Here is a 120604-nt window from a genome sequence, read left to right on the forward strand (position 1 = left end):
ATTGTCATGTTGGAAAATGCAAGGTCTTCCCTGAAAGAGACGTCATCTGGATGGGAGCATATGTTGCTCTAGAACCTGGATATACCTTTCAGCATTGATGGTGTCTTTCCAGATGTGTAAGCTGCCCATGCCACACGCACTAATATAACCCCATACCATCAGAGATGCAGGCTTCTGAACTGAGCGCTGATAACAACTTGGGTCGTCCTTCTCCTCTTTAGTCCGAATGACACGGCGTCCCTGATTTCCATAAAGAACTTCAAATTTTGATTCGTCTGACCACAGAACAGTTTTCCACTTTGCCACAGTCCATTTTAAATGAGCCTTGGCCCAGAGAAGATGTCTGCGCTTCTGGATCATGTTTAGATACAGCTTCTTCTTTGAACTATAGAGTTTTAGCTGGCAATGGCGGATGGCACGGTGAATTGTGTTCACAGATAATGTTCTCTGGAAATATTCCTGAGCCCATTTTGTGATTTCCAATACAGAAGCATGCCTGTATGTGATGCAGTGGCGTCTAAGGGCCCGAAGATCACGGGCACCCAGTATGGTTTTCCGGCCTTGACCCTTACGTACAGAGATTCTTCCAGATTCTCTGAATCTTTTGATGATATTATGCACTGTAGATGATGATATGTTCAAACTCTTTGCAATTTTACACTGTCGAACTCCTTTCTGATATTGCTCCACTATTTGTTGGCGCAGAATTAGGGGGATTGGTGATCCTCTTCCCATCTTTACTTCTGAGAGCCACTTCCACTCCAAGATGCTCTTTTTATACCCAGTCATGTTAATGACCTATTTCCAATTGACCTAATGAGTTGCAATTTGGTCCTCCAGCTGTTCCTTTTTTGTACCTTTAACTTTTCCAGCCTCTTATTGCCCCTGTCCCAACTTTTTTGAGATGTGTTGCTGTCATGAAATTTCAAATGAGCCAATATTTGGCATGAAATTTCAAAATGTCTCACTTTTGACATTTGATACGTTGTCTATGTTCTATTGTGAATACAATATCAGTTTTTGAGATTTGTAAATTATTGCATTCCGTTTTTATTTACAATTTGTACTTTGTCCCAACTTTTTTGGAATCGGGGTTGTATAACCTTACTATTGCAATGATTATACATTACTTGCCTTAGTATCTGCTAATCGTCTAAAGCATGTACTTGTAAAACTTGTAGACGAATATCAATCAGCCTTCATGAAGGGAAGATATATTCAAAACCACGTCCGACTGATTCTGGATATGATTGATTACCAATCAATTATTCAATTTAAGATTTTACGTGGAATCAGACAAGGCTGTCCAATTTCACCAAAATTATTTATGTCCACAAATGCGAGCGTACTTAACCTTGTGGAATAATAGAACCATTACTATTAATAGGAAGACTTTATTTCAACAAGAATGGAATGATAACATTTTGGATGTTACCGATCTCATGGATGAAAATGGACATTTAATGCAATTTAATTCGTTTGTAGAAAAGTTTCATTTAAAATGTGTCTATAGAGAATTTAATCACATTTGTAGAGCTATTCCACCTCCCTTAAGGTTCACGATAAAAAATACCCTTGAAAATTCAAAGGTGTCGGTCAAACTGCCTGAATTGAAAATCAGTGAAGTGGAAATTGGTGAAAGAAAATCTAATAACAAAGGAATTAGAAATGTTTTAAAATGGAAGCTATTCCCTGATTTAATAAAATAAAAGTAAGAATAACTGACGATGGAGGAACGCTAACAAATACACACTGTAGTTATCTTAGACGGCCAATTTCACCCACAGTGAAAGAAATTCAGTTTAAAATACTGAACAATATTTATCCAGCTGCTGAAACTCTCAGGAAAAGGTTGAATTTGCTTCTGTCTGAAAATGAGTTCAGCACAGAAACTCCATCACTGGGGGAAACTTTATTCTCCTGTGCTCTTATCTTTTATTCTGCAAAGCTTTGATTGTAATATTTGAATAAAAATCCCAAACTCACAGATAAAGCTGGATTTATAAGGTTCTATCTGCGGGCCAATCATCATCCAGGCTGAATATGGGATGAACACGACATCGGCAGCCTGAACCGATCATGTACTGGATGTTCTAATGGAGTTTAAATATTGTTCAATGTTTTACAATCAAATCTCAGGGTTTAGAAACAACTTCAGATTTGAAAAAGTGAATGTGGATTTTACATCTTAGAACACAAGCAGAAAAATCAAATTCATTCCAAAAGTGATGTTTTATTTTTATATAGTGTGACCTGAACAGGTTTAAAATGTTGTTCTGTTCTGGCTTTATTACTGTTTATTAGTTATTTAATGAGACGCTGCTTAATATGAAACAAACACAACTTTATAATGCGAAGGTCATGAGATCATTTTCTTTTTAAATTTGACGAGTTTCTTGTCTGACAGTTAATTTTTAACATTTCCTTTTTAATTATTTTAAATTATTCATCTGTTTTAATTTAAATATTAAAATGAGTGTTTTTGTGCAGCTGGATTGTGTTCTAGTGAAACAGACGACTGAGCAACAACGTGGCAACGTGCAGGAATTTTACAGAAAACACTACACACTTTTATTCCGGATCACACAATCTCACTGTAGAACCAGGAACCCAGTAGAACCCAAAGCCAGCGTATAGAGTCTGAGTGAATGTGGTGTGGACTCTGTGGAGGAGCTTCATCGTGTCAGAGACGCTGTAGAAGGACAGAGTTCCTGCACTGTGATCCACATACACTCCTATTCTGGAGGCTGATGGAACTCTGAGATCAGTCTTAATGCTGTTGTGCCAGAAAGAGAGAGAAGAAGAAGAAGAACACCACAGACTCCAGGACTGATTGTTGCGTCCAAACACACACTCATTACCCCGTCCTTTCCTGCTGATGTCTTTATATGAGACTGATATGAACAGATCATCACCGCTCCACTCCACCTCCCAGTAACAGCGTCCACACACACTCTCCTTACACAACACCTGAGGCCAGAAATCAAATCTCTCTGGATGATCAGAGTAACGCTGCTCTCTCTCACTCCATCTCACCGCTCTGTTCTTCTCAGACAGAATGAGGAGACGATGTGCCGTGTTGGGATCCAGAGTCAGATAACAGAAATCTAAAATAAAAGAGAAAAACAAACTGAACAATGTGAACATGAATATCCGCGCTGGGGGCGTGGTCACGGAAACAGCAGTTGGGTTGCAGTGAAAACTTTTCTCTGTAGAACCCTGTCACTCCCCCCTCCCCCCACTCTGGGCTCAAGAACACAACAAAAGGGCAATAATATAACAACCAATCAGAATTCAGATACAACAACCAATCAGAATTCAGATACATTCTGTTGCCAAGTAAAATTGTAACCTGTCAAAGTTCTCGAGCCCTCGTGCTGTTTTACCGTTAGATCAATCACATATCAGCTTAAACTAGCATTCTAAAACTAGTTAAAGATCCCACAGAAGAGAGCGACTCCCCCTGCCAGCCTCATGGAACGCAGTGTTTAAGGCTCCGGATGGGTTTTATTTCCATTTATGAGGGAAAGGAACATACACCCTCCCGACAGTCAGTGCGCTATTCGCTTGGAAAACACACTGGCAAATTGGTAGAATGAGTTCATCATCACATGCAAGATTTGCAGTTAATCAAATGGATTTCATATTATTATTATTATTATTATTATTATTATTCATGAATTACTACAGTTCTGAACTTCAAATGTTAAAAGTCTGGCCTTTGGAGAGATGATGGAGACTCTTTTGGTGGAACACAACGGAGCAAAATATTGTGACCCTCTAATGTTGACCTGAAGTTGGCACCACTGGGGGTTGGCATTGGGTTTTTGTCCCCACCAATGTTAATACCAAACCTACGCCCTTGCCTACATGTTATCTTGTTCTAATTGTTGTTACTTTTATCCAAATGACAGCTGGCAATACGTTGTTACTTTGCACTTTTTGTTGATCTGGGTACTAATCTTTGAGAAACTGGATTGGCAGAATGTTGCCTGTGAAGAAAAGAATGTCTTTTTATTACCCTGTGCCAAGTTAATATTCACTTCAGTGCAATTTTTAAGAGCCATAAATTGTATTTTTTTAATTGTTTTTGTTGAGTGGTTTTGTTTGATTGTTTTATTTCTTTAGCTTATTTATTCATATTTATTTTTTACGTTCCACTGTTGAATTGAATAAGTTGACTTAATTAAAAAGTTTACTGTTCTATGAAAGGGTGTCTTTGCATGATCATTATTATTTTACTCGTGACATAAAATTGTCTTGAAAAGACATCAACAATAATATCGTTTATCGCAATAATTTCTGAGAAAATATATCGTCCAACAAAATTTGTTATCGTGACAGGCCGAGAAGTGTGTGTGTGTGTGTGTGTGTGTGTGTGTGTGTGTGTGTGTTAGATGTACATTTCAGAAACTCTTCTCTGCTCTGTGGTTCTGGTCCTGAAATGATCTGAACTGCTGCAGCTGTGGAGAGAAAAATGGAAACATGAGTTTGTGTAAAAGATGGAAAGAGTTTAAAGTGATCCAGTCAGTTTATTCATTTTAAATCAGTGTTTTAGTTCAAAGTGTCGGGTGAATAAAGTGTCTGCAGAAAAGAAAGCAGGAGCATCGCTAAGAAATAACACATCACTGTGTTTCTCCAGCAGGAACAGCTCCTCTTACCATGTGGAGGGATTTTGTTGAATTCCTCCTCACAGAATTCCTCGAGTCTCTTTTTCAGATCTGAGAGAGAATTCCTCACTCCATCAAATGAGAGATGTTGATGGACAGTGACGCTGGATGTGTGAAACTCTGGTCTGTGTAATGTAGGAGAGCGACGTCCAGAAGCTAAAACCTACAGAAATCAAATGAAATGTAAAACCCACTTGTGATGTCAGACAGGGACATTTATTGTTCCCTTAATGAGAGGTGTACTCCGCATATTAGAATATAAATGTTTATTGAAGCTGCTTATAAAGCGAGTTTGCGAGCAATTTAAACAAGCCAGCCATCAGTGCATGCATCATTCTTTGCGATAATTCACATCCATTAGGCATTTCCAGTATTGTCGGGTAACATTTGAAAAGATTGAACTCAGTATCGCACCCTATTTTTTCCCCTGATAATTCTACACTGTGAACAACGAATTCATGTTAAATTAGTCGAATAAAAATCAACCAGACAAACGTTGCTGTCCATAAATTCCAGCACAAATAGTGTCCATTTCAAAAAGGCACAAACTTCTAAAGTAGATAAACAGCGTCTTAAAGCTGTATATCGCAGTTTATAGTCAAAGTCTAGAGCAGCTTTTATCTGGATCAAACAGTCATAACTTTAATAGATATTTGATAGATTGTAGCCGCTTAGTCCTTTTTTACCTGTTGAAATAACTGAAATTCACTGCTGACTACAATCATATAGATCCTAACGTGTCACTGGTTGGCAATCAGATCATTAAATTCTAGGGACTCACTTGAAAACCGATCAACATCACTGCATTTCTTCTGCCAAGTTACTTGCTGCATTGCACTAACTTGAATTGACTCGCTGTTTTTCCCCACTGGCTACAGGTGCAGTTATTACAGCTACAGTGGGCCACTCTTCAGAGCACAACTTGCCTACAGGAACAAGAAAGTTGATCGACTCCAGCCTTTCGTATGTCACATCTCACAAACACAAGGTCAGCTTGAGACTGTTTGTGAATGTGTGCACAGTGGGTCTGTAGAGGCTTTACTTAGAGAGTTCAGAATTCTGACTGCAGTTGGTTATGTTATTATTTACATAGCTCTTAGGCGTGTTCTAGCCCTTTTGTGCTGTATGGAGTATTGTAGAGATTTTGGACTACAATGGCATATTCTATGCCAAAGTATATATGCCACTCATGTGGTGTCTCTCTAAAAAGTATCAAAAGCTATGTTGATCATCAGATTCTGCATAGATATGAGACGAATAGGCACTATCCATGTTGCTTTTCAGACTGCAAACAAAAATTCACAAAGTACACTGCCTTAAAAGCTCATGTCTATTGTTCTGACAACAGTCCTGTTTCTCAGTTGGATGACACACAAAGGCCATTTGTATGTGATGTTGTTAATTGTAGGAAGCAGTGCATAGATCTGAGAGATCTTGTTGCGCACCTCAAGGAACATTTGAGTAAGCATGAGTTAATACTAGAGTTGAGCCGGATACTCGGCTGAAACGAGTGTCCGGTATGGATAAAGCACTTTTGCCGAATACGAGTATTATACGAGTAATACGAGTCAATATCTGTGCTCGGACTGAATGAAAATCCTCACACAGCATCACAGCGCCCCTCCCCTACACACACTGCTCTGCTCACTCACACAGAGAACAGCTGTCTGTCTCTCCCTCAGTCACTCAGGTTCGCGGGTCTTTTCGTTAATGTTTCGGGTTTCTTCAGCTTCAAGTTTGTTTTTATTTCATTTTGTACTTACTTATAACCAGTAGAGTTCTGGTAAATGTGGGTTCATTCAGATGTGGTGCTTGGTAGAAAGCGACTCGCGTTGCATCTCTGCCTGTCCAAGATTTTTTTTATTTTTTTAACTGTCGGTTAAAAACAGTTTTTTTGACTTCACGCATTGAGTGTCTGACACTTTCTTGCTGTAATTCATGTAAAAATAAAGGTAGTAGTGGTATAAGTATTACAAATTAAGCTACACACACACACACACTCACACACACACCTGGTGTGGAAATAAAAAAAAAAAAAATCACACTAATCATAAAAAAATTAAAAGTTAAAAAAAGAAAGTTATGTTGAGTATGAAAACTCTTGTTCATTACATTTAATTTCATAATTGCAACCGCATGTGTTGTATTCATTGTTGCAAAACTTATTCTGTAAATGGTTTGTTTGCTATCGTGATCAAAACCATTGATCTGAAGCTCAGTGCTGATGCTGTCCTGTAAATAGTTTTCTAATCAGCAATAAATATAACAATTTCTGATCAACCCATATCAATTGCATGCTTAAAATAACATACTGGTTAAAGCCCCGCCCGTTTCAAGACAACCAGACCCACTTCCTGGTTAAATCCCGCCCACTTCCGGGTTAGGCCCCGCCCACTCCGAGTACGGATACGGATACAGATAATGCTGTACTCGCTCATCCCTAGTTAATACATTGCCCATTCCGCAATTGTATCAAGGCATTTAAAGTAAAGTCATCATTTACATCACATGTTGCAAGAACGCATAGACATGAAACTGATGTAAGTACTAGAGTCACATACTCCGAGCCATCTGTGTCCTCTCAGATTGAGTCCAACGAAACTGAAACTGGAATGGACCGAAGTAAAAATCAGTCTCAGGTTACAGAAGATATTGATATTAGTTCATTGTACATGAGGAATCTGTGCCTGTTTTACATGCAACTCCAGGCAAAGTACCTGGTTCCATCGTCAACTATTCAAATGATTGTTGAAGAAATTAATGGCCTGAATGCCATTTGTCATCAGTACACAAAAGACAAGATTAAAGAGACACTTAGAGCTAATAGTAACATGTCAGATGCTGAGCTTGATTCAGTTTTTCAGAGTCTCCAGGAAACTGATTTGCATGCTGCATGTAGCTCTCATCTCTCCACTGAACATACCAGGAGGCAGTATTTTGAGAGGAACTTTGCCTACTTGTCAGGTGAATGAAAAGGCCAAAACAGTAGGTGGCCAAGCAGCTGAGAACTGGTGTCTCCTTAGACTCCTGCCTGTCATTATTGGTGACAAAGTTGATCCTCGTGACCCAGTGTGGCAACTCGTGATCACTTTGAAAGAACTTGTGGAACTAGTGTGTGCACCCAAGATCACCACTGCCCAGGTAGCTTACCTCAACATTGTTGTGGTTGAATATCTGGAAACGAGAAAAGCAGCGTTTCCTTCTGACCATCTAAAACCCAAGCACCACTATCTTCTCCATTATGCATCATTGATCCTCAAACTGGGCCCCCTTATACGGCTATGGACAATGAGATTTGAGAGTAAACACTCGTACTTCAAGAGGTGCGTAAGGAGGATTCAAAACTTTAAGAATATATGCCAGTCACTCGCAAACCAGCACCAACTCCTCTAAACAACCCTCTGCTCAAACTCCTTTTTTGCACCAGTGTTGAAATCAAACAACTCAACTCCATATCATGCTCACCTGTACAGTGATGCAGTGCGCAATGCAGTCGAAGCACACGTTTCCAGAACTGGATTCTCTGTCCACCGAGGTTGACTTTAAAGGCACCCTTTACAAAAAAGGATCTTTTCTCTGCCTGAAACGTGAGTCTGATGAGTCGATCAAGTTTGGTCAGATTGAGCTCATTTTGATTAAAGATGACAAAAAGGTTTGCTTTCTGGTGACACCATACACTTCATTGTATTTGTCGGCGTATGGACTCTGTGAAGTCAAACAAGCAGCTGAGGATATGTAGTGCGTAAGTGCAGAACACTGCCTGGATTTCTATCCATTGCCTCTGTACAGTCTGAATGGACATCAAGTAATATCTCTTAAACACAGTGTTGTTGATCAGTAGGGGTGAACTAAACTGAACGAAAATTATTCTTCAGGTATCCCGGAAGCTAACGAAAATAGTTGGACCATTTTCTGTCTTTATCCCCTCTTGTAGTCATGGGTGAATGGGTGAGCGACCTAACCTCATCCCTCAGTTCTGTCTTCAGCCAAGAGGATTCTATACAGCGAGTAGTGGAGGTTATCAAAAATATTGGAGTCTGTTCAGCTGAGGACCTGAAGTATGTGGAGGCAGATGACCTTGCAACCAGCAGAAATTCCTCTCTGAAGCCAATAGAAATCAGAAAGGTTATGGCCTGCATTAAACGTAAGTAAAACAATAGCTGTGAGCAGCTGATAAATATTCACATTTTCATATATAGTATACAGTTATAAGCAACAAGTATGACATCTTTCAGATATTTACCAAGGGTTTTGCTGGGGTTTTTGGTGTATACAGTTTGTGCGTAGCATGCACCTTAGATTGTTGTGCACTTTAATGGGGGGAAAAAGAATCATGATTTGGAAGACTAAAGTGCCCATTAGGGCTTTAAATTTTATACCAAGATAGTGAAAAAGATGAAAATCAAGGTTGTTAAAAATGACTGTTAATTTGTAGGCCTGGGAAGATATGCTTATTATGGATGCTGTGATGATACTTGGGTGTCGATTTGATTCATAAGAGAGATTTAATTGAAAGAATAGAAAAGTCTCAGTTGCCACTATATTTTGTGCCAAACTAATCACTGGTGTCCTTTTTCCATGAAAACACAATATGAAACTTAACTGGCAATTAAGATGAATGAGATAAATGGTCTGCAGCCTGTTTATTTTAAAACTGCATTAATTAATGAATGTTAAAGGATGCAATATTGTCCTGTATGAGAATAACAAAATAGAACAAAATAAGAGGCGGCAGAGTGCTCCACTATTATTAATGTTAACATAGGTTTTATCTCCAGCAATGCAGAGAAGAGAATTAATCATTAAATGAAAACATCCATCCAAACTTTACATTTTGTGAAGATGAATTTACAAGGGTGTGTGCATACTAGTGTTGTGGTTTTTGTGTGTTCTGTTTCATGTTTTATTTTGTAGTAGTTGCCCCCTTGTGTTCTATTTCATATTTACTTCCTGTCTTTGTCCTTTTTTCCCACCTGTGTGATTGCCTGCATCTGCTTCACCTGTGTCCTGTTGTCAGGTTTGTCCTTCTCTCCCTCCTAGTGTTTCTCCACCTATCGGTGTTCTCCTGGCTCCCATCACCTGACCTTCTCCTCCCTCTCTCCACCTGTTCCTCATCCCCTTCGTTTGTGTTTGGCTCCTGTTTTCTGTGTAGTCTTTGTTGAATCATTGTCAACTCCCTCGACTTGTGACACTAGCCTACCAACAGTGATGGTTTACAGTGTACATACTACTAGATTAGAGACTACAAGGTAAGGATTGACTCACTTGTCAGAACAATAAGTGCAAACTATATATGAATGATATTGACTGACATGAACGTGTCCTTTTGTTAATTCAGGTTCACCCTCAGTTATGAGAGAGGATGATTCCTCCTCATTACTTACCAGTGAAATTGAAGAGGCGAACACTGGCGAAGAATCATTTGTGTGTGTGACACTGATGATATCGACACCATGCTGAAGTCCACTGCCACAAGGAGCCCAGTCTCAGTCTCAGCCATGAGAAGTCAAGCCTCACCTACTACTTCAGAGAGTGGCTCCTCACTTTTAGCTGGACAAGATAGTAGCTGGCATTACAGCTTTGAAATACCCTGGAATAAGATGCCCTCAAATACAAGAAGGGTGTTGGATACTAAGAGACCGACTGCAGCAGAGAGAAGGGAGATTATTAGGATTGTCGCTGCTGAAATACTGACTGTATACAAGAAACCTGGAAAGAGGCACATCACTGAAATTGCAAGGAAAATGGTAATTCACTCCCCAAAATCCTTCTGAGATGAGATTGAGGGCCAGGTTGTCGGCACTGGGCATGACTCACTTGTGAAACAGTTCATATCTAGGATTGATAACTATAGACGACTCCAAGCTCCTGCCCAGAAAAGGCTTTCTGAAAGTGACACTCCTGGCGATGCAAAAAAAAGCATGCAAAGATACATATGGCTGCATTAATCCTGACCCAGAGCTTCCTGCTGATGAAACAAAAGATGAGCAAAAACAAGAACTAATGATGTTCAAAGACAAAGAATCAGTTCAGAAGAATCCTGCGGTATTTTCAGTTTATTCAAACTGAGCCGTCCAGCAGAGCAGGCACTATTCTGAACCAAGCCCTGGCAGGAGGTGATGAAACTTGTGCAGCTGTACTGATGCTTCTTGTCCATTTTAAAGAGCAGGAAGACAAGATGTTAGTAAATGTCGATGACGCCGCCATTGCGACTGACGTGGACACCACCAAGCTACCATGGACACCCTGTGTTGTGGTCTGTGGTAGGTGTGCCAAAAAAGTTATGACTTTAATATCTTTGTTTACACATATGGAGGAGTGCACCATACACTGCAAAACATGTTTAGAGCTGGAGAAATCTTTATTTATTTTTATTTATTTTTTAAACACTTGGCACAGTTCTTGTTTTGCAGTGTGTGGAACACAGCTCCTGGCTTACTTAACCATTAGGGATCCATATACATGTAGCAAACTATTTACTGGCTATGGTAATAATACTCTCGCACTGTTTTCAGGTAATAGCCCACTCACTGCCAAGATGTTCATGGTTGCTGTGGACCAGGTCATAGTCAACGAACAGCTTCACCAAAGCATTCCAGATCTGCTCATATTACCTGCACAACATTGACTACCCAGTGGAACTTGCCGCTACTCTGGAGTTCTTGCAGAGGTACACTTTCAGAATGCCTGCACACGCTGCTTTACAGGTAGATAATGTAGAATTTGCCAGTTGCTGTTTGTAAACACACAGCATTCAAACCTAGCAACTCCTCCCCAGCTCATAACTCTGACCTGCGTATCTCAAGGAAATTTAATTGAATGCAACTGGACTTGGTTCTATGTCTTTGAAGACGTTTCACTTCTTTGTCAGTTCATGCTTGTCTGACTAGACTAGGACTAGTCCTAGGTGAAACGTCTGCGTTCAATTAAATTTCCTCGCGATAACTATGACCTGGCTGAATGAGAATATTCACAGGCTCTGAGACATGCGGTACGTATACATACTGCTCAAGTTAGGAGTCTGAGTGCATTTCTACTCTCAGCCCCCTCTAATGATTGGAAATTGCATAGTGTAGCTTTGTGAAAACGTATTAACTTTGTATCTAAAGATGCTGTTTCACTGGCTTTAATGCCAACATTAGTTTTCTCTGGTTTGTGTTAAATGTTCTTCCAACAGATGCATCTTCAGAATCAACCCAGATCAAGGGACCAAAGTCTAGCGAAAAGCAAAGGGACGTCAGTATGCTGTCAACCCAAGGGTGCTGAGCCTCCTTTCCAAAATTGCCAATTTTGAATGGACAGAGTAAAAGGGTGAGATCACTACCTCACCAAACAAACACGTGTCCATGTGAATGCCAGGACCAAAGGTTTCCAAGTAGAACAGTGCATTGAAATAAGTTGATGAATGTTATTGAAGTGTTAATTCATTTGAGACAAACTTTTTGTAAGCACAGCCTTTTTCTATATATTGTTTCGGTTTTTTTTTTAACTTGCAATAGATTAAAGATTTCTGTTCTCAGTGTCTCACTCTGCGGCTGGCGTGTTGTTAGATATAAGGTGCATCAGACTTGTTCATGTGTTGTGCCTATTTGGCACACAAATTGAAGCTTCAATTTGGAGGCCCTTCATTCAAAAGAGCACTCTGGGGGTTCATGATGCCCTTATCATTAAGTGTAAATGCATTGATGAATGTTTGAATAAAACATTCAACAGCAAGAAGCTAATCGTTGTTGCTACTTCTTGCCTGGACGATTGCAATCCTTTTCCCTGACTTTGCCTTTCCTCATTTTATTTTTGTCAGATTCATTGGCATTATATCCAGAATTACAGTTTGAATATTAAAGTATAAGTCTACACCAGCACTTTTATACATACAAGTACTAGTGAACAAGATTGTGAATAAGATTTACCTTAACATTACAGAGAAAAATATCAGTAGGGACATGCATGTAAATCTTTTATATAATGAGCTACATATTTAATTAGTTTGAATGTAACAATATAGATATAAAACTAATCTTTACCTAATAATTACAGAGAAAAACGTTAGGTTGTTAGTGTGGACATAAACCTTTATATAAAAAGCCACATTTAATTACAGGTTGACTGTATAATTACATGCAAATATAAAAAGATTTACCTTAAAATTACAGAAATGTTAATATTGTTAGTATGTACAAACTTTAATATACCAGGTTACATATTTAATTACAGTCATTTTACATGAATTTGTATGTAATTTAAGAGAACTGAAGATCATGTAAAATGAATATTGTATTTTTCTGTAAAAGAGATGTAGTTTATCATTAGTCATAATACTTAGAATATCAGATGGATTGATTTACAGAATGTCTAATTTTAGTTTTGTACATTATTTTTAAAGAACAGGAAAACTGCTGTAAATTAGTCATACTGTAAAATTAGGTTTTTTAGTGTTCCTCATATCTGGGAAATTTAATAACTTATTACAGAATGGTGAATTTTGTGATCAGGTTAAGTCTCTTCAACCTCCAAAATGAGGTCAAAATAGCAATTGGCATGGGTAAAAAAAACTTTCACGGATAAGGAAACAAGAACAAAAGGATCTGTTTGATAAAATTAATACATTAGTAAATAACACACAACTATCCTTAGAAAACATTTAAGAATTAGTCACTGCAGTCTCAACTAGACGAAATGTAAACAATAAAGGCAAATGGAGCTTCCACTCGATCAAGAGCTGGATGGATCGAACAGGGTGAAAAAAGTTCATCGTATTTCTTCAGACTTGAAAAACAGACAAACTCAGAAAAAATGAGTAAGCTTATGACCAATGATAATATAATAGATCAGAAATGAGTACGGGATGAAATTTGGCTTGTTTATTGTAACTTAAATTTAAATCAGAATGTGACGTCTTATTTTATCCCATCAATGATGACCTCAAAAAACTGGATGAAGACAAACATACACTTGATGAGGAATGAACTATAACAGGAATTGAAATTGCATTAAAACAAATGAAAAATGGTAAATCACCAGGAATCGATGGCTTAACATCTGAATTTTTAAAATACTTTTGGGTGGATATTAAAAAAATATATTATATAGAGCATTTTTAGAATGCATTCACAAAGGATGTTTATCCCCAACGATGAAGACAGGCTTAATAACCTTGCTACCAAAACCCAAAAAAGACTTGTTGGTTGACAACTGGAGACCTATAACCTTACTATACAATGATTATAAATTACTTGCCTTAGTATCTGCTAATCGTTTAAAGCGTGTACTTGTAAAACTTGTCGACGAATATCAATCAGCCTTCATGAAGGGAAAATATATTCAAAACCACGTCCGACTGATTCTGGATATGATTGATTACCAATCAATTATTCAATCAGTCTCGTTTTATTTCTAGACTTTTTCAAAGCATTCAACACTGTGGAGCACAATTTTATGTTTATAAAACTCAAATCTTGGATTTGGAAAAGGGCTATGCAAGGTTATTAAAATATTTCACAATTATATTTATAGTTATATCTCCCGTAACCCTGGAATGGCACCAAAATTTAAGATTTTACGTGGAATCAGACAAGGCTGCCCAATTTCACCAAAATTATGTCCACAAATGCGGGCGTACTTAACCTTGTGGAATAATAGAACCATTACTATTAATAGGAAGACTTTATTTCAACAAGAATGGAATGATAAAGTTTTAGATATTACTGGTCTAATGGATGAAAATGGACATTTAATGCAATTTAATTCGTTTGTAAAAAAGTTTCATTTAAAATGTGTCTAAAGAGAATTTAATCAAATTTGTAGAGCTATTCCACCTCCCTTAAGGTTCACGATAAAAAATACCGTTGAATATTCAAAGGTGTCGGTCAAACTGCCTGAATTGAAAATCGGTGAATTGGAAATTGGTGAAAAATCTAATAAAGGAATTAGAAATATTTTAAAATGGAAGCTATTCCCTGATTTAAAAAAAAAAAAAAGAATAACTGACGATGGAGGAACGCTAACAAATACACACTGTAGTTTTCTTAGATGGCCAATTTCACCCACAGTGAAAGAAATTCAGTTTAAAATACTGAACAATATTTATCCAGCTGCTGAAACTCTCAGGAAAAGGTTGAATTTGCTTCTGTCTGACAATGAGTTCAGCACAGAAACTCCATCACTGGGGGAAACTTTATTCTCCTGTGCTCTTATCTTTTATTCTGCAAAGCTTTGATTGTAATATTTGAATAAAAATCCCAAACTCACAGATAAAGCTGGATTTATAAGGTTCTATCTGCGGGCCAATCATCATCCAGGCTGAATATGGGATGAACACGACATCGGCAGCCTGAACCGATCATGTACTGGATGTTCTAATGGAGTTTAAATATTGTTCAATGTTTTACAATCAAATCTCAGGGTTTAGAAACAACTTCAGATTTGAAAAAGTGAATGTGGATTTTACATCTTAGAACACAAGCAGAAAAATCAAATTCATTCCAAAAGTGATGTTTTATTTTTATATAGTGTGACCTGAACAGGTTTAAAATGTTGTTCTGTTCTGGCTTTATTACTGTTTATTAGTTATTTAATGAGACGCTGCTTAATATGAAACAAACACAACTTTATAATGCGAAGGTCATGAGATCATTTTCTTTTTAAATTTGACGAGTTTCTTGTCTGACAGTTAATTTTTAACATTTCCTTTTGAATTATTTTAAATTATTCATCTGTTTGAATTTAAATATTAAAATGAGTGTTTTTGTGTAGCTGGATTGTGTTCTAGTGAAACAGACGACTGAGCAACAACGTGGCAACATGCAGGAATTTTACAGAAAACACTACACACTTATTCTGGATCACACAATCTCACTGGAGAATCCAAGTCAACCCCAAACCCAGCGTATAGAGTCTGAGTGAATGTGGTGTGGACTCTGTGGAGGAGCTTCATCGTGTCAGAGACGCTGTAGAAGGACAGAGTTCCTGCACTGTGATCCACATACACTCCTATTCTGGAGGCTGATGGAACTCTGAGATCAGTCTTAATGCTGTTGTGATAGAAAGAGAGAGAAGAAGAACACCGCAGACTCCAGGACTGATTGTTGAGTCCAAACAGACACTCATCACCCCGTCCTTTCCTGCTGATGTCTTTATATGAGACTGATATGGACACACCAGCACCGCTCCGCTCCACCTCCCAGTAACAGCGTCCACACACACTCTCCTTACACAACACCTGCCACCAGTAATCAAATCTCTCTGGATGATCAGAGTAACGCTGCTCTCTCTCACTGCCTCTCACCGCTCTGTTCTTCTCAGACAGAATGAGGCGACGATGTGCCGTGTTGGGATCCAGAGTCAGATAACAGAAATCTAAAATAAAAGAGAAAAACAAACTGAACAATGTGAACATGAATATCCGCGCTGGGGGCGTGGTCACGAAAACAGCAGTTCGGTTGCAGTGAAAACTTTTCTCTGTAGAACCCTGTCACTCCCCCCCTCCCCCCACTCTGGGCTCAAGAACACAATAGGGCAATAATATAACAACCAATCAGAATTCAGATACATCCTGTTGCCAACTAAAACAGTGTTGCCAAATTGGGCGGGTTTGACGTTTTTTCGGCGGGTTTTTATCAGATGTTTATAAACATTTTGCACGAATGTTCTGTGTGAGAATGCAGCCAGAGACACTTCTACAGCCTTAGAAGGACTTTGATGCAGCGCATTCTATGTACTCTCTCCGTCCACTAGTCTCCATCCAATCCAATCCATATTAAACACTTCTGTGACCCAATCAGAGATCGCGGGCATCACACGACACAGAGACCTAGTTTACCCAGCACCCCTTAGGTATTTTAAACAACCAAAATCCAGCATTGGCTTAAATTGACCATTAACAATAAACAATCTCATTAAGTATTATTTAAACAAAAAATGTCGATGTAACTGTAAGACTAATATGAATGTGTGTAATGTAGTGCAGAAACTGAACTCATAAACTAGTAAATAAGAATGACGCAATCCATTCTCCATTTTCTCTTCTCATGTTACATTCAGCCATGCATCGCAGCCTCACTTTTTTTTAAATTGAAGTATATAAAACAGGTACAATCTAACAAATCCACAAAAATCAGGATAACAGATGAAGAAAATACATGGATGTAGACAAAAATAAATTAAGCAGAATAACTAGGCCTATAAAATTAATAAAACAAACAGGATAAAAAGATAAATAAAAATAAATAACCGCAGCAATGCAGATGTTAGGTATGCATCGTAGCCTAACATAGCCTACATAATATTATGCGTGTGCGCCACCTACTGGTGCATGTAGGATTCAGAACACAGCAGATGATTGCAGAGTTATAATCTGATTGAACCACACGGAGCCGAGTACCAGACAGCAGATTCTTCACCTCCAGCACTGACGGGCTCATGCTGCTATTTGTTCGATTTACAAATAGTATACTGGACTTTAGCTGCATATTTTTACTTTACAAGATAGGCATCAAGTCCATTTTACATTTTAGGCGGTTTTAAGTGCATGTTGGGGGGTTTCGAACATATTTTGGCTGGAAAACGTCAGCAGTATCTGGCAACCCTGAAGTAAAATTGTAACCTGTCAAAGTTCTCGAGCCCTCGTGCTGTTTTACCGTTAGATCAATCACATATCAGCTTAAACTAGCATTCTAAAACTAGTTAAAGATCCCACAGAAGAGAGCGACTCCCCCTGCCAGCCTCATGGAACGCAGTGTTTAAGGCTCCGGATGGGTTTTATTTCCATTTATGAGGGAAAGGAACATACACCCTCCCGACAGTCAGTGCGCTATTCGCTTGGAAAACATATTTGCAAATTGGTAGAATGAGTTCATCATCACATGCAAGATTTGCAGTTAATCAAATGGATTTCATATTATTATTATTATTATTATTATTATTATTATTCATGAATTACTACAGTTCTGAACTTCAAATGTTAAAAGTCTGGCCTTTGGAGAGATGATGGAGACTCTTTTGGTGGAACACAACGGAGCAAAATATTGTGACCCTCTAATGTTGACCTGAAGTTGGCACCACTGGGGGTTGGCATTGGGTTTTTGTCCCCACCAATGTTAATACCAAACCTACGCCCTTGCCTACATGTTATCTCGTTCTAATTGTTGTGACTTTTATCCAAATGACAGCTGGCAATACGTTGTTACTTTGCACTTTTTGTTGATCTGGGTACTAATCTTTGAGAAACTGGATTGGCAGAATGTTGCCTGTGAAGAAAAGAATGTCTTTTTATTACCCTGTGCCAAGTTAATATTCACTTCAGTGCAATTTTTAAGAGCCATAAATTGTATTTTATTTATTGTTTTTGTTGTGAGTGGTTTTGTTTGATTGTTGTTTTATTTCTTTAGCTTATTTATTTAGATTTATTTTTTACGTTCCACTGTTGAATTGAATAAGTTGACTGAATTAAAAAGTTTACTGTCCTATGAAAGGGTGTATTTGCATGATCATTATTATTTTACTAGTGGCATAAAATTGTCTTGAAAAGACGTCAACAATAATATCGTTTATCGCAATAATTTCTGACACAATGTATTGTCCAACAAAATTTGTTATCGTGACAGGCCTAGAAGTGTGTGTGTGTGTGTGTGTGTTAGATGTACATTTCAGAAACTCTTCTCTGCTCTGTGGTTCTGGTCCTGAAATGATCTGAACTGCTGCAGCTGTGGAGAGAAAAATGGAAACATGAGTTTGTGTAAAAGATGGAAAGAGTTTAAAGTGATCCAGTCAGTTTATTCATTTTAAATCAGTGTTTTAGTTCAAAGTGTCGGGTGAATAAAGTGTCTGCAGAAAAGAAAGCAGGAGCATCGCTAAGAAATAACACATCACTGTGTTTCTCCAGCAGGAACAGCTCCTCTTACCATGTGGAGGGATTTTGTTGAATTCCTCCTCACAGAATTCCTCGAGTCTCTTTTTCAGATCTGAGAGAGAATTCCTCACTCCATCAAATGAGAGATGTTGATGGACAGTGACTCTGGATGTGTGAAACGATGGTCTTTTCCATGGAGGAGAGCGACGTCCAGAAGCTAAAACCTACAGAAAGCAAATGAAATGTAAAACCCACTTGTGATGTCAGACAGGGACATTTATTGTTCCCTTAATGAGAGGTGTTTTAGAGAGTGTGTGAGGAACAGCTGGCTCTGTAGATCAGACAGTGAGTGTTACCTGGAGGAAATGGATGTGATCGTGTGTGTGTGAAAGCTGCTCCAGCTCAGTGACTCTCCTCTGAAGATCAGCAATCTCCTGCTCCAGTTGCTCCAGGAGTCGTTCAGCTCGACTCAGTTCAGCCTTCTCCTGATCTCTGATCAGCTCCGTCACCTCCCAGCGCTTTTTCTCCATGGAGCTGATCAGCTCAGTAAAGATCCTCTCACTGTCCTCCACTGCTGTCTGTGCACTGAGCTGTTAGGACACACACACACACACACACACAAGATTTAAAGCTCATCTATCATTCCCTCTCTTACTGGGACTGTAAATGACTCGTTGTCCATGTTGTGTGTGTTTCTAGGAGCAGCTCTGTCTCTGCTCACTGCTCACCTTTATAGTGTTCACAGCCTGTTTCAGCTCCTGCACCTTCTTCTGCTTCTCCTGGATTCTCTGCTGGGATTTCATCTGCTCCTCCTTTAACTCACTCTGAGGACAAATAAAATACATTCAGCTTTTTATACAGTACGAGCGAACTGGTTCCATATTAATGTCAGTTCAAAGTACATTCATGTTTTGCTCTGAAGGTTATGTACTCTGTGTGTGTGTGTGTGTGTGTGTGTGTGTGTGAGAGAGAGAGAGAGAGAAATGTTCACTAACTGATCTGGGTTGGGTTTCCCGAAAGCCTCTTAAGGCCAAGAGAGTTTTAAATGACCTCTTAAGATCCATCATCAAGCTAACGTGGTTTTCCCGAACAACATCGTAGCACAAGTCGTCCTTTAGTTTGCTCGGAATTTACGAGAGACCCGGAGCACTCGTTCAAAACAAAGAGCGACTCGCTCGCTGCCGAATCCACAGAATGCGCATGCGGCTCTGAGGGACTCTCACAGTCAGCGGGGGAAACTGGGGTTGAATCTGCTGCTGGTGTTCAATTAGTTTTCTTCTACATTGCAAGGACATTGAGTTAATTATCAGAGGTGGACAGTAACGAAGTACATTTACTTGAGTTCTGTACTGAAGTACACTTTTTGAGTATCTGTACTTTACTTGAGTATTTTTTTTTGGAAACTTATGACTTTAACTTCACTACATTTGAAAGACAAATATTGTACTTTTTACTCCACTACATTTCTATCAAGGTCCTCGTTACTCGTTACTATGAAGCAGCTTTGAAAGTGGATGTTTTTTCTTTTCTTTTCTAAAGCGTGATTGGTTTTTCCGCAGGTGACACTGAGACAGTCTATCAGTAATCACTAGGGTCACGTCACGTCCATAGACTGGATAAAATCAAGATCAATGATTTCTCCGCAGCATTATTTAACACGATCAGTTGATGGCAGGATGGAAGGAGGCGGTTCTTCTGGGGAATGCACACACCCACGGTTCTATAGCTAGAACCCATGGTTCAGTTTTCTGAAAGGAATAAAGAGTCGTTTCATTTTAAATGTTAGCTTTGTTTGTCTAAAATGGAGCACATCACAGCCTACAGAAACTCGCTGTCTGACCTGCGGAAGCATATTGAGGAATATAAACGTTTTATTCCAAGAGAAAGCTTGCAGTGAAGTTGTCTGTGCTTTAGAGCTCGCGATAACGTTGCAATCGCTACACAGTCTGATTAGTCAAATGACTTTCTGTGGATTTGCCAAGTTGCCATAGTCTTGTCCACGGCTAATGTTTACACATAGCTAGTTAACTTGGACACTGTTAGTTATGTCCAATATGATTGCCTTCAGGGACGCGAGCTACAAAGACGCTCTTTGTCCTGTTGCTCTTTAGACTCCTTCTTACGAGTGAGTTCGGGAAAAGCACGTACAGAGACAACGTTCATTCCTTAAGAGAGTCTCTCAACTCTCTCTTTTGGTCTGAGGGGCACCGTTATCAGGAAACTCACCCCGAACCAGATTACCACCATCACTGAAGATAAATTTAACACTCTGTTCACCAGAACACAGACAATTTTAATCAGCTTTTACAGAATCCTTCTGATTGAGACACTCCAGGGCTTTACATTAGCACCCGCCCACCCACCAAATGCAGGTAAAATTCGGCTTTGGCGGGTAATAACTTTAGTCTCACTAGCCACTTTGGCGGGTGGTTTATTCTGTGGTATGACAATATATTTTAATTGTAGTTTTCTCTGAAGGCATCTGATATAATAAACGCATTGCAATGTAATATTACGCGCCTACAACTCCCATGAGCACCTGCATAAACATTCTGACACAACATGTTAGAATTGTTTAGAGCGTCTCAGATAAAAATCAATGATACGGTAACCTGCGGTTAATGAACGAAGCAACAAAGTTGCTGACGACTGACAAGCGCACTATGTGGCGGCATATAGCTGGAGTTTCAAACCCTGCTGCTCAGGGAAAAAGGGGCAGAGATGCGCAGGGCCGGAGCAGCTTTTTAAAATCACCGAGGTCCGTGATGCGCAAAGCTCATGCCGAAAAATGTTCACCATATTTAAATGAGAGGGGTGAATTACACGTCACACAAGAGATCTATTCCTGAAATTACTCTTAATGGTGTTTGAACCGAATATCATCAGTTTTGAAAAAAAAAATCATGTACAGTGGTGCTTGAAAGTTTGTGAACCCTTTAGAATTTTCTATATTTCTGCATAAATATGACCCAAAACATCAGCTTTTCACACAAGTCCTAAAAGTAGATAAAGAGAACCCAGTTAAACAAATGAGACAAAAATATTATACTTGGTCATTTATTTAATGAGGAAAATGATCCAATATTACAGATCTGTGAGTGGCAAAAGTATGTGAACCTCTAGGATTAGCAGTTCATTTGAAGGTGAAATTAGAGTCAGGTGTTTTCAATCAATGGGATGATAATCAGGTGTGAGTGGGCACCCTGTTTTATTTAAAGAACAGGGATCTATCAAAGTCTGATCTTCACAACACATGTTTGTGGAAGTGTATCATGGCATGAACAAAGGAGATTTCTGAGGACCTCAGAAAAAGCGTTGTTGATGCTCATCAGGCTGGAAAAGGTTACAAATGTTAGGACTAGGACTGTTTTGGCCTCTAGAGGCCGCTGTTCTTTCCTTTTCATGTCATGTTTATTTTGACCTCTAGAGGCCGCCACTGTTCCTGTGTTTTGTGTTGTGTTAATTGCCTGTTTAGTCCTGATTATCTTCATCTGTGTTCAATTTAGTTTGTGTATTTATACCCCCTGAGTTCAGTCCTCTTGTCACGGAGTCTTTGTGCTGTTATGTTTATCTCCAGTTTCCTCTGTACCGGGTTCTTTGTTTTGCACTTTGCTTTTCTTTTGGACTTAAGTATTCACTGTGTTTTTGGATCTGAGCTTTTGCATTTTTGCCTTTTCCTTTTTGGACTTTGAACTTTTGGATTTTTTTTATTTTTTCCCTTTGTCTCCCCAGTGTTGGATTATACTCTTTGTTTTTTTGTTGTTTTTTGTTTTGCCCTGGATTGTATATAGTGTATATAGTATAAATAAACCTTTTGATATTTTTTCTACTTCTGCCTCACGCCTCTGCATTTGAGTCATCCCCCTGGTGGCCTAGTGGGGGTTTGCTGGATTATCACACCAACGAACCAGGTTCGAATCCCAGCAAAACCCTAACAGAAAGACTCCGTCATGACCGACTCAGCAGAGGCTGAGTCAACTGTCTACCCGGCCAACCTTCAGGGAATTACGGCAGCTCCGACACACTTCGGAGTGACCATGGACGCTCATGGACGTACGCTCACCAGCCAACGTGAGGCCCTTGCTCGCCATGAGGAACTGCTTCAGCAAATTGGGAAAACCCTGGCACAGCTGACATCTCTGCCTGCATCTCCTGATCCAGCTCCCGCTCCTGTGCCACCTGCCATGCTACCTTCTTCACCTCGCGAACCCAGCCTTCCTGCACCACAGAGGTACGACGGCAAGCACAGTGAGTGCCGAGAGTTCCTTACCCAGTGTCAACTCACCTTTGAGCTTCAGCCTACCACCTACACTACGGATCGCCGCAAGATTGCCTTTGTGATCACCTTATTAGCTGGTAAGGCGCGAGCCTGGGCTACTGCTTTCTGGCAAAGACAGGGACCTGAGTGCCTTGATTTCCAGCTGTTTTCTGAAGAGATGCTTCGGGTCTTTGATCAGGCGGACATCAGTACCGACGCAGCCCGAAAGCTCATGTCCATCCGGCAAGGAGGAAGCGTTGCAGATTACGCCATCTCGTTTCGAACGCTCGCAGCAGTAAGTGGATGGAACGAGACTGCCCTGGTGTCAGCCTTCCACCATGGTCTGTCTGACCCCATCAAAGACGGTCTGGCCTCTATTGGATGCCCAAGTGACCTCGAAACCCTCATCTCACATGCTATTCGTCTGGACAACAGGATGAGAGAACGCCACCAAGCCTTGAGCCCCCCCAGCCTCCCTACCTCTACCTGGAAACCGTCTACCTCCTTCAGTGACTGTCCAGAACCCATGCAAGTGGGTCGTACTCGCCTCTCCGCATCTGAGAGGGAGCGCAGAAGGAGGGACAAGTGCTGCATCTACTGTGGCAAGCCTGGTCACTTCCGAGCATCATGTCCCAAACTCTTGGGAAAAGGACCGCCCCGTCCAGCCGAGGGAGGGTTGTGACGGGGCCTACCCTCTCTCCCGGACTCTCTGGCCAAGGAATCTACATCCCGGTCTCCATCTCCTGGGGTGAGTCTGTCCACTCTTGTCAAGCTTTGATAGACTCAGGGGCGGCTGGGAACTTTATGGATATTCACTTTGCCCAAAGCATCAATATACCTACTGCACCTCTTGAAGTCCCTCTGTCTGTGTCTGCCCTCGATGGCCAAGCGTTAGGTGATGGAAGAGTCACCCAAGTTACTTCTCCAGTCTTCCTCCAGTCTCAAGGTCACAAGGAAGAAATATCCCTGCACCTGATTCCTTCACCTGAGTTCCCAGTTATTCTAGGCCTTCCTTGGCTTACTCGCCACAACCCTCGCATAGACTGGGTAACAAGCCAGGTTGTGGAATGGGGCCCTGCATGCCATGCCTCTTGTCTGCTCTCTAGCTCTCCTGTGTCTCCTGCCGAGCCCCCTGATCTCACCGAGTTATCTCAAGTTCCCACAGAGTACTGGGATCTCAAGGAGGTATTCAGCAAGAGCAGGGCCGCCGTTCTTCCTCCGCACCGGGCCTACGACTGTGCCATCGACTTGCTCCCTGGGACTACCCCTCCTTGTGGCAGACTGTTTTCCCTCTCTCAGCCAGAACGCAAGGCCATGGAGGAATACCTCAAAGATGCCCTGGTCTCTGGGTTCATTCGACCCTCCACCTCACCTGCTGGTGCCGGCTTCTTCTTTGTTGGCAAGAAGGATGGGGGGCTCCGACCATGTATTGACTACAGGGGCCTGAACAAGATCACTGTGCGCAACCGATATCCCCTTCCGCTGATGTCCACTGCTTTCGACCTGCTCCAAGGCGCCACCATCTTCACCAAGTTGGACCTACGAAACGCATACCACCTCATCCGTATCCGACAGGGAGACGAGTGGAAGACTGCCTTTAACACCCCATCTGGGCACTACGAATACCAGGTGATGCCCTTCGGACTCACCAACGCACCAGCTGTTTTTCAGGCCCTAATCAACGACGTCTTAAGGGACATGATTAACCTGTACGTTTTTGTCTACCTCGATGACATCCTTATCTTTTCCAAGACCGTGCAGGAGCACCGCCACCATGTCCGCCAGGTTCTCCAGAGGCTGCTACAGAACAATCTGTTCGCCAAGGCCCAGAAATGCGAATTTCATGTTCCCGAGGTCTCCTTTCTGGGATTTATTGTACGGACAGGCCAACTCCAAATGGACCCTGCCAAGACCCTGGCCGTCCGGGACTGGCCTACTCCCAAGTCCGTTAAGGAGGTTCAGCGGTTCTTAGGATTCGCTAACTTCTACCGCAAGTTCATCAGGAACTTCAGTTCTGTAGCAGCACCCATGTCAGACCTCACCAAAGGGACAGGTGGATCTTATGGCTGGTCTCCTCAGGCGGAAAAGGCGTTCAAAGACCTCAAGGACCGCTTCTGCACGGCACCCATTCTGGTCCTCCCAGACACCTCCCAACCATTCATCGTGGAGGTGGACACCTCGGACAGTGGTGTCGGCGCGGTGCTCTCTCAACGTTCGGAAGGAAAGCTGCACCCCTGCGCTTACTTCTCCCACCGCCTGAGTCCTGCGGAGTCCCGGTACGATGTGGGGGATCGAGAACTGCTAGTGGTCAAACTGGCCCTTGAGGAGTGGAGGCACTGGCTGGAGGGAGCGCAACATCCATTCCTGGTTTGGACTGACCACAAGAACCTGGAGTACCTCCAGCAAGCCAAGAGACTGAACCCACGACAGGCTAGGTGGGCCCTGTTTTTCAGTCGGTTTGACTTCACCCTCTCGTACCACCCCGGCTCCAAGAACACCAAACCTGATGCACTATCCAGGCTGTTCTCTGCCACTAACAGGGAAAATGAAGTCGGGCCTATTATCCCTGTGTCCCGGATTGTGGCCCCTGTCCGCTGGGGTATTGAGGAGGCTGTCCGACGAGCCCAACGCCAGGACCCCGGTCCTGGGACGGGGCCACCGGGCCTCTTGTACGTCCCACATCAAGCCCGGGCCAAGGTTCTCCAGTGGGGTCACTCTTCCCCTCTCACCGCCCACCCGGGAGCTCGGAGGACCCTGGACTTCCTGAAAAGACGCTTCTGGTGGCCTAACATGGAGAAGGAAGTAAGGTCATTTGTCCTGTCTTGTGAGGTTTGCACCAGAACCAAGAACCCACGACAGCGTCCCCAGGGTCTCCTGCATCCTCTGACCATTCCCCGGCATCCCTGGTCCCACTTGGCAGTCGACTTCATCACTGGTCTCCCTGAGTCACAAGGTAACACGGTCATTTTGGTCATAGTTGACAGATTCTCCAAGGCCTGCCGCTTCATACCACTGTGCAAACTCCCCTCTGCTCTTGAAACTGCGAAACTTATGTTTAATCATGTCTTCCGAGTCTTTGGTCTTCCACAGGACATCGTCTCAGACCAAGGGCCCCAGTTCTCCTCCCGAGTGTGGCACGGGTTCTGCAAGGTCATCGGAGCCACTGCCAGCCTCTCCTCTGGGTTTCACCCACAGTCCAATGGTCAGACGGAGAGGCTCAACCAGGACCTGGAAACCACCCTGCGAGGCCTGGCTATGGATAACCAGACATCGTGGAGCACCTGGCTGCCATGGGCAGAGTACGCCCACAACACCCTGCAGTCATCGGCCACCAAGCTGTCACCATTCCAGTGCCAATTTGGGTTCCAGCCACCTCTGTTCCCAGACCAGGAGGAGGACGCGGGGGTGCCCTCGGTCAACCAATATGTGAGACAGTGTCGCAAGACCTGGAGCAAGGTCAGGAAGACCCTCATACAGACCTCCAGAACCAACCAGACTCAGGCCAACCGCCATAGAAGACCTGCACACGCTTTCCGCCCTGGGCAGCAGGTTTGGCTGTCCACTAAGGACCTTCCACTGCAGGTGGAGAACCGCAAGCTTGCTCCTCGCTACATTGGCCCCTTCAAGGTGGTGCGTAGGGTGAACCCTGTCTCCTACCGGCTCCAGTTGCCCCGGACTCTGAGGATCAACCCCACTTTCCATGTTTCCCTGTTGCGGCCCGTACTGACGTCTACGTATGCCCCTGCCCCTAGGAACCCCCCACCCCCCCGCATCTTCCAGGGGCAGACTGTGTTCACTGTGAATCGCCTGCTTGACTCCCGCCGGGTCCGCGGCGGGTTGCAATATCTGGTGGACTGGGAGGGCTATGGTCCTGAGGAGCGCTGCTGGGTTCCTGCTCGGGATGTCCTAGATAAAGAACTGTGTCGGGACTTCCATTCGGCCCATCCAGATCGCCCTGGGAACGTCAGGAGACACTCCTAGAGGGGGGGGTCCTGTTAGGACTAGGACTGTTTTGGCCTCTAGAGGCCGCTGTTCTTTCCTTTTCATATCATGTTTATTTTGACCTCTAGAGGCCGCCACTGTTCCTGTGTTTTGTGTTGTGTTAATTGCCTGTTTAGTCCTGATTATCTTCACCTGTGTTCAATTTAGTTTGTGTATTTATACCCCCTGAGTTCAGTCCTCTTGTCACGGAGTCTTTGTGCTGTTATGTTTATCTCCAGTTTCCTCTGTACCGGGTTCTTTGTTTTGCACTTTGCTTTTCTTTTGGACTTAAGTATTCACTGTGTTTTTGGATCTGAGCTTTTGCATTTTTGCCTTTTCCTTTTTGGACTTTGAACTTTTGGATTTTTTTTATTTTTTCCCTTTGTCTCCCCAGTGTTGGATTATACTCTTTGTTTTTTTGTTGTCTTTTGTTTTGCCCTGGATTGTATATAGTGTATATAGTATAAATAAACCTTTTGATATTTTTTCTACTTCTGCCTCACGCCTCTGCATTTGAGTCATCCCCCTGGTGGCCTAGTGGGGGTTTGCTGGATTATCACACCAACGAACCAGGTTCGAATCCCAGCAAAACCCTAACAACAAAACCATCTCTAAAGAGTTTGGACTCCACCAATCGACAGTCAGACAGATTGTGTACAAATGGAGGAGATTAAAGACCACTGTTACCCTCCCCAGGAGTGGTCCACCAAAAAAGATCACTCCAAGAGCAAGGTGTGTAATAGTCGGCGAGGTCACAAAGGACCCCAGAGTAACTTCTAAGCAACTGAAGGCCTCTCTCACATTGGCTAATGTTAATGTTCATGAGTCCATCAGGAGAACACTGAACAACAATGGTGTGCATGGCAGGGTTGCAAGGAGAAAGCCACTGCTCTCCAAAACGAACATTGCTGCTTGTCTGCAGTTTGCTAAAGATCATGTGGACAAGCCAGAAGGCTATTGGAAAAATGTTTTGTGGATGGATGAGACCAAAATAGAACTGTTTGGTTTAAACGAGAAGCATTATATTTGGAGAAAGGAAAACACTGCATTCCAGCATAAGAACCTTATCCCATCTGTGAAACATGGTGATGGTAGTATCATGGTTTGGGCCTGTTTTGCTGCATCTGGGCCAGGACGGCTTGCCATCATTGATGGAACAATGAATTCTGAATTATACCAGCGAATTCTAAAGGAAAATGTCAGGACATCTGTCCATGAACTGAATCTCAAGAGAAGGTGGGTCATGAAGCAAGACAATGACCCTAAGCACACAAGTCATTCTACCAAAGAATGATTAAAGAAGAATAAAGTTAATGTTTTGGAATGGCCAAGTCAAAGTCCTGACCTTAATCCAATTGAAATGTTGTGGAAGGACCTGAAGCGAGCAGTTCATGAGAGGAAACCCACCAACATCCCAGAGTTGAAGCTGTTCTGTACGGAGGAATGGGCAAAAATTCCTCCAAGCCGGTGTGCAGGACTGATCAACAGTTACCGGGAACGTTGAGTTGCAGTTATTGCTGCACAAGGGGGTCACACCAGACACTGAAAGCAAAGGTTCACATACTTTTGCCACTCACAGATATGTAATATTGGATCATTTTCCTCAACAAATAAATGACCAAGTATAATATTTTTGTCTCATTTGTTTAACTGGGTTCTCTTTATCTACTTTTAGGACTTGTGTGAAAAGCTGATGATGTTTTACGTCATATTTATGCAGAAATATAGAAAATTCTAAAGGGTTCACAAACTTTCAAGCACCACTGTATGTGGCAAGAGTAAGAATAATTTAAGCTTGTTTACTGGTTTGATCTGGCCCAAGCAATGAGGACAAAAGATACCCTAACCATGTAGCCTATGGAACTAAGATACATTAACAATCTGGCATCTGTTACACCTACACACACACACAAAAAAAAAAAAAAAAAAAAATTCTGGGAAAAAAAAATCAGTATACACCACCATGTTTTAGGCAAAGTTACCTCAGGCAAAAATAAGTTGAAACTTTCCACTCTATTGCTTTGGCTGATCGAATGATTTATTTTTAAAATCACAAACAAGGCAGGCTACAACCAGAGGCGATTCTAGAGTCTGTTGTGGCCCCAAGCAAAAATTTCCAGGGGGCCCTTCTGACCAGTGTTCATCACCAATATGTTATAAATAATCTGACACCAACGAAAAATGTATGAAACCAAATATTTTTAAATTCCAAATGTGAAAATACAATGGTAAAGAACAATAAAAAACAAAATAACTAAGCCCTCGGGCCCTGACTCTCGGCGGGCCCCTGGGCCAGGGGGCCCCAAACAGTTGCCTGCCTTGCCTGTTCACAAGCTGTGCGTCTGGCTACAACTGCGCTGCTTCGAAAATGTAAATTAAACAGCTTGATGAAAGTGCACTGATGGTTCCCATGAAAACCCCGTGTCTCCTGCACTGCGTTCCTCCGCCGAGTCGCACGCTCATTCGCGTTTGTGTTCTTGGTCTCAGAGCCGCGCACACCAAACACACACAGAAGACAGAATCAGCATTTAACATAATTATCAATGCACTTTTTACGGAGACGTATTAATGTTATTCTTTATTTTTTATCCAGTTGAATATTTAGCGTACAAATGTATTTTCAGCTCTTAAAAATGACTGAGGTCCAGACCGCAGGGGCCTCATAGCTGGCTCCGGCCATGGAGATGAACAAGATGCTAATAGGAAGATAAGACAGTTCAATGACAAATGGAAGTTCGGGTGAGATTGGCTAGTTCATCGCAAAACTGAAAATACCCTGTACTGCGAAGACTGTAGAAAGTCTGGCAAAGACAGGCACCAGTAATTTTAAACTCGAAACTATAAAGGACCACGAAAAGTCAAATGCACACATCGTTACTATAACATCAAAACAGGCGGAGACGGCTGGTTCACTACAGGACAGCATTGCTTTCAGTCCCTGGCTGTCATGAAGTCGGCTGAGCTGGAGAGGATGGAGCTGCTATTTAGAAACGTTCACGCAATTGGAAAGAAGTTGATCCGCCCCAGCTATCAACTTATGGCCTGCTGGAAGCCTCAGGTCATGAAGACCATTTTTCATGGACAATTCAGACTCATCTGATGATGAATGTAATGAGGACATTTAATGTCTCTCTCTACACATGTTCACACACACACTAATAGATAATACATAATATACATAATAATACTTGATAATACACATAATACTTGCATATCAAAACATCAAATGTTTTTCAGTGATAAATGTTTTGAATTGGACTTTTAATATTAGAATCAGTTCAGTTGTACTGAATGTTATTTTTCATATTATACGATATTTCATATTGTAAGGGGCTTGAATTTGAGTTCAATACACAGAATACTCTGTTTATATTTTTGTCTCAACTGGTTGCATGTTTTCATATAGGCAGCGACCTTAACAGCACTGAGTATTGAGTGCTCCTGTAGAGATACATTATACGCTGCCATTCATAATTAAATCTAGATCTTCCGAACTTTAACGCATCATGGTGAAGAAAAAACTGCAATTTCCTGGCAACAAAATTGTGGCTAGTGAAAAGGCTGAATGGCTAGTGACTCGGGAAAACCACTAGCCACAGTGGCCGGTGAGCAAAAAAGTTAATGTAAAGCCCTGATACACACATTGAAATTAAAGTTCAAATCATATCACTGACTAAAGCACCTGTTTCTAGATGGGAAACTATAATTAAGATGATTTAATTCTGGAAAGATTTCTAGTTCTCACCTGTTTCTCAGCTCTTTCTGCTGCAACTGTGACGGTGTCGTGACCTTTGTGATGATCCATCGTACACAAATAACAGATGCAGGTTTGATCAGTACGACAGTAGATCTCAATCAGCTTGTTATGTTCAGAGCAGATCTTCTCTTGGAGTTTTGCTGAGGCTTCAATTAATGTGTGTTTTTTCAAAACAGGAACTTCAAGATGAGGTTTCAGATGAGTTTCACAATAAGAAGCCAAACACATCAGACAGGACTTGACGGCTTTGTGTTTTCTCCCGGTGCAGAAATCACACTCCACATCTCCAGGTCCAGCGTAACAGTGAGGAGGAGAAGCGGCTTGGACTTCAGTCTTCTTCAGTTTCTCCACCACTTCATCCAGCATGTTGTTTCTGCGTAGAACAGGCCTTGTCGTGAAAGTGTCTCTGCACTGAGGACAGCTGTAGACGCCCTTCTGATCCTCCTGATCCCAGCAGCCATTAATACACACCTTACAGAAACTGTGACCACAGAGGATAGTCACCGGATCCTTCAGGAGATCCAGACACACTGGACACATGAACTGGTCCACAGAAAGCTGATCTACTGAAATACTGGCCTCGGCCATTTTCCTGAAATCACACCGAGAAAGAGAGAGAGAGAGAGAGAGAGAGATCAGTTTTGTTTTCTCTGAAATGAGGAGTTACTTCCTGGTTCTGTGTGTGAAAGAGCAATAGAGGAAGAGGAGGAGCACAAACACAGAGAGATCATGAACACTCATCTATTAACCATTTCATCTCCCTTCAGTACAGAAATATAACCCATGTAACTGCACTGATTAGGATTAATAATGAGATGAGATGAGACTCACAGAATGGATCTTAATTTTCAGGACTTTTCCACCTACTGACACCTCAAGCACAACTTTCAGCCTTGTTGATAAATTACAATTGTTTCACTTGAACAGCTTTTTCCTCGTGACATCTTTAAAGTGATCTTCATCCCTAAAGAATGTTGGAGCCATTTTAAAAGTGAGGAGGACGCAGCTGTCAGGAAGGAAAACCATATTTTATTGATTTCGCATTGTTTATTGCAAATAGAAATCACAAAAGTGGATCTTTTTTTCTACATAATCTCCATTTCACTCAGTATGAGCGCTCCAGGCTTAACAAGAGCCTGAACTCTTCATGACGTGCTGTTTGTGGAAACTAATCCACTTTGTGTTGGGCCACATCCCACCACCTCATCGCAGATTAGTTTCCTGGAGCAGCATGCCTCATCCTCTTTTATTCCTTACATCATGATTTATCAAGAACATTATACTGGGTCGATGAAGAGTTCTTTTTCATGAACAGATTGTTGAAATGGAAATGAAGTCAGTAGATGAATATGTCTGAGATCAGAGATCCTGAGTTGCCTCAATCAGTCATTAGATGTGTCTTTGAGAAGTTGGAGAACACTGGAGAACCAGGAGGAAACCCACACTGACACGAGTCATTTTGACATTGTTAACAGACTGAACTGAATGTGCTGAAAGGCAGAAGAAAGAAATCTGCTAGTAGTGTTAACACAAGATGAGCTCAAGATATCAAAAAATCGGAAATTATAAAAGAATATAAAGAAGGTGGCGTACAAGCAATTGACTTTGAATGTCTAAATGCTGTCTTAAAAATAAAATGGTTAAAATGTTTTCTGCTAGGTAAAAATAATATTTCATTTTGTCTTTCCAGAGGTTTATTTGAAAAAAATGTGAGGTATTGAGTTTGTCCTTAAATGTGATTTTAATATAGAAAAACTACCAGTCAAGTTGGCGTCCTTTCACAAGCAGGTTCTGTTATGCTGTAAACTTATGTACAACCACAACTTTACACCACACCAAACACCGATTTGGAATAATAGATATGTTCTGTGTCATGGAAAATCTCTCTTTTTGCAACACTGGATGGATAAAGGTATTTGGTTAATATCTCACCTTATGGATAATCAGGGCAACTGGCTGTTATATGAAAACTTCTGCTCCATTCATAATATTACCTGCAAAAAAGCTGAATTTAATAAAATATGCAGAGCAATTCCTCAACCAGTCAAACAACTTGTACAAAACATTGATCCTGAGAGTTTGCCTCCTCCTAACCTTCCAATACTCTACATCATGGAACAAGACTTTCTTAACAAAGAGAAACCAAACAAAATCCTACATAATCATTTGAATAATAATCTGTACCCAATACGTTCAAATAGAAATTCCATCTGTCAGAAGTTCTCTGAAGTAGAGGTTAAAAAATGGAGGACCCAATATCTAAAATTTCCTGTAAGTCCTAAGGTGAAGGAAGCGCATGTTAAGATTTTGAATGAGATTTAGCCATCCAGTGGAATGCTAAGAGTGAGGTTCAATATTGACAGTATTGATAACAACTGTATTTTCTGTGAATCAGATATTGAAACTACGGACCATCTTTTCTTTCAATGTATTTACACAAAAACATTTTGGGAGGACTTTTTGGACTGGCTTTCTTCTAAAATCCAGCTACAGGACACACTTACCCTGGACAACATAACATTTGGGACGAGTCTGAAGGATTCACAAGCGGACTATGTTATGAATAATTTACTATTGCTCTTGAAATATTTCATTCACTGCTCAAAATGGAAAAAAGTAAAGCCTATTTTCACTGTGTTCAAAAAACATCTTGTAGAAAATTCTCACTGCCTTAAAGTGGATGAAATGCAAAAAAGCAACGTCACTCTTGAATGCATTTGATCATTTGAAAATATTTGAAGACTTCGAATGATGTGAGTGTACTGACTTTTAAATATAATTAATAAAGGACACGCTTTAAGGCAGATGTCCATATTTCTGAAGCTCAGTCTGCTGTTGTTCCTTTCCAAAGGCAATCCGAATATCAGCATCCTGAAGCACAGGGAGAAATATTACAGCTTCAGCTCCAAGCAGGCCGCATATCAGTTCGCCTCAAATGCAGACGAGTACATCGAACTGATCGCGGAAAGAGCGAAGAGATCCCCGGAGCTGATCCAGCTGCTCGAGCTTCATCAGCAGTTTGCCAGCGTCACTCCGTACTCTCAGGTATCATGGACGTGTGACTTACTTGCGTCTTCTCCTTCCCATCCTTGACCTACTCGCTGATCTCCACCACAAACTCCATTCCCCATGAACGCTCTTAGCCTACAAATATGGCTGATCCAGCACCAACATACTGATCCAACATACTGATCCAATCAGTTGCTGCGTAAGAAGACTCCACACACACTCTGCACATTAAAACCACTCAACTGCAATCGCATCCTTGTCCATCTCATCTGTGAGCCTGAGAGTGACAAGAAAATAATCAACAACAATGCGGTGAGCCAGTGCAAAGCAGCGTTTCTTAGAAAGTTTGTCTTCACAGATGCAGTCAGGTGAGAAATTGTTGGTGAAACCCATCAGCAAAAGTGAGAGCAGCACACAGACGGACACACACCTGCTGGAGAGCAACATCGTCAGATCTTACGAGTGGAACGAGTGGGAGCTGAGATGGAAAGCCATCAAACTGGTAAGCAGCTCCACCTGAAATACACTGGCATGATTAGATTACGCTCAAGCTGTCCGGAAAGCCCCGAAATAAGTTTAACATGATATTTTGTTGAATGCACTCCAAGGCGAACCTGCGCCATAAGGTAACCCACTCGACGCAGACTGACCTGAGCCACATGAGGAGACACAACACCACGCAGACGTTCCTTCCAAAAGAAGCCACCTGCCAGATGAAGAGAGACGGACAGAGTAACGAAACCGAGACTTCAAGTCTACCTGGCTGGGCTGAGAGGAGGACCAACCACTCCCATGACCAAACTCGATTTAACTCCAGATGTGCATGAATAGTTAATTTGTTTCTTTGTTAGTTAGACCTAGTATTGAATGTTTGTATTGAATTGTTGCATTCTGGTTTCTGATTGGCCAGAAAATACTGATTAATTTTCTCTGAAAGTTTTGCAGGCGTATATTAATGCACTCGTTCGAATTTATGGTTTTCATAGTACCAGCTTGTTCACAGGGATTTCTACGACGGACGCGAGACGGTACCGATTTTAAAAATCTTTTATACGGTGATGTTTTCGTAACTGAAGGGAGATGTTCATTTAGCATTTCTGGAAGGAGTCTCCAGTGTAACAGTCAGAGGTGAAGTTTTGTGACACCTTCAGGACAGAGGAGTTTATGCTTCGCAGTTTCTTGGTTACAACATGATTTTTTTTTGTCTTATTAACTTTAAGAGAAGGATAATAGGCAGGCTGGTGAGGGAACGACTGTTAATGTAACTATAAATGGATAAAAAACCATGATGCGAAATTTGTAATTGTTGGCAAATTGCTGTGGTAAAAGAGGAATTGTGGGAGATGATACTTTGGTACCGAATGTCAGTCAGAGCAGCGCGCACACAATTATGAAAATGATCTTATTGGCTCTAATAATATTAAATATTATTATACATACAGGAGACTTTTTCGATGGAATAAAACGTGTTCTATTCCCTTCTAGCGGGTTTCATTCATTCGGTTTGGTAGCATGCAATATTGTTAGCGTATCGCTTATCCTACGTGTATTACGTCACTCTACCAAATGGAGAATGAGCGTTGAATATGCTTTAAGATATTGCATGGTTGTCAAGGCAACATGATGTCACAAGTCGGAGACGTAAAACTTCCATGCTAGCGAGCGAGCAACTGTGACAATTTGTGAACAAACATAGCTTCGACGATTGCGTTGTTAAATACAGAAGATTTTGAGAGAATTTTGAAAAAGACGCGTTGAACACCCGGAAGGAATGTATAATAATAATAATAATAATAATAATAATAATAATAATATTGACTGGCTTTTTTGTGGTCTATCAGATATATTCCATTCTGCTACTCGTCTTTGACTCATTCATTATCATGCTAGCTGAATGGAATATATCTGATATACCACTCAACGCCAGGCAATATTATTTAATTATCCTGAGGAATAACACAGCAGACTGTGAGGTTACACAAAAGTAATCCACGCCATCATGAATTTACCACTTTACCATCTTTGATTTATTAAAAAGTAGCAGGTGTATAAAATGAGATTGAAGCTTCTGCGCGCACACACTGTCACACAGCCACACCCCTTTGACAGTATGCACTCCTACTCTTTTTAAAGCTCCACCCACTCTGGCTCTGTGATATCGTATCTCGCAGTGCAGCAGGACGCTCATTTCAAAGCACACAATTCCGATCTCTACTGTATGTGTCACTGTCTGGAAAAATGGCCGAGGCCAGTATGTCAGTAGCTCAGGACCAGTTCATGTGTCCAGTGTGTCTGGATCTCCTGAAGGATCCGGTGGCTATCCCCTGTGGTCACAGTTTCTGTAAGGTGTGTATTAATGACTGCTGGGATCAGGAGGATCAGAAGGGCGTCTACAGCTGTCCTCAGTGCAGAGACACTTTCACTACAAGGCCTGTTCTACGCAGAAACAACATGCTGGATGAAGTGGTGGAGAAACTGAAGAAGACTGAAGTCTCATCCTGTTTTTGTGAACACAACAACGAGTCAGGTGCATCAGACAAAGAACAGGTGAGAAGGAGAAATGGTTTCAGACTGAATCCTTCGACATTTTGTTTCTAATCCTGCTTTACTCAGGTCATATGGTGTAAAAATGTCATGACTTCAATTGATTATAAATAATAAATATGTTCCATGTATCCTGTAGATGTGAGCAGCTTTACAAGCACATCCTGAGTACCTTTGACCTCACTCAGAGAGAGCATATAGATGATCATATGGATATAGCATATGGATGATCTTTAACTTGAATTGCAGTTAATAATCTGCCACCTTCGACCTGTCTTTGAATGAACACTTTACAGTTAGTAAAGTTAGTATTTAACTCAGGATGTAACATAATTTCGTTCATTCTTGTCAGAGTGAGTTAAAGTTGAAGGAGGAGCAGATGAAATCCCAGCAGAGAATCCAGGAGAAGCAGAAGAAGGTGCAGGAGCTGAAACAGGCTGTGAACACTATAAAGGTGAGCAGTGAGCAGAGACAGAGCTGCTCCTAGAAACACACACAACATGGACAACGAGTCATTTACAGTCCCAGTAAGAGAGGGAATGATAGATGAGCTTTAAATCTTGTGTGTGTGTGTGTGTGTGTGTGTGTCCTAACAGCTCAGTGCACAGACAGCAGTGGAGGACAGTGAGAGGATCTTTACTGAGCTGATCAGCTCCATGGAGAAAAAGCGCTGGGAGGTGACGGAGCTGATCAGAGATCAGGAGAAGGCTGAACTGAGTCGAGCTGAACGACTCCTGGAGCAACTGGAGCAGGAGATTGCTGATCTTCAGAGGAGAGTCACTGAGCTGGAGCAGCTTTCACACACACACGATCACATCCATTTCCTCCAGGTAACACTCACTGTCTGATATCACTTGCACTGTGGTCTGAGACTATTCGTCCATCTCGTACACCACTCCGTTTCCAGTCTCTCGGTGTCTCTTCTGGATGTGGCGACTCATCCATCATTACTGTCCATCAACATGTTTCATTTGATGGAGTGAGGAATTATCTCTCAGAGATGAAAAATCAATTCAACAAAATCCCTTCATATGGTGAGAGGAAGTAAAATGTTATAAATCCACGCATATACATAAAAGATTTATTGTACTTATCTGAACTTAACATTGTCGCAGCTACCACCTGAAAGATATTGCACTTATACAGTTCATCAGTCATATTAAGATAATTTATTTTGCCAATATTCATAAATTCAAACATCTTGTTTCCTAAAATCACACTCTGATCATTGTATATTATTCCACCTCCATTTTCTCTCCGTCACAGCAGTTTGGATGAATTTACCTTCAGAGCTGAAGACTCGAGAAGATTTTCTACAATGTATGTATGCATATTTCTCTCTCTCTCTCTCACACACACACACACACACACACACACACACACACACACACACACAGTGCTGCCAGAGCATTAAGAACATATGTTGTTTTTGGAGACGTTTCCTTCCACAATAAAGAGAAGTGAAGAATGGAGGTGTCATGTTGAGTGTCACTGACAGCACAGCGCTGGTGAAGTTCGATATGTTTGTTCCATGAATGTATATGAAGGTTAATAACATTCTAGTCATTTTCTTTCCTGAAGTTTATACAAGAATCAAGTCAAGTTTATTTGTATCGCACTTTTAATAACAGACATTGCCACAAAGCAGCTTTACAGAAAATTAAAGACTTTGACCATGAACTAATCCATCCATCCATTATCTGTAGCCGCTTATCCTGTGCAGGGTCGTGGGCAAGCTGGAGCCTATCCTAGCTGACTATGGGTGAAAGGTTGGGTACACCCTGGACAATTCACCAGATCATTGCAGGGCTGACACATAGAGACAAACAACCATTCGCACTCACACCTATGGTCAATTTAGAGCCACCAATTCGCCTAACCTGCATGGAGCACCAAGAGGACATGCAAGCTCCACACATAAAGGCCCCCGTCAGGCACTGGGCTTGAACCCAGAACCTTCTTACTGTGAGGCGACAGTGCTGTACCACCGTGCCACCACATGAGCTAATTTTATCCCTAATTTATCCCCAATGAGCAAGCCTGTGGCGATGTTTACAAGGAAAAACTCCCTCAGGCGACACGAGGAAGAAACCCTTCGAGGAACCAGACTCAAAAGGGAACCCATCCTCATTTGGCTGATAACTGATAGCATGATTATAAATAACTCTCTTCCATAACTGTGTCCTACAGAGCCAGAAATTATAACTGTGTAACCAAGAACTTCATTATAGTTTTCACACGAAGTCTGTTTTGTTGAAGTTATAAACTGTTCATTGATGGAAACTTGAGTGCAAAACTGTTCAAGACAACTGCAGTCCTAAAGTTAGCAAGTCAACTGCAGTTCTCAGACATAAATGTATTACTGTAAGTGTCCAGAGCATCTTCTAAGTATGACTTTCGACTGTCCATATGGGACCGTCCTCCACAGGAGTGATGTGATGAGACTCCAGCCAGAAGTAGGGCATCAGGATGGATCAGGCAGGTCCGAGGAGCAGAAGAGGTCAGCATCACTGGTTTCTCAGGATCGACATGTAACTCAACAGAGAGAGACAGACAGAAGAGAGAGAGAGAGAACAAAGGTTGTGAGGTATGCCCAGTGTCACCTAATGAATAAGAACAGTATACATTTTGCGCTGAGTGCAAGCAGGGACTCTGGCAACACTATGACAGCATAACTAAAAGGGAGAGCCAGAAGGTAACACAGGCATGAGGGAGCCCTGGGACATAAAGCAGCAGCCATTCCACCATCAACAAACCTGAGAGAGTGGGGGACTGACACACGGGCGCAGATAGAGGGGGGGACGGGGGGGATTCGTCCCACCCAGATTTAAATTCACCTCGTTCGGTCCCCCCACTTATAGGGAGGAAAAAACGTCTATGCTGTCTTATTTCTTTGCATAAGGCAAACCTCACGGAAAAATCAAAAGACTAATTACCATTCGGTTTATTGAGGTGCACAGCAGTACAGACATAGCTGCACCTGCGCAGATTGCACAGGTTGCGAGCTCGAGCTTGGTTGCTATGGTTACAAGTTTGACAGGCATATCGGGGACAGCGCCTCCTAGTTCAGGACCCCAACACGGCATGATGAAGGGTGCCAAAAGGCAGAAAACGATTGCATCGTTTTTTCAAAAAAAAAAACAACGACTGTAAGTAAACTGTGCCTTACTTTATCATATCACCTTGCAATTTTTTGATTGTCTGTTCAAAGTAATGTCGTAGTGAAAGTAAAATCGTACGGAGTAGAGATGCCTTTCTGGTAGCCTCCTTCTTTCGGTGGTAGCCTGTAGATACAGTGCTCAGAAGGCAGTTTTAATGTTTAATCTGGCGTTCCCTGCCATAATTTCAGCGAGCATATTGTTTCATAAGGAAACTTTGCGAAGAGTTGTTGACTGACTGCTGCTCACGCAACACACAGGCATAGTTAGAAAGTCAGGATGCACTGGTTTACACTTTACACACACACACGTAGCCCAGCCTCTCGCTATGTTTAACAGTTGGAACTTAGCGGTTTTAAAACTAGTTTTGCAATTTCTGTGCGTGATGATAATGTGTAAACTTTGGATTTCCATAGGCTATGTTAAAATGTTATCATTGTCCTGGCCTGCAGGTAGTTCCTGGTGATGGCAGTGAGGGAGGTGAAATAACATGTATACACACTACCGTTCAAAAGTTTGGGGTCACCCAGACAATTTTGTGTTTTCCATGAAAAGTCACACTTTTATTTACCACCATAAGTTGTAAAACGAATAGAAAATATAGTCAAGGCATTTTTCTGGCCATTTTGAGCATTTAATCGACCCCACAAATGTGATGCTCCAGAAACTCAATCTGCTCAAAGGAAGGTCAGTTTTATAGCTTCTCTAAAGAGCTCAACTGTTTTCAGCTGTGCTAACATGATTGTACAAGGGTTTTCTAATCATCCATTAGCCTTCTGAGGCAATGAGCAAACACATTGTACCATTAGAACACTGGAGTGATAGTTGCTGGAAATGGGCCTCTATACACCTATGGAGATATTGCACCAAAAACCAGACATTTGCAGCTAGAATAGTCATTTACCACATTAGCAATGTATAGAGTGGATTTCTGATTAGTTTAAAGTGATCTTCATTGAAAAGAACAGTGCTTTTCTTTCAAAAATAAGGACATTTCACAGTGACCCCAAACTTTTGAACAGTAGTATATATATATATATATATATATATATATATATATATATATATATACACACACACACATATATACACAAAATGGAATCATTTGCTGACAACTCAGTCCCCCCCAGTTCAAAAATCCTATCTGCGCCCCTGGACTGACAACATCCATATATCCCAGTTTACCAAAACACTCTATGCCTGAGGACTCACCAGAGTTACTCCTTTACCAAATAAAAAACTATCTTGACTGAAAAGATATATTTTCAGCCTAGACTTAAACACTGAGACTGTATCTGAGTCCTGAACACTACTTGGAAGGTTGTTCTATAACTGTGGGGCTTTGTAAGAAAAGGCCCTGCCCCCTGATGTTGCCTTCACTATATGAGGTACCAACAAATAACCTGCACCTGATCTAAGTAGGCATGGCGGGTCATAAAGGACCAGAAGTTTGTTCAGGTACTGTGGCACAAGACCATTCAGTGCTTTAAAGGTCAATAGTAGTATTGTATAATCAATACAAAATTTGATTGGGAGCCAATGCAGTGTGGATAAGACAGGGGTGATGGGGTCATATCTTCTAGTTCTAGTAAGGACCATTGTTGCTGCATTTTGAACTAACTGGAGCTTGTTTATGCACTTATTGGAACATCCAGACAGTAAGGCATTACAGTCATCCAACCTGGAGGTAACAAAAGCATGAACTAGTTTTTCTGCATCTTAGTGACATTAAATTTCTTATCTTAGTGATATTTCTGAGATGAAAGAAAGCTATCTGGCTAATGTTATCATTATGAGTTTCAAATGAAAGACTGGAGTCGATGATCACACTGAGGTCTTTTACTGCTGCACATGAAGAAACAGAAACAGAAAGGTCATCCAGAGTTACTGTGTAATCAGAAAACTTACTTCTAGCTGCATGTGTTCCTAGTACAAGTACTTGTGTCTTGTCAGAATTAAGCAGAAGGAAGTTAATAAGCATCCAGTGTCTAATGTCCTTTACACATTCCTCAATTCTATTAAGCTGATGTGTCTCAGCTGGCTTTGCAGAAACTTACAACTGTGTGTCATCAGCATAACAGTGGAAATTAATACCATGCTTACGAATAATATCACCAAGAGGTAACATATATAAAGAAAAAAGCAGTGGACCTAAGACAGAACCTTGTGGAACACCAAAGTTTACCTCAGCATGCATAGAAAAATCACCATATCTATCAAGAAACTGATAGCGATCAGTTAAATAAGAGCTGAGCCAGGAGAGGGCCGTTCCCTTAACTCCCACAACATTTTCTAGTCTATCCAGGAAAATGGAATGATCAGTAGTGTCAAAGTCTGCACTAAGGTCAAGCAACACAAGCAGCGAGACACAGTCCAGACCAGATGCCAACAACAGGTCATTTACTACTTTAACCAGTGCTGTCTCTGTGCTATGATGAGGTCTAAATCCTGACTGATACATTTCATGGTTGTTATTCCTATGTAAATATGACCATAACTGCTGTGCCACAGCTTTGTCTAGGATCTTGGAGATAAAGGGGAGGTTTGCTAATGGCCTTTCATTGGGCTGACAGGGGTCGAGGTCAGGTTTTTAAATCAGGGGGTTGATAACTGCAAGTTTAAAGGACTTGCGTATGTAGCCAATTCTAAGGGAAGAATTGATTATTTCTAGAAGAGGTTAAATTGCTTCTGGTATTATCTGTTTGAAGAGACGTGTAGGTAAGGTATCTAGTACACAAGAAGAAGATTTTGATGTGGAAATTAATGAAATTAATTTGATTTCTTGAAGGGGAGTAAAACATTCTAATTGCTGAGCTGATACAGTTATATTGTTAATGACTGGGTTATTTAAGTTGTCTGGGCTTAAATGAGTAGTTTGAATTTTTTTGTTGGATATTTTCAATTTTGTGATTGAAAAAATTCATGAAGTTGTTGCTGCTGCATATTGCAGGTGCGTGTGTGTCTGTAGTGGTCTTTTTCTTAGTTAATTTTGCTACAGTATTAAAAAGGAATCTAAGATTATTTTTGTTATCTTCGATTAGAGTGGAGAGATACATTGATCTTGCAGCACTAAGAGCTTTTCTATACTTCAGGAAGCTCTCCTTCCATGCTAATTTGAATACAACCAATTCTACAAGGAATATCATCGAATTGTGCAATCTCTTGCTCTTTCTCTCTCTCTCTGATATAATGTGTAAGAAACTGAGGGTGTGAGAGAGTGTCAATATGAGGCACTAATGAATAACTGGTTTAATTATGACTCATTGTACCCCAGTGTTTAATACACGATAAACTTTATTGCGCAACATCTCTTTTCTTTCAGATTTCTGTTATCTGACTCTGGATCCCAACACGGCACATGGTTCCCTCCGTCTGTGTGAGAAGGACAGAGCGGTGAGATGCAGTTATAAAGAGAAGCTGTTCCCTTGTCACTCTGAGAGGTTTACCTCCATCGCTCAGGTGTTGTGTAAGGAGAGTGTGTGTGGACGCAGTTACTGGGAGGTGGAAAGGAGCAGTGAGGGATGTGTGTACATCTCAGTCTCATATAAAGGGACCAAAAAAAAAGAGCAGCCCAGACGGACCATATTTGGGTACAACGATCAGTCATGGAGTCTGGTGTGTTCTCGGACTCCTCTTCATTTCTATCACAACAACATTAAGACTGAGTTCGGAGTTCCATCACCCTCCAGAATAGGAGTGTATGTGGATCACAGTGCAGGAACTCTGTCCTTCTACAGCGTCTCTGACAGGATGAAGCTCCTCCACAGAGTCCACACCACATTCACTCAGACTCTATACGCTGGGTTTACTCTGTGGGCTCCTGAATCAGTTGTCAGGTTTTCTGATCCACAATAATGAATCATTAATGTATAGTATCCTGTACTGAGTGCTGCAGAGTTCTGGTCTGAAGGTGTTGGTTAATTCCCTATAACAGCAGCTCTGACAGTAGTGCAGCTGCAAATTATTAGTGTTTCTACAACCCCGATTCCAAAAAAGTTGGGACAAAGTACAAATTGTAAATAAAAATGGAATGCAATAATTTACAAATCTCAAAAACTGATATTGTATTCACAATAGAACATAGACAACATATCAAATGTCGAAAGTGAGACATTTTGAAATTTCATGCCAAATATTGGCTCATTTGAAATTTCATGACAGCAACACATCTCAAAAAAGTTGGGACAGGGGCAATAAGAGGCTGGAAAAGTTAAAGGTACAAAAAAGGAACAGCTGGAGGACCAAATTGCAACTCATTAGGTCAATTGGCAATAGGTCATTAACATGACTGGGTATAAAAAGAGCGTCTTGGAGTGGCAGCGGCTCTCAGAAGTAAAGATGGGAAGAGGATCACCAATCCCCCTAATTCTGCACCGACAAATAGTGGAGCAATATCAGAAAGGAGTTCGACAGTGTAAAATTGCAAAGGGTTTGAACATATCATCATCTACAGTGCATAATATCATCAAAAGATTCAGAGAATCTGGAAGAATCTCTGTGCGTAAGGGTCAAGGCCGGAAAACCATACTGGGTGCCCGTGATCTTTGGGCCCTTAGACGGCACTGCATCACATACAGGCATGCTTCTGTATTGGAAATCACAAAATGGGCTGAGGAATATTTCCAGAGAACATTATCTGTGAACACAATTCACCGTGCCATCCGCCGTTGCCAGCTAAAACTCTATAGTTCAAAGAAGAAGCCGTATCTAAACATGATCCAGAAGCGCAGACGTCTTCTCTGGGCCAAGGCTCATTTAAAATGGACTGTGGCAAAGTGGAAAACTGTTCTGTGGTCAGACGAATCAAAATTTGAAGTTCTTTATGGAAATCAGGGACGCTGTGTCATTCGGACTAAAGAGAAGAAGGACGACCCAAGTTGTTCTCAGCGCTCAGTTTAGAAGCCTGCATCTCTGATGGTATGGGGTTGCATTAGTGCATGTGGCACGGGCAGCTTACACATCTGGAAAGACACCATCAATGCTGAAAGGTAAATCCAGGTTCTAGAGCAACATACGCTCCCATCCAGACGACGTCTCTTTCAGGGAAGACCTTGCATTTTCCAACATGACAATGCCAAACCACATACTGCATCAATTACAGCATCATGGCTGCGTAGAAGAAGGGTCCGGGTACTGAACTGGCCAGCCTGCACTCCAGATCTTTCACCCATAGAAAACATTTGGCGCATCATAAAATGGAAGATACGACAAAAAAGACCAAAGACAGTTGAGCAACTAGAATCCTACATTAGACAAGAAAGGGTTAACATTCCTATCCCTTAACTTGAGCAACTTGTCTCCTCAGTCCCCAGACGTTTACAGACTGTTGTAAAGAGAAAAGGGGATGTCTCACAGTGGTAAACATGGCCTTGTCCCAACTTTTTTGAGATGTGTTGTTGTCATGAAATTTAAAATCACCTAATTTTTCTCTTTAAATGATACATTTTCTCAGTTTAAACATTTTCTCAGTTTAAACATTTGATATGTCATCTATGTTCTATTCTGAATAAAATATGGAATTTTGAAACTTCCACATCATTGCATTCTGTTTTTATTTACAATTTGTACTTTGTCCCAAGTTTTTTGGAATCGGGGTTGTATGTCATTTATGTTCTTTTCCCATTTTGTCCTTTCTTTCTGTCCATGAAGTGTATGTGGTTAAATCACATTTTAAAATCAGAACTCGAGATAGAATTCGCTCATCTCATCTCATTATCTCTAGCCACTTTATCCTGTTCTACAGGGTCGCAGGCAAGCTGGAGCCTATCCCAGCTGACTACGGGCGAAAGGCGGGGTTCACCCTGGACAAGTCGCCAGGTCATCACAGGGCTGACACATAGACACAGACAACCATTCACACTCACATTCACACCTACGGTCAATTTAGAGTCACCAGTTAACCTAACCTGCATGTCTTTGGACTGTGGGGGAAACCGGAGCACCCGGAGGAAACCCACGCGGACACGGGGAGAACATGCAAACTCCGCACAGAAAGGCCCTTGCCGGCCACGGGGCTCGAACCCGGACCTTCTTGCTGTGAGGCGACAGCGCTAACCGCTACACCACCGTGCCGCCGAGATAGAATTCTACAATATGCGAATACAATCGAGTTGTTACTTGGAGGCTCAGTTTTTCAGAGTAGCACTACATCACTGAAACACACACACAGCCTTGAAACATCAATTCTGTATCTTCACTAAAAGACACACAAGAGGATTTACAGCAGGACCGTGTCTTACTACAAGCACTAAAAACTACCACATTGTGTTCATTAAGGATGGAAATAAAGCAGAAAAATTTCACTGTCATCTGCACTTCAGTGTCATTTGTTCTGCTGAAATATTTTCCTCATTCTGTCAGTTTGGAATTTAGTGAGGAGTGAAAATGAATCAAAATAAATGACTCTTTATTACCACAAGGGGAGTCAAAACCTGATTTGATTTATTTTGCATTGTTTATGGCTAATAGAAGTCCCACTTTCTCATGAACAGAGATAAAAATTAAGTTGGTAGATGAACATGTTTGAGATCAGAGATCCTGAGTCGCCTCAATCAGTCATTAGATGTGTCTTTGAGAAGTAGGAGAACACTGGAGAACCAGGAGGAAACCCACACTGACACGGGTCATTTTACCTTTGGGTCATTTTAACATTGTTAACAGACTGAAATGAATCTCCTGAAAGGCAGAAGAAAGAAATCTGCTAGTAATGTTAATGCAAGACTTTATCTAATCACAGTCAGTGCAGGGTTCAAACCCCATCCACCAGAAATATCATTAAAATCAAAGGGAAAGGCAGAGACGAGGCGAGATCATCAACAGGAGATCTATCCAGAATAAACACGGCTCACAGCTGAGGAGATTTACTAACACACAGGAAGGGCTCAGAGTAACTGAAGGGTCCATGTGGATTTTATAAAAACAGACAGGAAATGAGTTAAGGAAGTGAAGAAGCCCTCTGGTGGTCTGGAGGAGAAATGCCCAGGTTAAATATTACAGTGTTCATCCACGTTTCTTTCATTTTTCTTTGAGAACACACAGGTCTAAAATAATTTCACTTCAATGAGCTGTTACTATAGAAACAAGAACATATTATAGAGCAAGCCCATTAATATAAACCTGCACTACTGTCAGAGCTGCTGTTATAGAAAATTAATCAACACCTTCTGACCAATCAGAATTGAGAACTGGAACAGATTTTTTTTTTGCTTTACTTGATTGAAAAAGAAAAGGATTTTTAAAAAAGAAGTTTTTCCAACAATCATGTTGAGAATCTAAATCAGGAGTCAGAGCACAGACAGATCCAGTTCACAGAGACAGATTTATCATCATTCTTCACACACACAATAAATGACAACATTAAAAGAGATGTTTTTTGGAGGAAAAAGTCAGTTGTAGGTTTACAGTGATTTTCACAAACACATATTTAAGACACTGTAGTTATTTCCCACAGATTAAATAATCTAAAAATATCCATCCAAAGTGGAGAAAAAACCCCGTTGCGTATCAATACAGCGGCTTGCTGACATCGTGACCTCAGTATTAAAAGCTTCTGTCTGAAAATGAGTTCAGCACAGAAACTCCATCACTGGGGGAAACTTTATTCTCCTGTGCTCTTATCTTTTATTCTGCAAAGCTTTGACTGTAATATTTGAATAAAAATCCCAAACTCACAGATAAACCGGGATTTATAAGGTTCTATCTGCGGGCCAATCATCATCCAGGCTGAATATGGGATGAACACGACATCGGCAGCCTGAACCGATCATGTACTGGATGTTCTAATGGAGTTTAAATATTGTTCAATGTTTTACAATCAAATCTCAGGGTTTAGAAACAACTTCAGATTTGAAAAAGTGAATGTGGATTTTACATCTTAGAACACAAGCAGAAAAATCAAATTCATCCCAAAAGTGATGTTTTATTTTTATATAGTTTGACCTGAACAGGTTTAAAATGTTGTTCTGTTCTGGCTTTATTACTGTTTATTAGTTATTTAATGAGACGCTGCTTAATATGAAACGAACACAACTTTATAATGCGAAGGTCATGAGATCATTTTCTTTTCAAATTTGACGAGTTTCTTGTCTGACAGTTAATTTTTAACATTTCCTTTTAATTATTTAAAATTATTCATCTGTTTTAATCTAAATATTAAAATGAGTGTTTTTGTGCAGCTGGATTGTGTTCTAGTGAAACAGACGACTGAGCAACAACGTGGCAACGTGCAGGAATTTTACAGAAAACACTACAAACTTTTATACTGGATCACACAATCTCACAGAACCAGGAGACCAGAACCCAGCGTATAGAGTCTGAGTGAATGTGGTGTGGACTCTGTGGAGGAGCTTCATCGTGTCAGAGACGCTGTAGAAGGACAGAGTTCCTGCACTGTGATCCACACACACTCCTATTCTGGAGGGTGATGGAACTCTGAGATCAGTCTTAATGTTGTTGTGCCAGAAAGAGAGAGAAGAAGAAGAACAACAGTACAGTCTCCAGGACTGATTGTTGAGTCCAAATCCACACTCATTACCCAGTCCTTTCCTGCTGATGTCTTTATATGAGACTGATATGTCCACAGCAGCACCGCTCCACTCCACCTCCCAGTAACAGCGTCCACACACACTCTCCTTACACAACACCTGAAGCCAGGAATCAAATCTCTCTGGATGATCAGAGTAACGCTGCTTTCTCTCACTGCATCTCACCGCTCTGTTCTTCTCAGACAGAATGAGGAAACGATGTGCCGTGTTGGGATCCAGATTCAGATAACAGAAATCTAAAATTAAAAGAGAAAAACAAACTGAACAATGTGAACATGAATATCCGCGCTGGGGGCGTGGTCACGAAAAGAGCAGTTCGGTTGCAGTGAAAACTTTTCTCTGTAGAACCCTGTCACTCCCCCCTCCCCCCACTCTGGGCTCAAGAACACAACAAAAGGGCAGTAATATAACAACAACCAATCAGAATTCAGATACAACAACCAATCAGAATTCAGATACATTCTGTTGCCAAGTAAAATTGTAACCTGTCAAAGTTCTCGAGCCCTCGTGCTGTTTTACCGTTAGATCAATCACATATCAGCTTAAACTAGCATTCTAAAACTAGTTAAAGATCCCACAGAAGAGAGCCGACTCCCCCTGCCAGCCTCATGGAATTGAATAAGTTGACTTCAAGGAACAGTCCACCGTACTTCCATAATGAAATATGCTCTTATCTGAATTGAGATGAGCTGCTCCGTACCTCTCCGAGCTTTGCGCGACCTCCCAGTCAGTCAGACGCAGTCAGACGCGCTGTCACTCCTGTTAGCAATGTAGCTAGGCTCAGCATGGCCAATGGTATTTTTTGGGGCTGTAGTTAGATGCGACCAAACTCTTCCGCGTTTCTCCTGTTTACATAGGTTTATATGACCAGTGATATGAAACAAGTTCAGTTACACAAATTGAAACGTAGCGATTTTCTACGCTATGGAAAGTCCGCACTATAATGACAGGCGTACTAACACCTTCTGCGCGCTTCGGCAGTGCATTGATATCTGAGCTCCGTATCAATGCGCTGCCGAAGCGCGCAGAAGGTGTTAGTACGCCTGTCATTATAGTGCGGACTTTCCATAGCGTAGAAAATCGCTACGTTTCAATTTGTGTAACTGAACTTGTTTCATATCACTGGTCATATAAACCTATGTAAACAGGAAAAACGCGGAAGAGTTTGGTCGCATCTAACTACAGCCCCAAAAAATACCATTGGCCATGCTGAGCCTAGCTACATTGCTAACAGGAGTGACAGCGCGTCTGACTGACTGGGAGGTCGCGCAAAGCTCGGAGAGGTACGGAGCAGCTCGTCTCAATTCAGATAAGAGAATATTTCATTATGGAAGTACGGTGGACTGTTCCTTTAATTAAAAGTTTACTGTTCTATGAAAGGGTGTATTTGCATGATCATTATTATTTTACTAGTGGCATAAAATTGTCTTGAAAAGACATCAACAATAATATCGTTTATCGCAATAATTTCTGAGACAATATATCATCCAACAAAATTTGTTATCGTGACAGGACTAGAAGTGTGTGTGTGTGTGTGTGTGTGTGTGTGTGTGTTAGATGTACATTTCAGAAAGTCTTCTCTGCTCTGTGGTTCTGGTCCTGAAATGATCTGAACTGCTGCAGCTGTGGAGAGAAAAATAGAAACATGAGTTTGTGTAAAAGATGGAAAGAGTTTAAAGTGATACAGTCAGTTTATTCATTTTAAATCAGTGTTTTAGTTCAAAGTGTCAGGTGAATAAAGTGTCTGCAGAAAAGAAAGCAGGAGCATCGCTAAGAAATAACACATCACTGTTTCTCCAGCAGGAACAGCTCCTCTTACCATGTGGAGGGATTTTGTTGAATTCCTCCTCACAGAATTCCTCGAGTCTCTTTTTCAGATCTGAGAGATAATTCCTCACTCCATCAAATGAGAGATGTTGATGGACAGTGACGCTGGATGTGTGAAATGATGGTCTGTCCCGTGGAGGAGAGCGACGTCCAGAAGCTAAAACCTACAGAAAGCAAATGAAATGTAAAACCCACTTGTGATGTCAGACAGGGACATTTATTGTTCCCTTACTGAGAGGTGTTTTAGAGAGTGTGTGAGGAACAGCTGGCTCTGTAGATCAGACAGTGAGTGTTACCTGGAGGAAATGGATGTGATCGTGTGTGTGTGAAAGCTGCTCCAGCTCAGTGACTCTCCTCTGAAGATCAGCAGTCTCCTGCTCCAGTTGCTCCAGGAGTCGTTCAGCTCGACTCAGTTCAGCCTTCTCCTGATCTCTGATCAGCTCCGTCACCTCCCAGCGCTTTTTCTCCATGGAGCTGATCAGCTCAGTAAAGATCCTCTCACTGTCCTCCACTGCTGTCTGTGCACTGAGCTGTACGGACACGGACACACACACACACAAGATGTAAAGCTCATCTATCATTCCCTCTCTTACTGGGACTGTAAATGACTCGTTGTCCATGTTGTGTGTGTTTCTAGGAGCAGCTCTGTCTCTGCTCACTGCTCACCTTTATAGTGTTCACAGCCTGTTTCAGCTCCTGCAACTTCTTCTGCTTCTCCTGGATTCTCTGCTGGGATTTCATCTGTTCCTCCTTTAACTCACTCTGAGGACAAATAAAATACATTCAGCTTTTTATACAGTACGAGCGAACTGGTTCCATATTAATGTCAGTTCAAAGTACATTCATGTTTCGCTCTGAAGGTTATGTACTCGTGTGTGTGTGTGTGTGTGTGTGTGTGTGTGTGTGTGTGTGTGTGTGTGTGAGAGAGAGAAAAAAAATGTTCACTAACTGATCTGGGCTGGGTTTCCCGAAAGCCTCTTAAGGCCAAGAGAGTTTTAAATGACCTCTTAAGATCCATCATCAAGCTAACGTGGTTTTCCCGAACAACATCGTAGCACAAGTCGTCCTTTAGTTTGCTCGGAATTTACGAGAGACCCGGAGCACTCGTTCAAAACAAAGAGCGACTCGCTCGCTGCCGAATCCACAGAATGCGCATGCGGCTCTGAGGGACTCTCACAGTCAGCGGGGGAAACTGGGGTTGAATCTGCTGGTGGTGTTCAATTAGTTTTATTGTACATTGGGCCAAAAAAAAAGGGTGTGTTTCCGGTTACGTAGATTTCAAAACTAGGGTCGGTAGGCAGGCATTTTTTTTTCAAGATGGCTGCCATAACCTATATTTAGACAGGAATAATTTCACAAAATATAATGAATTTCTTTGCAGGTCACCTGAGTTACCACCTTCTGATGAATCTGATGCAGCATGAGACACCTTTTAACATGAATTTTTCTGTAAATATAACAGCTCAATACACCATGAGAGAGAGAGCAGCCCCGCCCCTCTCTGCTCCGAGTGGCGCTCGTCACCTTGGTAACGGTGCAGGGAAAAGACACAATATAACAAGCAAAGAGCGCTTTTTCTCAGAGTTCCCTCTCCTCGAACAACGCTGATTTACACGGAAACAAAAGGAGCTATTCACAAAATTCTTGCACATTGAGTGCTACAAGGCTCCCATGAACACATTAATGTAATTTTTTTTGTCCCTAGTGTGAAAAATGTGGACACTAGAGCGAGTTAAAAACAAGTGACGTTTCTGATTTTGCAGTAAAAGCGCTGCCACGTTTATAATGTGAGTCTATGGGAGAGCACGGCTGTCCTCTCCTTACTTTCAGGCTTCTCATTCAAAAACTAAATCCTATCGCTCAGGGAGACACTTGTCTTGATTCACACAATGTGTGACTACAACTTTTGAGAAAATTGTGTGTGTAGAGTGAAAATTGTGGCTGAGAAAACAGTTTAAATGAGAAAGTTAGAGCTTTTTTTTTCAAGCTGCCTACACTCTAAACTCCTGAGCGCCACTGGTGTGTAACGCAATAGACACCCATTATAAAGCCTGAATTTCTCCAGATTTGCTCATGGTGTTTGATCTGTGACTGATCAAAAAGTATAGAGCCTAGCAAAAAAGTTGAATGCCAGATCCACACAGGAGAATTTTGTCTCTGTTTTAAAGTTTGAATCATGTCTCTAGGTGAAAGACAAAATAAGCGTTATCTCTGCTTCTGTTCCCTCCGACGGCCCCGACACACTACTGCCTCCGCCGAGTGCGCGCGCACACACCGCATGTCGGGGCCGCGGATGAGCTCCTCTCCCTTGATCAACGAAGTCGGCGGGGAATTTGTGGTTATTATCGGTACAAACAGCGCGAACCACAACTTAAATGAGTGCGGTTCAGTTTGACATTATTGTCAGTCCATTAGATAAAAATTTAATTTTATTAAAATCGAAAATTAATATTTAGAGCCTGTGGGCTACAAAAATAAGTCATTAAAGTAGCCGGCTGGACTTAATTGTGTAGTCGGCTGTATGGCCGGCAGCCGGCGCTTGTGGAAAGCCCTGATTTTCCCAGTGAGTGACAAAAACTTACGGTTCACGCGGTTGGGTTATATGTAAAAGTCGCGACTGGGAAAAAAACGAAAAAAAAAGTTTAGGGTCGGGCGGTACGGATTAGGGTCGGTCGGGTAACCGGAAACACACTTTTTTTGGCCTTGCAAGTACATCGAGTTAATTATCAGAGGTGGACAGTAACGAAGTACATTTACTTGAGCTCTGTACTTAAGTACACTTTGAGTATCTGTACTTTACTTCAGTATTTTTTTTGTGGAAACTTATGACTTTAACTTCACTACATTTGAAAGACAAATATTGTACTTTTTACTCCACTACATTTCTATCAAGGTCCTCGTTACTCGTTACTATGAAGCAGTTTTGAAAGTGGATGTTTTTTTCTTTTCTTTTCTAAAACGTGATTGGTTTTTCCGCAGGTGACACTGAGACAGTCTATCAGTAATCACTAGGGTCACGTCACGTCCATAGACTGGATAAAATCAAGATCAATGATTTCTCCGCAGCATTATTTAACACGATCAGTTGATGGCAGAATGGAAGGAGGCGGTTCTTCTGGGGAATGCACACACCCACGGTTCTATAGCTAGAACCCATGGTTCAGTTTTCTGAAAGGAATAAAGAGTCGTTTCATTTTAAATGTTTGCTTTTTTTGCCTAAAACGGAGCACATCACAGCCTACAAAAACTCCCCATCCGACCTGCGGAAGCATATTGTGGAATATAAATGTTTTATTCTATGCAGTCTGATTAGTCAAGTGACTTTCTGTGGATTTGCCCGCCAAGTTGCTATAGTCTTATCCACGTCTAATGTTTACACATAGTTAGTTAACTTGGACACTGTTAGTTATGTCTAATATGATTGCCTTTAGCAGCTACTAATGCCTATATCGGGGACGCGAACTGCAAAGACGCTCTTCGTCCTGTTGCTCTTTAGACTCCTTCTTACGAGTCAGTTCGGGAAAACCACGTACAGAGACAACGTTCATTCCTTAAGATGGCAGTAGGTACCATTTTTATGATGGTCTTTGGTATGACCCGACCGTGAATAGAACTCCCGATCTCCCGATTGAGAGGCGGACACACTACCACTAGGCCACTAGTCGGTTCATTCCTTAAGAGAGTCTCTCAACTCTCTCTTTAGGTCTAAAGGGCAACGTTATCAGGAAACCCACCCTGAACCAGATTACGACCATCACTGAAGATAAATTTAACACTCTGTTCACCAGAACACAGACAATTTTAATCAGCTTTTACAGAATCCTTCTGATTGAGACACACATTGAAATTAAAGTTCAAATCATATCACTGACTAAAGCACCTGTTTCTAGATGGGAAACTATAATTAAGATGATTTAATTCTGGAAAGATTTCTAGTTCTCACCTGTTTCTCAGCTCTTTCTGCTGCGGCTGTGACGGTGTCGTGACCGTTGTGATGATCCATCATACACAAATAACAGATGCAGGTTTGATCAGTACGACAGTAGATCTCAATCAGCTTGTTATGTTCAGAGCAGATCTTCTCTTGGAGTTTTGCTGAGGCTTCAATTAATGTGTGTTTTTTCAAAGCAGGAACTTCAAGATGAGGTTTCAGATGAGTTTCACAATAAGAAGCCAAACAAATCAGACAGGACCTGACGGCTTTGTGTTTTCTCCCGGTGCAGAAATCACACTCCACATCTCCAGGTCCAGCGTAACAGTGAGCAGGAGAAGCAGCTTGGACTTCAGTCTTCTTCAGTTTCTCCACCACTTCAGCCAGCATGTTGTTTCTGCGTAGAACAGGCCTTGTAGTGAAAGTGTCTCTGCACTGAGGACAGCTGTAGACGCCCTTCTGATCCTCCTGATCCCAGCAGCCATTAAGACACACCTTACAGAAACTGTGACCACAGGAGATAGTCACCGGATCCTTCAGGAGATCCAGACACACTGGACACATGAACTGGTCCTGAGCTACTGAAATACTGGCCTCAGCCATTTTCCTGAAATCGCAACGAGAGAGATCAGTTTTGTTTTCTCTGAAATGACAAGTTACTTCCTGGTTCTGTGTGTTAAAGAGAGAGAGTGATAGAGAGAGGAGGAGCACAAACACAGAGAGATCATGAACACTCCGCTATTACCAATTTCCTCTCCCTTCAGTGCAGAAATATAACCCCGATTCCAAAAAAGTTGGGACAAAGTACAAATTGTAAATAAAAACGGAATGCAATGATGTGGAAGTTTCAAAATTCCATATTTTATTCAGAATAGAACATAGATGACATATCAAATGTTTAAACTGAGAAAATGTATCATTTAAAGAGAAAAATTAGGTGATTTTAAATTTCATGACAACAACACATCTCAAAAAAGTTGGGACAAGGTCATGTTTCCCACTGTGAGACATCCCCTTTTCTCTTTACAACAGTCTGTAAACGTCTGGGGACTGAGGAGACAAGTTGCTCAAGTTTAGGGATAGGAATGTTAACCCATTCTTGTCTAATGTAGGATTCTAGTTGCTCAACTGTCTTAGGTCTTTTTTGTCGTATCTTCCGTTTTATGATGCACCAAATGTTTTCTATGGGTGAAAGATCTGGACTGCAGGCTGGCCAGTTCAGTACCCGGACCCTTCTTCTACGCAGCCATGATGCTGTAATTGATGCAGTATGTGGTTTGGCATTGTCACGTTGGAAAATGCAAGGTCTTCCCTGAAAGAGACGTCGTCTGGATGGGAGCATATGTTGCTCTAGAACCTGGATATACCTTTCAGCATTGATGGTGTCTTTCCAGATGTGTAAGCTGCCCATGCCACACGCACTAATGCAACCCCATACCATCAGAGATGCAGGCTTCTGAACTGAGCGCTGATAACAACTTGGGTCGTCCTTCTCCTCTTTAGTCCGAATGACACGGCGTCCCTGATTTCCATAAAGAACTTCAAATTTTGATTCGTCTGACCACAGAACACTTTTCCACTTTGCCACAGTCCATTTTAAATGAGCCTTGGCCCAGAGAAGACGTCTGCGCTTCTGGATCATGTTTAGATACGGCTTCTTCTTTGAACTATAGAGTTTTAGCTGGCGACAGCGGATGGCACGGTGAATTGTGTTCACAGATAATGTTCTCTGGAAATATTCCTGAGCCCATTTTGTGATTTCCAATACAGAAGCATGCCTGTATGTGATGCAGTGCCGTCTAAGGGCCCGAAGATCACGGGCACCCAGTATGGTTTTCCAGCCTTGACCCTTACGCACAGAGATTCTTCCAGATTCTCTGAATCTTTTGATGATATTATGCACTGTAGATGATGATATGTTCAAACCCTTTGCAATTTTACACTGTCGAACTCCTTTCTGATATTGCTCCACTATTTGTCGGCGCAGAATTAGGGGGATTGGGTGATCCTCTTCCCATCTTTACTTCTGAGAGCCGCTGCCACTCCAAGATGCTCTTTTTATACCCAGTCATGTTAATGACCTATTGCCAATTGACCTAACGAGTTGCAATTTGGTCCTCCAGCTATTCCTTTAACTTTTCCAGCCTCTTATTGCCCCTGTCCCAACTTTGAGACGTGTTGCTGTCATGAAATTTCAAAATGTCTCACTTTCGACATTTGATATGTTGTCTATGTTCTATTGTGAATACAATATCAGTTTTTGAGATTTGTAAATTATTGCATTCCGGTTTTATTTACAATTTGTCCCAACTTTTTTGGAATCGGGGTTGTATAACCCATGTACTGTAGCTGCACTGATTAGGATTAATTTCATGAAATACTCACAGAATGGATCTTAATTTTCTGGACTTTTCCACCTACTGACACCTCAAGCACAACTTTCAGCCTTGTTGATAAATTAGTTTGTAGCCCACTTCTCACCATTACCGCAGAGAGGGGCCCTGGGTTCGTAAAGCAGCTAGTTTAACTTAAAATAAAGCCCCTTGTAATCATAGTTTTACAACAACTGAATGATGGGCAGCTACATTACTCACCTTTACCCTTAGGGTGTCTAAGAAATATACAAACTTTAAGGAAATAACCAGTCAGTTATTTATTTAGCTTTTAATATGAGTTCACAACATAACAACCCTATCTGACAAAAAATAAAATTAAATAAAAACTTATATCTTTCTTCGTCTATTTGAATCACAAAAATCAAATCACAAAGATCTGCTTTCAGTCAACAAAATTATACTCCTTTAAGTTTCAATGAAAATGATCAAATACCCTTTAAGTTGGACAATACCTTTAAGTACCACGAATAATATGTTTAATGTATCACTAGTGCCTTTAAAAGTTAGAGAAAACCCTTTAAAGTAGAACAAATAACTGAAACCCTCGCCTGCAGTGCAGCTGAGAGCAGCAGTTTCCCCGGTCCCGGTCCCGAGGACAGGCGATGATGCAGCACAGGCAGCCAGAATGGAGGGGAGCAGGTGAGAAGGCGGTGGAGTCTCTTCCAGGCAGCCCGCGAACACGTCCGGGCGAGAGGAGTCCCACGCAGATCAGCAGCGGTCAGGATGGATCCCCGGGTCCCGCGCTGAGACCGCGAGGCAGTCCATAGGAGCCGGTTAGCTGCTCTCGGCTAAGTGTATTCACTGTGCTAGCGGATGCTAATAACCCGCTCTGGATTAGCTTAGCGGCTATGCTAAACTAGAACTGCAGCTCCAAACAGAAAGCTCCGAGCAGAAAGTCTCTGGCTGCACCCAGCAGGCGCAGCTCCGATATCCAGGTCAAGAATGGCGAGCAGACAGACAGTCTCTGAGAACCGAAACTACACACTCTGCCTCTGAAACAAAAAGCTCACACTCGCCATCAGGCATCTCCGCCCTCTCTCTCTCTCTCTCCCCTCGTGGTCAGTGTTGCCAGATTTGGTTGAGCGATTTCCGGCCAATCACGTTCTAAAACCCGCCCACTTAAAGGTGGGGTATGAGATTTTGGAATAACGGTTCCCGCAAGCCATAGTTTGAAAAGAAACCCGCCCGCCCTCGCCATGCTCCACCCCCCGCGTCTCCACCCCTCCTCCCCCTTATAAAGCCTGAGAAAATCAGCCTGATGCCATGTACACACGTAGCCGGGTATTTTTAAAACTGAACATTCCCCCCCCCCTCCGTTTATAAAAATGTTTTATCCACACCACCTCGTCTTCGAAAAAAATCCCTTCCACACATAACCGAACATCTGCGTTTTCAATCACATTCATAAGCATTCCAAACCTGTAGATGGCTATTTCCCCAAATCCTCCCCCCTAATCACATCGCCTGTGCTCTTGGAGCAGTAGTTGGGCTTCTAAAATTAAACATGTAAATAGCACCTGCACAATAATTAACGCTTTAAAGGCACTACTCCGATCCATTACTCTTTAGCTAGCCGCACACTACGCCGATTTTCAGCGTACCGAGCCAACTGAAGTCGCGAGTCAGGCGTAAAGACTAGTTTCCGATGGTACCGACTCATCTCACAGCAGATTCGAAAAACTAATCGGGAGCCAGACTGATCGGCGAGAGTCGCTAGCAATAGCCAATCATATCTTTCGCATATAACACGTGACATCATTAAACACAATTTCTAGCGCGAGAAATACGTGTTGGTAGCACCTAATGCAGGTATATACTGTAATTCCATAGACTGAAGCTTTATCCATAGACACAGTGGGCTGGAAAGCCACTCTGCTCAAGTTGTGTGGCTGAATTCCAAATCTCTTTAACTCCCCTATATAAGTGCACTATTTAAGGTTGGAAATAATAGCTCATGCAGCCTAGATAGTGCGCTACATATTCCATGTTGTCATTTGTAATTCAGCCTGTAGCATCTTCAAGTGTTGGATTTAACAGTAACGATATCCAATAGCCAATCACAAAGCTATTAAGTTGTCACATGTCGCTTCAATCGCGACTGCACTCGTCAACAGTCGGGGGATATGTGCGTGCCCTGTCGGGAGTCGGCTCTGAAATGGGTCGGTTCGGTACCGCGTGGATCGCCGTGGTGTGCGGCTAGCTTAAGTCCATGCTTAATCTGGCTTCTGCAGTAAACAAAGGTCGCACGTTTGACGTCAGGGCAGATTTGTTGTCATTTTTTTGGCGCAGACTGTGACGTTCTAAAACGCAAACCTCCGGTTATCTCTGTCTACACGAAAAGGCATACACGGAGTTTTCAAAAATCTTCACTTTGCCCGGAGTTTTTTTAAATATTCGTTTTTGATGTGTTTTCATGTGGATGACAGGCCAAAACGTAGAAAAATATCTTCGATTTAGCAGATACCTGGCTACGTGTGGACGGGGTCTTAATAACAGGTGTATTGGTGGGACATGGCGATTCATTTCCCCCAGTTCGTTCATGTCGGTCAGTTCAGCAAAGAAATTCATTCGTTCACTCGTTCATTTTGATGACGTCACACCAAAGCGGCACAACAATGGCTATCGTCCGAAGTTTAGTTCATCTTGAGTGAACGAGAGGCGGCAGAGGTGCCATCCACAATAGATTTTCATACATTACAATGTGCTTGAGAAAAAGATGGAAGAAAAACATTATCTTAGCATTATCTGAAAAAGACTACATAAATAAAGCTCTGAAAGTTAATTAAATGTAGATGAGAATAAAGCTGTTTTTATATTTATTACATTTATTTTAGTAGAGCCATGGTCTGCCGGCTATGCAGTTGTTCTCTCAAACCCATTAAGCAAAAAAAAAAAAATTTGCTTATTTAACAGTCTGCACAGATCAAAATGCAAGTTGGACGCCCTTCTGCTACTGAACAGATCCTGCTGATTCGCCAACGACCGAGATTCAGCGACCGCCCTGCTGCCAGCGAGCAGAGACTGCTGATTCGCGAACGACCGAGAACGAGAGGCAGCGCGAACTAGTTCTAGTCGTTCACTTCGAAGACTCGTTCAAAAAGAACGGTTCGTTCGTGAACGACACACCACTAAACGGGTGTCTATTGCGTTACACACCAGTGGAGCAGAGTGTAGAGAGCTTGGAAAAATAGCTCAAACTTTCTCATTTAAACTGTGTTTTCAGCAGTGATGTGCGTGAACGAGTTCAAAAGAACGCATTCACTGAACACGCTCATTTTTTCATGAACTTTGAACTGAACGCAACACGTTTTAATAAAGAACTTGAACGTGAATTTGTTCACATTATGTGTCATGAACGGCAGACATCACTGTAAATGAACGTTGGAATTTGTTTTCCCTTGATAACTCGAGTGGCATTTGTTTTCTCTTTTGAAACGCAACGAGAGAAAGTCTCCCCCTCCTGTATTCTCGCAGCCGGTGCCGCTCAAATCATGTATCACACCAGACAGAAATGGCTTTGACATTGTGTGCGCAATGCATTGCGGGGAACGTAGTGTCCGGCCGAGAATAGTTGAATAACATACTGGCTTCCGCACTACGTTACCCATTGTAGCTCCCCCAGTAACACGAGGAAACAGAGTTTTCGTTTAAACCACAGGGCGCTCTTTATTCTGCTTGGTCCCGTGAAAACTGACAATAACAAACAACAATTAAACTAATGCAGATCATGCTATACAAACATAGGTAATATTAACAACTATTTAGAGACATAAGCTTACCTCGCTGGCAGCTTGTTACCAAAAGGAGCTAGGTTCCTTGCACAAAAAGCTTCGTCATTCTTCAGAACATTTCTTCTCGAACAATATTCCAAACCTGGGTTCCATACAAACTTTAAATGTCCGTGTTACATTCTTCACGCAATGTTCATCAAATGCATCTCACAAACAATGCATAAAGTGTCCTTTAGTCCTGATATGCAAAAGACTGGATTACCGCCGTTTCTGAAGATATTCCCTTTGTTTTACGGTCATAAATTATGTCCCCCAGAGCGTAGCTCCAATAATAGGTTCCGCCCCAATACAAACACAACAAATACAACACAAAAAATATGGCGCACCATAAAAATCATGCCCCCAATAAAGAAATAAAATTACAAAACTAATTTATATATTAGAAATATTATTCATGCCATTTATGTAACTGATGACAGTTATACTCCCACCAAAATCTTCTGTGATTTTTACTTTCTTTATTCCTAATGTGAAGCTATATGAACTTATTTATAACCTTTTCTTCACTATTTTTAGATTTAACTACGGCTTGTAAGCTTATAATGACAGGATGAAAGTGTAACATCAAGCCTTTAATCTGCTTCCAGGAGTGTAACAGTCTTCTGGATAGGGCGTTCAAGGTAGGTAGGTTTGGAGGTACGTTTACCCCTGGAATCAAGAGTAGGATCACTGATCAAGAGCTTTAGCTTTCTCACTCTTCCATCCTTTCCTGGTAGCACTTCAGTGACTTTAGCCAACTTCCATTGACTGCGTGGGGCCATGTCATCCAGCATAAGAACAATGTCATTAACCTTTGCGTTTCTTTGTTCCTTGGTCCACTTCTGTCGATGCTGAAGATTCAAGAGATATTCCCTCTTCCATCGCAACCAGAAACTGTTGGCCAGGAACTGAACACGACGCCATCGCTTACGAAGATACAGATCTTCTCTGACAAATCGTCCAGGAGGTGGAGCGATTACTGTGGATTTCATGGTCAAAATGTGATTAGGTGTCAGGGGCTCAGGGCAAGAAGCATCACAGAGGTAATCAGTGGTTAAAGGCCTGCTGTTGATGACAGCCATAACTTCATACAAAAATGTCCTAAGAGAAGAACAGTCAAGTTGTCTGGATGACTGCTCCAAGATTGACGTTAAGACACTTCTGATGGTGCGGATTTGCCTTTCCCAAACTCCGCCCATATGACTTGAAGCTGGTGTATTCATGATAAACTCACATCCTTCTCCTCTGAACTTCTCTTCTTTCATTTCAGTTAATGCCTCAGCAAACTCTCTCCTTGCACCAACAAAGTTCGTACCTTGATCGCATCTTAACTGACGGATTGGCCCGCGAATGGAAATAGCAGCTCGAAGTGCATTAATGAAGGAGTCAGTGGAAAGATCATCAAGCATTTCAATGTGCACTGCTCTAGAAGCCATACAGGTAAGTAGAAGTCCATAGCGCTTGAGCTCTTTCCTTCCTTCTCTGACATAAAATGGCCCGAAACAATCCATCCCACAATAGGTGAAGGGAGGGGCCTCTTCTGTGCGCTCAACAGGAAGATCTGCCATCTTTTGTTGTTCTGGGGATCTTCTTAATTTCCTGCATTTGGTGCACTTGTAAATGTATGATGACACAGACTTGCTGCACCCAAGGATCCATATCCCATTAGCGCGGAGCTCGTTCATAGTCAAAGCACGTCCTTGATGGTGCACTCTCTCGTGATAATGCTTTATGAGGAGTGATGACAAGTAGCTGTCTCGAGGAAGAATCGCGGGATGCTTCACATGTGGATGGAGGGCTGCATGAGTCAAGCGCCCACCTACTCTGAGGACACCTTCCTCATCAAGAAATGGACTCAGTTTCTGCAGTTTGTTCATTACTTCGGTGCGCTCCCCGTTGCAATGTCTCAAGTACTGTATTTCTTGAGCAAAGCTATCCCTTTGTACCATCCTTATAAGCATTAACTCTGCTGCTCTTCTTTCCTCCAAAGTTGTGGCTTCACTTGACCTTTGCGGGAGTCCCTTGGCCTGTTTTACTCTGCGCGTCAGTCTAGCTACAGCTCTGACAAGTCTTGACCAGTCTGAGAACTTGTGTATACGATCCAGAAGTGAAACATCTTCGTTGGCTTGAGTGTTATGAGCATAAGCCTCTTTGACTTCAGGATCAGCACTTGAGATTTCTCCCACCATGGCATCTTCAGGAGGCAGCTCCTTTTGCCACAAAAATGCTGGGCCTGTGAACCAGTTGGAGACCTTGAGTTGCTGTGCTGCAAGACCCCTAGACGCATAGTCTGCAGGGTTGTCTTCAGAAGCCACATATCGCCATTGAGCAGGTTCTGTGCTTTGCTTGATGCGCTGCACTCGGTTAGCCACAAAGACATGAAACCTTCTGGCATCATTGTTGATATATCCAATGACTACTTTAGAATCAGTCCAAAAAAACTCATGCAAGAAGTCAATTTCAAGTTCCTTTTTCAGCAAGTCACTGATGCGAACAGCTGTGACTGCTGCTGAGAGCTCCAGTCTTGGTATAGTAGTGACCTTGGTAGGTGCAACTCTTGCCTTAGCCATGACCAAGGAACAGTGAACCTTTCCTGTTGTGCTCACTGCTCTAAGATATGAGCACACTCCATAGCCTGATGTACTGGCGTCAGAGAAATGGTGGAGCTCATAATGTTTGACAATGAAGCCTTTGGGAGTATAGCACCTTGAGATTGATATGTCAGCCAAGTGTATCAAGTCCATAAGCCAGGATTCCCACAATGGCTTGAGGTCTTCGGGTAAGACATCATCCCAGTCAAGCTTGCCTCGACACATTTGCTGCAGGATTTGTTTTCCTATCAAGATGTACGGGGCCACAAAGCCAAGTGGGTCATACAGTGAGGCAACTGTGGACAAGACCCCTCTTCTGGTAAGTGGATTGTCTTTTACTGCAACTTTGAACTGGAACTGATCGGAAGCCACGCACCACTGAACCCCAAGGGCTCGCTCTACTTGAGACCCTCCAAATGCCAGATCCAGGTCTTTGGTGCCTTCTGCACGTTCCTTTTCAGGGATTGTGTCCAGTACTTCCTTGCAATTTGAGACAAACTTGTGCAGATGGAGTTTTCCCATATTGCAGAGGTCTCTTGCTTCCTTGACTAATTGGATTGCCTGGTCTTTCGTTTCTGTGCTCGTTAGACCATCATCGACATAAAAGTTCCTCTGAATGAACCTGACTGTGTCCTGACTGACCGAACTGCATCCTGTGGCAGCAATGTGCTTAAGTCCAAAGTTGGCGCAGCCTGGTGAAGATGCTGCGCCAAACAGATGAACTTTCATGCGGTAGACGGAAGGCTGTGCCTCCAGGTTGCCACTATCCCACCAGAGGAATCTCAAATAGTCTTGGTCTTCCTTTTTGACATGAAACTGGTGGAACATGCGTTCAATGTCACACATGAGTGCCACCGGTCCTTTGCGGAAACGGCACAATACTCCCACTAACGTGTTTGTCAAGTCAGGACCAGTTAAAAGATGGTCGTTCAGGGAAGTCTGTTGAAACTTCGCAGCACAGTCAAAAACAACACGGATCTTGCCCGGCTTCTGTGGATGGTATACCCCATGGTGTGGGATGTACCAAACTGGGGTTTTGCACAGGTCTTGCTCCATGACCTTTTCTGCATCTCCACTCGTGATTGTTTCATTCATAAAGGCTGTGTAATCCTTGTAGTATTGCTGATTCCTTTTCAACTTTCTTTCCAGACACCTCAGACGATGCATGGCAGAGGACTTATTGTCAGGTAGGTTAGGCCTTTCTATCTTGAATGGTAATGGCATTTCATAATGCCCATCAGTCTTTAATCTGATGCCGTCCGCCATCTTGGCCAGAAATCTCAGATCTTCTTGAGATATTTGCCCATCATCTGTGCTTCTTTCAATGAAGTCAGATTCAAGAATGTTCATTATCTCCGAAGGTGACACAACTTCTTTGATTTGCGTTCTGTGGACAAAATGAACTTCACATGCAAGATCCGACAAGGGTTGGCATGGCGTCACCTGTTTCACAATGACATGATGACTGGCTCCAATCAAATCTCCACAGTCAACATGAGGGTTACCATAGCCAATCACACTCCAACCTAAGTCTGTCCTTATTGCAAAGGGTTGGTTTTCTCTTCCTGGCACTACCTGCCTTGGGACAAGAGCCTGCGGACAATTATATCCAATAAGCAGGCCAATATCGCAACCTTGCAGGGGGGCAATTTCATCTGATAAGTGTTCAAGGTGAGGCCATGCTTTTGCAGTGTTTGGTGTAGGGATATGATCTCGGTTTCCTGGGATGAATTCTCTGGAGTACGTTGCTGGTAGGGGAATTATTTTGTTTGAGTGGAACCCCCTCACTTGTAGACCTGTTAGTTTTTGACATGATATTCTAGTTTCCTTTGAAGCCATTGTTGACAGCTTTAGATGGACTGGCTCACTCTTAGCATGTAGAGCTTCAGCAGTTTCTTTAAGAATGAACGTCGTATCACTTTGAGTGTCAAGAAGTGCGTATATAAGAACCTCGTGATCTGGCTCATGAGCTGTTGACACCCACACTGGTATCACTGTGGAGGTATGAGTGCCACGGGCACTTTGTATGATTCTGTTAGACGTTGCTCTGCTTGACGCACTGTCTGCTATATCCTGGATGCCATCTTCTCTCTCTACCATTACAGTGTCGCCTCTTGGTGGGGGCCGTGCATCACTGCTACGGTTTTCATGGAGGCACGTAGGATGTTTTTTGTTACATTTTTCACAGGTCTTTCTCCTTTCACATTCCTTTGAGCGATGCCCTGGTTTCAAGCAACCAAAGCACAATCTATTTTCTTGAATATACTTGTGTCTTTCAGAAACCTCTCTTTCCATGAATTTTCGACAGTTGTCTAAACTGTGATTGGCCTTTTCACAGAGGACACAGCTGGCTGGCACAGCTTTGTCATCCGAATTGGTGGCTAGTGTCTTTCCTGCAGGGCTTCTGTTTCTCTGCACTCTGGCCCTCTCACCTTCACTTGGTTTTAGTGCATGCAAAGAAGTCACAGGATTGCATGCAATCTTGGCTTCACGTGTCAGAAATGCTACGAATTGGCTGAAAGTTGGGAATGTTTGGCTTTCTTCCTCCACTTCCATAACCTTTCTATTCCACCTTGAAGTCAACCAGTCTGGAAGTTTGATGAGCAACTTCTGATTTTCATTGCAGTCATTGAGCACATCTAGCCCTTTGATCTGTGACATGGCTGCCTCACAGCTTCGCAGGAAGTCCACAAATTCCTGTAGCTCTAAGCTATTCTTGGGGTTTAGTTTAGGCCATGTAGCTAGCCGATCTCTGAACGCCTTGGCAATAAGGAACGGATTTCCATATCTTTCTTCTAAAATGCTCCATGCGGAATGGTAGGCTGCCTCTGTACCTAGCATAAAGTAGCTCTCAATTGCTTTCTTGGCCGGTCCGCCAACGTACTTTCGCAAATAGTAAATCTTTTCTTGGCCTGGTATGTTCTTCCTATCAATGAGAGTTTGGAATGAGATTTTCCAGTCATTATACCGAAGAGGATCACCATTGAATACTACTGGCTCAGGTACAGGAAGTCTATTTGCCACTAAGGATTCTGCAAGTGCTCTTATAAGAGAAGTGGTGTCGTCTTCTCGCTTGACATTGCAAGTTGTTGAGTGGGTTACGGCTTGTGGATTGACTAATTGCTGCTTTGAGACATTCTGGGTTGTGACTTTTTTCTTTACCCTCACAGAACCACAGCTGTGCATTGGCTCACTTATCTCTTCATCTGAGCATATACTCTGTGCATACACCTCCTCCCGTGCCTTGGCAGCCTTCAGTTTCTTGACTGTCTCCAATCGTTCTATCTCTCTGCGCTTGGCTTCTAATGTCTGCCTTCTCTTCTCATTTTCAGCTTGTTGTTTCACACGTAACTGAGCAGCAGCAGCTTCTTGTTCTGCTTGAAGGCGTTTATCTTCAGCTTCAAGTCTTTGCAATTCTTTAAAATGATGCTCTTGCTCGTGAAGGACTTCTAACGTAGCTTCATTAGCAGCAGCTTCGGCTGCTGCATCTTGTCTCTTCAGTGATGACAGACTTGAGGATCTAAAGCTAATTACTGAACTGGCGTGGGAGCGATGCACAGATCTTGAGTGGCCAGAAATGATGCTCTGTGTGTCAGGCCTTAGCTTTAGAGACTTTGCACTTTTGAAATCTTCTTCTTGCTCATTTCTCACTAGACAGCCATTCGCAACTTCAATGATTTCCTTGGTTACTACTTCACAAGTGTCTATTCTACGACGCATGTCTTGTTGTGGTGTTTGGATATGACGTATGTCTTCATAAATCTGCTCTAACTTAGTTGAGGCCTTCCTTATCTCAACTACATGTTTCTGTAGCATGGCATTCGAATTACTGGTCTTAGACGATTGTTTGGCATCTTTAACGAGTGCCTTCCACTTTTCATAGTTTGAATTGAACCTGCGTTCCAGTCTTTTTATTTGCTCTTCCTGCAGTTCTTGGCCCTTCTCTGTCAACTTGCGGACTCTTCGGCCTTGCAGTACTTCTTGTGAGCAGTTGGGATTGGATGCCACGTTTTCAATCAAATATGAGTGTTCTGGCTCATCTAGCCTTACATCTTGTTCCTTGCCAGCATCTTCCTTGGTGGGTGTCTCTACGGTTTGTTTTACACTTTCTCTGTCATTCTCAATTACACTACCTGACACAGACATTTTAGTGAACCTATCTTAATCTTTATGAATTCAGAATGACATTTAAGTTAGAGAAAAAGAAGTAATATGTTCCTGGTTTTATGTCTCACTTTCTGCTTAAATCTCAGAGAACTGCAATAATTATTAAAAGGTAAAACCCTTTTAACTTAAAGTTAGGTTGTCAAAAGATTGAAATAACTAAATATATTAGCCTAAATTCAGCTTACTTAACATCAGGTCTTAATAATTAGTTTAAGATCAATAAGAGTGAACTTTACATTAAGTTTATCCAACCTTAAAGATATCTATTTAAATAAGCATTTGCAATAACTGTTAGGTTACTCATACACATTTCTGTGATCATACATAATGCTACAACCTGCCATTGTGGTATTGAAATGGTCTAAACCAAGGGACTATCATCAAACCAAAAGTTATTAACCAACAAAGAAAACATAGATTGACATAGATATGAACACTGTCCCTTTTAAATGTGAATTCAAACCCAAGAGTCTCTTGTTGTAGTCAAACACCATTCAAATGAATTCCTACAGAGCTCAAACCGAAGTCTCTGCAAAAGTCTGTTCAAAATGTTGAGCATACGCTAGCAAAACAATGGCACCTGCACCGTACTGCGGACGGCAAAGTAGCTCTCGTGCGTCGTCTCTCCGAAGAGGCGCTGACGAATACGAAGCGATGACGATGGCTTGCCGCTCGCTTCTCCACACGCCTTGGGTGTTGACATCCGAGTTTTCACTGTAGCTCCCCCAGTAACACGAGGAAACAGAGTTTTCGTTTAAACCACAGGGCGCTCTTTATTCTGCTTGGTCCCGTGAAAACTGACAATAACAAACAACAATTAAACTAATGCAGATCATGCTATACAAACATAGGTAATATTAACAACTATTTAGAGACATAAGCTTACCTCGCTGGCAGCTTGTTACCAAAAGGAGCTAGGTTCCTTGCACAAAAAGCTTCGTCATTCTTCAGAACATTTCTTCTCGAACAATATTCCAAACCTGGGTTCCATACAAACTTTAAATGTCCGTGTTACATTCTTCACGCAATGTTCATCAAATGCATCTCACAAACAATGCATAAAGTGTCCTTTAGTCCTGATATGCAAAAGACTGGATTACCGCCGTTTCTGAAGATATTCCCTTTGTTTTACGGTCATAAATTATGTCCCCCAGAGCGTAGCTCCAATAATAGGTTCCGCCCCAATACAAACACAACAAATACAACACAAAAAATATGGCGCACCATAAAAATCATGCCCCCAATAAAGAAATAAAATTACAAAACTAATTTATATATTAGAAATATTATTCATGCCATTTATGTAACTGATGACAGTTATACCCATGATGAATTGCAGCAGGGCGGGGTAGGCGTAGCAGGCAACGATGAGAGCGAGGAGGAAAATGGGCTGGAGCGAGAGAAGGAGTGTGTGAGAGACCAATGACGAGAGAGAGAGAAAGCGCTGCAATTTAAAAAAATGGCTAGTGGAAGTGATGGCACGGAGAGCACAGACACTGATTATGAACATTTAAGACAATTGTACACACTGTCACACCAAGACCCCGACGGCAAAAACCTTACCTTTCTGTGTAAGATATGTCCACCTGCTCAGAAAAAACAAATAAGGACTTCAACAACTTCGTTCTCGAATTTGAAACGACACATCGAGTTGAAGCACCCATCCAGCGTTAATGCATATATGCACGTCCTCGAGGGTCAAAAGGGAGGAAAGGCAAAGAAAACACCCTCCCCCTGCCAACCCCCCCAAACGCAAATTACACTGCCAGCTGCCTTCAAGAGGTCCGTGATCTCCCAGGAGCAGGTAGATAAACTGATTATCGACTACATTGTGGAAGATTTACAACCTCTAAGCAAAGTTGAGAAACCCTCGTTCATCAGACTAGTGACAGGTTTGCAACCAACCAGACATGTGCCTTCAAGAAAGCAAGTGCAGGGACTGCTGAACAGAGAATTTATGGAGGTTATTAATAAATTAAAAAGTGAACTTGCCGAGCTTGATTTTGTTTGCACAACAGCTGATTGCTGGTCAGCTGTCAACAAGGGATTCATGGGCATTACAGTTCATTACAGTTCATTGTGTGTGTGTGTGTGTGTGTGGGTCAGTTTTCAGTTTGTACCAGTGTAACCATGTTCCTGTTTTGAACAGATAGACCACGTCCCCAACACTGAATAGAAATGGTCACCAAATACTGTTTGAAAGTTACCTAAAGTTAACCTAGTTGCATTACGTTGCATTAAGTTATCTTACAGTTACATCTTAAAATCACTCTATCAACCATAAAGATATGCAGTTTCCTTAAAAATAGTTTTTTGTGCCTTTGAGCATCTTGTAACAGTTTTGCCTTCATTGCCTTCATTCAAGAGTTTTGCTCATTTCATACACACACACACACACACACACACACACATTATATAATATATATCAAATAATTTATATATCTATATATTAAACTATATATTATTTACTTCTTTAATTAAATGCTGGTATATTTCATTGCACTAAGTATAGAACTGGTCTACCTTGTCTGTACTGTTGCAAGTTTCATCACCTGGTAAAAAACCCACAATTGCAGTGTCATGAGCAAATGTCTACAGTAGGGCTTTGACCTTGGCCCAAAAATCATATTCGAAGTTCGTTTGGAAATTAATCTAGACATTCGAATAGTATTCGAACTTTTATTAATTATATTATTCTTAAATGCCTCACTAACACCTCGGCATCAAAATTAAATATGATATTCAGTCCACCAGGGGGCAGTGTTCAGTCAATGTCAATAAGATTACGTGCAGGAAATATGAAATATTCAGGCGTGTTTTTACAACCACTACTAATGAAACGTGCAGTGTCGTAGTATACCGGCTGACACTTTTAACATTACATAATCCACAAACTTCGTCGTTTGTCCGTTGCCTTTGTGTGAAACGCTGTTCCTTCGGTTTCCTGGTTGCTTGTACTGATGAAAGCCTCTAAACCAGGGGTGTCAAACCTGATCCATAAAGGGCCTTGTGGCTGCAGGTTTTCATTCCAGCCATGCAGCAGCACACCTGACTTGGCTCATTCAATCAACTGAACTGTCTTCACACAGTCAAATACTTGCAGCCACACCCACCCTTGATTAAAGGGTGGGTGTGTCAGTTGATTGAATAAGCCAAATCAGGGTGCTGCTGCATGGCTGGAATGAAAACCTGCAGCCACACGGCCCTTTATGGATCAGGTTTGACACCCCTGCTCTAAACTGTAGCCTCACTGACAATCAAAGGGGAACGTTTACAAAATGAGCAGGTGCTGCTAGGCCTACACCTAATCTGTGAGTTTATAACACTGCCGTTCCGAGCCCATTCGTGTTGGCTTTTGAGAATGTTTGTTTTGAATGAGACCGGTGTCAGCTGTCATGTCACTGCTTCCTGCTCGCGTCTCTGATTCACAATTCAAACAAACACGGACACGATATGTTATAAGATCACAGATTAGTTTTACGTGCTCACTTCGTTAACTTATGAACTTCATGGTATGTAAATTCCACCATGTGTAGGATAAGTAATTTAGGCCTATAGGCTACTTGCGCAAGTAAGCTAATAATTTATTTTTATTTTTTTTAGCAACTATCCAAAGTTGACAAAAATAACAGCACATGAAAGCATTACTGCGCAGTGTCGCATAGTCTACGTTAGTAATTTCATTTATGTTATAACATCAGGTGTACAAAAACCAACCAAATATCTGCAGAAAAAAAACAAACACCGATATTTTCAGAAGAAAAGTCACATTTTATATTGCATTTAATCACATCAGCAGTTACATTACACTTCATTTATTGTAGGCCTATGTTGTACTTAATAAAGTCAGACTCTGTCCAATCTCGCAAAAATGACTGACTTCTGATGAGGAAATGAAAAATATTAGAGTTAATATTAGGAATTAGAGTGTCTATCTTCACCTGCCGGCGTATCACAGCCCCCTCTCGCAGCCCCCTCTCACCTTCTAGCGCTCCCGCGTGCAATGTCTTCAAGTGGGCCCTCAAGTTTGAAGTTGTTGATTGATAGGCCAATTTGTTTCCACATATTTTACAGGTAACCTTTTTTTTATCGCATTCTCCATCTTTTTTTTCGAATCCAAAATAGCACCACGCATCACTTTTTAAATTCTCCGGAGTGCAAATCTCCAACGTGCTAGCATCAGACTCCATTGTTCAATGCCTGCCAGCTTGACGCTAATGTCTACAGGTGCCCAGATAAGACAAAAGACAATGACCTTCGCGATTCACATAAATTCCACAGACGTTAAAAAAAAAAAAAAACCTGCGACCTGAACTGAAAACGTTTACAACCACATTCACAAAAATAAAAGAATTATGCCTAATGATACCATATACAGGTTCGAATATTTAGAGCTGCCTAATATTCGTTCGAACATCACTTTTTTTTCACAACATTCGAATTGTATTCGAATATCGAAGTTCGAAGTCAAAGCCCTAGTCTACAGTGAAGAGTTTCAGAGAACGTATAGTGATTTTCTAGCTCGTGGTCTGAAAAATGTTTTTATTTTCATATCTCACCAAAAAGTAAAATGAACTGAACTTTGAACTAGTTCAGAATTAAAATTGTGAACTTTGAATGTGAACTGTTCACTTTGAGCATGTATGAACTGAACTTGAACTAGTTCAGAAAAGGTGTGAACTGGCACAACACTGGTTTTCAGCCCCAATTTTCACTCCACACACATAATTTTCTCAAAAGTAGTAGCCACACTTGTCCTGATTCACACAATGTGTCTACCTACACTAGGGGTGGGCAATTATTTTTTCCATGGGGCCACATGAGAAACAGAAAATTTTGTGGAGGGCCGGACCAAAAGGCTGAACTAAATTCTGCATAATATTAATTGTATTTCTTTATATAAAGCAATAAATAACATTGTTCTTACAAACTGCTAAGACTGGTAAGAGTATGGAAAAAACGAGGTTGCCTTACAAAAAAATGTCATTTATTCCATCAAATTTCCCAAAACAATGGTTAACAAAATGTGAACGTTTGTACCATTTTTTTTCAGTCACATTCACCCCAAAACACAATAAAAGATATCACAATATTGTCTTTCTACTCCAAATATCAAGCAAGATACATCATATTATAATAATGATACCCACATTTGTAGTCTAATCACCTCATTTGGTGCTTTTCGCCGGAGATCGGCTCCGGCGCCTGCTGGTGACGTCACACGATGTGATTGGCTGGACCGTTTGAAGGATGACGTACAAGTTTGTGGTTGGTCTGGACAAATTACGGAAGTAGTTATCGCGCGATTAGGTTTCGTGGGATTTCATGTCATTTTCATGTCGCGTGCATTGCATTTTTGTTGAACACAACTTCAAAATAAAAGCAATGTACATTCAGTCCATGCATGAGGTAAAATTAGAAAATACGTTTATTTTGTAATTTCTCATTAACTTTATGCGGGCCGGTCAGAATGAACCAAAGGGCCGGATGCGGCCCGCGGGCCGTAAAATGCCCAGGTCTGACCTACACGATAGGACTTGCAGTTTTTGAATGAGAAGCCTGAAAGTGAGGAGAGGACAGGCGCGCTGCCCCATAGACTGCCATTATAAACTTGGCAGAAAAGTCACTCGTTTTTAACTCGCTCTAGTGGCCTCGTTTTTTACAATACAGACAAAAAAATTACATCAGTGTGTTCAGGAGATCCTTGTGGCACTCACTGTGAAAGAATTTTGTGAATATCTCCTTCCGTTTTCATGTAAATCCCCATTGTTTGGAGGGAGCGCACTGAGAAAATCCTGCGCTCTGTGTGACACTCTGCTCGTTCTCTCACACACACAGAAAGGCCAGGCTGCTCGCGGGCTTCAGTCTGATTGACGTGTCAGTATCCAATCATTTTGAGGTGGTACCTTGATATGATTGGATGACGTTTTTCCTTTATTTTACACTGTAGACTGGATTAAAATATTTCGTTTTGGGATCAAACCTTCTATTGTACTGCTTGCAACATGGGTGTGAGGAGCTTTTCAAGCAATATGGTAAAAAATACTCCTGAAAAAAATCTCATACCCCACCTTTAAGCAAAAAACCGCCCAACAACGTTTTTTCACATGAAAACATTTAATATTTGAATAAACGTGCGTTTAAAAGCATTTACAGTATTAAATGTATTAGCCCAAATGTAAAATGGTATTTTATCACAGATAGATGACAGTGACACAGAACACATACATGTCAACCTTTGGTCAATCAAACCTGTATAACCAACCCCCAAAATCCGTATTTCCCTTATAAAATCCGTATAAGATGCAAATTAAAATAATTTACCTAAAATTTGAATGATAATTAACAATGATATATCCCAGTTACTTTTATTAATAACAATAAACCTTCAGAATGAATACAAAGCTCCAATGTTTGACAAAAACACAAAGTGTTATCAGCGTAGTTACGAAGGAAATACTTCGTTGTTTGGAGACAGGTTTCACCGAGCGGCTATTATGCGCGAGACTTCATATTAGCCACGAAGTCAGAAAAATCTGTTCGTAAAATTACGTTATAATGGCCAAACACAATGAAAAGTATTTTTCCAGTCTCACCTGTGAAAGGTAATCCCATGTGATCTCGTTTGGACGGTAAACCTGTTGGTACAGTTAAACGCAGCACATGAATGAGGCATCTTTATTCTCGGCTACTGTAGCTATACCAGAGACGGCTGAAGAATCTCCACTTTGCCCCATCCAATATGGCGGCAAGGATGACGTATGATTCTACGCAGAAGGCGGCATCTATGTTTATATGTCAATGACTTCCCGGTTGGCGGGATTCTCGCAATGCGGTGTGCGCATGATCAAAAGTGGAACGAAGTCTCGCTACCACAAGATAACGCGCGATTTAATAAGACTCTTTACTGGCTGTCTGTGGTGTACAGTACGTTTGTAAATGTTATGCGTTCTTTTATCATCGTGGGAATTGATTATAGCTCTAAATAAATATTGAAGTTTTTTTTAAAGAATCCGTATAACTTTATTTATATGCCCATATACTACGTTTATTGAATCAAATCCGTATAAAATACGGACATTCCGTATAGGTTGACATGTATGAGAACATGTGAAAAACATACACTCACGACATAGGCCCACTCATTCCCAGGTTTGAGTGTTGAAACCACAATCTCACAACAATCAGGATAGAAAAAAAAACTAGCTATATAAGCACATGTAACGTAGCCTATAGTATATGGCTTTTTACATTAATTAATTAAAAGGCATTATGGCATTAATGAATGAATCAGATATTGTAACTGGCCATAAGTTTTCTTTACGCATAAACACAGGCTATAATTCAGAACAAAAACAGCGCATTAGGCCTACCATCTTCTTTACGCATAAACACAGGCTACATATTCAGAACAGCACATTACCATCATCATCAGCTGTTACTCGTACATCGAAGAATTAAACCTCTCCAACAGCTGCTGGGGAGGTCTGAAGGTAGCGGACGTCCATCCATTCCTGGACAGGCCGGAGCGGACCTCCATGAGACTGGACAGGAGAGAGAGTCCCATATGATTTCTTGTATTGTCTTTCAAGAGCGCAACTTGGGAAAATGCTCTCTCGATGTGCGCATTGGATATGGGCAAAGACAGCAGTCGGATGGCACCCAATGCAAGATCTTGAAAACATGCATTCCCCCCTGCGTCTTTGAACGCTTTGATCTCCATCCAAAACGTGTCAATGGCCTGGTCGCCTGAAAAAGCAGCTGATGTGACATTTCTCCACTGGCACTCCAAGGTGTCAACGGCGCACATGAAAAACTCCATCGGTAACTCCCTCACCCTTGGTCTGTCCATGGTGGACATAACTGACTTAGGGGAGAGCAGCTCCATTTGCCGCAGCATATCCAGTGAGTCAGTTAAGCGCATTTGGTATTGCACCAAAAGTTCTTTGATGAACGCAAAGCACCACGCGGAGATGGTTTCTTTCATTTCAGGAGGCAGTGCGCTCGCGCTGAGCTCTTCCTGAAATGTGGTGCCAAGGTCAGCGTCTTGAGGTGAGAGGTATCTGCGTGGTCTTTAAGGTCGCTTAGTTGAGCTCGGATCTCACTTTTGCAGTACTTGCACCGTGCCTTGGACAGATCTTGCAGGACAGGTGCAATCCATGCTTTCAAAGCCTCGTCAGATTCTCACTCCTTTCGATAATGTTTTTTATATTTTCCCCACTCGGACGACATGCTGGCTAGTTTAAAAATACTTGCGTAGCTGCGCTTAGCTGTAACTATAGAAACGTTCTAAAATGTATCATTTTTATCTCACGTAGGCTGCCTCCATATGGTGGCCATATCGGTCGCCTGCTGTGTGTGATTGTGTGTATATGGATAGGAACACAATTTATTTGATTTGTTTATTTATTGAATAAAATGTATGGCTGGCGTGAGAACAAAACCCCCCGCCCAAACTTCTTGAAAGCAGCCCAAATTTTATTTGCCCGCCCAAGGCTTTTTCTGCCCGTCTGAGGCAGTCAAAAGACGCCCAATTGGGCGGGCACCCGCCCAATCTGGCAACACTGCTCGTGGTGCTTCTTTCAAGCTCCCTCCTACAAAACTTTACCCAGGAGATTCTTCAAAATAAAAGGAAATACTTAAAATTTGCACATTTGTGTCTTTTTAAATCTTTTTAGCGTATTTATTACACTCTACTCTTTTATCAACTATTTTAACCTTTATGAAATATCCTTTCCACACTTTTAATCACATTTTTAACCAACCAATGAACATATTAAACTATTTATTATTTATTATCTCTTTATGGATAGTGATTTTTTTAACAGGGTTACATGTTGATTTGACAATTTGTTGATTTCGCATTGTTTATGCAGTAATTGTTTGTTAGTAATTACCAGTCATACACACCGCCTAGTGGCCAGTGTTAGTAATTACCAGTCTCACACCGCCTAGTGGCCAGTGTTAGTAATTACCAGTCACACACCACCTAGTGGCCAGTGTTAGTAATTACCAGTTACATACCGCCTAGTGGCCAGTGTTAATAATTACCAGTCACACACCGCCTAGTGGCCAGTGTTAGTAATTACAGTCACACACCGCCTAATGGCCAGTGTTAGTAATTACCAGTCACACACCGCCTAGTGGTCAGAGTTAGTAATTACCAGTCATACACACCGCATAGTCAAGACTGTGAACGGCGTGCATAGACAAGAAGTATTTCATAAACATATGAGATTAAAATGGTTTTCGTTGTTTACTATCTAGTGAAATGCAAACTGAATATATAATAGTATGTCTGCTATTTTAATTTATCTTACGAAATATAATCAGTCAATGCAGTCAGTGATTGAACTGTGTGCAAATGATGCTTGCTGCAGTACCGTTGGCATTTTCAATCGGTTTCGTACTGGTAGCCGAGCGCTCAGATTTTAACCTGGGTGCCATGATTCAGCCAATGCCACCAAATCACAGTCGGCATGAGCTGCAGTTTTATGGAAGCGGCACGCTCCCGGTTGCCGTGGCTCAGCCGATGCTCAGTCAGACGGAGCCAATTAAAGACCTGGCCCAATTGCGGTTGCCACTATTCAGCCGATGGCGCTGGAGGTTTTACGGAAGTGGCCCGATTCTCATTGCTACTTGGGTAGTGATAAGTATTACAAATTAAGCTACACACACACACACACACACACCCCTGGTGAGGAAATGAAAAAAATTAAAAAGAACAAAAAAAAAATCACACTGATCATAAAAAAATTAAAAGTTAAAAAAGAAAGTTATGTTGAGTATGAAAACTCTTGTTCATTACATTTCATTTCATAATTGCAACCACGTGTTGTATTCATTGTTGCAAAACTTGTTCTGTAAATAGTTCGTTTGCTGTCGTGATCAAAACCATCGATCTAAAGCTCAATGCTGATGCTGTCCTGTAAATAATTTTCTAATCAGCAATAAATATAACAATTTCTGATCAACCCATATCAACTGCATGCTTAAAATAACATACTGGTTAAAGCCCCGCCCATTTCAAGACAACCAGCCCCACTTCCGGGTTAAATCCAGCCCACTTCTGGGTTAAATCCCGCCCACTTCATGGTACGGATACAGATACAGATAATTCATATGGTTTACAGATAATGCTGTACTCGCTCATCCCTAGTTAATACATTGCCCATTCCGCAATTGTATCAAGGCATTTAAAGTCATCTGTGTCCTCTCAGATTGAGTCCAACGAAACTGAAACTGGAATGGACCTCAGTAAAAATCAGTCTCAGGTTCCAGAAGATATTGATATTAGTTCATTGTACATGAGGAATCTGTGCCTGTTTTACATGCAACTCCAGGCAAAGTACCTGGTTCCATCATCAACTATTTAAATGATTGTTGAAGAAATTAATGGCCTGAATGCCATTTGTCATCAGTACACAAAAGACAAGATTAAAGGGACACTTAGAGCTAATAGTAACATGTCAGATGCTGAGCTTGATTCAGTTTTTCAGAATCTCCAGGAAACTGATTTGCATGCTGCATGTAGCTCTCATCTCTCCACTGAACATACCAGGAGGCAGTATTTTGAGAGGAACTTTGCCTATGTGCACCCAGAAAATGTTTACCTGGGCACCAATGAACATAGAAGAGACTGTTATGCACAATACATACCCTTGCATGACACTTTAAGAGCCATTCTAAAAGATCCTGTTGTGTGGGAAGAGTGTGTGGAGTCTCAAAATCGTCCTGTTTCTGATATCATCTTAAGTGATATTTGTGATGGCTCTGTCTTCAAATCCAAAGACTTGTCTCTACAAGCAGGTGGCGTAGTCCTGAAACTGATTTTGTATCAGGATGTGTTTGAAGTTGTGAACCCACTTGGGTCATCCAGGAGAAAACAAACTTGTCGGAGTATACTTCACACTCGCTGACTTTAAGCCATTCCATCATTCCAGTATTGACAATATGCAGTTAGGACTGTTGTGCAAAGAGAGAGACTTTAAATCCTTTGGTCAGGACACAGTGTTATCGAGATTGTTGTCAGACCTGAGACAACTTGAAGAACATGGACTCGTGACACCTTCTGGTCATGTGGTTTGAGCAACCATAATATCTATTGCAGGTGACAATTAGGGGTCACACTGCATTGGTGGCTACACTCAGAATTTCAGCACCTCCAAGTACTTCTGCAGGTATTGTGAGGTACAAAGAGACCAACTTGAGAGTGTGAGTCAGAGCTTTCCTGTACAAACAGTTGATAACTACAAAGAAGCAGTGCAGTTATTGCAGGAGAGTGATGTGAATCATGTCAAAGGCATAATTTGTGACTCCATCTTCAACACTCTGAAATATTTCCATGTATGTCAGCCAGGCCTTCCTCCATGCATAGGGCATGACTTGTTTGAGGGAGTTGTAGCCTATGGCTTAGCCATTTACCTGCGCTACTTCATAAAAGTCAAACATTGGCTCACATACTCTCAGTTGAACAGGAGAATCACACAATTTGCCTACAAGGACTCAGATTCCAGCTCATCTCCTTGTCAGGTGAATGAAAAGGCCAAAACAGTAGGTGGCCAAGCAGCTCAGAACTGGTGTCTCCTTAGACTCCTGCCTGTCATTATTGGTGACAAAGTTGATCCTTGTAACCCAGTGTGGCAACTCGTGATCACTTTGAAAGAACTTGTGGAACTAGTGTGTGCACCCAAGATCACCACTGCCCAGGTAGCTTACCTCAACATTGTTGTGGTTGAATATCTGGAAACAAGAAAAGCAGCGTTTCCTTCTGACCATCTAAAACCCAAGCACCACTATCTTCTCCATAATGCATCATTGATCCTCAAACTGGGCCCCCTAATACAGCTATGGACAATGAGATTTGAAAGTAAACACTCGTACTTTAAGAGGTGCATAAGGAGGATTCAAAACTTTAAGAATATATGCCAGTCACTCGCAAACCAGCACCAACTCCTCCAAACAACCCTCTGCTCAAACTCCTTTTTTGCACCAGTGTTGAAATAAAAAAACTCAACTCCATATCATGCTCACCTGTACAGTGATGCAGTGCGCAATGCAGTCGAAGCACACGTTTCCAGAACCGGATTCTCTGTCCACCGAGGTTGACTTTAAAGGCACCCTTTACAAAAAAGGATCTTTTCTCTGCCTAAAACGTGAGTCTGATGAGTCGATCACGTTTGGTCAGATTGAGCTCATTTTGATTAAAGATGACAAAAAGGTTTGCTTTCTGGTGACACCATACACTTCATTGTATTTCTCAGCATATGGACTCTATGAAGTCAAACAAGCAGCTGAGGATATGCAGTGCGTGAGTGCAGAACACTGCCTGGATTTCTATCCATTGCCTCTGTACAGTCTGAATGGACATAAAGTAATATCTCTTAAACACAGTGTTGTTGATCAGTAGGGGTGAACTAAACTGAGCGAAAATTATTCTTCAGGTATCCCGGAAGCTAACGAAAATAGTTGGACCATTTTCTGTCTTTATCCCCTCTTGTAGTCATGGATGAATGGGTGAGCGACCTAACCTCATCCCTCAGTTCTGTCTTCAGCCAAGAGGATTCTATACAGCGAGTAGTGGAGGTTATCAAAACTATTGGAGTCTGTTCAGCTGAGGACCTGAAGTATGTGGAGGCAGATGACCTTGCAACCAGCAGAAATCCCTCTCTGAAGCCAATAGAAATCAGAAAGCTTATGGCCTGCATTAAAAGTAAATAAAACAATAGCTGTGAGCAGCTGATAAATATTCACATTTTCATATATAGTATACAGTTATAAGCAACAAGTATGACATCTTTCAGATATTTTACCAAGGGTTTTGCTAGGGGTTTTTGGTGTATACAGTTTGTGCGTAGCATGCACCTTAGATTGTTGTGCACTTTAATGGGGGGAAAAAGAATCACGATTTGGAAGACTAAAGTGCCCATTAGGGCTTTAAATTTTATACCAAGATGGTGAAAAAGATGAAAATCAAGGTTGTTAAAAATGACTGTTAATTTGTAGGCCTGGGAAGATATGCTTATTATGGATGCTGTGATGATACTTGGGTGTCGATTTGATTCATAAGAGAGAGTTAATTGAAAGAATAGAAAAGTCTCAGTTGCCACTATATTTTGTGCCAAACTAATCACTGGTGTCCTTTTTCCATGAAAACACAATATGAAACTTAACTGGCAATTAAGATGATTGAGATATGGTCTGCAGCCTCTTTATTTTAAAACTGCATTAATTAATTGATTGATGGATGGATGGATGGATGGATGGATGGATGGATGGATGGATGGATGGATGGATGGATGGATGGATGGATGGATGGATGGATGGATGGATGGATGGATGGATGGATGGATGGATGGATGGATGGATGGATGGATGGATGGATGGATGGAATATTGTCCTGTATGAGAATAACAAAATAGAACAAAATAAGAGGTGGCAGAGTGCTCCACTATTATTAATGTTAACATAGGTTTTATCTCCAGCAATGCAGAGATTTACTATTACAGTTTAACCTTGACTCAAAGTACACGAATGTTCAGCGATAGGCCAGAATGTTCTTAAATATATTGACTCAAAATAAAGCCCGTGGAGGAGTGACGGTGAATATGACTGAATATAGACTTTTATCAGTGTCACAGGTGCAGATCTTAGTGATCAGACATGACTTGTGGTCTGTTAGTCAGTGCTGCATTAATATTTATAATGAAGTGGACTTGTTTAACGTTAAAAATAGGAAAGCTCCAAAAAGTGATGTTGTGTAAGACTCGCTAGGACACAATGGATTTGCTGAAGGGCCTGAGAGCTGCTGGGATTTTGGATCCTAATATTAGATTTTTAATCATAACATTTACTTATTAGGATATGAAACAAGATTTTGGTTCATTTAACGCTCTGACCCGAACCCTAGCCTTTTGGAAATAAACCCTTCGATGAACATCTGCTTGGTTTTATTCTTGCCGAGTGTAGCCGGTCATCAGCGTGTTCTAAACACCTCGGGAATCAACAATATTTACAGTGTTCTTTATGAAAAACCTCCCAACAGAACAAAATCGGTGAGTAAAGATGCAAAAGTGGTGTGGTTGCTTTTATAAATGCACAATGTCCCGAACGCTACGTAACGATGATGCGGTGACAGACCTGTGTGACATAAAGAGGTAGGGGGAGGCGTTTGTACTCTTGGTGTTGTTTATCACAGTTGAAGGGCCTGGGTGTCATCACCATGGCGACAGCCACACGTGCGGGTCAGGGGGACGGAGCTGAGAATGAGGGTGCTTGTTTCATCCATGTACAGGAAGGGCACAAGGTCAAGTGAGGTCACCTTGCAGCACGGCTTCTGCAGGAGAACCAGTACGAAAACATCATCAATATCAACATCGTCACTTTATCCTTGGCAGGTGAAAATATGTTAAATGTTGGTGTATTTGTGTCATATTTTACTTATTACTAATGCATTAATATGACTTGATAAGATATTTTTGCAGTGCATAAAGCTGGACGGATTCACTCGGCTGGATTATCTTCCAAAAATCTGCAAGCTCAAATATGATTTGTTTACACAAATCAGCCTACAGTGTCACCTAGTTCCCATGTAAATATCACAAGGTCACCTGTCCCCTTTAACTAACCATCTATATTCAAACTTTTCTTTTTTTAATGCTATTTTTTCCCCAACGTGCCGAGAAATACAGCCACCTTACAAAGAAAAAAATCATACTCTTCTGTAAGACACATTTCCTCCAGCATTCAGGTCACACACTAAAGATCTTCCCTGACAAACAAAAAGTTCAAAGCAGTTGAGTGTTTTTGCTCTCCTGGCTCTCAACACCACGTAGCAGGAACTCCGTATTCGGTCATTTACTGTTGTGCCTTTTCTGATGGTTTGGAACAGAACTGACCTGTGAGGGAGGATCCAGAGCTGGTGGATCATCATTTCTGCAATTAAACATGCGCTGATTCTGCTGGGACACGCACACACTGCACTGGACGAAGGTGAAGCTGTCTGGGTAAATGATCCACTGATCCCAGCCCAGATCTGAGATATATAAAGGAGTAAGCACCATATTACAACATGCTAAGATAAGGGATTAGGAACAGTTCATAAGTGACATTTTGTAAGGGAATTAAATTTAAAATTCTTAAATGATGCATCTTGTGATACACATCATTAACTTTAACATTAATGAACCTTTTATGAAAACCTGGGAGGCAAACTTGCAACATTGGAGCTGTGTTGAATTCCCAGAACTGGATGATGATGATAAGGATGATGATGATGATGGTTGTGTGTTGTCTATAAGAAAAAAAAAAAGCACAGAATGAATAAAATATGTTCAATCACCAGCTTTGTTCCTGAAGATCTGCCTTCCTCACTATGAGGTTCAGTTCTGCAGATCTGTGCTATCTGGATCAGATGTGCTGGGTGTGTTTACAGGACTGGGAATGAAATCTGCTGAGTTAGTGCTCACTGATGTATAGAATTTTATTCACAGCTTTACTTACTAGCTGCCTGTTGCTCGCAGCGGTTCCCAAAGTGTGGTGCGCGCACCCCCGGGGGTGCGCGAGCTGCCACTAGGGGGTGCGCAAGATAAAAAATGTAATGGCGATTTTTAACTCTTCTACGCCGTAACGGTTCTGCAGTAGTTTGTGGTTTCATTCATTCATTCATTTGCGATGCTCAACTGGTTGAAATCGGCGAAACTAAATGCGCCACCACAAATCAGGGATGAAGGAGGAGAAACCCCAACAGATAGGGAGGAATCCACCCACCCACCGTCTGTCTGTCTCTCTCTGTCTCTCTCGCTGCAGACTGAGCCGTCAGCGCTGCACTTCACAATCAGATGGATCCTCTTCTTTATCTGTTCCTGATATGCTCCTTAAATTGTTGTATCTCTTTAAAATACATATGTTCATAATTATCATTGCTATTTTTACTGTTATTATATGTTAACTTTTTTGCAAATTAAATTCATTCTCAATTCATTTTCATAACCTTGTAATGACAGGGTTGTGCTGCTAGTGTTTTAAACACGGATGAAAATCATATATTTCCCCCATATCTGGCTGGTAGACTACATGCCTCGATGTGATCTTCCTTTGTAATGAATTTGCGCATTTACCGTGTTGCAACGTTTTAAAACTGTTACATTTCAATCAAATTCTATCTAATTCAAATACGAGAGCGCATAATATGTTAATGTGATTCGATGTTCTCATTCGAGCAGGACGTGCTGTAAGAAAGTTTTGGTGGGTTTTTTTTTCCACTTTTGTGGTTTCCTGCAGGTGTGGCAAACGATGTTTGTTATCTTTTTAGCACGATCAAAGATGCTGCCTTTATAAGAAAGCGTGTGTTTTTTGAAACTGGGGAACTGGGGGTGCGTCAACCTGGTTGGAGTATAGAAGGGGGTGCGCGGCCAAAAAAGTTTGGGAACCGCTGATCTATAGTGTCTGAGTTGCTGGTGCCTTTGAAAACATTTATCCAGCGCTCTCGAATCTCAGCCATTCCAGGAACGGACATGTGAGGCTCGGTCTGCAGATTCAAAGAATCCAGTATGGTCTTGCGGATGCTCTGAAGTGGATCTCCCAGGCATCTGAGAACACAAAGCCATCATATTTAGCATACATCTGGTTTATGAAATGCAAGGATGGATTTTAATATCAGAGTTAATACTGTCACCTGGTAGAATAAGGCTTGTGTGATAATATTTTATTATTTCCACAACAGACTGGCCATGAAACGGTAAGTAGTACAAACAAAGGGGGGTATTATCTCTTTTGTAACTCATTACATTCATTTACATGCTTTTCACACATCCATTTTCTAGAGGAGACAAAAAAACACTCAAATAATTAAAGATCGTGTTTGCTATAGAATCGAATCAAATCTATAAGCATTATGACCTGTGAAGCACTTTTATTATTGGGGTAAAAAGGCAGGCTTTCAAAAAAAAATTTCACTGGAGTAATTCATTACTGATGTATTTAGGTCATGCTCCGATCCTCGCAATAACTAATAAATAGGTGTGTGTGAGGGCAGGATGGTATTTCATGCCAAACTTGGAGGTGGAGTGTGAAGCTTGTCTCTGCAAGCAGATTCATACTGCTCATTCCATGAAAGAGCAGCACGCAACAGGATTCCAATTATGGGTCAGAACAGGTTCTCCCATTAAAGCACCTCATACAGATTGCTGGCTCATAAGCCATTACAAAACAAAGTAAAAAAAAAAAAGCTTGGCCTTGACTCCAGGCTTGCGGCCTAAACCCACATTAAAACTGTAAATCTATTCCTCCGTGAGCGTGCTAACAAGTTTAACGATTTAAAGCAAAACGCAACACAGTTGCAAAGATTTCAGCATTACTTACAAAATAGAAGACGAAGATGCTGGAGAACCTGTAGGCCAAGATTTGTGTCTGCATGCATGAAGTTATGATTATATCCGAATTAAGAAGCACGCTACCAAACAACAATTATTAAGTATGCCTAACTTCGCTGTAAGCATTTCTACGCCAATTTAAATGGTATTGTATGAACCACAAGAAAGAGCAAAACCTTGTCAGCCAAACGGTTCATCTCAATAAAAAAAACTGCAGCACTGATCGTCTCGAATATCTGTCAATGTAAGCTCAAGAGAACATTTGTAAAGAGTAAAGATGTACAATGCTAACCTATTTGTCCTGATAATTGGAGGAGATTGAGCATCCATCGGTTCTTCTGGTGAAGGATGGAGAACTGCTGAAGAAACTTTTCCTGGATGACAAGCAACCAGCAGAAATGGCACAATAAGCAGCAGGGACATGTCTGTTTATCAAGGAGTCTGCAGTTTGGAAAAATGTGGCTATGCTTTGACTCGGTCCAACACTGAGTAAGGAGATGCTTTCTCTCGGGCTACTATGTCCAGTAGGAGCACGCTGGAGGGAAGGAAATAGCTGTTGTGTCCGCCGTTCCTGGTCACGACCTGGGAGCAATAGAATCAAGGATAAACAAATGCATTTAAGCTATCATATCCGCCATCAATTATTTCTATATGTAGCTGTAACGTAACATCTGATGCACAGAAATCAGCAATCAAGATCTATTAGCTAAGAGAGCACTAAGAGCACTTGCTTTGTACATAAGCAGTACATTTAATTAACTGTTTAATTGCCTAATATCACAAGGCATTATGGTATATAAGTCCAGCATAAGCTCTTCAGCCTCAAGCGGATTATATTTTACAGGGAGTTCTACATCAATGGAGCACTTGCATGTGACGTCACAGCCGATCCAGATTGTGACAGACGCCATCTTGTCGGTCAAACACCACATTTCCGCCTTCTACTTCTGGTTCTACTTCTGCTTTTACTTCTACCTTTTCTTCTGGAAAACCCTACTATATACAATTCTACTACAACGGCTGCGGCTACAAGCTCTCCCTACCTGTGCACGTTTTTTATGTTTTTTGTGTGTATTTTTGCGTGTTGTTCGTCTGTACAGGACTTCAATATCCACTACAACCGTATGGACTTACTGGACATTGGTTTCCAGCAGAAAATGACGGTTTGTAGCTTTCCATCGCATGCACAACATTCCGGACGAGATAGTGAGACCAGCGGGGTCTCCGTGGATTGTTATCAGGTCTGGCAGGCGAAGGAGGCGGCGTCGGGAGCTGAAGCAAAAGCGAGGCTGCAGGCAGAGCCGGCCTGTTGACTAAGCTCAGAAAACAACCACTCAAATCTCCACTACTAAGCCTCTATCTCTCGCCTAAGAGGGGGTGAATTTCTGTAAAGATAACTGTCCAGAGATTTATAAGCATGCAGTGCTTCACCACTGAACAGCGAGTGAAAGTTGATGAGGTAATTATACACGTCCGGGTATTCCGCTGGCAGTTCAAAATCCACTGACACGGTCGTGAAAACTCCGTCCGGTAAGCCATAAGGGTCACTAATCTGTAGATCGTTTATTTTAGACATATATCTAGTTATCTATTCATTAGAAAAATGAGCCGTGTAGTCCGTCGGTTGAAATTGATCCATTCTGTACACCAGTGCAGCAGTATTCAGCTGTGTTTTTTACTGACAAGATGGCGGCTGTGTACTTTCCAGGCACGTGACTGCAAGATCTCTATAGCTATATATAGCTACCAAGTCTTTCTCACCCCCAGTCTGTCTGTCTCTCTCACCCCCTCTGTCTGTCTCTCTCACCCCCCGTCTGTCTCTCTCACCCCCCTCTGACTGTCTCACCCACCCTCTGACTGTCTCTCTCACCCCCTCTGTCTATCTCCCTCACCCCCATATGTCTGTCTCTCTCGCCCCCCTCTATATGTAGCTGTAACGTAACATCTGATGCACAGAAATCAGCAATCAAGATCTAAGAGAGCTAAGAGAGCACTAAGAGCACTTGCTTTGTACATAAGCAGTACATTTAATTAACTGTTTTATTGCCTAATATCACAAGGCATTATGGTATATAAGTCCAGCATAAGCTCTTCAGCCTCAAGTGAATTATATTTTACAGGGAGTTCTACATCTATAGCTATATATAGCTACCAAGTCTCTCTCACCCCCTGTCTGTCTCTCACCCCCCTCTGTCTGTCTCTCACCCACCCTCTGTCTGTCTCTCTCACCCCGTCTGTCTCTCTCACCCCCCTGTCTGTCTCTCTCACCCCCTCTGTCTGTCTCTCTCACCCCCTTCTGTCTGCCTCACCCCCGTCTGTCTCTCTCACCCACCGTCTGTCTGTATCTCTCACCCCGTCTGTCTCTCACCCCGTCTGTCTGTCTCTCTCACCCACCCTCTGTCTGTCTCTCTCACCCACCCTCTGTCTGTCTCTCTCACCCACCCTCTGTCTGTCTCTCTCACCCACCCCCTGTCTGTCCCTCTCACCCCCGTCTGTCTGCCTCACCTCCGTCTGTCTGCCTCACCCCCGTCTGTCTGTCTCTTTCACCCCTCCTCTGTCTGTCTCTCTCACCCCCCTCTGTCTGTCTGTCTCTCTCACCCCCCTCTGTCTGTCTGTCTCTCTCACCCCCCTCTGTCTGTCTGTCTCTCTCACCCCCCTCTGTCTGTCTGTCTCTCTCACCCCCCTCTGTCTGTCTGTCTCTCTCACCCCCCTCTGTCTGTCTGTCTCTCTCACCCCCCTCTGTCTGTCTGTCTCTCTCACCCCCCTCTGTCTGTCTGTCTCTCTCACCCCCCTCTGTCTGTCTGTCTCTCTCACCCCCCTCTGTCTGTCTGTCTCTCTCACCCCCCTCTGTCTGTCTGTCTCTCTCACCCCCCTGTGTCTGTCTGTCTCTCTCACCCCCCTGTGTCTGTCTGTCTCTCTCACCCCCCTGTGTCTGTCTCTCTCACCCCCGTGTCTGTCTCTCTCACCCCCCTGTGTCTGTCTCTCTCTCTCACCCCCCTGTGTCTGTCTCTCTCTCTCACCCCCCTGTGTCTGTCTCTCTCTCTCACCCCCCTGTGTCTGTCTCTCTCTCTCACCCCCCTGTGTCTGTCTCTCTCTCTCACCCCCCTGTGTCTGTCTCTCTCTCTCACCCCCCTGTGTCTGTCTCTCTCTCTCACCCCCCTGTGTCTGTCTCTCTCTCTCACCCCCCTGTGTCTGTCTCTCTCTCTCACCCCCCTGTGTCTGTCTCTCTCTCTCACCCCCCTGTGTCTGTCTCTCTCTCTCACCCCCCTCTGTCTGTCTGTCTCTCTCACCCCCCTCTGTCTGTCTGTCTCTCTCACCCCCTCTGTCTGTCTGTCTCTCTCACCCCCCTGTGTCTGTCTCTCTCTCTCACCCCCCTGTGTCTGTCTCTCTCTCTCACCCCCCTGTGTCTGTCTGTCTCTCTCACCCCCCTGTGTCTGTCTGTCTCTCTCACCCCCCTGTGTCTGTCTGTCTCTCTCACCCCCCTCTGTCTGTCTGTCTCTCTCACCCCCCTCTGTCTGTCTGTCTCTCTCACCCCCCTCTGTCTGTCTGTCTCTCTCACCCCCCTCTGTCTGTCTGTCTCTCTCACCCCCCTCTGTCTGTCTGTCTCTCTCACCCCCCTCTGTCTGTCTGTCTCTCTCACCCCCCTCTGTCTGTCTGTCTCTCTCACCCCCCTCTGTCTGTCTGTCTCTCTCACCCCCCTCTGTCTGTCTCTCTCACCCCCCTCTGTCTGTCTCTCTCACCCCCCTCTGTCTGTCTCTCTCACCCCCCTGTCTGTCTCTCTCACCCCCGCTTCCTCTGCCTGTCTCTCTCACCCCCCTCTGTCTGTCTCTCTCACCCCCGCTTCCTCTGCCTACTCAAGTGAGTAGGATGCTTCTTTGCTTTGCTCCTGCTTGATCTTTATTTTTTACTTTTTCACTTAATTTCCACTATTTCTTCATTTTATTTTTCACCTTTACAAGATAAGTTAGCTTTTAAAACAAAATGCCAGGGGGCAAAAAATCCAGGAGATCCTGCAGAAAATGCACAGAACTAGAACAGATTATTTCTATCCTCAAATCAAAGATTGATGCCCTGCCAAAGACGGACGAACTAAGTGAGATCTCTCATGAACGGAGTACAGAAACAGTGGCTGAGAATGCAGAGATTGCACCCCGACAGGCTGACGGCATTGCAGATCGAGTGGATGAATACATCGATCTAACAGGGCAAAATGTGAGTACAGAAAACTGGCACACGATGGGTGGCAGGCCCAAAAATAAAAACAGAAGAGTAATTACCTCAAGACCAGTTTGTTCTGATACTACGGTATGCAAAATCCACAGCCCATAAGGCTTCAGAACAAATTTGAATGCCTCAGGGATGAGGAAGCAGAATTTTCAGGTGGACAAGCACATCATAGAAAGAGATCGCACCACAACCGAAGAGCTGTGGGAAGAGGCAAAAAGCTGCTTGTAACACCACCTGATCCCACAACCCTTGTTCTTGGTGATTCCACTTGTAGTCCACTTCTCACAATTACCGCAGAAAGGGGCCCTGGGTTCGTAAAGCAGCTATTTTAACTTAAAATAAACCCCCTTGTAATCATAGTTTTACAACAACTAGCCTAAATGATGGGCAGCTACATTACTCACCTTTACCCTTAGGGTGTCTAAGAAATATAAAAACTTTAAGGAAATAACCAGTCAATTATTTATTTAGCTTTTAATATGATTTCACAACATAACAACCCTATCTAACAAAAAAATAAATAAATAAAATTAAATAACTTTTGTCTTTCTTCGTCTGTGTCACACACAGCCAGCAGAAAGCAAAAAAAAAAAAAACCCTTTTGCAGGCCTCATATTGTGTTGCTTGTGTGCGATGAAATCCACAACTTTAATCCAAAAACAGTGAAAATACAAGTGTTACCTCCAGTGCAGCTCAACTGCAAAGAGCAGCAGTTTACCCGGTCCCGGTCTCCGAAGACAGGCGATGATACAGCACAGGCACCCAAAATGGAGGTAACCAGGTGAGAAGGCGGTGGAGTCTCTTACAGGCAGCCCATGAACACGTCCGGACGAGAGGAGTCACACACAGATCAGCAGCGGTCAGGATGAATCCCCGTGTCCCGCGTTGAGACCACGAGGCAGTCGATAGTAGCTGGGTTAGCTGCCCTCAGCTAAGTGTATTCACTGTGCTAGCGAATGCTAATAACATACTCTGGATTAGCTTAGCGGCTATGCTAAACTAGAACTGCAGCTACAAACAGAAACCTCTGAGCAGAAAGTCTCTGGCTGCACACCAAACAAGCGTAGCTCCGATATCCAAGTCAAGAATGCCGAGCAGACAGTCTCTTAGATACAAAACTACATACTTTGTCTCTGAAACAAAAGTTCACACTCGCCATCATGCATCTCCGTCCACTCTCTCTCACTGCTCGTGGTGCTTCTCTCAAGCTCCCTCCCACAAAAATTTACCCAGGAGATTCTTCAAAATAAAAGGAAATACTTAAAATTTGCACATTTGTGTCTTTTTAAATCTTTTTAGCATATTTATTACACTATTATTTTATCAGCTATTTTAACCTTTATGAAATATCTTTTCCACACTTTTAATCACATTTTTAACCAACCAATGAACATATTAAACTATTTATTATTTCATTATGGATAGTGATTTTTTAACAGGGTTACACCCTCCCCCCTTTAAATATCTGATGTCCTCATCAGATTACCAGAACTTAACTTCAGTTTCTACTCAAAATATCAAGGGTGGTTTAAATAGGCCTACCTTACTGTTTACCCAGGGTTTCCCATACATAGACCATTGTGTGGCGCAGCGCCACACAATGGATTCCTAGCGCCACACAATCAGACTCGCGATTTTGAAAAAAAAAAAAAATTCCGTTGCGTATTGTTCTGTTCATTCATATGGCCCTTTTCCACTACCCTTTTTCAGCTCACTTCAGCTCGCTTCAGCCCGACACAGCTCGCGTTTCGACTATCCAAAAACAGCACGACTCAGCTCGCTTCAGCCCTGCTTAGCCCCCAAAACTCGCACCGTTTTGGAGTAGGGCTGAAGCGAGCCAAACCGAGCCGAGTGAGGCTAGGGGCGTGAGCAGACACTCCCCTGCATGCTGATTGGTGAGGAGGAGTGTCCTCACATGCCCACACACGCCCCGCGAGCACGCTGGGATCTGTAAACACCGTAAACCCGGAAGAAGGAGAATTACGAATTACGAGAATTATGAAGCCTTATGTGCCTCGCCTCAACTATACGCTCTTGCCAGTATCTGTTGGCGTTGTCGGTGACAACAAGCCACAGCACCAAGACCAGCAACACTAACGACTCCATGTCCTCCATATTTATTGTTTACTCTCCGGGTTGTGAGACTACCGCTTAAAAGCTCACTGATGTCACTGTTTGCGCCGCCAAACGACATCACCTGACGTCCACCCACTTTCGCTAACTCCACCCAATGTGTCCACCCACTTCCAGCCAGCACGGTTCAGCGCGGTTGTAGTCGAAATGCGACTCCAACAGCCCCGCTCGGCTCGACTCAGCCCGACTCAGCACGGCACGGCTCAGCCCGACTCAGCCGCGTTGGTAGTGGAAAAGCGGCAATAGTGCTCTCTCTTCTCGTTCACGCGCGCGCGCGCACACCCACACACAGAGACGGAGAGGCGTGTCCACAGGGAGAGACGGAGAGGCGTGTCCACAGAGAGAGGTGTGTCCACAGAGAGAGAGAGGCGTGTCCACAGAGAGAGGCGTGTCCACAGAGAGAGAGAGAGAGGCATGTACGCAGCCTTCCCGATTCGCCTCCGACCCCTTGTTTTAAAAGGTAGCCTACGTCGTGCTCGTGATGAGCTTTATCATAGCCTTCTTGGCTAACATGAAACGGACATCCCTGAGTCAGGCTATAGCGAGGAACCAGCCTGCATTATCCCAGTTATCCCGCTTCAGCATTCATGCAAGTTATTAATAATGGCTTGACATTCACAATAAATAAGGATTTCCCACTAGCCTAAATAAAATGTTATACTCGTGGGGATGCCTAGTTGATGCTATCTGAAGCATAAAATCTGAACCAGAGATGCACCGATTGACTGGCTGCCGATCAGAATCGGCCGATTTTCACGTGATCGGCCATGACCGGCCGGTCAGAATTAAAATATGCCGATTTTCTGCCAATCAAAACTTGTGTATCACAGAGATGAAAGTGGAAATACTCGCAATTCGCAACTAGAAGGAGACTGCAGCTCCACTGGCAGATTGAACATGCTTTCTAGTGCAATTGTGTTGCGCTTGCGCAGAACAGTGTCAGTCCTGCGCGCCTAACGAGCTCCGGCGCACGCGCCGTTAACAAAACAAACAAAAAAAAAAAAATTCACTATATTTGGATATCCAAATATAGTGATTTTTTTTGTGCCAGATATTGGATGTGAAAAGAAGAAAATGTTTGTGGTTGTGTGAATTTCCCATTATGGAATTAATATGTTAGCCTATTACCAAACATCTAGTTAGATTTGTACAAAGAGAGAGAGAAAAAAATGTCTTTTTGTTTGCTTTACAATCTTGGTTGCACTTGATTCCATTGGAAATTACTCTACAAATACACATTTGACAAAGATGATAGAATGGCTATGGTATAAGTATGACTGGAAATTATTTTTGTATTTTGATACTGAATGAAGAAATGGGTTGTTCCATAAGGCATAAGTTTTCAGATCTAAATAGGCTTATGAAAGTGTGTTCCATAGCAGTAGGCAAATATCGTATGAGGGGGAAGTTGTTTTTGTGCCAGATATTGGATGGGAAAAGAAAAAATGTTTGTGTGAATTTCCTATTTCAGGAATTAATATGTTAATACCAAACATGAAGAAAGATTTTACAAAGAACAATGTCTTTGTTTGTTTTCAACCTTTGAGGTGTTGAAAATTTATTACTGAAAATCTGGCAGAATGTTCTATTAAAGAAAAGATAAAATAGTCTTTGTGTGTGCTGTGAAGTGGTCTGAAAAAATGAAATCGGAATCGGCCAAAATCGGTATCGGCAGGTCACACTCCATGGAAAATCGGAATCGGCCCAGAAAATTGCAATCGGTGCATCTCTAATCTGAATATTTTAAGAAACATCTTTATTAGCAAAGTAGATAAACCATCACTGCATCACTGATACGCACACACACTGGCAGCTGAATTAAATGTTCTGATGGGGCATGCAGGCTTTGCACCAATTAGGGTAATGCTTTTTCATTATTGTTAGTTGCTTTGGTGTTACCTTAAGTGGTTTCTTACATCTAATTATGATATTTTATTTTATTATTATTTTGTTGTTACATTATACTATTTATTTCATTTTAGTATTGGTTGAGGTAAGTGTTGAGTTCAATATTTAAAATAAAAACCTCCAGCTTGTTTTTTGCAATTTATTCCTTGAATGTCAACTAAAGAATGATTGAAAGATTGCCACCAAAAAGGCAAAAAACTAAGGTAAAAACTAAACTTTAACTTCAATTTTGGTAATTTTCATAAAAGACAGGTTTTCCACCAACATCAGCCCAGCAAACTAATGGCCTGCCCTGTAATGGAAAGTTGGGTCGAGGAATGAAACCAGGCAGGGTTCTGGTAAAAATTGTTTTAGCAGTCTTCTCTTAAAGAACTTAAAAGAATTTAGATTGAACTGAATAATCTCAAATGCTTCTTGTAGCTTTAAAATAGTCCCAGCAGGTGACTCTGAAGAAAAATACTGTGTGTTTGAACACCGCCCACTGTAAACACTTTGCATACACCCCAATGACCGACTCCACCGACCGCCACGACACCACCGCGCACGATTCCCTCATTGGCACAGTGGAGCACCACAAATTGCTACCTGGTCTGTGGGAAACACTGTTACCTATTTTTATAGTAACCCCTCGGTGTACAATGGTAATGGGTTGATCTTTGCCTTTTCCTAGCTCATCATAGGTAAGTCTTACAATGGGTTTCAATGATCTTTTTGGCCTACTTGACTTAGGTGTCACATGCATATTAGAACAGCTCAAGGGTGGTTGTTCATCTTCACTAGAGCTGGGCTCTGACTCAGAGTCAGTCTTTGGAGCGACGTCTGGAGCATGCTCTACAGGTGAATTGTCTCTCTCTGAGTGACTGTCCTCTGAAGGACTGAGGACTTCGGACTGCTCTGATCTATCAGCACTATGTCTTTCTCTCCTTTGGATGAGTTTTCCCATAAACTTCCTGTAGGGTCTGGTTGGCCAGTCACACTCCAGATCAGAAGTGTCACTTGAGGTATTGCCCTCCCTTTGCACAGTGTGATCTGTTGTATTTCTTTTGTGTCTGTTGTGAACAGAACTTCGGGTTACAGGTCTCTTCGGCACATTCTCTGTTTCATCCATCACTGGGATCCTTACTTGATCTCCTATGGGTAGCAGATTATCCCTGTGCAATGTCTTGAGCTTTTCTTTCTCATTCAGGGGCTTCACTCTGTAGACAGGCAGGTTTGGCATCTTATCCACCACAACATAAGGAACACTGTACCAACGATTCTCCAGTTTGTGTTTGCCCTTCAATCCAAGATTTTTCAGCAATACTCTATCACCAGGTTCCAGGTTGTGGAACCGGAGTCTCTTGTCGTATGCCTTCTTATTTTGCTGGTGTTTCTTATTGGAAACCTCCATAGCCAGGTTATAGGCTTTTTGCAAGTCTTCTTTCAATTTGGCAACGTACGCAGAATGTGGTTGGTCACCTTTGCCATCTGGGCAGGTCCCAAAACACATATCCAGTGGGAGTCTGGCCTCTCTGCCAAACATCAGAAAGTATGGAGAATATCCTGTAGCATCACACTTGGTGCTATTGTATGCATGCACCAGGTGTACCACATGCTGACTCCATTGTCGCTTCTTTTCTTGATTGAGTGTGGCCAACATGGACAACAAAGTTCAATTAAAGCATTCAGGTTGGGGATCACCCTGTGGGTGGTAGGGGGTGCTCCATGACTTCTGTATGCCCAGTATCCTCAGCAGCTCTTTAATGAGTCGAGACTCAAAATCTCTGCCTTGATCAGAATGAATATGAGATGGCAAGCCATAATGTATAAAATACTTTTCCACCAAGACTCTTGCAACTGTGAGAGCTTTCTGGTTTTGAGTGGGGAAAGCTTGGGTGTATCTCGTAAAATGATCAGTTATGACAAGCACATTACTCACTCCTCTGGAGTCAGGTTCCATAGACAGGAAGTCGATACAGACTAGGTCCATAGGCCCAGAACTCACTATCTGATGTAATGGTGCAACTCTTGGACATGGAGTCTTCCAGAGGACACACTCTCCGCAATTTTTCACGTATTGCTCTACATCGACCGACATCTTCGGCCAGAAGAACCGGCTCCTGATCATGTCAATAACTCTTTCCACTCCTAAATGGCCGATAGCATCATGCATGGCTTTGAGTACCACTGCTCTGAACTTAGCAGGTAGCACTAGCTGCTGTGTCTTTTTTCCTGCATGGCCTGTGCTCACCTGATGTAGTAACCCATCCGTCATGACCAGCTTAGCCATCTTTCTCTTCATAGGGAGCAACTCTGGGTTGTCTTGCCACTTGCCGCACTTTATAGCTTGGATAGTAGGTGCTATCAAGCTGTCTTGAGCCTGGGCTGCAATTAAGTCCTGCCTGGACATTTGTTCCAGTGAGTTCAGCTGAAGATGCGTGGGGAAAGCATACACCTCAGGAATGCACTCAGGTGGAGCTCCAAGCTGTTCAGCATATTTTGGGGAATCTACCGATGGACCCAGAACACCAACTCGCTGGCAAATTGACTTGACTCCAGCCTGAGAGATACTCTGCCATTCCATCTCCTCATCTCTTGTCTCTATGCGTGATAACAGATCAGCATTGATGTTATTTCTACCAGGTCGGTAAATTATGTCAAAATTGTACACTGACAAATCCGACAGCCATCGATGTCCGGTGGCATTGAGCTTTGCCGATGTCAAGACGTAAGTTAGAGGATTGTTGTCTGTATGCACAGTAAAGCAGGCTCTGTAGAGCTAGTCGTGAAATTTCTCGACAACTGCCCATTTAAGCGACAGGAACTCTAACTGGTGAATGGTGTAGTTTTTCTCTGAAGAACTCAGTTTTCTGCTCGCGAATGCCACTGGCCTCAACCCCTCTGGGTGCTCTTGATATAGAACAGCTCCAAGTCCTGTAAGACTAGCATCCACGTGCAGCATGTATGGTTTGTCAGGATCTGCAAAGGCGAGCACTGGAGCATTCGTCAAACACTCTTTGATCTTTTCAAAGGATTCAGTACATGACTCATCCCATCTGTCTCCAAATGGTTCCTTCTCATCCAAATAAACATCACTCTTCCCTTTTTTTGGCCTTCTGCCATGCTGGGTGGGGCCATAACCTTTAGTGAAGTCTGTCAAAGGGCGGACGATGGAGGAGTAATTGTGGATGAATCGCCTATAATACCCACAAAATCCCAAAAAGGATCGTAGGGTCTTGAGATTGGAAGGTTTGGGCCAAGTGGTCACAGCTTCAATTTTTGCAGGGTCAGCAGAAACGCCCTCAGCAGTCACAATGTGACCCACGTACTTGACCTTTGTTTGACAAAACTGGCACTTGTTAAGTGAGATCTTTAGTCCAACCTCTCCGAGTCTGTCCAGCACCTTTATGAGTCTCTCTTCATGTTCTGCCAAGGTCTTTCCGAAAATAATCAAATCATCCAGATAGACTATTACTTGGAGCATGTTCATATCGCCAACGGCTCTCTCCATAAGCCTCTGGAAGGTCGCAGGAGCTCCAGTTATGCCCTGAGGCATCCTTTTGAACTGGTAGAACCCAAGAGGGCAGATAAATGCAGTTTTTTTTCTTAGTCCTCTTCTTTCCTGGCTATTTGATAATATCCACTTTTCAAGTCGAGAACAGAAAACCACTTACTCCCTGACAGACAGTCAAGAGCCTCATCGATGCGTGGGGTAGTATATATTGGTTTGGGACAGTGCGGCTATTGAGCGTACGGTAGTCGATGCACATCCTGATACCCCCATTCTTTTTTCTCACAACCACTATGGGCGATGCATATGGACTTCTGGACTCTTTGACAATGCCTGCTGCTAGTAGCTTCTGGATGTGATGCCGCACGTCGTCAATATCTGCTGGGGCAATGCGCCTGGAACGTTCACGAAACGGGCGTGGATCAGATAAGCGGATCGTGTGCTCCACCTCTTTGGCGAGTCCCACATCAAGTTCATGGAGAGAAAATACATCTGCTCTCTCCGACAGTTTCTGTCGGAGCCTTGTCTTCCATGCTTCGGGAACAGGTGACTCAGCAAAGTCGATCATGCTGACATCGAAAGCATCCTCAGCCTCTGGCTTTTGTTCTGGCACTGTGGTAGCCACATCCGCCACACACAGGTGACCCAAGACAGCGCCAGCTGGAATTGTCACTTCCTTCTGCGACTCATTAAAAACTAGCACTGTTAACCGGTTAATGTCCACAGCATTGCTTGGTATTGCTATAGGTTGAAGCATGACACCTAATGGGAGAGAAGCTGTGTTGGAGGCCTCTACCATCAAGATGTCATTTGGCAGCGACTTTCCAAGCACCATTTTGCAGACTACTTTGCTACTGCCACCTGCAGGTAAGGTAAGTGAGCTTGGACCCCCCAACTGCACAGAACCTACTTCATCCTCCTCCTCTCTTTTTGGCAAGCCAATGGGTTTTTCTTTGATGGTTTCAGGTAGAGTGTTCTGTATGCTAAGGGTGAGGACCACAGTCCCTCCAGCTTCCGCTTCACGCAGCTGGGCCAGTCGCTTGGCTAGGTTAGCTTTGGTATTTGTCCCTAAAATCACAGGCGTCTGATCAGGACCTGGCGGATCAGGGCAAATGAGGGCCAGGGCTGACAGGGCTGTTGGGGTACCTGATACCTTCTTGGGAAACTCTAGGCCCACCACCGCATAGCCAAGGTAAGGGTAAGCACAGTCACTTAAACCCCAAATGTTGAGACTACTTACTGGGTGAACAGGAGTATCAGCGAGATACTGAGATATTGAAAAGTAGCGATTTTCTATGCTATGGAAAGTCCGCACTATAATGACAGGCGTACTAACACCTTCTGCGCACTTCGGCAGCGCATTGATACGGAGCTCAGATATCAATGCGCTGCCGAAGCGTGCAGAAGGTGTTAGTACGCCTGTCATTATTTATAGTGTGGACTTTCCATAGCATAGAAAATTGCTATGTTTCAATGTGTGTAACTGAACTTGTTTCATATCACTGGTCATATAAACCTATGTAAACAGGAAAAACGCGGAAGAGTTTGGTCGCATCTAACTACAGCCCCAAAAAATACCATTGGCCATGCTGAGCCTAGCTACATTGCTAACAGGAGTGACAGCGCGTCTGACTGACTGGGAGGTCGCGCAAAGCTCGGACAGGTATGGAGCAGCTCGTCTCAATTCAGATAAGAGCATATTTCATTATGGAAGTACAGTGGACTGTTCCTTTAAGCTTTCCATTATTCTCCTCCTTTTTTCTTTTGCCGAGCCCTCACTCTCTTCCACCATCAGGTAAGCTTGCTCTAACCAGTGGTCAAATTGTTCCTCTCCTGCTGGTGTAGGTACAGTACCTGAAAAGATCCGCAGGCGGCGGTATCCTCCACCTTCCATTGATGGCTTGGCAGATTTATCGAACAGATCACCAACAGCACGAAGGATGGCTTCTGTAGGAGAGACAGACTGTTGGGTCAGCAAAGCCTGCACATCTGCCATAGACTTTCCTTCTGCCTGGAGAAGCGTATTCAGTTTACGGGTAAAATCCAACTCAGGACCTGAGCTTCGAGCCACAGTGAAGATTGGCCATACTGTTTGTCCATCTGAGCTTCGCACTTCACCTGGGACGTCTGCCTCAGTCAAGTTTTCTTTGCACTCACAAAGCACAAGCATTTCATTTCCAGTGTCACTTAACATTCTTCCTCTCACTCGTACCCGTCCCAAGCATTTTACAGTTTGTAATGTCTCTTCTATTTGGGCTATTTCTGTTTTCTCAGGAACTGTGGTCAACAAGGCATGGCGCTCTTCCAAGTTTTCACCTCGACACCAGTTCTTCAGCTTGTTCCCGTACATTGTGACAACCTTTGCCGCACTTAGTTAAATCTACAACACTGTATTTTGTTTATCTTATTTAGTTTCAGTTATGTTAGAAACCCAAACTCTATTTGTACAATCCCAGCGGTGCCTCCATTTATGTAGCCCACTTCTCACAATTACCGCAGAAAGGGGCCCTGGTTTCGTAAAGCAGCTATTTTAACTTAAAATAAAGCCCCTTGTAATCATAGTTTTACAACAACTAGCCTAAATGATGGGCAGCTACATTACTCACCTTTACCCTTAGGGTGTCTAAGAAATATACAAACTTTAAGGAAATAACCAGTCAGTTATTTATTTAGCTTTTAATATGATTTCACAACATAAAAACCCTATCTAACAAAAATAAATAAATAAAATTAAATAAAAACTTTTGTCTTTCTTCGTCTATTTAAATCACAAATCAAATCACAAAGATCTCCTTTCCTTTACACAAATTCGCCAAATTATTACTTCCCATGACAGCAAACCATTACCCCTTCTATTCAAACAAAACCCCTCAGTCAACAAAACCACACTCCAAGTTTCAATGAAAATGATCAAATACCCTTCAAGTTGGACAATACCTTTAAGTACCACGAATACTCTTAAATTAGTGAAATATGTTTAACTTATCACTAGTGCCTTTAAAAGTTAGAAAATACCCTTTTAAGTATAACAAATAACTCAAACACTCAGTGGGCCCACACTCACTCACTCTCACACACACACACACACACACACACACACGCGCACACACACACACACACACACACACACACACACACACACACACACACAGCCGGCAGAAAGCAAAAAAAAAATGTTGCAGGCCTGATATTGTGTTGCTTGAGTGCGATGAAATCCACAACTTTAATCCAAAAACAGTGAAAATACAAGTGTTACCTCCAGTGCAGCTCAACTGCAAAGAGCAGCAGTTTAGGGACTCCCTAAAGTGAATGACGCATGAAATGGAATGACGAATGACAGCTAGTGATTTGAACAATAAATGGTCCCTTGCCATTCAGATTCTTATAAATGGAATAACGATTGAAATGTAGGTGGAATGACATGCTTTCAGCTCATGAAATGGAATGACATTGTTTCTAAGTGGAATGACATACTTTGAGGCAATGTTATCAGTGATATCACCTATAACAAATGGAATGACAGTGTTTTTAGGTGGAATGACACACTTTGAGCATATGTTATCAGGGATATCTCCATTTACAAATGGAATGACAGGGAATTTAGGTGGAATGACATACTTTTAGGTTATCAGTGATATCACCTTTTACAAATGGAATGACAGTGTTCCTATGTCTATGTTTCAAGGATATCTAGTTGGGCCAAGAGGTGGACGGTTTCATTCAATCCAAATAAAGCTAAATCCATACAGTTTAGTAGGAAAATAAATAAATGTAAATAATCACAAGCAAGGTTATGTTATCAGTGATATCACCTTATACAAATGGAATGATGGTGAATTTAGGTGGAATGACATACTTTTAGGTTATGTTATCAGCGATATCACCTTTAACAATGGAATGACAGTGTTTCTAAGTGGAATGACATACCTTTAGGCAATGTTATCAGTGATAACACCTTTAACAAATAGAATGACAGTGTTTCTAGGTGGAATGACATACCTTTACCTTATATTATCAGTGATATCGCCTTTTACAAATGGAATGGCAGTGAATTTGGGTGGAATGACTAGCTAAAAGTATGTCATTCCACCCAAATTCACTGCCATTCCATTTGTAAAAGGTCATATCACTGATAACATTAGCTAAAAGTATATGTTATCAGTGATATGACCTTTAACAAATGGAATGACAATGTTTTTAGGTGGAATGACAAACCTTTAGGTTATCTTATCAGTGATATCACCTTTTACAAAAGGAATGACAGTGTTTTCAGGTAGAATGACATACTTTTAGGCAATGTTATCAGTGATATCACCTTTTACAAATGGAATGACAGTGTTTTCAGGTGGAATAACATACTTTGAGGCAACGTTAGTGATATCACCTTAAACAAATGGAATAAGAGTTTTTCTAGGTGGAATGACATACTTTGAGGCAATGTTATCAGTGACATCTCCTATTACAAATGGAATGACAATGTTTTTAGGTGGAATGACAAACCTTTAGGTTATGTTATCAGTGATATCACCTTTTACAAAAGAAATGACAGTGTTTTCAGGTAGAATGACATACTTTTAGGCAATGTTATCAGTGATATCACCTTTTACAAATTGAATGACTGTTTTTAGGTGGAATAACATACTTTAAACTAATGTTATCAGTGATATCACCTTTTACAAATGGAATGATAGTGAATTTAGGTGGAATGGCATACTTTGAGCTAATGTTGTCAGTGATATCGCCTTCAACAAATGGAATGACAGTGTTTTTAGGTGGAATGACATACTTCAAGCTGATGTTATCAGTGATATCACCTTTAACAAGTGGAATGGCACTGTTTCTAGGTGGAATAACACCTTTAGGTTATGTTATCAGTGATATCACCTTCAACAAATGGAATGACACTGTTTCTAGGTGGAATAACACCTTCAGGTTATGTTATCAGTGATATCACCTTTTACAAATGGAATGACAGTGTTATTAGGTTGAATGACATACTTTTAGCTAATGTTATCAGTGATATCACCTTTTACAAATGGAAATACAGTGTTTTTAGGTGGAATAACATACTTTGAGGCAATGTTATCAGTGACATCACCTCTAAAAAATCGAATAACAGTGTTTTTAGTTTTAGGTTGAATGACATACTTTTAGGTTATGTTATCAGTGATATCACCTTTTACAAATGGAATGACAGTGTTCCTATGTCTATCTTTCAAGGATATCTAGTTGGGCCAAGAGGTGGACGGTTTCATTCAATCCAAATAAAGCTAAATCCATACAGTTTAGTAGGAAAATAAATAAAAGTAAATAATCACAAACACCCTGGCTTAAATTTACATAGTAACTGTTATTGGGACACTCACATAAACTCGATCATTATGAAGGTATGTCTGTTAATTAACTGTTTGAGAAGCCTCAAATATCGTTTATCGTTTACAATTCCTAAAAATATACAATTCCTAAATTCTTTCCCAGTTGAAAGAAGACGCTTTCCTGAAGTGTGTAGATTTTTCTAGAATTTTTAGAAGCTGTTTAATGTGGGAAATCTGTTGATAAGCAACCTCACCCCTGCCCATTTTAATGGAAAAACAAGCTTCAAACTGATATATAATTGTGAAAACTTACTAAAACAATTTTAAACTCTTTTTATGATTGTATTATATTAGGACCAAAAACAGAAAAAAATTAATTTAAGGCCAAAGCCTTTTTCTCAAATTGATGCTGTTAGGCCCCCAAAAACGCCTTTCCAGTCCACAAAAGAATGTGAAAAAAATCAGTGGTGCTATGAAAAAAATTATGCCATTATAATTAACACCAAATGTGGAAATAAAACATTTTGGTCGTTCAACTCTGATTATGCAACTTTAAGTGCATTAAGGCTTGTTAAACTCAGAAAAATTCTTCAAATATGTTATAGCACTGAAGGTGTGCTGGAACATTTAACTGGTGAAAACAATATATAATGGAAACACTTTTTCAAGCTTCCTATCCATTCATGGATGATCTAGATGTATTTAGTGAGTCCTATGTTGAAAAGAAATTAAGATAAGTCACCAATGCCTTCTGGATAATTTGTCTTAGTTCTTTTGTTGTTTTTGTCAAAAAAGTTAAACCTGATTCATGCACTTGTTTTCTGACTGAGCAAATGATTTATAACCCACCTATTTAAGTTAAGAAAAACCTGTCTTCATTTAACAGTTGTACAGCTGTCTTACAACTCATACTTATGTAAGCTAGAATATATAGATAATGGAAACTTTACATTTTGTCAAAATGATAGTGAAACAATTGCTCATTTGTTGTGAGAATGTAATTTTACCCAGTTTTTTAGGAAAAGTTTTTCTTCATGGATAAAGAATTGTTCCCACTTATGTAATGTGATTCTTGGTTTACAGTTTATCTTATTTGGACAGGTCTGTTACAGACAAGATTTTTACTTCATTTAATTGTTTGCCAAGTTTTTCTATTTACAAATGTAAGTATCAGAATTGTCAAGATCACTTTGGAAGTTTATTAAAAGAAATGTCTGTTAGTTATGAAATAGAAAAAGACAATTTATTTATCAATTGCTCCTCTAATAAGTTATTCGAATTCTAGTGGTTATATCAAAATTTATTTACGAACAGCCCTAGAAACACATATTTAATTTAGATAACCAATGCTTGCTTGAACCATCTGGAATGAATGTGTGAGCGGTTAACCGTTTAATAACATAAAAAAACCTGAATCACATTATCTACACATTCAACATCTTATGTCAAGAGGTCAGGAATTCGTCATTAGTAATAGGATTCAGTGATGAAATGTTGAAAAAAAAGGATTATCTAATTCTAATTATTTAATTAAGAAATACTTTCATAACATTTCATGAAAATGATAGATTTTTAAAAATTTATTTTGCTGTTTGAGTTCAAATGTTTTTTAGTTGTTTTTTTGGCATTTATTCATTTTTGTCAAGTTTATGTGCATTTTTTTTTTTATATCATACATTCTAAAGTACCAAAATGATAAATATGAGCCCAATTGGCAAAAATGGTATGATTTAAAAAAAACTGGTTAGCAATTATGACAGATGCACATATAAAAATTGATAAAATAACTATTTTGCTCAGATATGTGCAAAGAAGAAAAAGAGGCATAAATACAATTTTAACTTAGCCAAACAAAATATTTTCAAATGTAAAAGCATAGGTGTAAAACTTTGTTTAGATTGTTCAAGACTTCAAAAACACTTACAACATCGATAAATATAATGCATTTTCAGCCTGCAACTACTCCAAAATTATGAAATATTGGTCAACCTGACATTTACTTTGCTAAAATCATTATACTTCGAATTCACAAAATTAAAGCCAGAATCCCAGATTTTAATTGACACTTATCCTTTTCAAAACATTACAAAAAACACCCTAGTGAACAAGTTTTGTATTAGAACAGTGTAGTTTTCAAGATATTGGCGAAAAAACTAAGATCGACTTGAACATTGGAGATGTAAACAACAGTGGCGGACAGAAAACACAATGAGAGAAATTATGTATTTTCGTGGCTCCCTAGGCTTGAATCTTAGTTTTCTTCCTTTCTGAGTCATTTTAGTCACAATCGACCTAACATCACATGTCCTGATATAAATTAAGCCCACTGGTACCAAATTGACGGGAAATAATCCCCGAATGTAACTATGCCTGTTTCGAAGGTCATATTATGTTATACGAGAAGGATCTGGGATTCTGTCTTTAAGAAATGAAATCACCTATTGTTCTTTTTTTAGACACTACCTGTTATCGCTACATTACACCAAATTTGTAAACCTTTATATATGCGTATATATTTAAATATCAAGAAAGCTCATATTTTGAAACATGCTGGCATTCGTAAAAAAGATAACTTATAGTTTCTTCTTCCTGTTTACAGAAGTCACACATTTTGGAATCTTTAAGTTTCATTTTATGCAATAGGCTATTTGTAGGTATAATTTTATGTAAAATAGTCTTGAAACTATTACCATTTTCAATTTTAGATTGCTCGCTTCTTCACTTGTTTGTCAATCATATTATTTGTGGTTTTTTTCATATATGCTTTAATTGAATGAAGTATACTCATATAATAAGACAAGTTTATCATATGACATGATGCTTCCATCTTATTGACAATATCAATCATGTAGACGAAACCTGATATGAACATATTCTTATCATCTAAAGTCCTATTGTGAATCACTATGTTAACATTATTCCATCGACAGTCTCACATTGCGTTTTAAAAAGTTTCTCTTTTATCTTACTATATTGTGCCCATCATTTTAAGACATCTGACCAGAATTCATTTGTTTTTGATGCAGATGAATTGTTGCTAATCGATGCCTTATTATACAGATAAAAATCTGCATGTTTTGGTGATGTATTCATCATAAATAGATTTTCAAAGTTTGATTTATCATGGGAGTGGAAAACTCATCCAACACTAATTCCATCCTCAGGGTAATTTCTGGTGATTAATTTTCTTTTCATTATGTCTGGTTTTCCATTCCAAATTGAACGTAATCAAAGTTTTTCGATTTCTTTAGTTGCAGCATAAGTAGGAAGTGGTAGTACAATAGAAATAAGATTGAGCTTTGGTACAAGACGTTTTCATGACATTTGCCATGCCTATTGAGGTAATTTCTCTTGCAAGCAACTGATTCATGTTCATTTTAATTTAAGTTTATCCTTACAGTTTCTCTCAACCATTTCTGCCAAATTATTGGTAAATGTTATGTCAAGGATGGTAAAATCTTTTGATGACCAATCTAAGTTATAGTTTTTACATACAAGGGTGATGTCTAGAAAACAAGCACATAATAGGATTTGAACATATGAATGGTCAAAATTAGTCCTGCTCCATTACTGTATATCATATTTAACAGCCTTTTAGTTAGGGAACAAATTTCACAGACTATTTTTTAGTCTAGGAACAAATGTTTTGTTATCTCATTAATTGCCGTGTAAAAATAAGATTAATTTTTTCTATTTTCCACTTTGTTTAAAAAGCATGCATAACAAATATATGTCATGCGAGCTCTGCCACTCAATCGTAATGCCACTTTTATCAGTTAACACTGGTAAAACCAAATATATAATGAAAGATCAGATGTGTTTGTTGTCTTTGAATGAAAAGTGTTGTAATCCTGTTTTAATTCATACATTTTGTTGACAAATGCATTTTCAGTAGTGACAATTGATGTCTGTGTTTGAATGATAGTTTATTGAAATAACCAAAACCTGTGCACCAACTACTACTTGAAATAAGCAGACAACAGAAAAGAAATTATTGTGGCAAAGGAACAGTGAGAAATTAACTACAATTTGAATCATAATTAAATTTGTCAAATTTTAGTTTTATCTCTCTGGGTTCCTAACATGCCTAATCCCATAAGAAAATGATTTATCACTATGGCAAGTTTTGGTAGAGGTAGTCCTTTAAGTTTTTAAGATCTGCTCTGAAACTGAAATTCTTTGAAAAAGAACTGCCATTCAGACTGGTTTCTATGCAAGAAAATGGAAAACCTTGCAGGAAATGATTGATTATGGTAACAAGTTTGGTTGACCTTGACTTTACAGTGTTCAAGATATACTCTGAAAATGAAATTCTAGGAAATTATGTAAGACTGCAATAAAGAAAATCAATGAATTACCAGCTAGTGCATGCTTTTAGAAGATTATAATTTGAAACAGTTTATAGACAGACTGACGTCAAACAACTGGCCACATCAAAGGGCCTATACCTTTAACTGAATTCTAAAACCTGTAACTTTAAATCAATACCACCTAGAAACCCTGTCATTCCATTTGTAAAAGGTGATGTCACTGATAACATAACCTCAAAGTCAGTCATTTCTACTAAAAACACTGTCATTCAAATTTGTAAAAGGTGATATCACATAACATTAGCTCAAAGTATGTCATTCCACCTCGAAACAGTCATTCAATTTGTAAAAGGTGATATCACTGATAACATTGCCTCAAAGTATGTCATTCCACCTAGAAACACTGTTATTAGATTTGTAAAAGGTGATACTGTTAATTTAACCTCAAAGTCTGTAATTCCACCTAAAAACACTGTCATTCCATTTGTAAAAGGTGATATCACTGATAACATTTCCTCAAAGTATGCCATTACACCTAGAAACACTGTCATTCCATTTGTTAAAGGTGATACCACTGATAACTTAACCTAAAAGTATGTCATTCCACTTAGAAACCATGTCATTCCATTTCTTAAAGGTGATATCACTGATAACATTAGCTAAAAGTATGTCATTCAACCTAAAAACACTGTCATTCCATTTGTAAAAGGTTATATCACTGATAATATAACCTAAAAGTATGCCATTCCACCTAGAAACACTGTCATTCCATTTGTAAAAGGTGATATCACTGATAGCATTGCCAAAGTAAGTCATTCCATCTAGAAACGCTGTCATTCCATTTGTAAAAGGTTATATCACTGATAATATAACCTAAAAGTATGCCATTCCACCTAGAAACACTGTCATTCCATTTGTAAAAGGTGATATCACTGATAGCATTGCCAAAGTAAGTCATTCCATCTAGAAACGCTGTCATTCCATTTGTTAAAGGTGATATCACTGATAACATTAGCTTAAAGTTTGTCATTCCACCTAAACACACTGTCATTCCATTTGTAAAAGGTGATATCACTGATAACATAACCTAAAGGTGTTATTCCACCTAGAAACTGTCATTCCATTTGTGGAAGGCGATATCACTGATAACATTAGCTCAAAGTATGTCATTCCACCTAAAAAGCAATGTCATTCCATTTCTAAAAGTGATGTCACCGATAACATAACCTAAAGGTGTTATTCCACCTAGAAACTGTCATTCCATTTGTGGAAGGCGAGATCACTGATAACATTGCCTCAAAGTATGTCATTCAACCTACAAACACTGTCATTCCATTTGTTAAAGGTGGTATCACTGATAACATTAGCTCAAAGTATGTCATTCTGACTCAAAACCCTGTCATTCCATTTGTTAAATGTGATATCACTGATAACATCAGCTTAAAGTATGTCATTCCACCTAGAAACACTGTCATTCCATTTGTAAAAGGTGATATCACTGATAACCTAAAAGTATGTCATTCCACCTAAATTCATTGTCATTCCATTTTTAAATGGAGATATCCCTGATAACATATGCTCAAAGTGTGTCATTCCACCTAAAAACACTATCATTCAATTTCAGTAAAATCACTGATAACATTAACTCAAAGTATATCATTCCGACTCGAAACACTGTCATTCCATTTGTTAAATGTGATATTAACATCAGCTCAAAGTATGCCATTCCACCTAGAAACACTGTCATGCCTCAAAGTATGTTATTCCACCTATAAATACTGTCATTCCATTTGTAAAAGGTGATATCACTGATAACATAATCTAAAAGTATGTCATTCCACCTAAATTCCCTGTCATTCCATTTGTAAATGGAAATATCCCTGATAACATATGCTCAAAGTGTGTCATTTCACCTAGAAACCCTGTCATTCCATTTGTAAAAGGTGATATCACTGATCATATAACCTAAAAGTATGTCATTCCACCCAAATTCACTGCCATTCCATTTGTAAAAGGTGATATCACTGATAATATAAGGTAAAGGTATGTCATTCCACCTAGCAACATTGTCAATCCATTTGTTAATTTGATATCACTGATAACATTGCCTCAAAGTATGTCATTCCACCTAGAAACCTTATCATTCCATTTGTAAAAGGTGATATCACTGACATTAGCTCAAAGTAAGTCAATACATATAGAAACCCTGTCATTCCATTTGTAAAAGCTGATATCCCACCAAGCACCCACTTATCTTATCCTAGGGGGGTCTAAAACTAAAGATTTCAATCGTTATTCCATTTGTAAGAATCTGAATGACAAGCGACCATTTATTGTTCAAATTTACTACCTGTCATTCGTCATTCCATTTCATGCGTCATTCACTTTAGGGAGTCCCGCAGTTTACCCGGTCCCGAGGACAGGCGATGATGCAGCACAGGCAGCCAGAATGGAGGGGAGCAGGTGAGAAGGCGGTGGAGTCTCTTCCAGGCAGCCCGCGAACACGTCCGGGCGAGAGGAGTCCCACGCAGATCAGCAGCGGTCAGGATGGATCCCCGGGTCCCGCGCTGAGACCGCGAGGCAGTCCATAGGAGCCGGTTAGCTGCTCTCGGCTAAGTGTATTCACTGTGCTAGCGGATGCTAATAACCCGCTCTGGATTAGCTTAGCGGCTATGCTAAACTAGAACTGCAGCTCCAAACAGAAAGCTCCGAGCAGAAAGTCTCTGGCTGCACCCAGCAGGCGCAGCTCCGATATCCAGGTCAAGAATGGCGAGCAGACAGACAGTCTCTGAGAACCGAAACTACACACTCTGCCTCTGAAACAAAAAGCTCGCACTCGCCATCATGCTTCTCCGCCCCCCCTCTCTCACTCCTCGGTGCTTCTCTCAAGCTCCCTCCCACAAAACTTTACCCAGGAGATTCTTCAAAATAAAAGGAAATACTTAAAATTTGCACATTTGTGTCTTTTTAAATCTTTTTAACGTATTTATTACACTATTATTTTATCAGCTATTTTAACCTTTATGAAATATCCTTTCCACACTTTTAATCACATTTTTAACCAACCAATGAACATATTAAACTATTTATTATTTCATTATGGATAGTGATTTTTTAACAGGGTTACACACTGTAAAACATTTAAAAGGACATGGAATGATTATTTGCTGCCTTCCAAATGCATCCATCTCTGACACCAAAGACAGCATTTTGAAACTCATGTCCAAGCATAAAACTATCAAACGTATTGTTATGCATGTGGGAGCAAATTATGTTTTCAGAGAACAGCTGTTTGTCCAAGATGATTTCAGAAAAAAATTTTCTGACCTCTATAAGACTAGAATACAATCTATTATCAGTGGCCCACTCCCTGCAAGGGGAAGTTTTGCATTTACTAGACTCTTCAGTCTTAACACCTGGCTTGGAAAAACTTGTTTTTCATTTGGTATGAACTTTATAGACAATTTTAACCTTTTCTGGAATCGCAGAGAATTCTTCAGGCCAAATAGCACTGAACTCAGCTGGATTGGGACCAAAGTTTTGGCTGATCACTACAGCCTCTCTCTCCAGCATGCATTCTTTTCTCAGCCAACATTGGGCAGAACTGATGATAAATGCTCACAGACTGACCCAGTTACAGATATCAACAAAACCTCTGCAAAGCCAAAACAACTACCCATGCAAGCACAGCAGAGATGCTTCAACAAGGACACACAGCCATCTGGGGCAGACTGCCAAGGACCATCTGGGGCAGACTGCCAAGGACATCAGCAATCACATGGAGAATGTGAGCATGTTGTTAACAATGGGCAGCCACAGATATCTGCATCACCCATCCAAATTGAGGACCTGACCAAAGACAATCATGCCAAGGCTGAATCATCCACATCTCGACCCCATGCAAGTATCACAGAGACTGTCACGGAGACAGTCACCACGGAGACAGTCATGGAGACACTCACAAAGACCTCACCAAAGTCCCAATCTCAGTCTCGCTCTTCTAACTTCATTGTACCATCCCCGTCTCCCCCCTGCATGGATTTCCCTAAAAGTATGCAGAGATTGCTGCCAATGGCTGCACTCTCTTTTTCCAGCCCAAATCATTCGCGACAAGCAGTGTACGCAGTTCATCGAAAATCAACCAACAGACTGAACTGTGTTTGCCCAGGACTTTCAGCTGCCTACCAATCTTTTTCACCATCTAAAAAATACATTACATCTCCACTCTTTCCCCCTCCCAACCTCATGGAATATACAAAGAGTCTTGTATGATGTGCTGTGGGTCCCTGCATTGGGTGTAGTTTTGAAAACAAGCTGGGACCCAGTATGCCTATGCCATTCTCTATTCCTGTGTTGATAAGAAATAGAAAACATAGAGCATATTTAACCCAGGGGGTAAACCAGTCTAGTCTCCTTCCTGTTTTAAAACATCAGAGTGCCCAAGCGGATATTACTTCTAGACTTTCTGTAAAGCTAGCTCTTCTGAACATTAGATCACTTTCAAACAAGTCATTTTTAATTAATGATCTTATTTGCAAACACAATCTTGATTTTTTGCTTCTAACTGAAACATGGCTGGATCAAGCAAAGAGTGCTACCACCCTTATTGAAGCAGCTCCCCCAAATTTTAATTTCATGAGTGTGTAGGTACAATCACAGTTACTATTAATATTAAGTGATCAATCTCATTAAATCAGTCTCATTAAATTTGAAGGTTAATAATTATTGAATCAATCCCATTGAATCATTTAATTTGACTCATACCATAGAATCAGTCTCATTGAATCGTTTGAACTGAATCATTCAGGTGAATCATTCAAATGAATCATTCAGTGAATCGTTTAGTGAATCATTTAGTGAATCATTTCATTAATCCTGGATAAATTACCAAACAGCTAAATTATGGTATATTTCCAAATTATTATTGATCACTTACCATATTACATAAATCATCTGCACCTTTTTGAATTCTTTGAGAGATTGGGGACTTCACAGATATTGGAACACCAACAACTGAACACACAGTTTTAATAATAATTGAATTTATTATAACAAAGATAAAAACCGGCATGAAAACGGGTCAGGGGTGAAAAAGGTGAGAAGGGTGCGCGAGTGGTAACGTGGCCTCTGGTGTTGTTTTATTTTGTTGGGGGGGGGGTCCTCCCCCAGAATAAATATTATAGCCTCCTTACTAAGTATACTGTTAGGATTGCGCTGCGTGCTGTTCAGATGCGTTACCAGGAGTACTCCGAGGACAAAGGAGGACAAACCACATGAGTTAAATCAATCTGGTTTATTCTCAGCCGCGCCCCAACGCGCAGCTGCGTCGGGGCCTTATATACACTCCTCGCAGGTAGTATCAGCAGTGGAAAGTTACGGAATGTGCTTTGCACACTCAGTATCAAGGTCACACAAGAGTTATGCACAGTTCAACAGGATGTTTCACACAAAAACATAGACAAAATCAGGATATGAAACAGGAACAGAACATGTGGAAGTGCAAAATGTACAGAGCAGCACGTATTATAGCTGGCCTAAAGTAAACCCTAAACTGCTACACTAAACGACAGTCACCCTTCGGCCGCGCATTTACAAGAGTAGGTTTAGGAGTATTCAGGATTATATTCTTACAATCCCCTCTTTAATACTCTGACGCAAGCCCAGAGTATTATTCACACCCCAGTCGTGGCCGACACAGGGACATAACCTGTGTGCGAGATCATCATATTATATATTAACCTCAGAGTAGTTAGACGGGGCTATTCGGACCGGAAAGGAGCGCTGCTGTCATGGGGTAACAAAGAACACACATAACAGGGTTTACTCATATTCATTGATGTTTTTACAGTGAAGTTTACATATTTCCAAAACTCGTTATCCCTTGGGTCCCGGTGTATTGCTTGTGCGGGTAACCCTGCCCCAAGCGTTGAGATCAGCACGATGATGAAGAAAGTCATACTGGTCACTGACTTTGTTCTCTAATGCTCACAGGGTGCAGACGGCGAAAAATGTCACAGGCTCCCGTGCTTTTCAGACTCTTCAGCCCAGAACTTTGCAAGACTCACCAACCATCCCCTCTTTGTAGATCAGCCGAAACTGGATTGCTCCAGATGCTGGAAGGGGATCCCTGAAAAGGCCGTCAGCTATTGTCACAGCAACTTTCTGAAACACAAAAGTCTGTTAAGCATCAACAATATAGATTTCTATTACATTGGAGCCTTCTTTATTCTGCTGGCATGGATCCACTGTGGAAAAAGGTCCGTTAGCACAGCCGTGCGAGTTACAGCGAGTACATCGGTGGGCCCACTGTAGGGTGACTCCTCCATGGGAGCGTTTAGTTTAGCGAATCTCTGTACTAAAACTCTGTCCCCTACCTCAAAGGGGTGAGTGTGTGCCTCTGGAATGGGAGGCTTTTTGGAATTTACTCTCGCCCAATACTCATCCAGCACCCGCATGAGACCCACCGCGTACTCGCTGAGATGTACTTCAAGATCACCCGTTCCTATAACCTGCATGCCTCTACGCCAAGGGACAGGAAAGGGGCGTCCCATGACGAGCTCGTACGGAGATAAATTGTCGAGAGCGACCTGAGCAGTCATGCGCATATCAGCGAGGACCAACGGTAAAACTTGGACCCAATTTTTCGTGCCTGCGTCTTGCATAGCCTTACGCAACTTACCCTTAATTGTTCTATTCGCGCGCTCCACAATGCCAGAGGACTGTGGATGGTATGGGATATGAAAACGCCAATTGATCTTGAGGTCTTTACATAGCTCCTGCGTTACCTTAGAGGTGAACGGCGTTCCCTTATCAGAGTCAATTCCTACCGGAAGACCGTAACGTGGGATAATTTCCTGTGTAAGTTTGTTCACTGCTGTTTGGGCGTTCTCTTTGCTACACGGGAAAGCCTCAATCCACCGTGAAAATTTGTCAATCATGACCAAAAGGTATTTGAACGGGCCCTGCTTTGGCATGTGAGTGAAGTCGATCTGCCATTCTTGGAAAGGCGTGTCGGGTATGGGAAGGTGCTGATGTACCGCGCCTGGTTTAGATAGATTATTCTGGGCGCACGTTAAACACTTGTCCAGAATGTTGTGTGCGTCTGTGTGCAAATTATTGATGCAGAATGTTCTGTTCATATCCTCCACTACCCCTCTTCGGCCGCGATGAGTGGGACCATGGAACTCGCGGACGAGAAAGGGAGTACAGTGACGAGGTAAACAAAGACGGCCCTGTGCGTCAAGCAAAACGCCACTCTTCTCTGTCGCGCCCTGGGCGTCCCAGAACTGCGTATCTGCCACAGAGGCCGAGGCCTGGATGGAAATGAGATCTATGTCAGGTAAGACAGCGCTAACCATGCGATCAGTAGAAACTAAAGCGCAGTTAAAGCCTGGAGGCAGGACACCGGATGCGGCTGCAGCTTTAGCGACTCGATCAGCGAATGAATTGCCCTTTACTTCAAATGAGTCCCCTCTTGTGTGCGCGCGTGTCTTAACAATGGCCAACGTGCACGGAAGGAGACAGGCGGTGATTAAATCAGTAACAAGTGAAGAATGAGAAATGGGCTTACCGTCGGCTGTCGTAAACCCCCGAGACGCCCAAATGCGGCCGAAGTCGTGCGCCACGCCGAAAGCGTAGCGTGAGTCGGTGTAAATAGTAACGTCTGTGTCTTGAGCCAAAATACACGCGCGAGTCAAAGCATAGAGCTCCGCAGCCTGAGCAGAAGAAAAAGGCAAAGAATGAGCTTCAACAATTTCATCAGGGAGGCGACAAACAGAGTAACCACACAGGAACACACCATCCGCAGGGCGGGAACAGGAACCATCTACAAAAAGAGAATCGCCTGTGGAAAGAGGGGTGGAGTGTAAGTCTGGGCGGATGCTAGTCTCAAAAACGATATTAGAAAGACAGTCATGTGAGTCAAACGCAACATCGTCATCCTGTGAGTTAAGAAGACGCTGAAGAGCGTGGGCGACAGAATCAAACGACGAGGAGGGCTTAACAGTGAGATGCTCTGTGGCCAAAAGAATAAACTCATAGCCAGAGCGACGCTGAGCAGACAAATGCTGAGTGCTAAGATTCCGCAGAATATACACGACGTCATGTGAAGTGTGTAAAATGAGCGGGTGCGACAAAACAAGTTTTTCAGCGTCCGTGACCATGAGAGCACACGCAGCAACAGCCCTAAGACAGCCAGGAAGCCCTTGTGCCACAGCGTCAAGAGTTTTAGACAGAAACGCGCAAGGTCGCATGCCCCCCCCGTGCTCCTGAGCCAGCACCCCAGAGGAGGTCCCCTTCTGATTGCACACATACAGGTGAAACGGCAAACGATAGTTCGGCAGCCCGAGAGCAGGGGCAGAGCACAAAGCTTGCTTCAGAGCCTTGAAGGCCGTTAGCATGTCCTCAGTCCAGACCAGGGGCTGAGTCAAAGGATCTGAGTGACGTATAGCTGAACGCAAACACTTGTCATAGATTGAACAGTCAGGGATCCATTGACGACAGTAATTGATGAGGCCCATAAATGCCATGAGAGCGTGCTTGGTTGCAGGTACCTGAGTGTCCATAATGACTTGAACGCGTTCCGGGCTAAGCCTCCTGGAACCCTGGGAGAGGTCATGTCCCAAGTAGCGAACAGTTGTGAGGCAAAACTGCAACTTCGTGCGGGAGACCTTGAAACCCTTCTGCACCAGGAGTGTGAGGAGAGACAATGTGGCGGCAGCACAAGCGTCTTGATCCTCCGCCGTTACCAGAAGATCATCCGCATACTGGAGCACCGTGGAGCCCCGGGGAAGACAGAGATCAGCCAGCGCGTCCCGCAATACGGCAGTGAAGACCGCCGGTGAGTCAATGAAACCCTGTGGCAACCGCGTCCACGTGTATTGTCTTCCCCTGTGTGTGAAAGCAAACAGGGGCTGAGTCTCATGGCCCACAGGAACACTGTAAAAGGCAGAGCACAAATCAATCACAGAGAAATAAGCATGGTCACATGGAATAGAAGACATAAGAGAAGGAACGTCAGGGACCACTGGAGCCACGGGAACGATGAGTTCATTTATTTTACGTAGGTCTTGAGTGAGGCTCCATGTGCCATCCGGTTTTGGGACCGGGTTCACTGGGGTGTTATACGGGCTGACACAAGGAACCACGACACCTTGCTGCAAAAGAGATTTTAGAATATTGTCAATACCATTGAGCTTACTAGGAGACAGAGGGTATTGTTTAACATAAACAGGTGTAGAGTGTTTAATAACAGCTTCATACGGAGAGCAGCTCACAGAGCCCACATCGTCCTTATGATCCGCCCACAGGGTGTTAGGAAGAGCAGAGAGAACAGGGGAAGGAGCTTGGGACGTACAAGCAGCGTTCAGAATGTTATGTGGCAGCACAGAACTGGATAGGGCAAAAACATCAGGCGGAGAAATACCTAGTTAACTGCTCACGCAGGAGCTGCAAAGCATTCGGTGTGTCCCTCCAAAAAAATGTCGACACGGTGCGTTGACGCGGACGGCCACCTTCCTGAGCCGGAGCTATTTCTTCCTTTATATTCACAGCGACGTCATTTCTAGGTTGCAACACATCGACTATTTCGAGCAAACGCTCCTCATCATATAATCTGTGTCAACTGATGAGGTGTTCAAGTGTGCGAGCTGTACAAGGTGTTTTGGAGTTTGTGTGAGCTGATCTGAACAGAGCTGCCAGACATACACATACAGAGGGCTTCCAAACCCATACTGCACACCGCACATTTCACTTACTTCAATAGTTAGTCCATCTGGAGTGGATGTGAGATTTACTTCTAATTTGCACATTAAATCATGTGCTAACAAATTTACTGGACATGTATATGAGATGAGGAATGAGTGGGACGTAACTATTCCTCCCTCGCTTTACATGGGAGGTTGACTGAGAAAGTTTTGGTTTTGGAATAGCCTTTAAAACAGGTCTCGGGGTGTAAACACCCTTTGATTTATCCCATACCTTCTTCATGTCAAACCATTGCTTTCGTAAATCATACGGTGCGCTGAAGCAAGGAAGCCTGGATTAAACGTCCCATCACGGGGATACGATGGAATCTGAGGATTTGCCTCCGTCCACCCAGCCAAATTGTCCAGCCACGGCGTAACGTAATAGCCTAAACCGCACTTATTCATCCATTCCGCCGGGGTGTCTGTGACCTCAGGTTTAGGATACGAGCCCCCCATCGTACAGTAAAGCAAACGGATCTGAACAGAAACAAACAGCAGATATTTATCTAAATTTCTATAGCGCGCTCTTCCTGGACTCGAACCAGGGAAAACAAAGCCCTCCTTAGGGCGCTACACAAATTTCTATAGCGCGCTCTTCCTGGACTCGAACCAGGGAAAACAAAGCCCTCCTTAGGGCACTACGGAGCTACTTCCAACCAGGTAGTCAATCAAACATGTCTTACCTGATTGAGAGTATCACGTCGGGGTCACCAAATTGTTAGGATTGCGCTGCGTGCTGTTCAGATGCGTTACCAGGAGTACTCCGAGGACAAAGGAGGACAAACCACATGAGTTAAATCAATCTGGTTTATTCTCAGCCGTGCCCCAACGCGCAGCTGCGTCGGGGCCTTATATACACTCCTCGCAGGTAGTATCAGCAGTGGAAAGTTACGGAATGTGCTTTGCACACTCAGTATCAAGGTCACACAAGAGTTATGCACAGTTCAACAGGATGTTTCACACAAAAACATAGACAAAATCAGGATATGAAACAGGAACAGAACATGTGGAAGTGCAAAATGTACAGAGCAGCACGTATTATAGCTGGCCTAAAGTAAACCCTAAACTGCTACACTAAACGACAGTCACCCTTCGGCCGCGCATTTACAAGAGTAGGTTTAGGAGTATTCAGGATTATATTCTTACATATACTGTATTGACATTTGCACAAGGACATACAGTACAAATACATGTAGTTATAGTGAAATTATGCCCTGGAAAAAAATGTGAATAATAGAACGAAGAAAGTAGAGAACACACAAGGAATAGTGATCATTTTTTCCTTTTATTTGCCTGGACCACCAGTGTCTGCATGGCCCGCTTTCGCCAAGTTGCCACATGTTTCAGCCTTGCCCGCTTCTCTCCTTCAGCAGTCTGTTTCTTGGCCTGCTGAGCACTGCAAGTTGCTTGAGAGCCATACTTGCTCTGCTGCTTTTCCTCCTTGTTCACCCTCTGCTGGTGTTTGTATGTGGCTGCTGCAGAGTTAATGTTCTTGCACAATGTTCTGTCCACTTCCCCAAACTTCACGTCCTCCCTTCTAAGGTGGTGTTTACATTAGACCGTATCCGTCTCATTTTCGTCGCGGATGCACTGTCCGTTCACATTAAAACGCCGGGAAACGACTCCACAGGCGGAACAACTTGAATCCGCCAGGGCCCACGTATTCAATCCAGTTCATATCTGATCCAGTGCTGTGTAAACATTGAGATACGAGGAAACACAGTGCTGAGCTCTAGCTGACATCGTCATTGGACAACGTCACTGTGACATCCACCTTCCTGATTCGCTGGCGTTGGGATCACACACACAGCGGCTCAGTCCCGAATCATTGCTCGTGCACTTCACTCGCACGCTCTGTGAGCTGCACAGGGCCGGAGTGCGCACCCTCCAGAGGGCACTTGCTGTTCAGGGCAGAGTGATTTGGAGCGCAGGAGGAAGCGCTGAGCCGCACTGAGGTTTATTTACACATTTCAACTTATTTACCTCCTTCAGGCGCTTAAACTCAGTGAGAACATGAACATCACAGCCAGGTGTGTTTATCTGCTGGAGAAGGTGTTCGCTTGCCATCCTTCCACTTGCAAATGGTGAGTGACTTGCGCATGCCCGATATGCAGTGGGATCATGTGACGTGCCGTCTAATTAGTCATGTGATTAGCGTATCCATGTATTGGCGTTGCTGTGTACACGCGAATCGTGTATTGGCGTTGCTGTGTGCACGCGAATCGTTTTAAAAACGTTAATCTGATGATCCGCTGATACGGTTTAATGTAAACACCACCTAAAGAGCTGCATAGCTGTCTTTCCCCTGGACATCAGCGTGTACTTGACTGTCTGTATTGCATTAAATGTTTCCACACTCATGTTGCCACTCCTTCGATCAATTACATCATTCATCAGACTAAATGAGGACTCAACTCTAGGTCCATGAAAGATGGAGAGGCAACACTTAACCAGTGCACCCAGGGAGGGGTACTTGTCTGGTTTGTCGAAGACATGACCCCACCACTCCACGATGCTCTCTCCCTCCTTGAAGCTGGGGATGGTCAGGTCAACACTGAACCGCACAAGTTCCCTCTGGATATCCTGGTCTGCTGGCAAGAGGTGCCCCAGCATACCACTCAGCCTGCCGAGATATGGAAGTACCTGCAGCTTTCAGTTCTTTTTAAAATCAAGGCTGAATACTTTCTTCTTTGCTGCTGTCTTTTATTAAATCAAATTTGAGACTTTTAATTTGATTTCTTTCAGCACGGACAGCACTACAAAATGGCGTCTCCACTATACAGTGCCCTATATAGTGAGTAGCGAGCAATTTCGGACACAGGGATTGTCAAAAGACACACGCGCCCTCTTTCGAATGCTGACGTAATCAAGCCGGAAGTTTTGTTTGTTTTGATAGCAATCAGGAAAGTTTGAAAAAAGTAGGAATTTCAGTCCGATGACTCAATCCAGCTTCCAGCTTCTGGTGGTCTGGTCTGCACTCTGACTGATGTGTGCACGCTCTGGCCAGCAGGAGAAGACGTGCGAAATGATGCTGCTTGCCCTTTGCAGCGAGATGTACTCGTCACTATGGCGTCAATATCAAAGCAGGAGGAGGAGGCGCAAACCGGCATGAACTGTCTATGGGTGCAAAGCGACCTCCTTGCCCTTTGGGTCAACCCCCCCAATTTTTTTTCTCATTGGATCCACACGATTCACGTAGGTCACCCATTTTGGTTTCAAAACGGCGAATTTCGCCAAAAGGTGAGGGATTTTCATGTATGTAAAAATGAATAATCAGTTGGAATATATACAGTGAGGTGTGTGTGTGGGTGTGTGTGGGAATATATGTGTGTGGGTGTGTGTGTGAGAGAGAGAGAGAGTGTGTGAGAGGGGGGTTGTAAAGTCTGGAATGTTATCTGCAATCTTGGGGGAGGTGAATCCTCATGGTTTAGTGAGCACGTGTTTTCTAAGTAACAAAGGAATTCCACACTCATAACATTATCAAACCCCCTGAAGTCTTAATAAGGTCAAAATGTGTGTTAAGGAGATTGAGGATATTAGTAAAGCATGCACAGCCTATCTATAAAATTATTGAGAGATAACAGAACAAGATAAATCAATTCAACACTTCAGTGTCTAATAGTGTAAACAGATAAACAGTTTCTGAGTTTAAAATTCACACTACTTCATAAACAACTTATTAAGACTAGCGAGTCACACAAAATCTTGTCAGTTTTTTGCTGTTTTTTGCTCAGGAGCAGGCCTCGAACAACGACGATTTACTTAAAAACAAAAGCAGCTATTCACAAAACTCTTTCACAGTGAGTGCCACAAGGGTCTCCTGAACACACTGATGTAATTTTTTTGTCTGTAGTGTAAAAAATGAGGTTGCTAGAGCGAGTTAAAAACGAGTGACTTTTCTGTCAGGATTTGAATGGGAGTCTATGAGGCAGCGTGGCTGTCCTCTTGTTACTTTCAGGCCTCTCATTCAAAAACTGTAAATCCTATCGGTTAGTTAGGCACATTGTGTGACTCAAGACAAGTGTGACTACTACTTTTGAGAAAATTATGTCTGTAGAGTGAAATTTGTGGCTGAAAACACAGTTTAAATGAGAAAGTTTGAGCTATTTTTTTCAGGCCCTCTACACTCTAACTTAACGAGCTCCACTGGTGTGTAACGCAATAGACACCCATTATAAAGTGTGAATTTCTCCAGATTTGCTCATGGTGTTTGAGCTGGGACTGAGCCAAAAGTATAGAACCTAGCAAAAAAGTTAAATGCCAGATCCACACAGGAGAAGTTTCTCCACGTTTTCCAGTTTGAATCATGTCTCTAGGTGAAAGCATGCCAGAGCAGCGGAGGTTTGAAAAAGTGTGTTGTTTTTCAATTAATTCCATAGAAATGAATGGGAAGTTTGTACTGTCAATTCTTTCAGCAGCAGAGCGGTGTCAGAGACCTCAGCTGCCAGGGTTTTTTGAATTCTGACAAGTTTGTCTTCCCCAAACAGAATGCGCTCGCCTTCATCCTTCGGCCAGCTTAAGGGGCACAACGCAGCACACACAGCAAGCACACCATTGTCATCCAGCCTGTGCGCCACATTATCTGCCAGCAAGGTGAAGGCAAGGCAAGTTTATTTATATAGCACATTTCATACACAGTGGCAGTTCAATGTGCTTTACAGAAGTAAAAGCAAAACAGTAAACAATAGAGAATAAAATTACATAAAATAAATGGGAAGAAATATAATAAGAATTAAACAATAGTAGAAATAAAATAAAATGAAGTAGAAGTTCAAATAGGGGAAAGAAAAAAACAGCAGAATAAAATAGAATAAAAGTTAAGTAAAATTTTAAACATGCAGAGACTGTAAAAGTAAAGATTATAAAACATGTAAAGAAGACAATATTAATTATTTAACAGAAAGCATCTGAAAACAGCTTGGTCTTTAACCTAGATTTGAAGCTGCCAACAGCAGGAGCATTTTTAATGTCCTCTGGCAGTTGGTTCCATAGCTGCACTGCATAGTAGCTAAAAGCTGCTTCACCATACTTTGTTTTAACAACAGGTTTTAATAGTAAATTTTTCTGCTGCGATCTGGTAGATCTGATTGGGTTAGGCCGCTGCAACATATCAGAGAGGTAGTTGGGCCCTGTACCATTTAGATATTTGTACACCAGCAGCAATGCTTTAAAGTCAATTCTGTAGCTTACTGGAAGCCAGTGAAGGGACCTTAGAATTGGAGTAATGTGCTCTGTTCTTTTTGTTCATGTGAGAACCCTAGCTGCTGCATTTTGAACCAGCTGAAGTCGTTTGATGGTCTTTTTTGGCAGGCCTGTGAAAAGGCCACTGCAGTAATCAACTCTACTAGAGATGAAGGCATGTATCAGTTTTTCCAGATCATTTTTTGACATAAGTCCTCTTAGTTTGGAAATGTTTTTTAGGTGATAAAATGCCATTTTAGTGATTGCTTTCATGTGACTGTCAAAGTTTAGCTCACTGTCAATGAAAGCACCAAGATTTTTAACCATATATTTTGTTTTAATCCCTTTTGTGTCAAGAATAGTGGTAATCCTGAGTCTTTCATCTTTTTTCCAAATAGAATTACTTCTGTTTTATGTGTTCAGCTGAATAAAATTTTGTGACATCCAGTTGTTGATTTGATCGATACACTGGTA

The 120604-nt window shown here is 41.8% G+C and overlaps 6 protein-coding genes across 12 annotated transcripts; all 6 read right to left on the reverse strand.

Moving 5' to 3' along the window:
• Positions 1-1162: 1162 nt before the first annotated feature.
• Positions 1163-57059, reverse strand: LOC132879260 (E3 ubiquitin/ISG15 ligase TRIM25-like). The gene is made up of 9 exons (XM_060913715.1): positions 56469-57059; positions 53537-54131; positions 50260-50355; positions 49890-50123; positions 49586-49757; positions 49330-49389; positions 18311-18370; positions 4404-4463; positions 1163-3107 (listed from the first exon to the last, which is right to left on the reverse strand). Exons 2-9 carry the CDS (start codon positions 54125-54127, stop codon positions 2572-2574), a joined length of 1809 nt encoding a protein of 602 aa, XP_060769698.1. The 5' UTR covers positions 54128-54131; positions 56469-57059; the 3' UTR covers positions 1163-2571.
• Positions 13034-16167, reverse strand: LOC132878633 (stonustoxin subunit beta-like). The gene has a single exon (XM_060913680.1). The coding sequence runs from the start codon at positions 16063-16065 to the stop codon at positions 15502-15504; it is 564 nt and encodes a 187-aa protein (XP_060769663.1). The 5' UTR covers positions 16066-16167; the 3' UTR covers positions 13034-15501.
• LOC132878182 (E3 ubiquitin/ISG15 ligase TRIM25-like) lies at positions 19130-31228 on the reverse strand. 2 transcript variants are annotated; one of them, XM_060913647.1, is made up of 2 exons: positions 30501-31226; positions 19130-19340 (listed from the first exon to the last, which is right to left on the reverse strand). In XM_060913647.1, the coding sequence occupies exons 1-2, from the start codon at positions 31098-31100 to the stop codon at positions 19212-19214; spliced, it is 729 nt and encodes a 242-aa protein (XP_060769630.1). In that variant the 5' UTR covers positions 31101-31226; the 3' UTR covers positions 19130-19211. The 2 variants fall into 2 exon arrangements, with proteins under 2 accessions (XP_060769630.1, XP_060769631.1); XM_060913648.1 differs by lacking the exon at positions 19130-19340 and adding an exon at positions 20068-20264 and having other exon boundaries at positions 30501-31228.
• A 2140-nt stretch (positions 57060-59199) lies between the features above and the next one.
• LOC132877324 (uncharacterized) lies at positions 59200-69462 on the reverse strand. 2 transcript variants are annotated; one of them, XR_009653020.1, is made up of 2 exons: positions 59700-69462; positions 59200-59610 (listed from the first exon to the last, which is right to left on the reverse strand). XR_009653020.1 is itself a non-coding variant. In XM_060913580.1 (2 exons), the coding sequence occupies exon 2, from the start codon at positions 66425-66427 to the stop codon at positions 60284-60286; it is 6144 nt and encodes a 2047-aa protein (XP_060769563.1). In that variant the 5' UTR covers positions 66428-67245; positions 67335-69462; the 3' UTR covers positions 59200-60283. The 2 variants fall into 2 exon arrangements, 1 of the variants encoding a protein (XP_060769563.1); XM_060913580.1 differs by having other exon boundaries at positions 59200-67245; positions 67335-69462.
• Positions 69463-72546: 3084 nt separating this feature from the next.
• LOC132877345 (bone morphogenetic protein 6-like) lies at positions 72547-108073 on the reverse strand. Of its 4 annotated transcripts, XM_060913584.1 has the most exons (7): positions 107611-108073; positions 84113-84402; positions 82910-83037; positions 81636-81740; positions 81346-81482; positions 80588-80783; positions 72547-79149 (listed from the first exon to the last, which is right to left on the reverse strand). In XM_060913584.1, the coding sequence occupies exons 2-6, from the start codon at positions 84241-84243 to the stop codon at positions 80640-80642; spliced, it is 645 nt and encodes a 214-aa protein (XP_060769567.1). In that variant the 5' UTR covers positions 84244-84402; positions 107611-108073; the 3' UTR covers positions 72547-79149; positions 80588-80639. The 4 variants fall into 4 exon arrangements, with proteins under 4 accessions (XP_060769567.1, XP_060769568.1, XP_060769565.1 ...); XM_060913585.1 differs by lacking the exon at positions 107611-108073 and having other exon boundaries at positions 72547-79117; positions 84113-85604; XM_060913582.1 differs by lacking the exon at positions 107611-108073 and having other exon boundaries at positions 84113-85604.
• A 2155-nt stretch (positions 108074-110228) lies between these two features.
• LOC132877391 (protein NYNRIN-like) lies at positions 110229-116076 on the reverse strand. 2 transcript variants are annotated; one of them, XM_060913586.1, is made up of 3 exons: positions 115633-116076; positions 114190-114358; positions 110229-114092 (listed from the first exon to the last, which is right to left on the reverse strand). In XM_060913586.1, coding segments are annotated over exons 2-3 (2685 nt in total). In that variant the 5' UTR covers positions 114192-114358; positions 115633-116076; the 3' UTR covers positions 110229-111409. The 2 variants fall into 2 exon arrangements, with proteins under 2 accessions (XP_060769569.1, XP_060769570.1); XM_060913587.1 differs by having other exon boundaries at positions 110229-112918; positions 113756-114092; positions 114190-116074.
• Between the last annotated feature and the right edge of the window lie 4528 nt (positions 116077-120604).

Source organism: Neoarius graeffei, chromosome 2 (assembly GCF_027579695.1).
Source record: "Neoarius graeffei isolate fNeoGra1 chromosome 2, fNeoGra1.pri, whole genome shotgun sequence".
Taxonomy (NCBI): domain Eukaryota; kingdom Metazoa; phylum Chordata; class Actinopteri; order Siluriformes; family Ariidae; genus Neoarius; species Neoarius graeffei.

Excerpts from the sequence above, each read along its gene's own strand:
- LOC132878633 (XM_060913680.1), bottom strand. The coding sequence starts at position 16,065 with ATGTTCACATTGTTCAGTTTGTTTTTCTCTTTTATTTTAGATTTCTGT.
- LOC132878182 (XM_060913647.1), bottom strand. The coding sequence starts at position 31,100 with ATGGCCGAGGCCAGTATTTCAGTAGATCAGCTTTCTGTGGACCAGTTC. Across the intron at positions 19,341-30,500 it reads CAGAAAGAGCTGAGAAACAG|AGTGAGTTAAAGGAGGAGCA; the intron begins GTGAGAACTAGA and ends ATTTGTCCTCAG.
- LOC132879260 (XM_060913715.1), bottom strand. The coding sequence starts at position 54,127 with ATGGCTGAGGCCAGTATTTCAGTAGCTCAGGACCAGTTCATGTGTCCA. Across the intron at positions 50,124-50,259 it reads AGGCTGTGAACACTATAAAG|CTCAGTGCACAGACAGCAGT; the intron begins GTGAGCAGTGAG and ends GTGTCCGTACAG. Across the intron at positions 4,464-18,310 it reads CAGAGAAGAGTTTCTGAAAT|CTGCAGCAGTTCAGATCATT; the intron begins GTACATCTAACA and ends TTCTCTCCACAG.
- LOC132877324 (XM_060913580.1), bottom strand. The coding sequence starts at position 66,427 with ATGTCTGTGTCAGGTAGTGTAATTGAGAATGACAGAGAAAGTGTAAAA.
- LOC132877345 (XM_060913584.1), bottom strand. The coding sequence starts at position 84,243 with ATGTCCCTGCTGCTTATTGTGCCATTTCTGCTGGTTGCTTGTCATCCA. Across the intron at positions 81,741-82,909 it reads CTGGATAAATGTTTTCAAAG|ACAACACACAACCATCATCA; the intron begins GCACCAGCAACT and ends TTTTTCTTATAG. Across the intron at positions 80,784-81,345 it reads CTCTGGATCCTCCCTCACAG|AAGCCGTGCTGCAAGGTGAC; the intron begins GTCAGTTCTGTT and ends GTTCTCCTGCAG.